Source organism: Ambystoma mexicanum, chromosome 1q, assembly GCF_040938575.1.
Source record: "Ambystoma mexicanum isolate Mex_15411 chromosome 1q, UKY_AmexF1_1, whole genome shotgun sequence".
Taxonomy (NCBI): Eukaryota; Metazoa; Chordata; class Amphibia; order Caudata; family Ambystomatidae; genus Ambystoma; species Ambystoma mexicanum.
The window spans coordinates 562,650,466-562,794,644 of record NC_090922.1 but is presented as its reverse complement, the minus strand read 5'-3'; positions in this window follow the sequence as shown (position 1 = coordinate 562,794,644).

Genomic DNA, 144,179 nt, shown 5'->3' with positions numbered 1-144,179 from the left:
TTTTTATTCTTTTACGGACATGCAGCTTTTCTTTTATTATCCCCACTGTTGTGTGTTGGATTTTGATTACATTCATGTTGTGTTTAATACATTTTTTTCTTCATAATTCGATGTGTGGTATTATCTCATTGGTTTCATGCATGTCATGATATGGGTTTTCACATTCACTTGCACCCATTGTGTGTGTGTGACGGACATGTGTTCATTTACATACTTGCCATTGGTGTTGTATCATGTAATTGCCTTTTCTATGGGGTGGATGCAATACTTGGTTGGGTCTTTGGGCAGGGGAGACTGGCCATAAGGGCCATGAATGAGGATCGTCATGACCTGGGGGAAGGGGGACATGAGTGGGGGCCTGCTGGCAGGTGTCCCTGACTGCTGGGGGGTGGGGGTGCAAAGGGACATGAGTGGGACATGAGTGGGGGCCTGCTGGCAGGTGCCCTGCACTGCTGGTGGGTGGGGGTGCAGGGGGACATGAGTGGGGGGCCTGCTGGCAGGTGCCCTGCACTGCTGGGGGGTGGAGGTGCATGGGGACATGAGTGGGGGCCTGCTGGCAGGTGCCCTGCACTGCTGGGGGGTGGGGGTGCAGGGGGACATGAGTGGGACATGAGTGGGGGCCTGCTGGCAGGTGCCCTGCACTGCTGGGGGGTGCAAGGGGACATGAGTGGGGGCCTGCTGGCAGGTGCCCTGCACTGCTGGGGGTGGGGGTGCAGGGGGACATGAGTGGGGGCCTACTGGCAGGTGCCCTGCACTGCTGGGTGGTGGGGGTGCAGGGGGACATGCGTTGGTGATCAGTAGTGCAAGCTAACATGTGGCTTGGCTGGGGGCATGCCCATGGTGGATGGGCTGCCTGCGGGACATGACCAGGGGTGATCTCTTGTGGTGTGGGCTGCCTGCAGGGGCTGTGGAGGGTGTAGAGGGAACACCTGGAAGGACCCACACTGCCAATTCACATGTAGGACTCCCCACGCACCCCTGAAATACACGTACCCGGCTGAAATTGCGTGTGAGACTTCCCGCGAACCCCAGTTATACACGTACCCCACTCGCACAGGCCCTTTCGCGCGTGAAACTTCCTGCGAACCCCAGTAATACACGTACCCCGCTCGCACAGGGCCTATTGCATGTGAAACTTCCCGCGCACCCCAGTAATACACGTACCCCACTCGCACATGCCCTTTCGCGAGTGGAACTTCCCACGCACCCCCGAAATACACGTACCCGGATCAAATCATGTGTGAGACTTCCCGCGAGCCCCGTAATACACGTACCCTGCTCCAATCGCATGTGAAACTTCCCACGAACCCCAGTTATACACGTACCCCACTCGCACAGCCCCTTTCGTGTGTGAAACTTCCCGTGAACCCCCGTAATACACGTACCCAGATCCAATCGCGTGTGAGACTTCACGCGAACCCCAGTTATACATGTACCCCGTTCGCACAGGGCCTATCGCGTGTGAAACTTCACGCGAACCCCAGTAATACACGTTCCCCGCTTGGCGTTTGCTGTTTGGCAGCCCTGTAAACTGGTCCAGGGTTAGCGCAGCCCTTTGTGCTGGATTGGGGATTTTCATGGCTTTTCCTTGCGCAAGGGCGTTCTTGGGGGCGTAACTGGCGCTGCTGCAGGGTCGCTGCACCACGGCTGGTTTTGGAGGCTAAAATCCATGAATACGCTGTGCGCGGAAATCGATTTTAGCGCCCGCGGCTGGCGCAGACATTCACACCCGCACACTGTGCGCCAGCCGCGTGTGCCACTTGTGCGGGAAATTCTATGAATTACCCCCTTAATTCGGATCCGACAGCCCAGCCTGGGAAAGATTCACATTTCAGCTTGATACTCAACTGCTATAGGAAGGCTTAAGTGATACCAGTGGTTCCCGCATAATGACAACAAGGAGCACAATGAGACTGCATCAGACATTTGTCTTGTGGCTGAGCCAAGAACAAAGGACAGGCTCTGCAAGTGAGTGACAGAATGATTCCCTCTACACCCTACCCTGATCAAAGGGATCTGACTGCTGTTTGTTGAAAGGAGAAAAAAAAACTCTGAACTTCTTGGTGTTTAAATTTGTATTTGTGATTAAGTTTGAAACTATTTAACTGTGCAACCTGAAGGAATATCTAGAAATTGGTAGATGTTAACCTAATTTTAGGCCAATGCTTTTAAGACATTGATGAAATCTGTACTACTTAAGGGACCAAAGTTACAAAAAAATCCTTATGGTAGCAGAACTATTAATGTTCCAAGCCTAGGATTGTATGTACATGATCCACTGATAAGCGCCCAGAGGTATACCGAATTAGAAATTATTAATCCAAACTGTTATGATTAATATTGATGAAATCCCATAGAATGAGAAAGACAGCTCTCACAGCGATGGGAATCAGACGCCAGGATAAACCATAAAAAATGTAATGCCTGTGTCTGATTTTATTAGCGGGCATAATTGTAAAAAAGTGCATTCATGGGAAAGCTAAATCGTGGTCAAAATCAATGTGGGATTTCCTAAATCGCATCATAAAGATGACAGCTCTGTTCAGACTGCCAACCAGGACAAAGCATGTGCCTGCAGCCACTCACAGCCGTGGGGGCGTGTTTTGAAATTCTGCCCACACCATAAACCTGGGGATCGCATTTTATAGTATAAATATAGGAACTTCACAACACATAGGACACACTGCTTCCAGAACCCATCCAGATTTCCAGGCAGCACCTTGTTCCAGAACTCTTCATCTTGTAGCTGACACCAGACTTCTTTTAAGATCCAGATTTCCTTGCAGAATCTAGACTTTAGCACTGCTGAACTCTTGCTAGCTAGACCCAATTTCAAAACATTCAAAACTTAAAAGAATAATACTGATTCAGCTTGGTTTACTACCATTAAGGCTTGCCCGCTGAAATTTGCATCCTGTAATCTGCTGTGTCCAGTGACCAGAAAGGCCCATCCAAATCCAGTCTGAGGCGCAGTCCAAAATTGAGTAGAACCGCGCCGCTGATCCATTCCCTCCAGAGGTGCCCTGCTGCCGGTAGACCTGATCCGACCCAATGACCAGAGCTGACGGTCCAATTTAATTACAAAGGACTGTGGGCCTCATTACACGGATGGCGGTAAGGGATTACCGGCACCAGCAAGGGCACCGGTGCCGGTAATCCCTTACCGCCCTACTACGAGGTCCCTCAGCGGGTCCCGTCCTTAACGTGTGGTCAGACCACACGTTAAGGTCGGGACCCGCTGAGGGACTTCAGAGCAAATAACGGTACCGCTAATTGCGGTACCGTTATTTGCTCCTTCCCCATTCCAATTGAGCCCTATGGGCGCTCAAATGGGAATGGGGAAGGGCCATGGTGAATGGGGAATTACTGCCCCAGCCAACCTTGGAATGGGGCGGTAATTCCGCCATTCACCATGCCGGACTACGGCAGGAACCAAGGCGCTACTAGCGCCATCATTACTGCCATCCGTGTAATGAGGCCCTGTAAGTATTAACAGGAAGAACAGTGACCCATAGTATATCTGCATTGTATTATCCCAATCTCAACCCATTCCATCTTTAAATTCAGAACCCTAGTATTGTTAGAATCCTTCTTGCGCTGATTGTTCGCATCCGATTTACAAAACCATAACTCCTTAGTGATTTTGAGTAACTAAAGTAAATCCCAGAACGAAATTTAGTATCCACCGCGTGAATGGTTGTGCTGGCCACATAGCTGTGAAGATTCATGTGTGGCCTCCTCTTTTGCATAGTCATTAATATAGCGTAATAAAACGTATCTGTCATTTTTAAAACTGAATTCCCGTTTCATTTTCGTGCCTATTTTGCAAAAATGCCTCTCACTAAAACCTCTATAACTAATTCAATTTTAAAGATAGAAATGAAATTTCAACTCTCACTGATACCTAAGACACTTAGCTATATCCACAACTAAATCGCAGAACAGTGTATATGACCCGTTTTTATCGAATATTGCATAGTAAAAGTTTGCAGCGAATTGACATTTTAGAAAAGTTTCCCACGTGTCTTTTCCCATCCAAAGGTTTCTTCAATCCCATCCTGATCTAAAGCGTGTACTGTTGTTTATTTTATAGCTCATGTAAAGAACAAAAAAAAGAAACAGATGCAAAATTATTATGAAAGCCTCCCATAAACCCATTTAATGCTGAGTATCTTGAAACACAAACGCAATAGAAAACAGAGCATATGCACACCAGTGCTAACTCAATCAGACGCCACATGTAACCTAAATGTTATAATCCATCAACATGCGCTTAACACCACTAATCCTCAGAGTGCATACTAAAGTGCTAGCTAGAACTAACTAAAAACTTGAATGAGTTACACCAGTGCCATTCACCACCTACACAAATGGTGCCTGATTCACAGAGCGTTTGCCAGTGGGATTGTACCATTATAGAACGCTTCTGTGAATCAGGCCCATAAACTTTCACTTAGCAAACATATGCTAGTCACAACTCAACTCCAAGGAGAACAAACGCGTATTTGCTGAAGGAGAAAACACCTTCACTGAACGACAACCATGTACCTCTGTGCTGTTGATTTTAAATGCGCAATACCGAATTACCTCCTGTGACTGGAAGTACTCCTTAAATTCTCGCTAAATTGCATGTAACCTTGAAAAAAATCGAATTTGCCAAAACGAAGGGTTACTGTGATTAATGTGAATGTAGAAGCCTAAAAAGTGAACAAAGTAACACTTTAATTATGCTGATATATTTCGCTGGTGCCGTGCTCACACCAAAAACATTGAACGTTGCAACAAACTTCCATCGCTAGAACGAAGCCAATGAAACTAAACAGGAGTGCTCACCTTTATCACGGCTCGGTACCAGCTCACAGCCTCAATTGACAGATTACAGAATTGTGTTAGGTCCCGGAAACCTTGGCCACACACAAACAAACCCATTTAACACTAACCGGATACCAACGTAACCCAAAGCACAATGCACGTAAGCACAGCGGCCATCTGCCAATCAGTGACATATTAAAATACAAAGCTCAAAAACAAACGTTGCCATCTTACTCTAACTGTTAGCATATCAAAGGAAGGGCATCACGTGCTGTAAATAAAAATGAAGCTCCGGCTGTGCATTTTGAACAATTTGAGTAACATTTCCATACATACAAAAAGTTCGCCTCATAATTATGCCTGCAAACTTTCAAATTCACCAGGTGTCCCCCATCCAAAAATCGACCGAACTTGCCCGTGCTTAGCTTCCAGAGTCAAACACGGTCACACTCATTGTCATGTCTTAGCGTGCAAATCGAAGCCTAACTGCAAAAAGGCCTGCATATCAACCAGAGTTCCAAATGTAACACCTAAGAATCCAATCTTTACCAGCAATGCAAACCTCAATTTGAGGGTAGCAATGGGTCATCCCCAGGGCTGAACATTATGAAACAATCTAAATATACATATAAGTGCATTTATCAAAAAATGGATGTACATCAAAGAATTGTAAGGATTCAACATTATTCAAAAATATGTAATACAGACTGTCATGTTGAAAAACACATTCCCCATGGCCAACAACAATACATGTGACATATAGATAACAGCAACTATAAATAAACATTAGATGCAAAACTATCCTGAAAGCCTCGGATCAATAATCACACTGAATAAGCCAACATAATAGTGATTTATCTTGAAGCACAAACCCAATCGGAAACAGAGCATCTGCACACCAGTGCTAAATCAATAAGACACCACAAGAATGCTGCAACGACAGCGCAATAAGGGGCATGCCTGTGCATTCCTATTTGTTTCTCTACTGAGTGATGGTTGTATTAGGATGGGTACCTGTGTTTAGAGAGTGACGGGTACTGTTATTACCATACTTTTAGAAGCATTAGTTGTTAAAAAAGGGACAAAGTCGTTGTCTCAGTGTGATGAATCCTGCCAAGTCATCACCAAACCTGGCGCTAAAGTCTCCTCTCATGTGGCCAGGGAAGGCAGCCGCTACCTGATCCTAACCCTGGGGTGGTATCATGGGGGAAGGATCCCATGGGAGGAGATGGCTTTCTGGGGGGGAAGTGGTGAGTCTGCTAAGAGAGGCACAGAATTCATCTTCTGAGGATGAAAGTGAAATAATTCCCGGATACCTAATGGTGTGCTATCAATGCACCAGTCCCATCAATGTCAATGCCCAATGAACCTGTCATAAAAAGTAATTTAAACAGAACAAAGTTGGTGCCTCAAAAGGTCAGGAATTAAAGATGAGAACCTTGAATTGCCATAATTGTCCTAATGAGAAATCCCTACTCTAGTGTGTTATTACCAACTCTTTTCGCAACCTCCCCTTATTTTAACAACTCTCGGTTCATAGAGCAGCATGGATTAACTGAAAGTAACAGGGAACAACCTACTGTCATACATTATTCTACGGACTTCAGTTTCCATAATGCTAAAAGTACTTTGATGAGGAAGAAGAGCTGAGAAGCAATGAGGATTCAGAAGGATGAATATTCAAAGGCGCAGTCTAGTTGTTGCCCCTCAAAGCACCTGAGTGGATATTTAAAACCCAAGATGAGGCGCAGCTGGGGAATGAAGGTGAAACAGAGGAGGAAGTGAAAGGAGTACTGGAAGGACATGGGGAAGGCGTAGCTGAGGATGCTGACGCCATTCGAGGTGCAGGAGTCGCCACGGAAAGAATCCTGCCAGCCGAAGTCACCACGAAGGGTCAAATTGAGCAGAATCAGAATTGTAGGGTAAGTGCAGGGGAAAGAGGCATACTAAGAAGAAGCACAGCTGAAGAGGAGAAGTGTTTCCAGCGCAGCGTGTGGCAGGCCGGTGAAGTCGCAGAAGATCAAGAGCGCTGCTATCGCTCCAGAAGACCGATGTGCAACTTAACGCAGGCTCACGGAAGCGGGAAAGTAAGCAGACTGAATGCAGAAGGACCTCCACAAAGACAGACAGCAAGTGGGAGCTGCAGCAGAGAGCCTGTGAGTTGGCTGCATGTGAATGCTTACCCTGGGACACTCCAAACAAGAAAGCTGTCACAATGCAACAATTTTGAATACCAAACAATTGTTAAATCAAAGCAGAGGCTGTTTTCTGAATATCAAATAATTAAAGGAAACAAAGTAAAGCGGCAAAGACGAAAGTTTCATAGTAAGGAACTCAAAGAGAGGAAAGCTTATGACCAGCATTATAAAAGGCCAAGAGGATGTTAAAGGACTTTGGGCGAATTACCTGTGGGGAAAGCCTCTAACCAGTTTTACCCACAGCCAAGAGGTTGCCAAGAGACTTTAGGCAAATTACCAGTGGGGAAAGCCTTGAGCCAGTACTACCCACAGCCAAGAGACTATCAGAAATCCATACTAAGGCAACCACTAATATACATTCCCTTTCAAAAGATATACTTTTGGGAAAGCTCATATCTCATATTGCCAACAGCCAAGAGACTGTGAAACTATACCAATGCCACAAGGGTGCCATTTGGGATTTCAACTGGAGGACGCTTGTAACCCAAACTGCTATGAGTTAAGAGGCTGTCTAGAAGATATTGAGATATTTCTGTGAAGAAGGTTCTTCTATAATTAGTTCTCAGTTCAGGGAAAGCTGTAAGACAAGAAGTTGTCCAAGAGTCATGAGACTATAAAAGGCAGTTATCATTCACCCCTCCTTCCAAGAGACATTGGTCGGGAGAATCTGGAAATCAATATTGCCATCAAGTTTAAAATGTAGTTGTAGGAGTTTTCTTCGCGGCAGGTGAGTACACCAGTAAAGGGTTTATAGTGGTCAGTGCTGGCAGGCGAGTAGAGCATGAAAGAAGATGATGGTTTGATAAAATACCTTTGTAAAAGAAGATGCATTAAATGAAACTTTGTTTGAATCAAGAAACATGTGTTTACTTTATAACTTTTTAGACAATCAGTGGCATCACTAAAACAAATTTGAGTTTTGCTGTCCTAATAAATGTGTTACATTTCAAGAAGAAGTATTAAGAAAGATTTAAGTGCTATTTTGACAGGAAATAGCCTTTTGAAGAAGGTGTTACGTGGTAACAGGACAGTTGCATTTGTTTTGAACTTGTGTTTGTACTAAGAAGATTAATCATCCTGTCAGGAGGGATATTGTGGAAAACCTTGAGTTGTTTGCCATTCTCAACCAAACATTGTGGATGAGAAGTTTGGTGAAGTTTGGTGTGGCCCAGATGAAAGATACAGTGTTTGGCAAAGACTAGTCTATCACATATCACCTTGAACAGAACCTTGCTGAATCAGAACTGTTATCCAAGTGGTCCTGAATTGATCCAGGGGAAGGGAATTCAACCCTGGTCACAATGAGTCCTTGCAAGGACTTTTTAGCTTGAATTAAAAAGTCCTTTTACTAAACCAAAGTTAGCCAAATGTTTCTTGTTTGATTTTATTGTGCCTATTAGTGTGAGGGCCCGAGATATTGTGGACACTGGGTCATTTTTCTTTAATTTTAGGTTGCTAATGACAAACCTTGAGAAAACTGTACCCTTCTGTACGTTTCTCATTTCTGACCCCTCACACTGGTAAGGAGGGAGAGGCGTGGTGCATAGTTGTGTGCATACATCCGACACTATCGCTAAGGAAGGTGTCTGACAAACAATTGTTCAAGCATGCCAAGGGCACAGGAAAGATGTTTTTTGAGACTTGGTGTACCTTGCCAGATAACAATAGAGCATAGGGTGATACCTCAGACAGTGTCTATTGCTAGGAATGCATCGCCATATTTGAAGGAAAATTTGGAAAAGGTGCCTAGCCACTTGTGGATTAGTAATCCTCATGATGTGGTGTTATTGAAGAGCACAGGAGTGGTACAGATACAATTGAAACCTGGTGAGATATGGCCATGTGTGAGACAGTACCCCAATGCCAGGGTGGCAGATGAAGGGATTTACGATACCATTATGGCGTTGTGGAAGCAAGGTATAAACCAGCCTCCTGTGTCCCCATGCAACATGGCTATCTATCCTGTGAAGAAAGCTAAAGGGTCCATTTGGAGGATGGTGCAGGATTTTTTGTCCTTTCAAAAATATCATTGAGGTGGAGCTCCCAGTGGTTCCAAATCCTGCTATCATTCTCTGTAACATCCCTACTAGTTCTACTAACATTGCTGTTATTGATTGAATGCATTTTTCTCAGTTCCCTTGCACCCCGATTCTCTGTACCTTACTGCATTTACGTATTGTGGCCAAATAATTCAGGACATGAGATTGCTGTAGGGTTATTGTGAATCCCCAAGCTTTTTTAATCAGTTGGTTCAGATGGATTTGGGAAATGTGCATGTGCCCAGTACAGCTATTTAGTATGTGGACGATTTGCTAGTCTGTAGTATTTCAGAGGAGCAGTGTCGAGGATACTCAATAACGCTTCTCACCCTGCTCACGGAAAAGGGGTACAAGGTGGACAAGGAGAAATTACAGAATTGCCAGACAGAGGTAGTGTACCTGGGGCAAGTAATATTGCACACAGGAAGAAAAGTTATGCCTGAGAGAGCAGCTGCAGTTCAGAGAACACCACAGCCAGTTACCATAAAACAGATGCTGCAGTTCTTGGGACTCTGTAACTATTGTAGGTCTTAGATTTTTGACTACTCTAGTTACACGAGACCCCTATTGCGAGCACTCAATGAAGCACTGAAAGTAAAAGGTCCAATTGAGTGGTTGGAAGAGATGATAACCTGTGTCCAGGAGCTTAAGGCTTCAATCAAGCATGTGCCATTCTTAGGGACACCGGATTACAAGTAGACATTTCTTTTGTTTTCCCATTCAAATAGGTAGGTGATGACGGTGGTCCTCATTCAGAAAAACTCAATGGGCCATAAGCCTTTGAATTTTTACAGTAGAATCCTAGATCCAGTCTTGCAGGGTCATTTCCAGTGTGAACAAGTTCCGGCGGCAGCGGCTTTAGCTATTCAAAGGTCTTCAACCTTTACTATGGGATGCCTGGTGACATGTACGTTGAACATACAGTTTGTGTGATTTTAGAACAATCTAAATCAACCCTCACCACGCAGAGAACATCAGGATATGAGGTAATCTTGCCAAATGCCTCCATACGTTCAGTGAGGTGTGATACAGCCAATGCTGCAACATTCCGAGCAGAGTCGATGAAACCTGATCATATTGTGCATGATTGTTTGACTTATGAAGGAGAAGGGGACTGGGGTACGAGTGTTAAAGAATATGAATATACGTTTGGTTTATTAGTTAGGCTTATCCCTGCACCAAGGCCAAGGAATATTCAGTCAGTAGAAAGAACGCAAAAGGTATTTATTCAAGGTTGTAATGAGAATTTGTGTCATCATTTTAATAATGTCAACATCAGCATTCTATTACTGTGTTACTGTTTAAGCATTTCTCTTTTGGAGCCAACATTCACCAGTTGGTGGCACATGCTGATGTTCCACCCTGCTAAAGGCATTGTCAAGGCTACTTGACACCAGTCGTCACCATTAGAATCACAAATTCTACGTTAGTCTGTTCGTATTCACGTGTGATTGTGAGTTAGTATAGTTGTGTTAAAAGTTATGGACATTATTATTCAGCCATCTGTTCAATGCAGTTAACATAATTATACAGATCATCAGTTTCATGCATTGATATCTCAGTAATACAGTATTACAATATACATTTCATATTGATCATGTCAGGTATATACATTAGGACCAATGCCCACTTGATAGTTAAACCTTTGTGTCAGAGAACAGAGAGAGAAGGAAGAAGGAGAATGAAGCAAAGAGTTAAGGCATTCTCAGTCATTTCTTGAGGCTCTTATTAGCATGGTGAGTAACGTGTAGACCAAGCAAGAAACCCATTTGTCTAACGAGTGGCTTAACATGGAGTGAGTCTCCCATGTGCATGATCCTTGATATCTATTGGTAGGTGTCCATTCATGTTTAAGTTGAAGTGTTGTGTTGTTGTGAGTATACCATTATATACCAATTTACATAGTGCTCATTCCAATGTTGTTGGGAGATATAGTGCTTATAAGTGGGTGTGGGATAGTTCATAAGCATTTTGTCATAAGCATTTTAACTTGAGTTACGTATTCATGTGGAAGTCGTAGCTCGTTCCAACTAGGGAGTGTATGCAAATGAGAGGTAGTTGTTCATTTTTGTAAATATTGAAAAAGATAGTTCAGAAGTGTGAGTGATAGGATGTATATTTGGTTGTTGTCTCTCGCTCTCTTTTAATTTTTAAAGTTTTAGAAGCAATGATGGATAGAAATGTCAATGTTGACAATGTTGATAATGTGCTCTGTAGTGATGTAAGCTCTTATGATATATCAATCCCCTGAACAAAAAGAGATCTCAAACACAGAACTATTGAAAATTAAGGGGCGGGTTTGGATAGTCCCATGGATGTACATGACATTGCCTCAGATAATATATTGTGTAACCATATGAGAAGGGTGGGGAGAGAAAGGTCAGTATATTTTTGTTATATCTGCTCTCTCAACCCCCATGCTTCTGGCGTTCCCAGAATGTTTATCCCGAGTGAAATGTCACAGCAGATAGCACAGTGTTTAGTGCACCTAGCCTTATGCAGAGTACATGGTCAAAATGTCACCACAGATAGCACAGTGTTTAGTGCACCTAACCTTATGCAGAGTACATGGTCAATTTTAAAGACAGTCAGCCCAGGCATCAGTTCTATCCATTAATGGAAATGAGTGCGTGAAAAAGAGAAGAAGGAGCAGAAAAATGTACGAAACCATTTATGATCACAAGTGAAATTAGAAGGATATGTTTTTTGCATAATCGATGGGGGCAGTGATGAGCTGTAGAGTGGGAGGAATGAGAGGGCTCGCTGAAGAAGCAGTGGCACAGATTAATGATGAATGTTCTCAACCATAGAACATGTATGTAAAATGTCTTTTACGTGGATCAAGGAGCCAGAGAAATCTGTTAAGATCAACTTACTGACAAGCTTTCTAAATGTTTCAAGGGTAATGGCACTGTATCTGTTGGCACAAATATGAACTGTAGCAGAACTGTACACATTGCTGATCTTGCTGGAGGAATGTCTGACATACTTGCTTCCTACAGGACTTATGGGACTCTTGCAGCTTCAGCTTCCACCAGCTTGGTGGGGAGTGTGCAGCATCACTACACTACACTCCCTGGTCCTGATTGTGCCAGAAGCCCATCTGACTGTGTCAAGTATATCACCTCGAGCCACTTCTGTGGCTTGTGTGTTCCCTATGCCTGCTGTGTCCTTTTCTTCATTGAATGCAAAAAGACTAGTAACTTTGAAAGGATATAAGATGCTTGAACTTTTGAAAAAACATACCCGTAGCAATTATATCTTGTTGACTTCTTCAGAGATGTTGGGGAGCATTCCATATCAGTTTTGGCTCTTTAATAGGGCTTAGATGCTTGTACCTGCCTCCTGGCCCCTGGTGGTCAATCCATAGCAAATGCTAAGTGGATCAAGATGACCAGGTATGAGATGTTCCAATTTATGAATTACTGTGCCTCATGACATTGCAAAATAGGTACAGCCTGGACCTTCTGATAGCTATGGAAGGCAAGGTGTGACAAACGATAGGAAATATGTGTTGTACATACATGTTTCCCAATGATTTGGACAATGGGACCTTGTCTCAAGCAATTGGATCTTTGTATAATCTTCGAGTGGATTCAGGATGATACATCGATAGACTCACTGTTTTCTTGGGTTCCCTCCTGGATAAGTCTAACTCAGAAGATGCTGATACCCATTTTGGATTTTCTGCTTATTAGTTTTTGTTCCTGTCTGGTGCTCCTAAGAGGCTGTTCTGCTAAGATACCTGAACAGCTGCCATGATGTCAATTACTCTGTCTACGTGTAGGGCCACATCCATCTTAAATCATATGGGCACACAGACTGAGTCAGGGATGAATTCAGTGTTAATACGACCTCCAGGTACATTTTTGTGTCCTTCACCCAATTTACATAACTATGTGGAGCATTGAGAAAATAGTGGAATAAATGGTGGGTGGTTGTTTTTGCTTTGTACGCTGGAGGAATATGCTCAGAGTGGAAAGAGCATGCAGGATGTCTGTAGGGTTTGTGTGCCCAGAGAGGATTTTATCAGGGTCTGAGAAGCACATGTATTATTTCATGAATTCACTAAAGGGGGGAATTTTGGGATGTACATTCATTGTCCCAACACGGGAAAGAGGTGTACGCTGCACACGTTTTATAAGATCAATGGAGCAGCTGGGTTAGATGCAAAGGTGCAACTTATATGTGTTTGGCGCAGTTAGAGGAATTGGGATAAGTGGTACTTGTGTTTAGTTCTGGATACCTTTTAGATTTGCATCATGTATGTGGGGAGAAATATAGCCCATGAATGCCAGAAATAAAAAGACCAAAGTGATTTGGGAAATCCCATTGAAGTATAAGGCCAGCACAGAAATGGTGACGTCAGACAGGAGGCCTATTGAACCAAAAACAGGCCTAAATCTCAAAGGAAAGAAAGTGGGCTTGAATCTAAAAAGTGCGAACATATGCGCAATGCATTTCAGCAAGGAAAAGAAAGGCATGTGCCTGACAATGCTGTTATACTAAATCCATGGACAGCTGCATTTTTACTTAAAGAGACAGACAGCAGCGTGTACAATATCTTTATGCAACATGAGACTGTGAGACCGATAATTGTAATTGAAACTTAGCTTCTTGCATTTACAAGAAATAAAATAACTTCTGTTTAGTTTTTCCCTCATCCAAATGACAGTATGCTAAGAGAAGGGATCACTAGACTTTCAGAGTTTGAACATGGTTTTCTCACATAACTGCCCTATACACATGGTCAATCCAGAAGTGATATTCATGTATTTTGCCCAGGTGCCTTAGAAAATGTCATGTCAAATGTATTGTGTTTAAGTTTAAAAGCCATTGCTTACAAAATCTTACATGCAGCCGGTCATTTCTCCTAAGATCAACCTTAACCTCGAAGACGTTTCCTCTGTTGGCCCAGGGTCTGGTTGTCAACCATCATTCAGGGCCATTACTTAAAAATAAAGAAAGAAGTACACTGCTTAGATTTAAACCACAGTGGAAACAGATAAGGCCATGCCTGTTCTTTCAGCAGAAGTAAACTTGAGGTCACAATTTCCATAAAATGTCCATTAGAGTTGTAATTAGGGCAATCACAGGCTCTGGCGATCACATGTTCAAGGGGAAAATTAAACTGAAAGCGAATAAAGAAAAAAACTGTAGTTTAATTAATGGAAAAATACATATTATTGCATACAAAGCACAACGTATATGCCACAATGGTCATTCCAGACTTGTAATAAAGGTGACAGTAACCCCCTTTGAACCATGTTAATACATTTTTTGTGTGATAAACATAACTAAGGGTATTAATGAAAATTTCATTTGGGCCTTCTCTTGATTCCGAGAGATTTGAAAGTTGGTGTGAGGGTCAAGGAATTAATTAACATGGGAACTATGAAGTGGCATATTCTTCACTGATACGGCTCCTGAGTAAATGAAGAAAAAGAGTGTATTAGCATAGGAAGGGTGTGCTGACTTCAGATTAGCATCATCTGATTTGCCTAAAATGTAGTTCTTAAAAATGTATTCATACATGTAAAGATTTGAAAAATTATGGTAGTTGCCATGTTGATAGATTTTTAGAGTTTTGAACATGCTGAGCCCACCTGTTAGTTTGGGATGATGAAGCTTTCTCCTCGCACAGCTGTCCTAACTCACACCCCTCATCTCTTTGTCATATTATCACACAAGTGGGAGGTGGGTAGAGAAAACCAACCAATCCCTTTCGCAGGAATCATGAAAGGTTGGTGATGTCATTTGCCCTATAAGTAGACCAGTTTGCATTAGAACTGGGCTTTTTCACTTATTCTGGGAGGCAACCTGCTGCTGAACTCTTGCGAGAAACATCCAAGCAGAAAGGCACCAAATCTTGCATTGGAGAAAGGAACCAGGAGACATAGAAGCTAACTGGGACTCCTTGGAGGATTCAGAGGAGACTATCCTTGACTGACACCTTTGCTGTCCCAGAGGTGCCCTGATGACCATTACAATGCTTCTCCTGTAAGTGAAACTATCCCCAAAGCCATAGATTGTGTAGGCCCTGCATTTTCAAGCATTGTTTTAGTTATTTCCACCTAGCAAAATATCCTGTTTGTCTGCATAGATCCTTAGAATATGTAATCAAAATAAATAAATTAATTCCCCTATAGAACTCACAGGATGTGTTTTGTTAGCATTCGAAACTAACACGCTCTTCCCAGTGTGTTTTGAGCCGGTATAGACATAAAGATCTGCCAAAAGAATGAATCCCAAAACCTTGTTTCCATGTGAGTATAGAGGGTGCAAAACAACATTTCCCATTGATTCCCTTCATTTTAAATCAGAAGTGTTAAGCCTTGTACTTCCTTTGAATGTGTGGTAAAAAAAATCCCATTTGTTCCCAATGGTTTCCTACTCTCTGCCACTGGCCTTCCATTCAGAGGGGTCCAGTCTAACTGATGTTTGGAGGGTGGGGAAAAGTATTATAACCAAATCAGTAATCACTGTGTGTCTTGAATTGTTCTTTTTCTGTATTGGTGGGGGATTTGAAAAGAAATTGTGACTGCATATCTCAGTATTACCTCTGTGTTGGTGGTTTTACATAAGTCATGTTTGTTCTTATGTTGCCACAGCACTGGTGGTTGATGTTAGTCAGTTTATCAAATTTGGTTTAAATAAATTAATAAATCTATTTCCTTACTACACACTGGCCTGGTTCCTAGTCCATTATGGCACCGGGTATTTGTTGGGATTGGATGCGAGACAGGTTGGAGGCCTTAACAAATAGGAACTGAATCAAAATCATAGTGATTTGTTGTGCGCCACATTCATTGGGGGGAAAGGAACTCCCTAAGTTGAGTGTGACCGTGTAATAAACCGTGACAAAACCGGGGGCTTGTGCAGAGATTGGTAGAGAGTTTCCACTCGTGACAGTGCAGTAGCAGCAGACTATTTATTTAGATGTAATTGCATTTCAGTGGATGGAAAGTTGTGTTACATTGTGAAGGTGCCATTCAGATCTGTACCCTGGGCTTCAAGGTGGTGTGTAGATAACAGTGTTGATTTGAGTTGCCATTGTGAGAACAAACTAAGCAGGAACAAGGTTGAGATCAGGCCTGACAGACTTTTATATGACACAGACAAGCACAGATGAGCAAAATAAAATGGCTCAGCTCACAGGATAAATGTACTTCCACATGATGATCATGGAGGAAAGATACCAGGATAGTGTAGCCTATGTGCAAAACCAATCTGTACTTTTGGATCAAGCACAGAGAGAATTGAAACAATTAGAGGAAAAAGCGCAACAGAGCAAAAATTAAGAGTTAAACTTAGAAAACATTATTCAGCAGCTAAGGATGAGTTAGTGACACAGCATCAAGCAAATTTAGAGCGAAAGTCTCAATTTTCTTCACTGAAAGAGGAGTATCAAGAAGGTGTTGAAGACCTGAGAGTGAGTCAACACAAATTAAGCGAGCAGGTGGTTCACAATAGATCCTGCTTAGAGGGCATTTTTGCATTTCAAACACAGATGAAACAACTGAAAGATGAGAATAGCCAGTTGATCATTAGGGATGCCAATTCCCAGGCAGAATTCGATCAGATGCACTAAAATCTGAACACTCGGAAACAACAGCGAGAGCACCCTGTGGAAGAGAATAGCAAATGGGGTCAGGAGAAAACAGCCCTGTGTAAGGATGTTTGTCAGTTAAAGAAGGACATGGAGAAAAGTGAGTTATGTTCTCAGGAACTGACTGACATGAGGACAGAAAATGAAAAAGGGTGAGTGGACTCAGATGCAGCGGAAAAGAAAGTCGGCCAAACAGAAGAGAGGTCTTGTGAAAGACCCAATTGAGTAAATAAAGTCCATAAAGAGCTTTATGACTCCCTACCACAAGAATGCCAAATAATCAGTATGGGAGCATCTAGAACTGTATGACCAAATGTTGATGTCATTTGGTATCAAGAATGATCTCAATTCAATGGAGTTTGTCAAGTGGACATTCTCCCCGGAATACTCCAGCTTCTTTGCTGGGCTGGAGAATCAAGACTCCAAATGGGAGAGTCTACTCTTTGACAAGACAGGAGGATCTTGTTCTGAAAGAATATATCGACAAGGCTTTGAAAATGGGTTTCATACGTCCCTCTCAGTCTCCTGCGGCTTCTCCCCTCTTTTTTGTCCCAACGAAAGAGGGGGACCTCCACCCATGCATCGACTACAGGGCATTAAACGCCATTACTGTAAAGAATAAATATCCTCTACCTCTGATCAACATACTCTTGGATCAATTGGGAACATCAGTGATGTTCACTAAATTAGATCTGCGAGGGGCTTACAACCTCGTACGTATAGGTAGAGGAGATGAATGGAAAACCGCATTCAAAACAAGATATGGTCTTTACGAGTATTTGGTGATGCCTTTTGGGCTCTGCAATGCTCCTGCGACTTTCCAGTTCTTTATGAACGATATATTCAGTGATTTTCTGGATCAATTCGTCATCCTATACTTGGATGACATCCTGGTCTTTTCCACTTCATATCAAGAACACGTCGTACATGTTTCCAGAGTATTGCAGAGACTAAGAGAAAACCACTTATTTGTGAAGGCCGAAAAATGTGCTTTTCATTCCCAGGAAGTGGAATTCCTTGGTTATGATATCACCAACCAGGGAGTACGGATGAGTCATTCGAAAGTAAGAGCCATCCTGGACTGGCCCATACTGTGTAATGTCAAGACGCTCCAATCCTTCATGGGGTTTGCTAATATTTATAGCCGTTTTATACAGTCGTTTTCCAGAATAGTCGCCCCTTTGACTGCTTTAACTAGCGCCAAGGTTACCTATAGTTGGAATGACGAGGCGGACAAATTGTTTCGCACATTGAAGGAAGCTTTTACAACTGCTACCATCCTACAACATCCTGATGTTAACCTGCCATTTATTGTAGAAGCCAATGCCTCTAGCCTTGCAATAGGTGCTATCCTTTCACAGGAATGCCCTGACACCAAGGAAGAGCATCCCATTGCTTATTTTTCCCGCAAACTGACTCCATATGAACGGAATTACACTGTTACCGAAAGGGAGTTGTTGGCGGTTAAAGATGCATTTCTAGAATGGCACCATCATCTGCTGGGTGCGAAATACCCTGTGTTGGTATATTCAGACCATCGCAATCTCCAGGCTTTCAAGTCCATGAAATGCCTTACGGCATGGCAAGTTCGATGCCATACTTTCTTTGCTCAGTTTGATATCCAGATCACCTATCGTCCATCACGTGAACACATCAAGGCTGATGCCTTGTCACGAATCAACAGTGAGGTGCAGGAGACCCTTCCAAAACAATGACTAGTTCTTTCAGAACATGTGATCTGCAGTTGTTCGGTTCAGCCCTCCTTGAAACAAGAGATCCAAAACTGGGTCTGGAAAGAACCTCAGGAATTGACGGATCTCAATATGGATGTTCACAGTGGTTTGCCTTACATACAGGGTCTATTATATCTGCCAACGAAAAGCACTTGTGACAAGGTGTTACAGTTGTACCATGATTCTATGGTTGCAGCACATCCAGGTCAAAAGAAGACCCTGGAACTGTTGAGACAATGGTGTTGGTGGCCCTCAATGTCAAAAGACGTGATGGATTATGTCTCAAATTGCTCAATTTGTATACAATGTAAAGATAGTCGTGTTAAGCCCATGGGACTGATACAACCGTTCCCGGTACCACATAAACCATGGCACATGATATCTATGGATTTCATTGTAGAACTGCCACAGACACATGAGTACAACACCATATTGGTAGTCATGGACTACTTGACCAAGTTGGCTCTGTTTGTGCCCTGTAAGGGAATACCGACAGCATCGGTTCTTGCTGATATGTTTCTGCTGCATGTTTTTCGCTTCTTTGGTCTTCCATCCATAATCGTCACTGTCAGGGGCTCTCAGTTTGCATCCAAATTTTGGAGTTCATTGAGTTCTGCTTTTCTGATTGATGATAGAATTTCCAGCTCCTATCATCCACAAACCGATGGACAGACAGAAAGACTGAATAGCACCCTGGAGCAATATTTGCGTTGTCTATGCTTACAACATCAGTCCTCCTGGTTATCAGTGTAACCATCGGCTGAGTTTGCCTACAACAACTCTGTACATACATCTACAGGGACTTCCCCGTTTTTTGCATTATATGGACCGAATCCCCGATCTTTACCATTGGATCTCGTCTTATCGCGGGACGTTCCTGCTGTCAGCCGTAACCTACGGGACATCGCGTTATTGCACACCCGTATCAGGAAACAATTGCTGAGAGCACAGGAAAGAACCAAGAAATATGCGGACGCCCACAGGAGGCCCGCTCCTAACTACCAGACAGGCATGAAGGTCTGGCTATCCACCAGGAATCTAAAAATCCCTGGAAAATGGAAATTGTTGCCTAGATTCATTGGTCCCTATCGGATTACTCAAGTGATCAATTCGGCTGCTGTCTGTCTGGATCTTCCTGACTGTTGGAGAGTTCATCCGGTCTTCCATGTGTCTCTAATCAAACCATGTCTTTCCACTACCCGTCTACCAGTCAAGCCTTTATCAGTTTCTGTAAAAGGGTTTGAGGAATACGAGGTCCAGAACATTTTGGATATGCGTCTGTGTTCAGGGAAACATACTACCTGATCGACTGGAAGGGCTATGGCCCAGAGGACAGATCCTGGGAGACATTACAGAATATCCATGCTCCTGTCCGGCGGCTCCGTTTTCATGCCAGGAAGGGGGTGGTAGGTCCTTTGGGGGGTAGCACTGTGGTGCCTGCTGCCTCTGTTCCACCTCTTCATGTAGGACAGCCTGTTCAGATGTACAGGCATTACGCCCATAGAACAGCCAGACATTTTTTCACTCAGTGGAAATTATTGCATTCATCTCGGGCTAGACAGCCGAGACGTGGCGTTCCGCGATAGTCACGTGATTTGCTACGTGACGCCGCGGTACGCATATAGGCAACCTACAATGCTGACCCGGAGCGTCTGATTGATTGCATTTCCTGTGAATTCAGCCTTTAGCTACGGAACTTCAAGCATGATTCAGTAAGCCCGGAATTATTACTTCCATTCCACTCTTCAAAGCGGCAAACTCCCGCCGCGCTCATATTCAGAACTGTGTTCTGTTTGGGGACCACTCCTGCTGCTTTTTCCGTCCAGTAGGACGTCTCCCGGAGCGTATCCCGCTCCATTCTATACGCAGAATGCTCTCACTGCCTATTTGTCCAGCAGGCGTCTCCTCAAGCGGGTAGTGTGCCGCTTTCAATACAAACGGGCATATCTGCTGTATTCCAGTTCAGAGAGTTTGTCTGCGAACGTCTGAACACTGCATTCCTTCCTGCTGTTCCCTGGATACATCCGGACAACCCCGGCAATAGAACAGGGAGGAAGAAAGTTTATCAGCATTAAACCATCCCATTGGTAGCACTCCATCAACACGCCAAGAACTTAAGTAAGCACAGTCAATATTAGTGTGTTTTCTTTTCTTTCAGTTGGTAATTACAGTCACAGAACTCAAGGCCTTTTGGAACTGCCTCCAAATGGACAACTTTACTTTTGTATGATTATTGTTTACCTTTCATGTGCACGAACTTTGGGACGCTATCCTGGTGTGCACCAACCCGGCTCTAGCGTGACCCTCGTGCCGTCCGGGATTAGATTCCCTACTAACCTTACCTTCTTCCTAGTTTTTGTCTCTGCTTTGGATTATTGATGTTCTATGGAGCTACAGTTCTCTCACCACAGGTTAGTCTGGGATGTGTATTCTTTGCCTAGTGTGTTGTCTCGCTTTAAACAATTACTTATAGTACTTTCTTTTACAGGTTGGGGTGTCTTTTCATTTGGCCCTTTCCATTGATCACTCACTCTGTCTGTTCATACAGCAGACAGATTGCTTTATCAATTGGAAGGTCTCTTATTGATCTTCCAGTCATCTTTCTGGTATACTCGTACTGTGAACACCGGATACAGCTGATCCTTCATGTATCCTTTTATGAGGTCTTATTGACCACTTGTATCCTTTACGAGTATTTTGAGGTTGGGGTGTACCTGATTGTAGTCAAGTTTGACAGCCAGGCAGGGTATCTGACTAACGCTCCATCTAACCCTGCCACTTATATCAATCCTATGTGCAAGGTTAACAGACCTATCTTGGGGTATGTATGGACTACCCCGGCACAAGGGGGGGTCCAATCAGGTAAGTACTGCCCCAGTAAACCTCCCACAAAACTTCCCTCAGAACTTCCCTCAGGAGGGAAGAAATACTCCACCCCCCAACTTAAGTTTCTTTCCCAGCTACCCTTCAAACCCCAATTTCCCAAAAAACCCTCTCTGCTTTCAGGACAATAGATTCCTGAATCAGGGAGAAGGGACACCAAGGATGAAGGGCTATCAGTGAAACTCTCAATACCCGAGTACTACTCTAGGAGAAGGGACAGCTACCCTTTCCAGGAGCAGCAAAGGTATGAACCCAGACCCCCCCTACCAACCAGAAAGAATGTCTCAATTAGAGCACCAGGTCCAACAATTGACACAAGACCTGGGTTGCATGTTGAGGACTCAGTAGAGCCCTCAACATATTGAAGAGGCTGTGAATTTTCCTCTGACAGAAAGAGGATATCCAGGTGTTGATGAAGTTTTCCAAAATGTTCCAAATCCAAGATGGTTTGTTAGTACAGAGATCCATGGGTGGTACCTATCTCATTCCGAAGCCTGATGTTAAGTCACGCCCATGATGTGGCCACTGCCGATCATAGAGGGTTTCATACAACCTTAGAAATCTGACCACACATGTGTCAGGACCTCAACCTATACTTAAAAGGGTGTCTTGTGTGTGCTCAGTTTCAGCCAAGTTCCCTCACACACCAAGCTCCCCTACGGAAAAGGGAAATGAAACTGCCATGGTCGGACTTGCACGTTGATTTCATTGGGCCAGTGATTTGCATACATGTTGACCATGACATGCTTGTTTACCAAGTGGGTGGAATGTCTTCCGTCCCCAAATTGGAAGCAGAAACAGCTGCCGCCCTTATGATCTCTTGTTTCCGCCTTCCCCAAAGGAGTGAGTAGGACCAAGGAAGTCATTTTACCAGTTACGTGATAACAAAGATGTGGGAGATACTAGGGGTAAAGAGAAAACTCCACATTGCCTACCGCCCAGCTTCGAGTAGGCGAGTTAAGAGTATAATAAAACGATTGTGGGCATCTTGAAGAAGGTTGTGGCGGACTCTGGACCTAGTTTGGACATCCGATTGCTGCTTGTCCTGATGGCCATCAGATCTACACCATCTTCTTTGACAAAAATGTCACCATTCGAGCTCATGACTGGATGAAAAATCATGCTACCTCAGCAACTGCTCAACAGAACTCAAGAGCAGACCCTGGTCACCTCATCCACGACCCATGAATACATTGAGAATTTACGAAAACACCTTCAGCATGCTTTTGCTTATGCTCAGCGAAATTTAGAAAAGTTGGCAGAGGGGATGAAAACCCACTACAACTTAAAGACCACTAATAAAGAGTACAAAGTAGGAGACAGGATCTACCTGTACAATTTACAAAGGAACCAGACCAAAGAGCCGGTTTTCCTCCCCTCCTGGCACAGAGCTTTTGAAATTGTCAATAAAATCTCACCTGTCGCCTATAAGATCTGCATCCCTAAAGGAGAACAGACGAAAGAGAAATGAGTTCATCGAAATCAGTTGAAAAGCTGTCATACCAGACAGAACTTGCGACTGATTGAAGAACCCAGTGAGGGTAGAGCCCAGGAACCATCTGAAGAATAAAAGTAAAGAATGTAAACCCGGATGGAGAAAAATTACACATTTACAGTGAGTAGAACTCTGCCATGTGATCCTCCCTCATATATAAAGAGAAGGTTGGGTTCTAGTTTTGGAACTCTCCTGTGTTAAGTTCTGTTTGTTAGTTTGGTAGTCCTATTTTTGCTGTGTGCATGGTCACAGGTAAGTAGGGGTCAACCCACACCCTTCGAAAGTTGAATGAGACAGTCCTGGTTAACTCGCAGTTCCAATTTTGAGGAACTTGTGCACTGGAAATTTCCCACGCTAGTTGCTGTGTTTTACTGTGGCATATTTATGACAGTGAGGACACATAGTCCCATGTTGATCAGCCGACACGTGCTTCGACCTTGGGGGATCTTTTTCAAGGCTGATATTTATACAATACAAGTTTTCACAAGTTCAGTAGTTTGTTTTGTATACAAGCATTTGTGAAGAAAGTGACATTTGTTTACATTTGGATGAGTGGATGAGTATATTTAGACATTGCATTTTACACATGTGCAGCAGTTGTTTTGCATATATGAACAATTGACGTAAGTGACATTTGTTTACATTTGAATGAGCGAGTGAAATCAGCTGAAATAGACAATGTTTTGTTGGGGGCAGTGTGGGGTATATCACAATTGCATTGGTTGGAATTACATTGTTTTAATTTGTTAGGGATGTAGCCCATGTCGTGGGCAGTGAAGGGAAGAAAAAGAGAGGGAAAAAAGAGAGAAATGGGAGAGGGTTAGATGCTTGCAAATTGGTGTTCTGTGGTATCATGTTTCTTGTAGTATAAGGTTCTTACCAAGAAATCAATTGTAAAATGGGGGAAGGTAAGATGGGGGATGTTTTGGCCCCTGGTCGAGCCTCTTAAGGCTGAATCTTCAGATTAGTTCCCAGTGTTAGGTCTTGAGAATAGAGCTCGGGCTGGAGTTGAAAAGGCTGAATGAGAGGCTGCCCACAGTCACCCAGTAGGCAACTGTATGGGCTCTCAAGTTGAATTGTGTGGTTTTATACTGTAGTCTGATACCGTGAACGTGTATAACAAGTGTCAGCTATGGGAAACAATTATCTGATGATGAATGGGAAAAGCAAATCTGGCCAAGATTGTTTGTTTAATGCTCAGAACAGTATCGTGCGGATTGACTTCGAGTGTAAAATGCTCTTCCTCTAACTGTAGAATGATAAGCTGCATTAGAGAGTAAAGATCAGTGGGCTCCCTGTTTGCATCAGCTGGTTTAGCACCCTACTCCTGACACCATATGTGAGGGACCACATATTACAAACAGGAGTTATGGGGTGGCCATATATTGTCTCTTCCCCAATCTTTTTTAACACAATAGAGACAGAACAATTATACTCCAAAATTATTCCTCAAACTGCGTTTCCTTACATCTAACTACACATCCCTGTAAGAAGTCTCTCTTTCCCTGTCCATAGGTTTTTCTTTCTGTCCCTAGGTAGCGTTGTACTTCACGCCTGTTTAGGGTGGGGGACAGTGAGAAGACTCGCCCTGATTCTCTCACTACTTTGACTCAGCTAAAAAGTTGCGCATTCACTACGAGTCAAACACCCTTTATTTTTCTCGCTCATAGTGAAAGTGTCTTAGTTTGCTAAAATAATCCTGTATAGGACTGGTTTTTCAATTCATTAGTATTCATCCTAGTATATCTTGAACCATCTGTGCTTGTGATGTTTCATTGAATTAATAATTTCACTGTCTCTTGGTTTTCACCGAGCTCACACTCTTTGGTTTAGAGGTTTTCGGAGCTGGGGCCAGCCCGCCCTCGCCTAAATTGTCAACCGGTTTCAGTGGTTCTTGTTTCCTCTTCGACTTTCTTCAGGACAACTATCATGCAAACTTTATGACATATATTAAAATCAGACAAAGTTCAAATCAATTGTCACTTCCATTTCTTCTGGGAGAGTGTCTCAGCCTTTTAGTGCCGGACGTGATTCCGCCTTTCACTGTCCTGTAGGAAAGGGGGAGATAATATAGGAAGGGACACAATCAGTGTCTAGACTTGTAAAATGGTTCTATAATGAGCTCTTGATGCAAGGGGTCGTCTTACCAATTCTTCGAACTCTCAGTGCGTCCATATTCTTAGTTGACTGCAATTTCAATAATCAGTGTAGTTGGAGGTTTCCCTGGTATTTGTCCACCGGGATCTGAACTTGCCCCCAAAGCCCTAAGGGAGACATCCAAGAGAAAAGAGGCATGTATTTATCCCTCCATATCTCTTGTTTCACCCCCTCTTTTCGATTTCAGTACATAGGTCAAAACATATCCTTACCTAATGGGTCCCACGGTGTGCCCACTCTTATTCGATGTTATTCGAAATCTTTAACGTTCGGTGTGTCGAGACACTGCTTTACTGCCACGTCTTTTCTGTAATGGGAATATTTATATATTATAATTCTCTCTTGTATTATCTCATTGTTTTTTACATATTTTTCCATGTTATCACTTCCATTTCCTAGCCGCTGTTTTCCTTATTTAATTTCTTCGTACATCTGTTCACGTTAGAGATCACAAGGTGCTTAGTGTTGCCTTCTTCCCACCCAATGTGCCTCTATTAATTGTGGACACCATTTGTTAGGCTATAGCTAGTCAAACAGGTCCCCATTCGGCTCCACCAGTGTTATTTACACTTATTGTTGCCCTACATTTTAGACTTCATAGCATATCCCTCATTTCAATAACTCTTGCTTGCCCAGTAGGCGGTCATTAGATAATCAACATGTTAATTTATCGCTACATCGTTGAAGAGAAGCATTAGCATACCTGCTCCATGCACACCTCTGTACTAAGTCTGCAAATCTATTACGAGCGTCCTGACTTTAATCAACTGAGCCGACTACATGTTTGAGCCCCTAGTCACTACCTATTCGCGGTTGCTTACCACCAAGTGATCGCACCACTTCAGCGCCTTATTTGCTTGCATTGCCTATGTCTGTTCTCATTGCCGCCCAGCCCATACCTTCCCATTGCATGACCATGGCACCACTTTCATTTGCGGCTCGGTTCGCCTGAGCTTGCCTTGAAACTACTATGCTGTCAACCCCATGCTCGCTTTTGAAATAATTGAGCTCTTGCTCAGAACCGCAACTTGGACCCACTTGTTAGCTCCATGATATATGCTACTCTGCCTGCCTGATACGCTCATTGTGTATTCCCAATTTTGCTGCACCACACCTTGATCTATGCCTGCATATGTTGCACCGCTCCGCGTAAGACATGTCCACATGATCTAAACTAATTCCAGGGTACCTGCCTTACTCTGCCGTGCCTTTCAACTTGACATTTACCTGATCGGCCAATACTTGCTGCCAACACTAGAATGTCTTCTCTGCCTGAATTGTTGCACCGTTACAATTAGATCACACTTCTTGCATTCTGCATTGTTCCCTGCCTAACATGCTAATGTATATGCAAGCTTTGGTATTTGCTTTGCCTGTGTACCCTGATCTGATGCACCCCTATTGCTAGACTTAACCTGTTTTAAACTCATTAGCCTGCATTGTTCGTACAGAGCACGCACTGCCTAGCCAAATAGTGCCTGTAACGCTTACCTATAACTGCCTCACAGACCCAGCGGCCCTTCCTCTCTAATCTCGGTAACATGCTACCACGCTGGTCCTCCCTAAGGTCACTGCTCTCCTCATTACAAGTACTACTCTCAGTGTGGTCAATTACCAGGTCATCACACCTACCACCTCCCGATTTAGCTGCACCTAGCTCCTTGCACACCTCATCCATGGCCACCTCTCACAGATCTCCTGATACCTACCAAAGTACTGCACCTCAATACCACAACATCTACCTCAACGATCCGGCCCTATGGCTCGACCATTTCGCCAAAAAACCCTCACCTAACCAACCATGTCCTATCACTCTTAGAAACCTAAGATTAGGATCTAGACTTATGGGTAAGAAGGGACACCCCATGTACCTGAACCCATACCTCAAAACTCATACGCACAGCCCGCCTCCACAAACGGCCACCTCACCCACGCCCCATCACACTCAAACCATCACAGCTTCATCAAGCAGCGTTGGTTTAATTAAAGCTGCCCTGATTAACGCAAGATCCCTAGCTGCGCACGCTCTGGACATTGCTGATCTTATCAAAACTCAGGAACTCGACTTCATCGCCATCACCGAGACCTTGCTGCACGCGGCTTCCGACCCGGCACTCTCATTGGCCATCCCCACTGATTACTCCATCATCAGATGTGATTGCACCTTGAGAGGTGGAGGAATTGCTTTCATCGCTAGAAACTCATTAGGACTTAGAACCATCCCAAGCACTAAGGTGGAAACTGCAGAGTTACTCTCTGTCAAGCTCGGACTCTCAGCTAACCAAACGGCTACCATCCACCTAATATACAGACCCCCTGGTCCACCAACATCCTTTGTGGATGATATCTCTACGTTAGTACTCAACAATGCTAAATCCAACTCCCAAACCATCATTCTTGGCGACCTCAATCTAGGACACCAAGACCCTAATGAACCTGCGGCCCTCGACCTAGCTAATACCTTAACAGATTTAGGTTTCACTCACCACATACAGGAACCCACCCACATTAAAGGGCGATCCCTTGACTGGCTTAGTGACACCAATTGCAATATTAGCGTAATCTCCAACGCCCCTTGCTTGTGGTCTGACCGCCATGTCATCACTTTCAGCATCGAAGCAGCCCCGCCACCCAGGCCTTTGGTCACCCCAGCCACCCTCACTAGAAATAAAAAGAACATTACAACAGAAAAAATACTCCCCCTTATCCTTCCCACACTAAATAACGCTCCTGACACTTGCTCAGACCCCACCAACCTAGCCGACATGTATAACCAGTCACTGCTTGCAGCCATCAACTCTATCGCCCCGCTCAAACTGAGGAAACCCAAACAACGAGCACATCTTAACTCATGGTTTACTCCCCAGCTTAGAGTGTTACGCAAAGAGAAACGCTCAGCAGAGTCACGCTGGAGAAGTCACTACTCCGACGCCCACAAGGACAGTCTTCTGATAGCCACCCTTAACTATAAAGAAGCTGTACTCCAGGCAAAAAAAGATTCTTATAATAACCGCATTATGGCAGCCCAGTCCAATACTAAGGAACTCTTTAATATCCTTAAGGAACTCGAGACACCTGCAGCCCCCCCTGACTCTTGCTCCAAAGACAACACTTGGTGCACCAATATTCAGTCAGCACTCCTGGGTAAAATTGCTACCCTCCAATCTAAAATCAGGGACAAACAGAAATCCCTACAGCTTGACCAACCACCGACCACACCTACACTTAATACACATTTAACCTATCGGCATAAACCTTTCTCCTTCTCCCCACTCACTACTCTCGAAGTAGAAAACATCATAAACAATTTAAAACCTTCCAATTGCCAAGGTGACCCCTGCCCAGCACCTATTATCAAGGAAGCATCTCATGAGCTAGCCCCGTTCATTACAGCATTCATAAATGCTTCTTTCAAGACGGGTATTGTCCCCAACAACCTAAAGGATGCATGGGTTATCCCACTCCTCAAAAAACCCTCTCTTGACCCTAATATCCCAACTAACTTCAGACCTATCATTACAGTCCCATTCCTGCTCAAGATCCTGGACCGCGCAGCCTACCTGCAGATTCAAGATTACCTCGAACTAAACAATCTCCTGGGCCTAAGACAATCAGGGTTCCGCCCTAAACATGGCACGGAGTCAGCTCTGATCGACTCAAAAACTCAGATGGAGTCACTGAAGGACAATAGGAAGCTAGCTCTTCTCCTTCTCCTCGATCTCTCCGCGGCTTTTGATCTGGTCAACCACCAAATACTCTGCCAGCATCTCAAATCCGCAGCCCACTTCTCCGACTTTGCCAATGCCTGGATCCACTCATTCCTAAGCAATAGATCCATGAGGGTCTTCTCACCGCTGGCATCAGCGGATCCCTCCCCTATTCACTGTGGCGTTCCTCAAGGCTCGTGTGTATCCCCTACGTTGTATAACGTATTCACCAAGCCCCTCTTCGATGTGCTTGACTATCTGGCTGTCTCCTACACTAACTACGCGGACGACACCCAGATACTCATCCCTATCACAGGAGACTACACAGCTGACACCAAAGCCCTTAACGATGTTTACTCGGTCATCCAGGCCTGGATGGCACAGCACGAACTTTGCCTTAACGATGATAAGACTTAGCTCTTACTTTTAGGATCAAATCATCGGCTCAACAAACTAAACCAAACCTACAAGTCCTTCATTATTGACGGCAATGACATTAAAGTCTCCAAACATACTAAGACGCTAGGGGTCTATCTTGACTCCTCGCTTTCTCTGAACAGACAAATAAATGCAGTTAGGTCAGCTTCGGCCTATACCTGCAAACTTATCACTGCTTGTAGACCCTTCCTAAACTCCACCAACTGTATCACACTCGCCAGAACTCTTGTTATGGCCAAAATCGACTACTGTAGTGCTCTCTACCTAGGGACCAGTCAGTCTAACCTTAATAAATTGCAAACTGTACAAAATAATGCCTTAAGGGCAGACTTAAACATCCCGAGACGCTCTCATATCTCCCCCGTCAGATTGGACTTACGCTGGCTCCCGGTAAAACAGAGAATTGCCCTGAAAACCCTAGCTTTGACTCACAAATGTCTGAACAACAACGCCCCACCTTACCTGTCCACTCACTTCTCACGCCACACCTCCACTCGACCTACCAGAGCAGCCCAAACTCACAGCCTCATCGTGCCTAGATGCAAACTCCAAAAAGCTGGTGGGGTGAGCTTCCCCGTCCTGGCCTCCAAACTCTGGAACACCTTGCCCACACCTATCAGAATTGAACCATCATTCCACTCCTTCAAGAACAATGCTAAAACATGGCTGCTCTCCCAAGACTCATGAGAACTTGACACAGTCCAGACTCCATGTTGGGTACAGGACTGAATATACATTTTCTCTCTGCTCTGTCCCTGTATTATACGGTGTTAATGGTACCCTTCGGTACATGTATATATGCTGTATATTTTTGTAAGTCACTGTAACTACCGCTTTTTGTAACATGTTTAAGAGTATGCGCCCGGTTGCCCCAGGGCCTGGTTTTTTGAGCTTTATAAATAAAATAAAATAAAATCAAAATCAAAATACCTAGTGCCGTGGCATTTGCTCTCCCGTATTCGATGCTCTTTGTTGTGAGCGGTCGCCATCTTCGATCTAATATGAACCGTGCATGCTCAACTGGGCTCGCATTGTGTGTGCTCTCTCTCGGCATGCTGGGAAATGTAGTTTTTTGAGCAGCTGCTGTTTTGACATAGCTTGCAAGGGTTTAGGCTACCTAATTCAAAACTCGTTGGGCCTGGGGTGTTCTGATTACCATTTGTCCACACCATTTATCTTGCTCAGTGTGAGCTTTAAGGTTTTTTATGTATTTCGTTTGTTGTTCTCTGTAAAAACCGAACGGGCCATTTGCTGTTGGTGGCCTCCATGATCAAGAATTCTCTCACATTATTTTATATCCAATAATATTATTGTGAAAGATAATCTGCTTCCTAAGTCAGTATATGGTGAACAACGGTCGATGGAAATATCATGAATTCCATTGTATCTTTTTGGCGTACATCCACAGCTTCAGTTTCCTATGTATTACAGTGTGGCTAAAGTCAGCCAACAGATTTCTTCATTTAAGCCTGACACATGACTTTTAAGTCTGTAAATCCATTTCTGTTCACTTTTGAGGAGTAGGCTCCTCCTCTTTTTGGAACTACTACTTTTCCGAGTATAGTTCACGAGAAATCATTTTCACAGTGTTTTGCCCCAACGAAATGTTCTACTAGTGGCGCTGTGATGCATTTCAAACAGATGTTGGATCTATGTTCACAAATGCGTGAATTTATCACTCTTGTGGTCATCCCAACGTAGATCTTATTACAGGGACACGTTATCATATACACCAGATTTTTGGGGTTACAATTGGTCATGGTACATTGTTCCCATGGTGTCTTCCATCCAATCTCAATCTCGGTGCTACGGTTTGTCAGATGGCACACTGAGCAACATCCACATGGAGTATGTCCAGTATCTTTTCTTTGATTCCATAATGTCGCTTGATCGTTAGTTTCTCTGGTATCTTCTCTGTAGGTGTGTACTAGTACATCCTGAATATTTTTGTAAGGGGTCAGCAATGAGAGGTGGACACAAGGTTTTCATGTTTTCCAACAAAGACATTTATTGAATGAAAAAGATGTTGGAGAAATGCCTTTCTAGCCCTAGTCTAACGAGGATTTTCCCTACGTAGAAAGCTAAACTAAGCATCTGTCTTGTCTGTGTCAAGAAGTCTGTTAATGATAATCTGTCATTGTGTCCAAAACCTCCTATCCTGGCCCTGACACTATAAACAATATAACAAGGGTTGCAAGGAAATGTATTTGTCTTATTAATGGCAAAAATGTTCAAAAACCACAAGTAATAACTCCAACAAAAATGTTCTCCAAGGTAAAAGGCCCTTGGACCCAGAGGGTGTATCCCTTCCCCTAGATTCTTCAAATAGGATTGCAAAAACGTTCCCTTTTAGTAACAGTTCCTTATGACCTGCTTTGGATTCACAATGTTCTTGTTTAAGCAGCACAAACACTATATAAGTTGTTCTGTGAAACCTCTTGTAGCTTTTGTGATGAATCCTGCAGAGCCTTTACTGATCCTCAGCCTAAGGCCTCCTCCCAGGTGGCCCGGGGAAGGCAGCCTCTAACTGATTCTGACCTTGTGGGTGGTATTCTGAGGGGGATCCCATGGGAGGAAATAGCTGTCAGGAGGAGGTGATGGCTCTCACAGCGGAGACGCCATATTCTTCCCTTGATTATAAAGCAGAAACCCTAATCCCAGAGTTTCTAATGGCATGCTGTCATTATTCAGAACTCTTTAATTGTGATGTCTTGAAATCTACTTCTGCTGAAAGTTTTGAGCAGAATTTACCTATCCTTCACATGTATATAACCCTTCTAAAACACCTTTGATATCTGATGTCGATGATAAATGTTATGTAGATAAAAACGTTCAACAAGAACATTTAAAAAACTGTGGTAACCCTTTGTACTTCAAATCCCAGTAGGCTCTAAGTACTGGGAAGAAGAAGAGGAGGGAAGAGTTAATGAGGATCAACAGTATGGCTAACAGTAACGTATGGTCTAGTTGTTGTCCCTTTAATCAATGGCACGGGACATTTAATGATAAACACCAGCAGGCGAGGGAGGAACGAGGGAGGAATGAGAAAATGACGCAGAGGCCAGGTCGGGTTGCAGAGTGCACAGAGCACACTGTCATTTGAAAGCCCAATATACCAGAGTGGCGGGAGACCCAGCAAGTGTTAGAGGGTTCCAGAGAAGGTCAGCAGGAGTGTCAGCAACCACAGACAGTTTGTTCACAATGCTGCCAAGCTGGAAAGCAGCGACCGTACTGGCGAAGGACCACGAAGCCAGCAGAGGACATGACCGTGGGTCTGACAAGCTGTTGACATCAAACCTGAAGCAGAACTCTGCCATTCCAGCAAACCAGGAGTTAGAGACGCCAAGAGAAACTGTTGAGTTGGCCCTTTGATAGTGGGGCCCCCGGGGCGTTCCGACAGAGGCATGGACAATTAAGTGGACCTTTTCAATACCAGACACCTATAATTATAGAGAGAACAAGAGGGCAAACATGGTGCAATTCTCCTGACATTAGATGTCAGTTGGGGTAAACCTGGGACCAGCATTGCCATAAGCCAAACGATATTGCAGAGAGAACAAGAGGGAACACATGGGGCAATTCTCCTTATAAGTGTAAATTGGGGGAAACCTGGAACAGCATTTCCATAAACCAGAAGATATTATAAGAGAAACAGAGAGGCAGACAATCTACAATTCTCCTGACATGAGACGTCAGTTGGGAGAAACCTGGAACAAGCATTGCCAAGAACCAAGAAACATTATAGAGAGATTGACAGAAGGAGCGTGAACAAACCCTCATATGAAGGATGTCAGTATGAGGGAGATCGGTGCAAGTGCTAACTGAAAGCAATAAGGGGTGTGCCACTGAAGAGGTGCAATTGTAAGGACATTTAAGAGACAAGTGAATGTTGCGGAGAGACCTGATAAGAGCATCAGGTAGTGAAACCTTATATAAAGAGATACCTGGCAGAAGGGTCCACAATGGGATCTATGTGAGTCAAAAGGGGGATATTCTTGGCAGGAGAGTAAACAAGGATATCCAGAGTTTTTCAATTGAACCTTCTTTGGAATGAGATACCTGGCAGGGGAGTATACGAGGGGATCTATGTGAACCAAAGGGGTGGGTGTTCCTGGCAGGGGAGTAAACCAGGAAATGTAATGTTGTGTTAAAAAATAGTTTTTGTTTTGATAAGCCTTTTTGAAATTGTCCATTCCAGTGTAGGAGTTCCTGGCAATGGCATTTGCCAGGAAATCCAAGTGTATGGTGCAAAATACCTTTTATTATATTAAACCTTTGTTAAAACTGAACACTTTTGCTTTGGCCATCCTTAAGACTATAAAAGACTGTCTTTCAATATATTTCAACCTCAAATTTTAAAAAGAACATTTGCCTTGCCACCTTGAGGAAAATAACCAGGAAAGAGACATGTTTATTACCCTGAATGGAACTTTGGGGAAACAGAGTATTTTTTATTATCCTTAAAGGATCTTTGGTGAAAATGAATATTTCAAATGCCTTTTTCTGGAAACCATTCAGGGAAAGGGAAACTAAATCCTGGAGACAACGGTTGCTTTGTTGAAACTTTGTATATATTGGGTTTTGCACAACTTGGTAGATGTGATTATGGAAATTGTAGTGTACCTTTTATGATTTTGTATGTTAGTGTGAGGGCTAGAGTCCTTTTTTTTGTTTTCATAGGTAGGGATGTTCTCTGTTGGTTAGGGTAAGATAGACCGTTTTCTAAACCCATTTTTCTTTTCAATAAAAATGGCAAATATTGAGAATATGTAAACTCTGGGTCCGCCTCTCATTGCTGACCCCTCACACTTTGTAGATTTCCTGGTATACTCCCCTGCCAGGAATCTTGGTTTAATCTCAATTGCCTAGTATACTGGCCAACCAGAGCTTCATTTGTAGGTTTGCATATCGTCTCCTATACTCTCCTTCCAGTAATCTTGGTTCAATCTCAATTGCCTGGTATACTCACCTGTCAGGGCTTCTTTTCTTTGTTTTTCAGTTCTTTATTTACCTCAAAACAGCATATATCGTGAGGTGGTTGGTATATCTATATTTGGCAATGCTTGTTCAAACCTCTCTCCCACATTGGCATCTCACACATCTGTATTAGGTTGGGGTTTGCCTTTGGACTTTGTCTTGACAGCATTCAAACATTCTTCTTACTTTGTCTTGTCTGCATTCAAATATTCTTCTTATTGGGTATTGATTTTGTAAACTTTGGGATTGGCCTGCATTAGCAATTTCGTACCATTCAAACAACGTTTGTTTGTGTGCTTGTCATAACGCCCTGAGGTACCGAGCTGCTTTGGGCAGACTCACCAGGCTTACCAACATTTCTGATTCTCTTTGCGCCATCTCAGGATGGCTCCTTCATCTTCTCTCCATTGGTGAATGTGCAGACGTTCTCCCTGCTGCTTATGTGGCTCCGTAGTGACTCGCCAGCTTCCCCTTTTGTTTGGGAATGAAGAGTGCTGCTTCAGTGAGCGGTTTGACCTCCAGGAGCTCCAGTGCGGCTCCTCTCATCTACACGACCCTCTTGGGTCACACACACCTTCTCTCCCTCCATTCTGGCGGCCTTCTCAATGTTTGGGAGTCTCGACCTGGGGCTTAACGTCCTCGTCTGTACAGCTCACATATTGCGTTTTCCATCGTTAAATGTCCTGCGCATTGAATGTATGCTGAAACAACTGTTCCTGTTCCTTTGCACAAACTCCTTACTCCTCTACCTTGTTTCAGTACCTTATTGATTATGGGAGTTGGAGTAAATCAGGTTTTATGTATGTGTTAACTCTTAAGTGATTTTTCTTAGGGTTCTCACATAAAGGTACTTTAGAAAAAGATGGTATGTGTGGGTTGACTCTTAATTGGCTTTTCTGAGGGACTGTAGATAAGGGGATACCTGAAACAAAGGGTGGCATATGTGGGTTGCGGGTAGTTGGGTCAAAGGTGGAGTTTTGACAAAAGACGTTTAGAGAAGAGTTTTCTTCACTTCCTCTACAGGCGGGTATTGTTAGCTGACAATAGGAAAATAAGGTATTTCATGTCAGCTGCTCTTCTTCATGGATAAGGGGGGAATACTGTGTCTTCTCCAATGGAGTAAAAACATTTCCCCTGGCCACATGGGAGAGGGTCACCACCGGGGAATTTGTGATGACTCCACTGGATTCATCACATTAGACAATAGGGATCATCGCATGAGATGTTGTTACAAATTAATAATTATGTAAATCATGTAATTCTGTGTATAAAAACTGTGTTTGAGCCTGGAAAGTAATTGTTACGAAGCTGACTAAACCCTTCCGGCCGTGTGCATTAAACTTGCTTGTTCTGAAAAAGTTTATTCACACTCCTTTGCAGCAGTTTTTTCATATTGAATTTTGTAGATGCCCTTCTACACCATTGTGTTGAACCCTGCTGCTGTCCTTAGTTAGCCATTGTGTTGAACCTTGCTACCCCCCCTTAGTTAGCTACTATGCTCCTTAGCTAGCTATTGTGTTAAATTCCTCTGTGCTCTGAAGTTGGAATTGTGTTGAACCCTGATGCGCTAGTTAGTTAGCCATTGTGTTGAACCATGTTGTGCTCCTTATTTAGCCATTGTGTTGAATTCCACTGTTCTATGAAGTTGCCATTATGTTGAACCCTGATGCGCTCCTTAGTTAGCCATTGTGTTGAACACTGCTACCCTCCTTAGTTAGCCATTGGGCCTCATTACGACCCAGGCGCTAAGTGGTTAACGCCGCCGTAAAAGGCTGCGGCGCCGTTAACCTATTAGTGCCTAATTACGAGGTCCCTTTGCGGGACCCGACCTTAACGGCTGGTTTTACCAGCCGTTAAAGTAGGGACCCGCAAAGGGACCTTGGTGCTAAGTACAGTGCCGCAATTTGCAGCCCCGTACTTAGCGCCTTCCCCATTCCCATTGAGCCCTATGGGGCAACAATGGGAATGGGGAAGGGCCATGGTGGCATTGGGGAATTACCGCCCCGCCAACCTCGGAATGGGGTGGTAATTCCCCATTCCACCATGGTGGACACCGGCATGGACCATGGTGCTAAAAGCACCATGGTCCTCCGCCTGGGTCGTAATGAGGCCCATTGTGTTGAATTCCACTGTGCTCTGAAGTTGCCATTGTGTTGAACCCTGCTGCGCTCATTAGTTAGCCATTTTGTTGGACTCCACTGTGCTCCTTAGTTAACCATTGTGTTGAACCTTGCTACGCACCTTAGTTAGCAACTGTGCTAAACTCCACTTTGCTATTTAGTTAACCATTGTTTTGAATCCCACTGTGCTCTGAAGTTGCCATTGCGTTGAACCCTAGGGCACTCCTTAGTCAGCCATGTTGTTGAATTCACCTGTGCTCTGATGTTGCTGTGTGTTGAAAACTACTGCGTTCCTCAGTTAGCCATTGGGCCTCATTACGACCCAGGCGCTAATGGGTTAACGGCGCTGTAAAAGGCTGCGGCACCGTTAACCTATTAGCGCCTAATTACGAGGTCCCTTTGTGGGACCCGACCTTAATGGCTGGTTTAGACCAGCCGTTAAAGTAGGGACCCGCAAAGGGACCTTGCTGCTAATTACAGTGCCGCAATTTGCGGCACCGCACTTAGCGCCTTCCCCATTCCCATTGAGCCCTATGGGGCAAAGATGGGAATGGGGAAGGGCCATGGTGGCATTGGGGAATTACCGCCCCGCCAACCTCGGAATGGGGTGGTAATTCCCCATTCCACCATGGTGGACACCGGCATGGACCATGATGCTAATAGCACCATGGTCTTCCGCCAGGGTCGTAATGAGGCCCATTGTGTTGAACCCTGATGCACTCCTTAGTTAGCCATTGTGTACAATTCCAATGGGCCCTGAAGTTTCCATTGTGTTGAACCCTGCTGCGCTACTTAGTTAGCCATTGTGTTGGAACTCTGTGGCACTCTGAAGTTTCTATTGTGTTGAACCCTGCTGCACTCCTTAGTTAGCCACTGTGTTGAATTCCACTGTTCTCTTAAGTTGCCATTAAGTTGAATCCTACTGCGCTCCTTAGGTAGCCATTTTGTGGAACTCCACTGTGCTCTGAAGTTGCCATTGTGTTGAACACTGCTGCGCCCATTAGTTAGCCATTTTTTTTTACTCCACTGTGCTCCTTAGTTAACCATTGTGTTGAACCTTGCTACGCACCTTAGTTAGCAATTGTGCTGAACTCCACTTTGCTACTTAGTTAACGATTGTGTTTCAATCCCACTGTGCTCTGAAGTTGCCATTGTGTTGAACCCTACTGCACCCCTTAGTTAGCCATTGTGTTGAACCCCACTGTGCTCCTTAGTCAGCCATGTTGTTGCATTCACCTGTGCTCTGATGTTGCTCTGTGTTGACCCCTGCTGTTTTCCTCAGTTAGCCATTGCGTTGAACCCAGCTGTGCTCCTTAGTTAGCGATTGTGTTAAAGCTTGCTACGCTGCTTAGCCATTGTGTTGAATTCCAATGTGCTGAAGTTGTGTTTAACGCTACTACGCTCCTTAGTTAGCCATTGTGTTGAAACTTGCTACACTCCTCAGATAGCCACTGTGTTTAATTCTACTGTGCTCTGAAGTTGCCATTGTGTTGAACCCTGCGGCGCTACTCAGTTAGCCATTGTGTTGGAACTCTGTGGCACTCTGAAGTTTCTATTGTGTTGGACACTGCTGCGCTCATTAGTTAGCCATTTTGTTGGACTCCAATGTGCTCCTTAGTCAGCCATGTTGTTGAATTCACCTGTGCTCTGATGTTGCTGTGTGTTGAGACCTGCTGCATTCCGCAGTTAGCCATTGTGTTGAACCCTGCTGTGCCCCTTAGTTAGCCATTGTGTTAAAGCTTGCTACGCTGCTTAGCCATTGTGTTGAATTTCAATTTGCTCTGAAGTTGTGTTGAACCCTACTACGCTCCTTAGTTAGCCATTGTGTTTAATTCCACTGTGCTCTGAAGTTGCCATTGTGTTGAACCCTGCTGGTCTTCTTAGTTAGCCATTGTGTTGAACTCCACTTTGTCACTTAGTTAAACATTGTGTTGAATTCTACTGTGCTCTGAAGTTGCCATTGTGTCGAACCCGGCTGTGCCCCTTAGTTAGCCATTGTGTTGAACCCCACTGTGCTCCTTAGTCAGCCATGTTGTTGAATTCACCTGTGCTCTGATGTTGCTGTGTGTTGAAACCTGCTGCATTCCGCAGTTAGCCATTGTGTTGAACCCTGCTGTGCTCCTTTGTTAGCCATTGTGTTAAAGCTTGCTACGCTGCTTAGCCATTGTTTTAAATTTCAATGTGCTGAAGTTGTGTTGAACCCTACTACGCTCCTCAGTTAGCCATTGTGTTGAACCTTGCTACACTCCTTAGATAGCTATTGTGTTGGAACTCCGTGGCACACTGAAGTTGCTATTGTGTTGAACCCTGCTGCGCTCCTTAGTTAGCCACTGTGTTGAATTCCACTGTTCTCTGAAGTTGCCATTGTGTTGAACACTGCTGCGCCCATTAGTTAGCCATTTTTTTGGACTCCACTGTGCTCCTTAGTTAACCATTGTGTTGAACCCTGCTGAGCTCCTTAGTTTGCCATTGTGTTGAACCCCACTGTGCTTCTTAGTCAGCCATGTTGTTGCATTCACCTGTGCTCTGATGTTGCTGTGTGTTGACCCCTGCTGATTTCCTCAGTTAGCCATTGCGTTGAACCCTGCTGTGCTCCTTAGTTAGCCATTGTATTAAAGCTTGCTACGCTGCTTAGCCATTGTGTTGAATTCCAATGTGCTGAAGTTGTGTTGAACCCTACTACGCTCCTTAGTTAGCCATTGTGTTGAACCGTGCTACACTCCTTAGATAGCCACTGGGCCTCATTCCGAGTACGGCGCTAACCAATGGCGCTATTAACGCCTTGGTTGACGCCGTACCCGGACCGGCAGCGCCTTGGTGGTTGGCGGAATTACCGCCCCATTCCAAGGTTGGCGGGGCGGTAATTCCCCAATCCCCATTTACCCTTCCCCATTCCCATTCTTGCCCCATAGGGCATAATGGGAGTGGGGAAGGCGTCAATTACGCCACCGTAAATTACGGTGGCGTAATTAACATCAAGGTCCCTTAGCGCCATGGTATTTAACGCCTGCTAAAAGCAGGTGTTAAAAGCACCATGGCGCTAAGGGAACTCGGAGTATGGCGGTAAGGGATTACCGCCACCGCTCTCGTTAGCGGTGGCCGCTATCCCTTACCGCCATACTCGGAATGAGGCCCACTGTGTTTAATTCCACTGTGCTCTGAAGTTGCCATTGTGTTGAACCCTGCGGCGCAATTTAGTTAGCCATTGTGTTGGAACTCTGTGGCACTCTGAAGTTTCTATTGTGTTGAACCCTGCTGCGTTCCTTAGTTAGCCATTTTGTTGAATTCCACTGTGCTCTGAAGTTGCCATTGTGTTGAACCCTGCGGCGCAACTTAGTTAGCCATTGTGTTGGAACTCTGTGGCTCTCTGAAGTTTCTATTGTGTTGAACCCTGCTGCGCTCATTAGTTAGCCATTTTGTTGGACTCCAGTGTGCTCCTTAGTTAACCATTGTGTTGAACCTTGCTATCCACCTTAGTTAGCAACTGTGCTGAACTCCACTTTGCTACTTAGTTAACCATTGTGTTGAATCCCACAGTGCTCTGAAGTTGCCATTGTGTTGAACCATACTGAACTCCTTAGTTAGCCATTGTGTTGAACCCCAATGTGCTCCTTAGTCAGCCATGTTGTTGAATTCACCTGTGCTCTGATGTTGCTGTGTGCTGAAACCTGCTGCGTTCCTCAGTTAGCCATTGTGTTGAACCCTGCTGTGCCCCTTAGTTAGCCATTGTGTTAAAGCTTGTTACGCTGCTTAGCCATTGTGTTGAATTTCAATTTGCTCTGAAGTTGTGTTGAGCCCTACTACGCTCCTTAGTTAGCCATTGTGTTTAATTCCACTGTGCTCTGAAGTTGCCATTGTGTTGAACCCTGCGGCGCTACTCAGTTAGCCATTGGGCCTCATTCCGAGTATGGCGTTAAGGGATAGCGGCCACCGGTAACGAGACCGGTGGCGGTGATCCCTTACCGCCATACTCCGAGTTCCCTTTGCGCCCTCGCCCTTAACGCCTGCTTTGAGCAGGTGTTAAAGTCGAGGGCGCAAAGGGGCCTCCAAGCCAATAACGGTGACCGTAATGAACGGTCACCGTTATTTGCATCTTCCCCATTCCCATTGAGCCCTATGGGGGCTCATTTGGGAATGGGGAAGAGCCTTGGTGAATGGGGAATTACCGCCCCGCCAACCTTGGAATGGGGCGGTAATTCCGCCATCCACCAAGACGCTGCCGGTCCGGGTACGGCGTCAACCAAGGCGTTAATAGCGCCATTGGTTAGCGCCGTACTCGGAATGAGGCCCATTGTGTTGAACTCCCTTGTGCTCCTTCGTTAACCACTGTGTTGAATTCCACTGTGCTCCGAAATTGCCATTGTGTTGAACCCTGATGCGTTCATTAGTTAGCCATTTTGTTGAACTCCACTGTGCTCTTTAGTTGACCATTGTGTTGAACCTTACTACACCCCTTAGTTAGCAATTGTGTTGAACTCCACTTTGTTACTTAGTTAAACATTGTGTTGAATTCTACTGTGCTCTGAAGTTGCCATTGTGTTGAACCCGGCTGCACTTCTTACTTAGCCATTGTGTTGAACCCCACTGTGCTCCTTAGTCAGCCATGTTGTTGCATTCACCTGTGCTCTGATGTTGCTGTGTGTTGACCCCTGCTGTGTTCCTCAGTTAGCCATTGTGTTGAACCCTGCTGTGCTCCTTAGTTAGCCATTGTGTTAAAGCTTGCTACACTGCTTAGCCATTGTTTTAAATGTCAATGTGCTGAAGTTGTGTTGAACCCTACAACGCTACTTAGTTAGCCATTGTGTTGAACCTTGCTACACTCCTTAGATAGCCACTGCGTTTAATTCCACTGTGCTCTGAAGTTGCCATTGTGTTGAACCCTGCGGCACTACTTAGTTAACCATTGTGCTGGAACACTGTGGCACTCTGAAGTTTCTATTGTGTTGAACCCTGCTGCGTTCCTTAGTTAGCCATTGTGTTGAATTCCACTGTTCTCTGAAGTTGCCATTATGTTGAATCCTACTGCGTTCCTTAGTTAGCCATTTTGTTGGACTCCACTGTGCTCCTTAGTTAACCATTGTGTTGAACCTTGCTACGCACCTTAGTTAGCAACTGTGCTGAACTCCACTTTGCTACTTAGTTAACCATTGTGTTGAACCTTGCTACGCACCTTAGTTAGCAACTGTGCTGAACTCCACTTTGCTACTTAGTTAACCATTGTGTTGAATTCCACTGTGCTCTGAAGTTGCCACTGTGTTGGACACTGCTGCGCTCATTAGTTAGCCATTTTGTTGGACTCCACTGTGCTCCTTAGTTAACCATTGTGTTGAACCTTGCTACGCACCTTAGTTAGCAACTGTGCTGAACTCCACTTTGCTACTTAGTTAACCATTGTGTTGAATCCCACTGCGCTCTGAAGTTGCCATTGTGTTGAACCCTACTGCACTCCTTAGTTAGACATTGTCAAGCTGGTCAAGTGGCACAGCGAGTATAGCGCTCACTTTGACACTTGTGCAGAGCCTGCCGTCGCAGGTTTGAATCCCGGCAGGACCAGACACAGCCTTTCATCCTTCTGAGGTCGATAAATGAGCACCACACACTGTGGGTAATAATAAGCAGCGCTCAGATACCTGTGGGTTTGTAGCGCTATATAAATGCTAAATTATTATTATTACTAATCATTATTATTATTATTATTATTAAATTATTGTGTTGAACCCCACTGTGCTCCTTAGTCAGCCATGTTTTTGAATTCACCTAAACTCTGATGTTGCTGTGTGTTGAAACCTGCTGCGTTCCTCAGTTAGCCATTTTGTTGAGCCCTGCTGTGCCCCTTAGTTAGCCATTGGGCCTCATTACGTGGTTGGAGGTAGCCATGGAGCTATTAGCTCCATGGCTGCCTCCAAAACCCTACTAAGTCCACCCTGTTGAATGGAGCAATTACCGGTCCATTCCAATGTTGGCGGGACCGGTAATTCCCCATTCACCAGGCTTCCCCATTCCCATTTGAGCCACCATAGGGCTCAATGGGAATGGGGAAGGCGCTAATAACGGTACCGCAAATTGCGGTACCGTTATTAGCTCCAGAGTCCCTTTGCGGGTCCCGTCCTTAACGCCTGGAAAAACCAGGCGTTAAGGGAGGACCCGCAAAGAGAACTCGTAGTAGGGCGGTAAGGGATTACCGGCACCAGTGCCCATACCGGTGTCGGTAATCCCTTACCGCCCGCCTTGTAATGAGGCCCATTGTGTTAAAGCTTGCTACGCTGCTTAGCCATTGTGTTGAATTTCAATGTGCTCTGAAGTTGTGTTGAACCCTACTACGCTCCTTAGTTAGCCATTGTGTTGAACCTTGCTACACTCCTTAGATAGCCACTGTGTTTAATTATACTGTGCTCTGAAGTTGCCATTGTGTTGAACCCTGCTGGTCTTCTTACTTAGCCATTGTGTTGAACTCCCTTGTGCTCATTAGTTAACCACTGAGTTGAATTCCACTGTGCTCTGAAGTTGCCATTGTGTTGAACCCTGTTGCGCTCATTAGTTAGCCGTTTTGTTGAACTCCGTGCTCCTTAGTTAACCATTGTGTTGAACTCCACTTTGCTACTTAGTTAACCATTGTGTTGAATTCCACTGTGCTCTGAGGTTGTCATTGTCTTGAACCCTATTGTGCTCCATATTTAGCCATGTTGTTGAATTCACCTGTGCTCTGATGCTGCAGTGTGTTGAACCTTGCTGCATTCCTTAGTTAGCCATTGTCATGACCACTGGGAGGGGGCACAAGTTATGCCACAGCAAGGCTCCCACCAGAACCCTGAGGGCCTTAAAACCACTGCAAAAGGGCTCCTGGAGCCAGTCCGGGCGCCTTTGGCACCAGGCTCATATGTAGGAAGGAAGGGCTGTTCCAACTAGGTCCCATATATGTACATGGGCCTTTAAATCCAACATGGAAGCACGCACACAGTCTAGTTCTAAGAACCAAGCCATGCGGTCTAGTGTATTGGATGTGGCAGGCCTGGAACTACTTTCCCTGGTACTACTTTACCTGGGCTATATAAACCACATCCTGACTGCAGAACACGCTTCGTGTTATTATGCAACCCGCAGCGTGACGCTCACCGTGTCCAGCTCCTGGTCTTCAGCATCTTCCTGTAATCCTGCAAGAACAAGAACAAGATTATTCTGTCTGAAAAAACACCATCTAGCACTCAGCATCTCAACTGGGCTGCAATCTGTGGAAACCGAGAGAAGAAGAAACATCACTCACCTGTGAGTACTAGCTTAAGGACTTCTGGCGAACCGCTACCACAGCTGCTGTTCGAATATTGCAACCTGCAATAAAGAGAAAGGGGAAAACAATATTAGAACACGCGCTTCCAAAACATCAAATTCCATCAGTCTTACCTAAATTCCATCGCGCTACGCCATGGTTCCATCCGGAGCACCACAGCAACATCTGCAAAGGAAAAGAGACATATTCAGGTCCGTTTTCAATATTAAACAACCGCACAGCGCTGTACTTATCTTAACAGATTCCGCGGGCCTGTTTTTCATTGCGCTCTCATCCACTCGCAGCACCATAGCGGTCTGTGAGGAGAAGAAGAAGAAAACACAGGTTAGCTTTAAAAGACAATAAAGGCGCTACGCTTCGTGCTTTCTCTTACCTAGAAAACGTGCCTCTCCATCCGGCACGCCAGCATCAAGATCTTCGCACCTGAAAAGAAGGAGATAAAGACATTAACGAATTCTCACCATAAACAGAACAAAGACTTAAAATTAACAAACCTACCTGCCTACCGGCAGATTCGGGGTCACAGCAGGCATGGGCCTAAGGAAGGCGTGCTGCACCAGTGAAACAACTCGGGCAGCTCGCCAACAAACATCAAGCGCCCCTGCACAAGAAACGCAGGACGAATAGCTCACCCTACAAATAACTAACGTGAGAAAAGAACCCAGTGGGAAGGGAATCGGTCAGAGGGAGGTGGGAGATACACCCATTAGAGACAGTTATCACAAATCCTCCCTTCTGTAATTGCAGATTCATTATTCAGCACTGGGCAACTATGCATCCAGGGTTCCAGATCTCAGAGCCTTCAAGACGCCCCCGGGGATATCAGGTGAGCGTAACAGAACAAAAAGCCTTTAAACCTTATCCGCCTGGGCATCATGGAAACATCTGAAACTGATCAATTAGCCAAGCTTTTGGGACAATTACGTACCGAGATACATGCAGCCCGGCAGGAAACCAATGCCTTAAGACGAGAGTTAATGTTCACAAAAGACCGTACTGATGAACTAAGTAAACAGCTACTACAAACACAGGCGGGGCAGGCTCCATTGCCCGGATTCGCGCCATCCGTCACTACACCATCATCAGTCAATCCAGTATAGATAACGTCGCCGGCAGCAGTACCTCTGGTACCATCAGAACGGTTTAATGGAGTCCCCAGAACGTACGCAACATTCATGAACCAGTGCCGCCTCCATTTTCTTTGTAGGCCTGGGGCTTTCCCAAACGTCCAGGCGAGGGTGGCCTTCTTGTTTTCCTATTTGAGTGGAAGTGCTGCAGACTGGTTGGTACCTTTAGTGAGCTGGGATGACCCATTACTGCAGAACTTCCGGGGTTTTCAACAGGAGATGGAAAAGTTATTTGCTCGACACTTGCATGGACAAGCTCTTGATAACGAACTCCTGTCCCTCCGCCAAGGGAATCAAGATTTGCTGACTTATATTGCCACCTTTAATAGACTGATTGTAGAAGCGGGGTGGCCAGAAGATAAAAGAACCACGTTGTTTCATCGGGGCCTACGAGGAGACCTGAAGGATGTCCTTGCTCAAGTGGTAAACCCACCTAAAGACTGTGCAGAGTTTATCAACCTGGTAGTTCAGTTGGACCACAGATTACAGGATCGAAGAACAGACCGAAGTAGACTCAAAAATCGTGCCATGTACGTACGTTCAAAAGATAATGTTCAACGTCCATCAGACAATACCACAGAACCCATGCAAATTGGAGGAGTACGACCCCCTTTAACCAAGGGTGAAAGAGACAAAAGGAGGCAGCTACAGGTATGCCTATACTGCAGTAAATCGGGTCACTACCTCAAAGAATGCCCAGTGAAACCTCCAAGGAAGGTGGTAGGCGCTACAGAGAAAGAAGATGATGGAAAGGAATCGGAAAACAACCAGGCCCGGCAAGCATAGAGGTCCGCTTGTCGAGCGAGAAGAATGAGTCACAGACCTCACATTTCGCCCTACCAGTAACCTTGATCAATCACCAACGACCGTCACGGATGCATGTCATAGAGGCATATATAGACAGCGGAGCAGTTGGTAATTACATAGATCGAGATCTGGCAACAGAAATGGACTTCCCTTATGCACAAAACCAACAACTGAAAAGGGAACTACTGTTGAGTACAGAAATTGCTTCGGGACCAGTAACACAATGCACAACAGAATTAACCCTTCTGTGTCAGGATGGACATTAAGAAGCAATCACGTTTGACCTCATCAAAGCTCCTCAGTTCCGGTTGATCTTAGGGATGCCATGGTTAGTAACTCACAATTCCCACATAGACTGGCGTGCAAAGAGAATGACTTTTTCCGACGAATGTGCCCACGCTTGCTACCCGAAATCTATACCACAGCCAAACCTGAAATCTGTTCAAGGAATAGCATCGGGGATCACGTAACCAATGGACACCTTACCAAAAGAATATCAGGATTATCAAGTTTTTTTTCAGAAGGAACAGGCTAACACATGACCGCCACATAGGCCCTATGACTGTCAGATCGACCTGATACCTGGCGCACAGGTTCCTTGTGGTCGAATTTATGCACTTACGGAAACCGAAAATCTCCACTTGAAGTCCTATCTGGATCAATACCTGGCTAATGGGTTTATCCGCCCGTCAAAGGCACCAGCAGCCTCTCCCTTATTCTTCATACCCAAGAAGGAAGGAGATTTGAGGACTTGCATCGAATACTGCACACTTAATAAAATCACAGTAAAAAAATGCTACCGTTTGCCCCTTATCCCGGAACTGTTGGACCAAGTCAAGGAAGCCCAAACTAGACTTCAGAGGAGCATACCACCTTGTACGTGTTAAGAAAGGGGATGAATGGAAAACGGATGTGGCTGTAACGACAGGACCGTGGGCCTGGTGGTCGGAGTGCTCCGGGCGTGTTGGATGCCCCATGGTGTGGTGGGTCAGGCTTTGGATGTTGGGTGGCGTGACTCCCCCTCGGTGACTGGCGGGACGGGCCCCCGCCCGACTCATACAACATTATGACCACGAGAGGTGTGAAACCCAAGGCCAAACAGCCCACGATGGAGGCCTATGCCAAGTCCCCCCCAGGGGCGGAAGGAGGCAAGATCAAAGAGACCCCCGTGACGACCGCGGAGTCACCTGGCATGATACAGGAGGTGCTGGCGGCGATTGCGGACTTAAAAGTGTCATGGGAGACCAAGCTGGGCCTCGCCATGAAGGAGCTACAGGAAGGCTTAAACCTCAAGATCGGTGCCGTCCAGGAGGAGGTGAATCTGCTTAGGCTGGATGTGAGGGCGGTCTCGGAACGCGCGGGGGCCATCGAGAAGGAGAAGGCCACGAACACGGCAGATTGCGCTGCTCATAAAAAGGAGCTACACGCCCTTGTGCAACGGGTGGGCAACCTGGAGGATAGAGCGGAGCAGGCGGAGGGACGTGCCAGATGCAACAATATCCGTATCGTGGGCCTACCTGAAGGAACTGAAGGGCCAGACCCTACGGAATTTGTGGAATCCATGCTTTTGCAGGAGATTACCGGCGGGGTACTGACCCAGGGGTTTGCAGTTGAGAGAGCTCATAGGGCCCTAACCAGGAGGCCGCCTCCCGGGGCCCCCCCGCGACCGGTGATCGCGAAAATTCTGAACTACCGTGATCGCGAAAAGATTCTTGAATTCTTTCGAAAAGGGGGAACGATTGACAGAGGATCGGCCAAGATTACGGCCTACCCTGACTACACGCTACAAGTACAGCGGAGTCGGATGCACTTCGGAGCGGTGAAAAGGAGACTTCGTGAAGCTGGCCATCGCTATATGCTACTCTACCCGGCCAAATTGAAAGTCTTCTACAGAAGCAGATCCCTGTTTTTCGAAACACCAACTGAGGTGATGGACTGGCTAGACGCGCTGGGCAGTCCTCAAGAATCAGGCATCCAGGCAGAGACTACGGAAGATAAGTAGCTTGTGGCTGGGCCGCCTGGGGCAACGGGGCCGAGACATTGGGACTTGAATATAGTCATTTGTACGATATGTGATGCGTATGATGTGGTACTGACTGGCTGGCCCGTGGGGCGTGCCTACCCGTGGTCACTTGATTGGGAGCTCCAAGAGGCTTCCTTTGTCCCCAATAGTAATATATCTAGTTAGTTAGGTCGCTGTTAGATCGGCGACGCCCCGCGGGGTCCTATTCCTTGTAAACGGGATAAGACCAGACGCGGGTGGGCCTGAGATCCAGGGATGGAGCTGGGCTTTTGTTGGGATGGGAGGGGTTGTTTGCTGTGGTGTGTAGTTGGGAAACAGGGAGGGGGGATGGGGATCAAGGGCGGAAGAGCCGGCGGAGTGTTAGACCAAGGGGGTATTGTGGGGAGAGCGGGGCTGAATACAGACCAAACCGATGGCATCGGATAGTCTTTGCATAGTTACCTGGAATGTCCAAGGCCTCAATAGTTACCTCAAGCGAAACAAAGTCATGCTATACCTGAAGAGGATGCGGATAGACATAGCCCTGCTACAAGAGACCCACCTCACCAGGGAGAAATTGGAGGTGGTTACGAGGAAGTGGAAGGGCAAGGTAGTGGGTGCCACGTACTCGGCGTATGCTAGAGGGGTCATCACCTGGGTGGCGCCGCATGTGCCGTTCCGGGTGCTCGACTCGATAGTGGACCCGGAGGGTAGAATGGTGGCGATAACAGGACTCCTGGAGAACAGGGAAGTACACATCCTCAACCTGTATGCCCCCAATCATGATACTGCAGCCTACTTTAGATCCCTCTATGGCAAACTTGGCCCCTTGGTAGGGGGCGCGATGGTGTGGGGTGGGGACTTCAATTGTGTCTTAGATCCCAAAATTGACCGGTCCGCAGACACCAAAGGGAAAATGTCGCCGGCGGCCAAGGCGCTCGGGACATTGCTAGGAGACTTGAGACTGGTGGATGTGTGGAGGAGACTCCACCCCACGGAGAGGCAGTATTCGCATTATGCGGCGCCATACGACTCATATACGAGATTGGATTATGTGTTTGGAACTGCCGAGATAGCGAGCGAAATAGTGGAGGCGGAATACAAAGCTCGAGTATTGTCGGACCATTCGCCCCTGGTGGTAGAGTGGCGACACCAACCCCCTAGGCCTCGGGTCCCCACATGGAGACTCCGGGCGGAAGCACTGCAGGATGAGGGTTTCCGGGAGGACCTGAGGGTTGCCATCGGGGAATATTTCGAGATAAACACGGGTAGTGTGCGTTCTACGGGAACTCTGTGGGAGGCCTTTAAGGTAGTGGTGCACGGAGTGGCGATCTCTAAATCCAAGGGACTTCAAGGGGGTATCGAGAGGGAGCTTCAGGACACCGAAAGGGAACTGGAGAGCCTGGCTCGTCTTGAGAATGCCACTCAGGTAGACAAGACTAGGATGAGAGACCTTCAGGTGGCGTGCAGCGCTCTTTGGGACCGACTATGTAGACTGAACCATAGGAAATACACTGAGAGGCTGCACGCGGGGGGCGACAAGCCAGGCAGACTGTTGGCCTGGCTGTACAAGAGTGAGTCCCCCCGAGTGGTTATCCATGAGATCCGTGGTGAGGACGGTGGTCTTCGCAACACTCAGGATGGGGTGAACGAGGAATTCCTCAAGTTCTACAAACGTTTGTATGAGGACACTGGGGAGGACAGGAGCCAGGACATCCTGAACACACTGGAAGACATTGGTCTTCCCACCCTAGACGACCTGGAGTGGGAGGAACTGGACGCCCCTATCACTTCTGATGAGCTGGAGGTGGTGATCCGGGGCCTCCCCACGTGCAAGGCACCTGGGGCGGATGGCCTGCCTGGTGAGTTTTACAAGGTGTACGTGCAGGAGCTGCTGCAGCCTCTGCTGGCCTTGTTTAACGAGGCATACGAACAGGGAGAACTCCCGTTGTCCCTCCGTGAGGCCATGATTGTCCCATTACTGAAACCAGGCAAGCCGGCTGTTGAGTGTGGATCTTATAGACCTCTGTCCTTGCTAAACCAGGACAGCAAAATACTCACGGCGGTGCTGGCCAACAGGTTGAAGAAAGTGATTGGCAAGCTGATCCACCCGGATCAAACGGGATATGTCCCAGGCAGGAACATCAGTGATAACCATAGGAGGCTGCACCATGTTATCGACCATACTAAGGATGACACGGGCGAGATGGCGGTAGTGTCGCTGGATGCGGTCAAGGCCTTCGATTCAGTGAGATGGCCTTGGCTGAAAGCGGCCCTGCAGGGATACGGCGTGGGCGCTGGTTATATCAGATGGGTCCAGTTGTTATATAGCAGCCCGGTGGCTAGGGTCAAGACTGGGGCCACAGTTTCGGATGCCTGGCAGCTTAGCAGGGGGACCAGGCAGGGATGCCCTTGGTCACCCATGTTCTACATACTTGCGCTGGAACCGCTGGCGATATGCCTGCGGCAACAATACGGTGAGGTGGGCATTAACACTGCCAGCGGCAGCCACTTAACATCTCTCTATGCGGACGATATGCTGTTGTACCTCCGCTACCCGGAGGAGAACCTGCAGTACGTACTGGAAGTACTGGATCATTACGCTGTTCTCTCGGGCATATCAGTGAACCCCAGGAAGTCTAGCCTGTTCCCTTTGGGCGGGTACAGGGACGTCCCGTTGGAGAGGCTGCCTGTGTTGCCAATACCATGGCGGACCGACACGTTTAGGTACCTGGGGGTAAATATTTACCACCGGACTGAGGCGGTGCACAAGCATAACACAGAGAAAGCCATAGAGGGGGTCAAGAACAGCATGACATTCTGGTCCAGATTGCCCCTGTCCATGATGGGGAGGGCGGCCTTGCTGAAAATGGTAGTCCTTCCCAGACTCCTGCACTTCTTCGTGAACGTCCCGTATTTGATCCCTAAAAGCCTATTTGTACGACTTCATAGAATGTGTAGGGGCTTCGTGTGGGGTAACTCCAGGAATAGGGTGGCCCTGTGGAAGCTTCAGAACCCGTACGAGAAGGGGGGTATAGGCTTGCCCAACTTCGAACTATATTATCTGGCGGGACAACTGTTGTATGTGGCCAGGTGGTTGTCTGATGAAGATTCGGCGGAATCTAGGTTGCTGCGTGAGGATGCGGCCCCATATTTCCTGAGAGAGGTGGTGTGGCTACAAAGGAATAAACTGACGGGAAGAGGGTGGCTATTGAGGTTGGGATGGGAGGTCTGGCACAGAACATGGAAATTGATGGGGGAGTCAGAACCACTATCTTGGCAGGTCCCGCTGGTGGCCCTGTGCGAAAACGACACCCAACTGTTTCACTCTGTCCGCAGGCATTGGGAGCCGGTGGGCCTGGCCACACTAGGGGACATATGGAGAGAGGGGGAGGCGCTGGACTTTCAAAAGTTGCAGGATGAGACGGGGTGCACAGAGGCCAGTACATCACCCATGCTAGGCTAGTAAAACGTGTAAGAAAGAGATGGCCGGAGACGGCACTGGCAGATGATCCTGATGCCACCCTTGAAACTATGTATGATGTCTCAGAGGGTGGGCATGAAATATCACGAATATACGAACTCCTCAGAACGAAGGCTGGGAAAGAGTTGCCCCAACTGAGGCATGAATGGGAAGAGGAGATGGGTGAACTCATGACGGAGGGTCAGTGGAAGAGGGTCCTGGGATATCATAAAAAGGTGTCCAGAAATGCACGGCTCCAACAACTCCAGTTCTACATTACTCACAGGGCCTACCTGACTCCCCAGAGGATCGCACGGTTCGGAGGCTCGATTACTCAAAAATGCCCCAGGTGTGGGGAGGTGGAAGCTGGGTTGCTACATATGTTTTGGGCCTGCCCGGAAGTGTATAGATTTTGGGAGGAGGTCAAGATGAAGCTCGCAAGTGGGGGAGTGGTGTTGGACGTGGGATCTGCCTGGTCATGTATGCTTGGGATCTTCCCCAGGCCCAGACACTTTAGGCACCTGAGGGACCTGGCATATGTTCTGGCCAAACGCAGGATTGCCATGAACTGGAAATCGGCTAGCAGGCCGAGAGTGGAACTATGGTGGGCGGATATTATGAGGTGGGCGGAGGCTGAATCCGTGGTCTGGTTTGAAGCGGTCACTAGAGGGGGCGAGGAGGAGATAGGGCCCTTGCTGGCCTGGCGACAATTGGTGGCCTCTATGACCAACCCACAACAGGACTTGGACGACTCTGAGAATTCTGAAGATGTGCCTACGGACAATGTTTCTCCTGACGGTGCCCCGACTGAGGATACAAGGGAGCCGGCTCTGGCTTGATGGGGGGTGGGGGGAGTTTTCTCTTTTTTTTTTCTTTTTCCTTTCTCGTATTTTCTTTTGTGGTTTCTGTAAATAATTAACAGTTGTTTTGTGTTGTGTGTTGTTTGTTTTTCTAAAATATAAAATCAATAAAATATTTAAAAAAAAAAAAAAAAGTATGTCCTGTACGAATGTCAGGTGATGCCTTTCGGGCTGTGCATTGCTCCCGCAGCGTTCCAATACTTCATGAATATGTATTACGGGAATTCATCGATGTCTGTGCCCTGGTCTATATTGACGACATCCTGGTGTATTCCCCCTCTGAAAGAGATCATGTGGAACATGTTCGCTCAGTCCTTGCAAAACTTTGCCAGCACAAACTGTACGCGAAACTCGAGAAATGCTCCTTACATGTCACCGAAGTTGAGTACCTCGGTTTTGTTCTCTCGCCAAAGGGAGTCAAGACGGATTTACACAAAGTAGATGCTATCCTTAATTGGCTGTCACCTTCTTCACTTAAAGGAACCCAAAGCATGCTCGGCTTTGTGAAGTTTTATCGCGGATTTATTCCAGATTTCTCACGGATAGTCCACCCAATCTCATCGTTATTGAGAAAAAACAACAAAAAATTCCAAGGGAATGAAGAGGCGGAACAGGCCTTTCAAGAACTGAAGAATAGATTCACCTATGCGCCAATTTTACGACATCCTCACCCTGATCTCCCCCATGTAGTGGAAACTGATGCTTCCAGCGTAGCTATGGGAGCAGTTCTCTCTCAAAGAGATCCAGAGGCAGGCCAATTACACCCCGTGGCCTTTTGGTCACGTAAATTCTCACCACCAGAACTTAACTATGCAATTACAGACAAAGAATTGTTGGCAATAAAATCAGCCTTCAAAGCCTGGCGCAGTATCTATTAGGTGCCAGACATACCATCACAGTAATCACAGATCACCAACACCTTCAATACCTAAAGTCAGCAAAAGCCCAATCGTCACGACAGTTGTGGTGGGCTCTATTCTTCACAGAATATGATTACGTAATAACATACCGACCGGGAGTTCGGAATGGGAAGGCCGATGCCTTGTCTCATATGGGTGTTGAAGAGAAAACGAACAGTACCCTGGACCCTGTTGCCATCATCCCAAGTGATAAACTACTGGGACTCACCACCACATTGACTCTGAGTGAACTTCAAGATAAGATTCAAACCTTAATGAACCCTGAGATCTTGCAGAAATGGAATTCCCAAAATGAACATCAAACGGTTCTGGGTGGATTACCCTACTTCAGGAAACAACTATATCTTCCAAGTAAAGATCTGCAAGAATTGGTCATGTCTGGTTATCACGATTCCCTGATCAAAGGCCATCCCGGAATTGCTAAGGCTCTAGCCAAGGTTAAACTGAATTATTGGTGGCCAACCTGGCGTAAGGACATTGCTCAATTTTTTCTATCCTGTGGGATATGTGCACAGAATAAATCACAAAAACAGAAACTAGCTGGCCTCCTACAACCACTGGATATTCCACCGCACCCCGGGCATACTCTTTCTCTTGATTTTATTACAGACTTACCCCACTGTCAAGGTTTTAATACCATTCTGGTGGTTGTAGACCTGTTCTCTAAAATGGCACATTTCTTTCCATTCAAAGGACTTCCTAACGCTACCGGTCTGGCAAAAGCATTTCTTGAACAGATTATAAACCTGCATGTTTTCCCCTCAGTCGTAATCTCAGATCGTGGAAACCAATTTGTATCCAACTTCTGGAGGAAATGTTGTACCATGGCACACATTGATGTTTGATTATCCACTAGCCATCACCCCCAAACGGGTGGACAAACAGAAATAACAAACCAGACATTAGAACAGTATCTACGTTGCATGCTGCAACAAGTGGAAGAGAATTGGAAAGACTTGTTATGGATAGCGGAATACGCATACAATAACTCTATACACACCAGCATGGGATAAAGCCAGTTCTACACAATGTACGGAAGACATCCACGTACCTCTGAAATAGACTCCCCCACGACCTTGGAAATGCCAGCAGTAAACACTCTACACAAAAGCATAACCCAAGCCTTCAAAAGGGTAAATGAACATTTACTACAAGCCAAAGACAGACAAAAAGAATTCTCGGACCGGCATCGAAAGAAAGCTCCCGATTACCAAGTTGGAGACGAAGTCTGGTTGGCATCAAAACATGTGCCCATAAAAGGTACCCGGACCTTTCGTCCAAGATATCTAGGACCTTATACCATCGAATCAGTGATAAATTCGGTGGCCGTCAAGTTAGCCTTACCACCAAGCATGCAAATTCATCCGGTGTTCCATGTGTCACTTGTAAAACCTGTACAACCAGGAACCCGAGTCTTAACACCACCAAAACCTGTTCTAGGTGATGGAGAGCCTGAATTTGAAGTTAGAAACATCCTGGATTCCAAACGTACCAGATCTAAGCTATACTATTTAGTGGACTGGAAAGGGTACGGGCCTCAAGACAGAACTTGGGAACCAAGTGAATATATTCACGCACCACGTCTGATTAAGAGGTTTCACCTGGATAACCCACCAAATCCGGACCGGACAGGAAGGATACCATCAGAGGGGCCTCGGGGGGGAGTGCTGTCATGACCACTGTGAGGGGGCACACGTTGTGCCACAAGCAGGCTCCCACCAGAACCATGAGGACCTTAAAACCACTGCAAAAGGTCTCCTGGAGCTAGTCCTGGCGCCTTTGGCACCAGGCTCATATGTAGGAAGGAAGGGCTGTTCAAACCAGATCTCATTTATGTATATGGGCCTTGAAATCCAACATGGAAGCACCCACACAGTCTAGTTCTAAGAACCAAGCCATGCGGTCTAGTGTTTTGGGTATGGCAGGCCTGGAACTACTTTCCCTGGTACTACTTTACCTTGGCTATATAAACCACACCCTAACTGCAGAACACGCTTCATGTTATTCTGCAACCCACAGCGTGACGCTCATCGTGACCAGCTCCTGGTCTTCAGCATCTTCCTGTAATCCTGCAAGAACAAGAACAAGATTATTCTGTTTTACCTGAGAAAACACCATCCAGCATCTCAACTGGGCTGCAATCTGTGGAAACCGAGAGAAGAAGAAACATCACTCACCTGTGAATACTAGCTTAAGGATTTACGGTGAACCGCTACCACAGCTGCTGTTCGAACATTGCGACCTGCAATAACGAGAAAGGGAAAACCAATATTAGAACGCGTGCTTCCAAAACATCGAAATGCATCAGTCTTACTTGAATTCCATCGCGCTACACCACGCTTCCCTCCGGAGCAGCACAGCAACATCTGCAAAGGAAAAGAGACATATTCAGGTTCGCTTTCCATATTAAACAACCACACAGCGCTGTACTTACTTTAACGGATTCCGGGCGCCTGTTTTTCATCACGCTCTCATCCACTGGCAGCACCACAGCGGCCTGTGAGGAGAAGAAGAAGAAAACACAGGTTAGCTTTAAAAGACAATAAAGGTGCTGTGCTTCGTGCTTTCTCTTACCCAGAAAACGTGCCTCTCCATCCGGCATGCCAGCATCAAGACCTTCTCACCTGAAAAGAAGGAGATAAAGACATTAACGAATTCCCACCATAAACAGAACAAAGACTTACAATTAACAAACCTACCTGCCTACCAGCAGATTCGGGGTCACAGCAGGCCTGGGTCCAAGGAAGGCATACTGCACCAGTGAGGCAACTCTGGCAGCTCGCCAACAAACGTCAAGCGCCCCGGCATAAGAAACACAGGACGGATAGCTCACCCTACAAATAACTCCAGTGAAAAAAGAACCCAGTGGGAAGGGAATCGGTCAGAGGGAGGTGGGAGAGTCACCCATTAGAGACAGTTATCACAAATCCTCCCTTCTGTAATTGCAGATTCATTATTCAGCACTGGGTAACTACCTATCCAGGGTTCCAGATCTCAGAGCCTTCCAGACGCCGCCGGGGATATCAGGTGAGCATAACAACCATCATGTTGAGCCCTGCTGTGCTCCTCAGCTGGCCATTGTGTTAAAGCTTGCTACGCTCCTTAGCCATTGTGTTGAATTCCAATGTGCTCCGAAGTTGTGCTGAACCCACTGTGCTCCTTAGTTAGCCATTGGTCCTCATTAGAACCCAGGCATTAAGGGGTTAACGGTGCCGTAAAAGGTGTTGGCGCCGTTAAACCCTTAACGCCTTACTACGAGGTCCCTGTGTGGGACCCGACCTTAACCGCTGGTCTAGACCAGCCGTTAAAGTAGGGGCCCGCAAAGGGACTCTCGAGGTAAGTACGGTACCGCAATTTGTGGTACCGTACTTACCGCCTTCGCCATTCCCATTATGCCCTATGGGGCAAAAATGGGAATGGGGAAGGGCCATGGTGGCATGGGAAATTACCGCCCCGCCAACCTTGGAATGGGGTGGTAATTCCCCATTCCGCCATGGCGGACTCCGGCATCGACCATGGTGCTAGTAGCACCATGGTTTTCCGCCGGAGTCCTAATGAGGGCCATTGTGTTGATTCTTGCTACACTCATTAGACATATATTACAGGGTTTTGACCTATTTATGCTGAATTGTATAATTCTTTAATCCTGCCCACCTTGCTCTCCACCGAGTATTTCGGGCACATACATTTCAGCGGATCTCTCCATGTGTATGCTGTGTAATATGCAGCGTTTATAGTGGCATACAGATGAACATATACTGTCTGTCTCACATGGATTGGGCCTGTTGATGGGGGATCGCGTGTCCTAGCGTACGGGTTAGCTCCCTTACAGTCCAGAGCACATGCATCCTCAGAGGTACTTCTCTCTACTTGAATGTAGACTACTGTGTAGTCTGATTTCTTTCCTGTTGTTTCCCACAGTTTTGAGCAACTCTATCCACATCCCTGCAGACCTTATTCCCACCTCTCTGACTATAAGTCGGGTAAGTGCTGTTTGATTTCTTCTCTATATATGCAATCTGAATACACTTATATTCTATCCTCTGGGTTTTAAGAGGAGTTATATCTTTAATTGGGTCATTTTTGGTCATTCAGGTCCAGTGAATGACCTGAAGTCACTAGGAAATGGCAAACATGTCAGTGCCATATTTAACCTTACATTTACCGATATCTACTGTTCCGTACTTACTGTTGAGAAACATACTGATGTACATTGTTTCACCTTACCTTGTAGATATATTGCTGAAACAAGTTGTATCAAGCCTAGGAAGTTGAGTACGCTCAAGCCCTGAAGAAGGATTTTGTTATTATCCGAAACGCATCGGCAAACTCTGGTTACCATCATCTGAGTGTATTAGGGGATACAAGCTTATGTGACTTTATCTATGTACCAACAATTTCTTATGAATTAGAAATGTACATGTGAATACAACATTAATGTTTCTTCATTTTATTTTGAACAGAACCATTTATTGTGATATAACATAATTCATTTTTGTATGCTTAATTTCAATTTTTGGATTTGAAGGTCATCATGCCTCTTTAACTGTATGTAAAGGATTTGAAGGTCATCATGCCTCTTTAACTGTATGTAAATAGATTTTCTCTTTGAACTAGAGACTCTTATGTGTGTTTCTTGTCTACCTTTCTGGTTCCAAAGCACACATATAATTGATCATATGTAACCAATCGATTGCATTTAACTAATCACCCAAGCACTATCACTGACTATACACTCGACTTATTAGTCTATCTTTTTGAATTTATTTACACTTTCAATATAAGTGGGGTATTTACTCCTTAGGAGTGCACTAAAGGGGGCGCCAGTCAGCAATAACTGGCTTATGGTACATTACACTCATTAGATAGCCATTGGGTTTAATTCCACTGTGCTTTGAAGTTGCCATTGTGTTGATACTTGCCTGTCTTCTTAGTTACCCATTGTGTTGAACTTCACTTTGCTCCTTAGCTAACCATTGGGCCTCATTACAACCCTGGCGCTAAGGGATTACCGGTACCGGTAAGGGTACCCGTACCGGTAATCCCTTAGCGCATGATTACGAGGTCCCTTTGCGGGTTCCCACCTTAATGGCTGGTTTTACTAGCCGTTAAGGAATGGACCCGCAAAGTGACCTTGGTGCTAATTACGGTACCGCAATTTGCAGTACCGTAATTACCACCTTCCCCATTCCCATTATGCCCTATGGGGCAAAAATGGGTAAGGGCCATGGAGAAAGGGGGAATTACCGCCCCGCCAACCTTGTAATGGGGTGGTAATTCCCCCTTTCTCCATGGCGGAGTCGGTAAGTTACCGGCATGGACCATGGTGCTATTAGCACCATGGTCCATGCCGGATTCCGCCATGGTGGATGGCGGATTTACCGCCCCATTCCAAGGTTGGCGGGGTGGTAAATCCCCATTCACCATGGCCCCTTTCCCATTCCCATTTTTGGCACATAGGGCTCAATGGGAATGGGGAAGGCGCTAATTACGGCACCGTAAATTACGGTGCCGTAATTAGCACCAAGGTCCCTTAGCGGGTTGGACTTTAACGCCTGCAAAAAGCAGGCGTTAAAGTGTGAATCTGGCGTTAAGGGTTTAACGGCGCCACAGCCTTTTACGGCGCCGTTAACCCCATAACGCCAGGGTTGTAATGAGGCCCAATGTGTTGAACCCTGCTGCACTCCGAGGTTAGCCGTGGTGTTGAACTCAACTGTGCTCCTTATTTAGCCATTTTGGTGAATTCACTTGTGCTCTGAAGTTGCTGTGTGTTGAACCCTGCTGCGTTCCTTAGTTAGCCATTGTTTTGAACCCTGCTGCGTTCCTTAGTTCGCCATTGTGTTGAACTCTGCTGCGCTCTTTAGCCATTTTATTGAATTCCAATGTGCTCTGAAGTTGTGTTGAACTTTATGATTTTTCAATATGTTGTTTTCTTGTTGTTTTCCAAGCGCAGATAGTTGAACCACACTAGGGGCCTCATTACGACCCTGGCGCTAATGGGTTAACGGCGCCGTAAAAGGCTGCGGCGCCGTTAACCCATTAGCGCCTTACTACGAGGTCCCTCTGCGGGACCCGACCTGAACGGCTGGTCTAGACCAGCCATTAAAGTAGGGACACGCAAAGGGACCTTGGTGCTAAATACCGACCTTGGTGCTAAGTACGGTACCGCAATTTGCACCTATGGGGCAAAAATGGGAATGGGGAAGGGCCAATGTTCAATGTTCAATGGGGAATTACCACCCCGCCAACCTTGGAATGGGGTGGTAATTCCCCATTGAACATTGGCGGACTCGTTACGATACCGGCACCAACCATGGTGCTAATAGCGCCATGGTTTAGCACCAGTATCGTAATGAGGGCCTATGCCACTTAGTCAGTTCTTGACTATTCCTGCTAAGTACATTTTTGGTACTTTGGAACTCATTCTCGTGCAGGTCACAACTCACTTTGGACAATAACAAAACATAACATTACATATTCCAGGCAGGGTCGCCAATCTATTACATATTAGCATGGGCTACTACCCCAGCACATGCCCAAATATGTTATTCACTCTGCAGCATTTTTCAGGGAGAACTGTCCTGCATACATCCTTGGATGGTCTCTAGTCCATTCCACGCCTGAGGGGGGGCAGGGGCGGGGGGGTACGTTTGGACTCTAGCACAGTGGGCCTCATTACGACCCTGGCGGAGTGGGTTTACGCCAGCGTTATTCGCGGCGGACCCGTCCGCCCTACGAGTTCCCGTAGCGCCATGGAACGTTTTCCGCCTGGTTTTTCCGGGCGGAGAAATCCATGGCGCTACGGGACCTTGATGTTAATTACGCCACCGTATTTTGATGTGGCGCAATTAACGCCTTCCCCACTCCCATTATACCCTATGGGGCAAAAATGGGAATGGGGAAGGGTAAAATGGGGAATGGGGATTTACCGCCCCGCCAAGGTCGGCATGGGGTGGAAAATCCGCCAACCTCCATGGCGCTATCGGCAGCTTTCCGCCGTGCTCCGCGGTGCATTTAGCACCGCGATTTCCGCCAGGGTCGTAATGAGGCCCAGTGAGTGAAGAGTTCAGTAACTGACTCATTTGGCGACTACTAAATATCGTGCTGATTATTGCCTTGATAAGAGTGATAGCAAACATACATGAACAATTAGGAGATATCATATTTCGGGGTTATGGATGAATGATTTTCGCAATACTGTGTTCTAATGTAAACTTTAAGATCATATTTTGAAAGGGAATGCAAATGGAATTCATAATAACAGTACGGCTAAACAATCTTATGAAATATTTATATTTGTTAAAAGCGTATTAAGAAACAGAAAAACATATTTCAAAATATTCACATGGCGATATGTGTATGTAATGTTGTCATTCAGTTTTTACCCAAATAAAACGAAGCTAATGCGTGTGTGCCTATGAGGTGTGCCTATGAGGTGGTGGTGTCTGTGTGTCTGGGGCGGGTTGTGGCTTGGTCACATGTACGCTGGTAGTACAATGCCAGCCCTGAAGGGAATAGGGCCCTGTCCCTTTCCTGTTCTTAACCACGCCCCATCCTTGCCAGTCAAAGTCCTATTTCTATCCCATGGTGGCAGAAGCGATGCTACAAATGTTTGTCAGCAGAAGGGCTCCAAGGGATTCGCTATTTCGACCTGATAAAAATCGAACTTGCACTCACTGCAAGGAGGGGGCCAAAATATGTCTTACTTCGGGCAGGTTAAAAACTGGAACTAGCCCTTCAGGATGGCCCCTGGTGCACGGGAATCACTGCTTGTAAGTTCAGGCTGGTTTTCTGATGCACCTAATAGACAAGCATTGGCAAAGCCTATCGTTTATGCCTTTGCAGTCTTTTCTTGCTTTTTACATCCATAGACTAGACAGCGGGCCGGGGAAGGCAGGCGTGAGCCAGGGTGGATGGGTGTGGGCTGGCAGTGGTTACTCAGGTGGGGCTAGACCAGGCTGGGCTATGGTGGCCAGTTTGAAGCAGGAGGACGTGGGTGATTTAGAGCAGGCAGGGTAGGTGGGGATGTGCGGGGTGAGCTACAGTAGGAGGGCAGATGCAGGCGTGAGCTAAGATGTGTGGGCAAAGGCAGGGGGGAGCTATGGATTTAGAGGTGAGCTAGAGTGGGTTTGTGGAGGTTAGGGAGGGGGATGAAGTTAGATGGGGGAGGATTCCAAGAGATAAGCTAATGTGCGTGGGTAGACCAAGCAGTGGTGATCTAAAGTGTTATATATAGTCTTGCCATGGTAATTCGAGCTGCCATCTGTTATTTTTTTGGCACGCTAATGTGAATGGATTCCTGCCACCTTATGTATCTCCTCTTCAACGTGCCCATTGACAGCTGTCAACTGCAGGTACTCAACACATTGAGATAATGAAGACTTTGAACATTTGAAGGCTATCTCCAGGTACTACAGTCGCCACCTCTAGGGAATGGAGAGCACAGCTTCAACCCTGCTGGGCAATGGGAGTCTGAGGAACTACAGCCTCTGTCCGCAGGAGCTAGGGAACTATAGCCTCTACCAGCAGGAGCTAGGAAACTACAGCCTCTACCAGCCGGAGCTATGAAATTACAACCTCTACCAGTGGGCGCTAAGGGTTTACAGTCTCTACCAGCAGGAGCTAGGGAACTACAGCCTCAACCAGCAGGAGCTAGGGAAATACAGCCTCGACCAGCAGGAGAAGGGAACTACAGCCTCTACCAGCAGGAGCTAGGGAACTACAGTCTCTAGCAGCAGGAGCTAGGGAACTACAGCCTCTACCAGCAGGAGCTAGGGAACTACTGTCTCTACCAGCAGGAGATAGGGAACTACAGCCTCTATCAGCCGGAGCTATGGAACTACAGCCTCTACCAGCAGGAGCTAGGGAACTGCAGCCTCTACCAGCAAGAGCTACGGAACTACAGCCTCTAACAGCAGGAGCTACAGAACTACAGTCTCTACCAGCAGGAACTATGTAACTACAGCTTCTACCAGCGGGAGCTACGGAACTACGGCCTCTACCAGAAGGAGCTAGGGAACTTCAGCCTCTATCAGCAGGAGCTAGGGAACTACAGCCTCTACCAGCAAGAGCTAGGGAACTAAAGCCTCTACCAGCAGGAGCCACGGAACTACAGCCTCTACCAGCAGGAGCGAGGGAACTACAGTCTCTAGCAGCAGGAGCTAGGGAACTACAGCCTCTACCAGCAGGAGCTGGGGAACTACAGTCTCTTGCAGCAGGAGCTAGGGAACTAAAGCCTCTACCAGCAGGAGCCATGGAACTACAGCCTCTACCAGCAGGAGCTAGGGAGCTACAGCCTCTACCAGCAGGAGCTACAGAACTACAGTCTCTACCAGAAGGAACTATGTAACTACAGCTTCTACCAGCGGGAGCTAAGGAACTACGGCCTCTACCAGAAGGAGCTAGGGATCTACAGCCTCTACCAGCAAGAGCTATGGAACTAAAGCCTCTACCAGCAGGAGCCATGGAACTACAGCCTCTACCAGCAGGAGCTAGGGAACTACAGCCTCTACCAGCAGAAGCTAGGGAACTACAGTTTCTAGCAGCAGGAGCTAGGGAACTACAGCCTCTACCAGCAGGAGCTAGGGAACTACAGTCTCTAGCAGCAGGAGCTAAAGAACTAAAGCCTCTACCAGCAGGAGCCATGGAACTACAGCCTCTACCAGCAGGAGCTAGGGAACTACAGCCTCTACCAGCAGGAGCTAGGGAACTAGAGTCTCTAGCAGCAGGAGCTATGAAACTACAACCTCTACCAGTGGGCGCTAGGGGTTTACAGTCTCTACCAGCAGGAGCTAGGGAACTACAGCCTCAACCAGCAGGAGCTAGGGAACTACAGCCTCTACCAGCAGGAGCTAGGGAACTACTGTCTCTACCAGCAGGAGATAGGGAACTACAGCCTCTACCAGCCGGAGCTAGGGACCTACAGCCTCTACCAGCAGGAGCTAGGGAGCTACAGTCTCTACCAGCAAGACCTACGAAACTACAGCATCTACCAGCAGGAGCTACAGAACTACAGTCTCTACCAGCAGGAACTATGTAACTACAGCTTCTACCAGCGGGAGCTACGGAACTACGGCCTCTACCAGAAGGAGCTAGGGAACTTCAGCCTCTACCAGCAGGAGCTAGGGAACTACAGCCTCTACCAGCAAGAGCTAGGGAACTAAAGCCTCTACCAGCAGGAGTGAGGGAACTACAGTCTCTACCAGCAGGAGCGAGGGAACTACAGTCTCTAGCAGCAGGAGCTAGGGAACTACAGCCTCTACCAGCAGGAGCTAGGGAACTACAGTCTCTTGCAGCAGGAGCTAGGGAACTAAAGCCTCTACCAGCAGGAGCCATGGAACTACAGCCTCTACCAGCAGGAGCTAGGGAGCTACAGCCTCTACCAGCAGGAGCTACAGAACTACAGTCTCTACCAGAAGGAACTATGTAACTACATCTTCTACCAGCGGGAGCTACGGAACTACGGCCTCTACCAGAAGGAGCTAGGGAACTACAGCCTCTACCAGCAAGAGCTAGGGAACTAAAGCCTCTACCAGCAGGAGCCATGGAACTACAGCCTCTACCAGCAGGAGCTAGGGAACTACAGCCTCTACCAGCAGAAGCTAGGGAACTACAGTTTCTAGCAGCAGGAGCTAGGGAACTACAGCCTCTATCAGCAGGAGCTAGGGAACTACAGTCTCTAGCAGCAGGAGCTAGGGAACTAAAGCCTCTACCAGCAGGAGCCATGGAACTACAGCCTCTACCAGCAGGAGCTTGGGAACTACAGCCTCTACCAGCAGGAGCTAGGGAACTAGAGTCTCTAGCAGCAGGAGCTATGAAACTACAACCTCTACCAGTGGGCGCTAGGGGTTTACAGTCTCTACCAGCAGGAGCTAGGGAACTAAAGCCTCTACCAGCAGGAGCTAGGGAACTACAGTCTCTAGCAGCAGGAGCTAGGGAACTAAAGCCTCTACCAGCAGGAGCCATGGAACTACAGCCTCTACCAGCAGGAGCTAGGGAACTAGAGTCTCTAGCAGGAGGAGCTATGAAACTACAACCTCTACCAGTGGGCGCTAGGGGTTTACAGTCTCTACCAGCAGGAGCTAGGGAACTACAGCCTCAACCAGCAGGAGCTAGGGAACTACAGCCTCTACCAGCAGGAGCTAGGGAACTACTGTCTCTACCAGCAGGAGATAGGGAACTACAGCCTCTACCAGCCGGAGCTAGGGACCTACAGCCTCTACCAGCAGGAGCAAGGGAGCTACAGTCTCTACCAGCAAGACCTACGAAACTACAGCATCTACCAGCAGGAGCTACAGAACTACAGTCTCTACCAGCAGGAACTATGTAACTACAGCTTCTACCAGCGGGAGCTACGGAACTACGGCCTCTACCAGAAGGAGCTAGGGAACTTCAGCCTCTACCAGCAGGAGCTAGGGAACTACAGCCTCTACCAGCAAGAGCTAGGGAACTAAAGCCTCTACCAGCAGGAGCCACGGAACTACAGTCTCTACCAGCAGGAGCGAGGGAACTACAGTCTCTAGCAGCAGGAGCTAGGAAACTACAGCCTCTACCAGCAGGAGCTAGGGAACTACAGTCTCTTGCAGCAGGAGCTAGGGAACTAAAGCCTCTACCAGCAGGAGCCATGGAACTACAGCCTCTACCAGCAGGAGCTAGGGAGCTACAGCCTCTACCAGCAGGAGCTACAGAACTACAGTCTCTACCAGAAGGAACTATGTAACTACAGCTTCTACCAGCGGGAGCTACGGAACTACGGCCTCCACCAGAAGGAGCTAGGGAACTACAGCCTCTACCAGCAAGAGCTATGGAACTAAAGCCTCTACCAGCAGGAGCCATAGAACTACAGCCTCTACCAGCAGGAGCTAGGGAACTACAGCCTCTACCAGCAGAAGCTAGGGAACTACAGTTTCTAGCAGCAGGAGCTAGGGAACTACAGCATCTACCAGCAGGAGCTAGGGAACTACAGTCTCTAGCAGCAGGAGCTAGGGAACTAAAGCCTCTACCAGCAGGAGCCATGGAACTACAGCCTCTACCAGCAGGAGCTAGGGAACTACAGCCTCTACCAGCAGGAGCTAGGGAACTAGAGACTCTAGCAGCAGGAGCTATGAAACTACAACCTCTACCAGTGGGCGCTAGGGGTTTACAGTCTCTACCAGCAGGAGCTAGGGAACTACAGCCTCAGCCAGCAGGAGCTAGGGAACTACAGCGTCAACCAGCAGGAGCTAGGGAACTACAGCCTCTACCAGCAGGAGCTAGGGAACTACTGTCTCTACCAGCAGGATATAGGGAACTACAGCCTCTACCAGCCGGAGCTAGGGACCTACAGCCTCTACCAGCAGGAGCTAGGGAGCTACAGTCTCTAGCAGCAGGCGCTAGGGAACTACAGCCTCTACCAGCAGGAGCTAGGGTCCTAAAGCCTCTACCAGCAGGAGCCATGGAACTACAGCCTCAACCAGCAGGAGCTAGGGAACTACAGCATCTACCAGCAGGAGCTAGGGAACTACAGCCTCTACCAGCAGGAGCTAGGGAACTAAAGCCTCTACCAGCGGGAGCCATGGAACTATAGCCTCTACCAGCAGGAGCTAGGGAATTACAGCCTCTACCAGCAGGACCTGGGCACTACAGTCTCTAGCAGCAGGAGCTATGAAAATACAACCTCTACCAGTGGGTGCTAGGGGTTTACAGTTTCTAACAGCAGGAGCTAGGGAACTACAGCCTCAACCAGCAAGAGCTAGGGAAATACAGCCTCTACCAGCAGGAGCAAGAGAACTACAGCCTCAGCCAGCAGGAGCTAGGGAACTACAGTCTCTAGCAGCAGGAGCTAGGGAACTACAGCCTCTACCAGCAGGAGCTAGGGAACTACTGTCTCTACCAGCAGGAGATAGGGAACTGCAGCCTCTACCAGCTGGAGCTATGGAACTACAGCCTCTACCAGCAGGAGCTAGGGAACTACAGCCTTTACCAGCAAGAGCTACGGAACTACAGCCTCTACCTGCAGGAGCTATGGAACTACAGAACTACAGTCTCTACCAGCAGGAGCTATGTAACTTCTGCTTTTACCAGCGAGAGCTACGGAACTACGGCCTCTACCAGAAGTAGCTAGGGAACTACAGCCTCTACCATCAGGAGCTAGGGAACTACAGCCTCTATCAGCAAGAGCTATGGAACTAAAGCCTCTACCAGCAGGAGCCATGGGACTACAGCCTCTACCAGCAGGAGCTAGGGAACTACATCCTCTACCAGCAGGAGCTAGGGAACTAAAGCCTCTGCTTCCAACTCATTATGATCTCAGGATCTAGAGCGGTGTGGGAATGGGCAACCCTGGACCCTACTGCAGGGAGAGCAGAACCACAAATCCAGCTCCAGAGCAGGACAACTACACTCTCGAGGGGTGGGAAATTAAATGTGAGTCAGCAAAGACACTTTCACAATGAAAAAAAACTGTGAGGGGGATAGGTACTGCCAATGGTGGGTTCGCTTGGAGAACTCTTGCTATCTTCTGATTAATGCCATCAGCACTGAGCTTCTATTTAAAGACCCTTCCCCTCTAATTTGTCTGGAACACCCATAGAGGCCTCCTCCCTGTCACTGGGCTGGGCGCGCTCCTGCAAGTGGGCCAATGGCAGGCCTTGTGCTCTCCTCAGATTCATGAGCACTCCCACACCTACGTCACATCTAACACGTGCCGCCTCTGGAAGGGGGTAAAGAGGGCTGCAGTGAACACATCAGTGCAGCAGTAAATATCGGCCACCCTCCCCCACTGCACCGCCTCTTAGAGGAAACAAACAGGGCCGGCGCATGTTGAAGAGGGCTTGGCTAGATCATGCACCCATAGAGCCAGTGGGATGAAGAGCCGCCCCCTTCCTTGCGCCTGCGGAAGTTGTCGCACTATGGTTAAGATAAAACCAGTTTGTGTTGACTTTTCCTAAAATTCGATTGCTATTAACATTTGACTCTCTTTACGGATTTGTATTAAATGTTCCTAAATAAATGCCTGCCATGGGTCTCTCTAAACAGGACCGTTTGTAGAAAATTCGATTATCGGTTCAAAAGTTAGTAAGAAAAAAAAACAAAGGCTATTTTCGACCTACTCCCATTTGTTTCCCCATACAGAAACTCATGCTTTCATGGAGCACCCATAGTGCGAAAACTGCAGGTCGGATTTGCATCAAATACAAAACAAGTTGGGCACAAAGGTTTGCTGGTGTGCCTTTTTTTTGGTTTGGTGTAAAAATGCAATACTTTTAAAATTATTTGACAGAGGAGGGGGTTCCCCCCGCCCCAACACGCTTTTACATAACTAGGGTGGTGCATTGCATCAGTGAGGCTTTTCAGAAATGATAAGGAAAGTCGAAAAAAGGAAGTCGCTGAAAATGATATTTACATCAGACAAACGGTGGGGATGGGAAAAGAGGAACACATGTTGAGTGGGAGAGTTTGGGGTGGGCTTGAGGGCCTGTTTGTGCCAGAACAATGTTTGTCTTTGTGGGGGAAACCCGCAGGATTACAATGTGATTTCCGAAGAACATGTCGCAAGATGTGCTCGGAAAAAGAACACTGTCTCACGAACGATGAATGAAAGGAAGTAAGTAATAGGGGGGGGGGGGGTAAAACGGTGGATGGTGCAGATGGTGAGCTGCAGTCGGGACCGGGAAGACTTTTAAACTGTCAAGCATTTTTCCACTTTTGTGGTAATTGTAAAATGATGCATTACTGCAGGAATTATTCCTGGTGATGGGTACCGCAGGAATAGAAAGCATCATGATAGCAACCACAGGTATGTCTCCGCGGGAAACTACTGCAGAAATGCAAGGAGAGGGGGGAAAAGGGCCATGGGCTGTGGCCCACCTGCAAAGGCCATGGCTGGTGGGATCTGGCTAGAAATAGGCAGAGAGTGGCTCACCGTTGGCCATATGCTGGAGGAAATGGCCATGGCCAAATGGCCAGTGGGTCCCTGTCTTTAATAATTGGGCAACATGGACAATGGGCATGGCCAGGTATAGCATAACAAAACCCTTGAAATTCAGTGAAAAAACTTCAGTTAAGACAGAGGTAAGATTATCCGATTTATTGCAACAAAACTCATGAATTTCAGCGGCAGCGAGAAGTGACGGCCATCTTAACTCATTCATCGTCCCCAGTTGCTCTATCCATCAGCACATACATGAGATGATAGCAGGGATCAACAATGAGATCCACAAATTACATGATGGGGGACAGCTCCATTTTTGCTTGGCATTTCATGTGTTGTTGCCCCTCTACAGGGAAAGATAAAAAACTATTTTGACCCCGTTCAGGACTCTAGCATGCTATTGCCTGAAAGGCGCACATGGATCTGCAGGAACCAAACGCCCCTCACCCGCCGCTAGCCATCCGCCCCAGGCTAACTAATGTCATTGTACTTGGAAATTAAGGTGGTGTGGGGTATGCCACGTAGAATAGGAAACATTTACAACCATTGCAGCCATAATGGTACACAGAAGTGGGTTCTCCCAGTGGTAATGGGCTATGGACGTGTTTTAAGGCCATAGCGAGACAAGGCCTTTAACGCGGTCTTCAAAGCTGCAACCGTCCAGGTGCTGGTGTGTATTGCTGCCGGGCAGTTTTCACTTGCACTCATACGCTGGCAGACGGCAGTTTGCTGTGATGCGAAAGACATTTGTTTGGGGAGAAAAAACTTTTTCGACTGCCTTTGCAGATAGGCACTTTCATCTTTCCCACTTTTAGCCATCTTTCTGCATAGTTCCACGTATGACACAAGCAACTATGGTGGCTTCGGCTATCGGAATCCTTGAAATCGGCTGGCCTTAACAACAGTTAAGGCTCCAATGCCAAAGAATCTGATTGGATAAAGAGCCTTACCATGTACCAATTAAGCATTATTTTTTTTTTTTTTTGTGTATATAATTGTATTACAATTTTTACAAATTCTGTCCAAATTTTTATGTCCTTGCTTCCTGATTTCCTTTGTGACTATCCTGGGATTTTCTGGTCAATGGGATGTTTGAAAGCTTTCTGTTGTTATTTCTTTTTCGTCCAGTTTCAATTTTTCCAAGAAGGTCGCTGTAGCCACCGTCAAAGATGTGGAATTGCCACACATTAGCATATTCCACCAAGTTTCTTCATTTGCCGTTTGGTACCGAGCTTTGAGTGGTTTGAGATGGATAGTTCGCATAGTTGCCGTTCCTGCACAGTGGAGAAGAAGATGGCGTAGTGTTTCAATTTCCCTCTGCTCACAATATCTACAGTTTTTGGTTGTCGACTGTTTTCTTCGAAAGAGGATCTCATTGGTTTTCAATAAGTTTAACCTTGCTCTCAAGAAAGTTGTTCTCAGTCGTTTGTCTGGAAACTTTTTTAGGTAATTTCTGACTTCGTCTACTTTTTGGGTGTTCATAGTGTAATGTGTATTGATTGTGAGCTCTTCTGTTTTATCTAAAGTCTCAATCCAGTCTTGTATTTTCAGTTTTTTCTTTACTTTTCCTGGGATCCGTTCTATTTCCCATTCAGAACATCCAATTTTTTCCGCTTGTTCCAATAGTCTGCTGTACCAACTTGATAGCATTGGGTTTGTTTCACTCTTCATCTCTTGGTGTATTATCTCCAGTATTTTAGGACGCGGCTGCCTTATGATTTTACCCAGGAATAAGAGACTGTTTCTTATTACCAAAGATTCTAATGATTGGAGACTCAATTCACATCGAATGATTGTCGCAGAAGTGGAATTTGGAAGTTGTAGTACTCTCCGCCAAAATATACCTTCTAATTTAGCCCATAGTGACTTTGGCAGGTATAGCATGGCCTCAGCTCCATAGGTCAGAGTTGGACAGACCTTTGCTCTGTAAAAGTTTATTAATGGGAGGATTGAAAATTTCCCAAATTTTCTGTCCAAAGATATTGCCTGGGCTGCATTAAGCATTATTGCCCACAATGTCACAATCGATCACATGCATTGAAGGGATCATGGCCCAGTATATGACCTTATGGAGCCGTAGTCCAGCACATGTCTGAAAGGGTCGCTAGTCTTGCAAATGCCTGGAAGAGTCACAAGTTCATCACATGCCTGGAATAGACTCTAGTCCAGCACATGCATAGTGGGGACCTTAGTCCAGTGCATGTCTGGAAGAGTCACTTTTCTAGCAAACTAGTCAAGCACATGGGAACGTAGACCCACACATGCCTGGAGGGGATCCTCTTCCAGCACATGTTGGAAGAGTCACTATGCTTGTAAGAGAACCTAGTCCAGCACATGCCTGGAAGAGTCACTAGACCGGCACATGCCTAGAGTAGCACATGCCTAGAAGAGTCACTAGTCCAGCAAATGCCTAGAAGAGTCACTAGTCCAGAAAATGCCTTAAAGAGTCATTAGTCCAGTACATGCCTGAAAGGGAGTGTAGTACAGCACATGCCTGGAAGAGTCACTAGTCCACCACATGCCTGGAGGAGTCACTAGTCCAGCACATGCCTGGAAGGAAATGTAGTCCAGCACATGCATGGAAGAGTCACTAGTCCAGCACATTCCTGAAAGGAAATGTAGTCCAGCACATGCCTGGGAGAGTCACTAGTCCAGCACATGCCTAGAGTAGCACATACCTAGAAGTGTCACTAGTCCAGCACGTGCCTGAAAGGGAGTGTAGTTCAGCACATGCCTGGAAGAGTCACTAGTCCAGCACATGCCTGGAAGAGTCACTAGTCCAGGGCATGCCTGAAAGGAAATGTAGTCCAGCACATGCCTGGGAGAGTCACTAGTCCAGCACATGCCTGAAAGGAAATGTAGTCCAGCACATGCCTGGGAGAGTCACTAGTCCAGCACAGGGCTGAAAGGAAATGTAGTCCAGCACATGCCTGGGAGAGTCACTAGTCCAGCACATGCCTAGAGTAGCACATACCTAGAAGAGTCAGTAGTCCAGCACATGCCTGGAAGAGTCACTAGTCTGGCACATGCCTAGAATAGCACATACCTAGAAGAGTCACTAGTCCAGTACATGCCTAGAGTAGGACATACCTAGAAGAGTCACTAGTCCAGTGCATTCCTGGAAAAGTCACTAGTCCAGCGCATGCCTAGAATAGCACATACCTAGAAGAGTCACTAGTCCAGTACATGCCTAGAGTAGCACATACCTAGAAGAGTCACTAGTCCGGCACATGCCTAGAGTAGCACATATCTAGAAGAGTCACTAGTCCGGTATATGCCTAGAATAGCACATGCCTAGAAGAGTCACTAGTCCATTGCATGCCGGGTAGAGTCACTAGTCCAGTGCATGGCTGTAAGAGAGCCTACTCCAGCACATGCCTGAAAGGGAACGTAGTCCAGCACATGTCTGGGCCACTAGGTCAACGCATGCCTTGAGGATTTTGCTGTTGTTATACTCATTCATGCTCTTGCCCTCCTGGCCTCATTTCGTAATCCCCTGTGGCTGTGCGTGTGTGTGTGTGCTTGTGTGCGTGTGCGTGCGTGTGTGTGTGTGTGTGTGTGTGTGTGTGTGTGTGTGTGTGTGTGTTTCCCAATATTGACACGGGATACGGCTGCACTTTGTGCCCAGGTGTAGAGTTCACGGATTGCATCAGTTAAGCTGCGCTCTTACAAGTTGCTTTCCTCGACCCGTCGATCCCAGCACTCAGAGAAGAGATGGCACAGGGCCACAGCTGCCGTACTTCTCCGTCTGTACATGCTTCTAAAAAGCGGGTCCTCAAAGTATTGCCCAACGTTTCCCTTGTCCACACCTTGCGTTCAGTATTACCAGCTGCACTGGCAGAGGAGAGCTGCCATGAATTAATGCCACACTCCTGCAGCAGAGGGGAACCTGGCATTGATCCCACAACCACCCTCTGATAGAGGATATCTGGACTCGATTCTAAACACAGCAGTTGGGTGCATGGTATGGTTTGGCCATGGCACTTTGGCAGTGGGGCGCCTGCCATTGAGTGTAGCCATCCTCCATCGATAGAGGCGTGCCTGGCATTGTTTGTTGCCACCTTCCCCTGATAGAGGGGTGCGTGGCATGGATTTTTGCAAATCTCCCCTGGCAGAGAGGTGCCCTTACAAATTATAAAGCGGCTCCTGTAGCAGAGGGCCTCGCTGGCATTGCCTCTCCATGCCCCTCCTCTTGCAGAATGCTGCTTGGCATCAGGTGTAACTATGCTCATCTGGAAGATGCTCCTGGCATTGAGTCTAATCATAAGATCTTTCACGGAGTTCTCTGGCAATTATGCTAGTCATGGTCCTCTTACACAGGGGTGCTTGGCATTTGTCTAACCACTGGTATAAGGGTGTTTGCCATTGGGTCTAACTATGGTCGTCTAAAAGAGGCTGTCTGCTGTTGGGTGCATAACTGGCATTGGGTTTACCCGCGCATCCCTGACAAAGGATGGGCACGTAGCACTGAGTCTGTGCTTGTTCCGGTTATAAAGGCATGCTCGGGTCTGATTTTGTGCCCAACAATGCACCTCTGACAGAGGGTACCATAAAACTGAGACTATGTTCCACCGACAAGGGGGTCTCTGCCATTTATTTTAACTGTGCTCGTCTGGCAAATGAGTACTTCACTTTGTCTACTAATGTTCCTCTGATAGGGAAATGCATGAATCTAGCTTTGCCACTCTGGAAGAGGCTGTCTAGCATTGGGTGGAACCATGCGCCTCTCGCAGCGGTTCCTCTAGAATTGCCAGACCATGGTTCTCTGATATCAGCGTGCCTGCCATTGAGACTGCTATGGTGCTCTGGAAGAGGCTGTCTGGCATTTAGTGTAGCCTTGCTCTTCTCGCTGCGGTGTACATGGCATTAAGTCTAACTGTGTCTTTCTCTGGCAAAGATGTGCCTGGCATCGAAATTTGCTATGATCCGCTGACAAAGGGTGGGTGGCTGGCATTGAGTTGATGCATGTTTCTCTGACAAAGGCATATCTAGCATTGAGTTTGAGTCCAACTGTGCAGCTTTGGCAGTCAGTGCACTAACCTTGACGCCACCCATGCTCCATGTTTACCCGATGGAGGGGTGTCTGGTATTGACAATTCAGCTGCTCCTCTGTCAAAAGGTGCCCAAAAATGACCCAAGTAATGTTCCGCTAACATCAGTGCGCATACTCATCTAACCATCTAGCCATCTAACCATGTCCGTCTCCTAGAGTTCTACTGATTTCCCTCAGGCAGAGGGGTGTCTGGCGTTGGTTCCTATCTGTGGTGTAGCCAACAACTGCCTGAGACCGAATTCTACCTGTGACAGGGTACATTCCTGAGCATTCTTGATTTTTTCTATGCAAAATAATAGTAGTTTATCAATCAGAATGTGAGCTCTGCTAAACAGACCTCACTTTCCAAATGATCCATGCTTAAAAGTATATTTCACACGTGTACTTCTCTAGGCCCGATCTTCTGACACATTATCAGCTATAATGCGAGTAGCATGTGCATTCCAGAAAGACCCAACTGGAATCAAATTATTTCCAACAGCCATGGGCTCTCTTTAACAGTGGGTGACCACGACTCAAGCTATATTTTACTGCATATCTCCATTGGCAGGTGGCAGAACTTTGGTTAAATATAAATATAAAATGATATACAATACATTATACTAGTGTACAGGCCTGTGTACACCGGCCCCAAAGGGCAGGTTTTTATTCACACAGTAGAATCACCATAGACTCTAAGCGTACAGCTCCCTCTAGCGTTGACAACAGGCGAAGCTATGAGAATTGGACCACTGCATAGCCTTAGGCAACAGCTCCCTCTAGCAGAGCATTCTGTGTGTTTGGGCAGCCTCTACTCTGCATGGCGGATTCGGACAAACATACATGTGGTATTTTATTATAGAATGTGATAATACATTTATATTATAAAACTATACCTAGTATGATATAGTGGCTTACTAGGAGATACAGTTAAAATTGCCAATCCCCAATCTCATGTAATTGTATTATTTCCACTTGGTTTCCACTGAACTTAGACTGCAGGGCCATTGGTGCCTTAGCTTCTGGGGCTGGAAGCTTCACCCATGCTGGGGCTGGCACAGGAAGCTCTTTGTTCTCTGCTGGGAAGGCTTTACACCTGCCGTGGAGAGTCGGACACACCTCCACCAGAGGTGTGATGAAGGCCACTTGCTGGCTGTACACTACCTTTTTTCACTGCACTTATTTATTTATTTATTTCACTGATTATTTATTCTTTTCTCTCCTCTGTTCCGCACTTTCCACCTCTCCCCCTTCCATGCACTTTCTCCCTTTTTCCCTCTTCTATGCACTTGCACGTTCTTAATGTCACTGGGCCTAGTAAGATATTTTTTTTGTGCTCTCCCCTGTTCCCCTCCCTTTGCTTGGTCGCGCTCTGAAACACTTGTGTATGAGCGCGATATATATAAAATATCATATCATATCTAACCAAAATGACCAATGCAATTAGGTCTATGAGGTCGCTGACCTGTGTATCCCTGAGATATCTCTTCTCTCTCTTCTCTCATAGATGACTGTTCCGTTTGTGATCTGAATAGGCACTGCACAGTAGCCAAGATCCAAATCTGGAGCATCTAAAATGTTCTTTGACTTCTCCTGGAATTATTTATTTACCTCATCACAAAACCCCCTTGGGGTTATAATTAACCAAATGAGTGCACTTCTACACCCTCTTTTTCTCATGAAATAAAAACTGCTAATTTCTGCTAGTTATTTCTCTAATTTCTTACCACAAAATACAGATGAGAACCCCACAGCTCCCCATTACCTCTCAATCCTGCTCCCCACCTCCCCATCACCAATATTGCTTGACCACAACCCACCATCTACATTTTGGTGGTAAAGTTAGAGGGCAAAAATAATTAAATTAAAGGAGTTTTTAGTCAAGCAACAGAACCCATACCCATTGGGGAAGTCACACCAGGAGGATTATTTCTGGAGTTCATTTGATCTTAGGCAGACATAAGTAGGATTTAGTGTAGCTGGGTAGAGGATTTGTACACAGGAGAAGGGTTCATCCATCTTGAATATGCCCAAGTCACATGTTCTTCCGTAGAACCTCCTAACTTCTTGCAGAGAAGGCACACAAGGAGATTATATCACATGGAATAACCCTTGATACAACCGCAAGGTTTGTCCGCTTACAGAATGGTTGAAATTCACCAATCTGTTGTTTTAAAATAGTTTTATAACAGTGTGGGATCCCCACCCATTAAATGAATTCTCTGTGAATCATCTTCATGGAACCATCATCTTGAAACTTCTTACAAGATTTGATTGAAGCTTTGCTGCAGTAAAGATTGCCCAAATTATTTTACTAATATCATGTGGAAGGCTAAAGTGATCAAGTTCAAAAGAAAAAGACCAAGTTCAAAGGAATGCACAAGATCAAGGAGAAAAAAACAACACGCATGTAGTCACAAGATGAATTAGCTGTGAAAACAATCAATTTTCTTAAATCCTAATGAATAGACACCAAAATCATCCATCCAGTCATGAAATCAAAATTTTGATTTGCCATGATATTAGTAAAATAAAAAATAAAAAAATATGTTTTTTTTTAAAAAAAGCTTTTGATCTGTTAATTGTCTTTGTTCCTAGAGATAAGTACTATGCCAGTCATTAGTAGAAACTCTTTTGTTCTTGTCATATGTATCTGCATTGTGATACAGTTTGTAATTTAGTTATGAGGTATATGTTTGGGAACTTGAACCAAATGAATTCATTGGGAACGCTTTTTTTTGTATGTACTGAAAGGATTTTTGTCTGCATAGAAATATGCCCAAAGAATCAGGGGTTGGCAAGGTCGACAAAGCATATGTCATTCCTTTGGGCCCTATTAGAGTTCAGAAACTAAATAAGGCTAAGTCACTAATCCTGTTGAGAGTTTAACAAAAATACTGGGACTATCCACAGTGCTTTAAACAGGATGAGAACTCAAAAGGATGGAGCCATAGAAAAGGGCATGGCTTAGCATATGCTTCCCGTGGCCTAAAGACTGCTGGCTATGTTGAAAATGTGGTAGGCAATTTAGACATGTTGGTTTGTTACTATTTGCCAGTGTGCTGGGTTATTTTATCACCAGGGATGTAATGGTGAATGTGCTATGTTTGCTATTTGCTAAAACAAGCTACAACCCGCTGCATAAATAGCTACAAAAGGTCAAAACTGCACATATTCGTTAAAGAAGATCCAACACAATGCAAAACATGCTTCCCGGTTGCATGACTTGCTGTATACATTACATCACTCTCATATAACTCTAGCTATAAGTGGTGCAAATATTTTAGGGGGCATGGCATTAGTGTGGGGTGGGTTGAGAGAGAGATGGGGCTAATGTCAGTCAAACAGGATGAGCCGGCGCATTGGTGCACCCTCTCCTTTTCTTTCATAATCACTGGCTCACACCCCAGTAGGTGGGCCCTATAACCCTCTCTCTCCCTCTCTCAACTTTTCCTGCACGTATGCCATGCCAATTTTTTTATATATATAAGAGAATTGATAGCAGTGTGCCTCTCCTCCTTTTCTTTCTTTGTGAGAGATACCAAACCCCTCAGGCAGCCTTTTAACTCCACATAGCCATGTGGTTAAAGGGCTGCCTGCAACCCTGGGCCTCTCTATTTTTTCTAATCATCTAATCAGAAGCAATCAGAAGCTCTGGCTGTGCCAGGCAGCCCAATGCAGCCCTTTAACCATGTGTCTCTGTTGAGCTAAAGGGCTGCCTGGGGTGTCTATTGTGGGGGGATTCTGCCATTGAAAATTGTATGTACTCCCCTAGAAGACTGCTACATTATAGTATTATGTTGATATTGCAAACTGCCATTTTTAAACAACTGTTTCTTGCTTGTATGAAGCAAGGCTTTGGGATTTACTGTGGATGTCTTTGCAGTGAAGGCTATTCACCTAATGTATAGCTATGCTCGCCTCCACATCTCTTGCTTCTGACATGTTTCCCTTTTGGCATATGTAGGCATGTTTTAGGTTGCTGCTTCTGTAGCAGCTTTAGTAGAGGGACGTCATCATACTGTAAGCATGCTCGCCTACCTCAGATTTGGTGTGAATATTTGAGGAGTATTTTCAGCTACACTAAATGAATCACGTTATGCTGTGCTGATAACACATTCCTACATGTAAGAACGTGGCTGGTATCAAAGATTTGGATAGAGGAGCTGTGTTCCCTGTTTGTAACATTGCTTCCTTGCCCTGTCTGTGCCTCCCCTTCCATCGAAATGCATATATTCCTTTGGGTATAAGAGAATAGTGCTTGGAGGGAGGGGGTTTCTCACTTGCATCAAAGTCTTGTACTAGTGTTGTTTTTTTTAGTCCTGCTATTTGCTTTTTACTAATACATTGTTCTCCAATCCACCGTGTGGTCATCTTCTCCATGACACTAGCATGCTTCAGTAAGTAAACGTGTTCCACAGAAAATGACATTCTTTGATTTCGCTAGTATCTGAGATTAAAACCCATACAGAAGCTTTACATTTAGAAGGCTCTGACAGCATTAACAAAGCAAGAGTTAGATATTTGGAATGGCCCGTTACTGGGTGGCTGTGATTAACCCAATAAAGGCCTCATGTCATCAAAGCTCTGCTGGAAGGTAATACTGTGCAGCCCCCATCAGGGTGAGGCGCTATTTTGCAAAGGCCAAGTCTATAGTTGTATGTTCCTGCCAAGTCTGCAGGATCTAGTAGGAGGTGGGGGAATATCCAGAGCCTAGAGGTAGGAGGTGGGGTTGGAGCTGGCAGAAGCCGACATCACCTGCGAGGGTAGGAAATAGAGCCTTTCTGGTTAGGCAGGAAGTGAGCGGAGTGCCTAACCAGAACAGGTGCAGTTTCGGAGATTGCAGGCTTCACCCTGGCGACTAGCCCTAGTCAATTTAAAAATCTGACTATCTTATCTCTCGTGATTGAAGCCTGTGAGAGGAAACTGACTCCTACTGAGAGATCTGGCTGTCGGCTGGCCTTAAATTCTTGGGCATGTCTGGCTTTGGAAATCTGTGTCGGTTTGCGCCAGTCCACGACCCTTGCCCAAATCCAATGAGAATGTTATATAAAGTCATTACAGGATCTGCAACACAAGGATATATGTGTTTTTTGCCATGAGGTGACAAATAGTGGCCAATCAGTTCAGTCCTAAAGCATGTGTTCATGGATTGTGACCCCTGACTCTCGCTGATACCTTGACACATACGGGAAGTGCTTGTGGAAATTAGAATTCGACTGCCATGTGGTGGGGGTTGGGAATATTCAGTGCTTTAAATGGGGCAGTCCTACCCGGCCCTCAGTACCGGCATTTCTTATTTTTGGGCATTTGAGTACCTGCACTTCTCAATGCCTGAAAGAGAGTACCGGTACCGGTACTCAACTATGTTGCGAGGTGAAAATGAAAGCTTTTCATTTCACTTTATCACAAAGGACTAAGCTTCCACAGCCTTTGCTGGGAAAAGCATTGCCCTCTCGTACCTCCCCTCTCCACCACCCGCTGTGCCCATAATGTCTCCTTCAGAGCTCTCACCCTGTGGAACAAAAGGAGAGCCAGCCGTGCAGCTGCAGAGCTCTCAGCACAGTAAGGGCGGAACTCTGTTTCCCTAAGTAGGCTTCCCCTGATACCATCCGTGTCCTTTGATGGAGCAGGGATTCATTTGGAAAGCCTGGGAAGTTACTTTTTAAAGATGTATCTTTGTTATTAGCTTTGTCTATTCTAATATGTACTTTTTTAAGTTGCTGGAATTGTGATGGACATTTTTCGACTGAAAACCCACACACAGCCCCAGTTACTTTGCCGAATTCCTCATTAGTCAATGAAAGCGAGCAATAATACAACTCCCCTTCTACAGCTTAGTTTACAGCTACGATATCTGCTGGTTTGAAATGCAAAAAAGAAAGTCTCATTTAATATAGAAATTCAAACTTTTTATTTTTTTTTGGTGTAGAAATTCAAACTTTCTTAACACAATGCATAACAACAAACTGGACGTTTGTGTGAAAGGATCTCATAATTTAATTTCACTGGGCACTGCCTGCAAACAACAAAGTGTGCTTAAAAGGAACCTATGCCCAAGGTGCCGCGTCGAAACAGCCAGCGTCGAAGAGCGCTGTGTCGGAATGTCCGGCTTCGTAGCTTGGTGAGTAGCTGCACAACTTTTTTTTCCATTTAAAGCACTGCAGATGTTCCTCATCTGTATTTTAAGACCCAAGTAAAAGGTATGGTCGAGCAGTCGAAAGCTGATGCTGATTAGCCTGGCCGTGGACTAAGGAAAATGTGAGAGCATGGATGTCTTATGCACAGGTGATCTAAAATGTCACCTAGCCACGAGGTTTTGTCAGTTTACATGATATGGTATAATCAATTATCAGTTGGAGGGGTTGAAGGAGCTTGTTAAAGAAATTGGCAGATCAAAGCATCTGTCTGGATTAAGCAGTGCTTCAAGTGAGATACGAAATCGAGGGGGCTCTGGGAAGTAGGCGTGTCAAAAGTGTGCTGGATGTGGTAAAGGACGGGGCTTGGCCATGGTCACAACGAGCCCACATGCATCTCCAGCTAGCCCTAAAATCACCAGCGAGAAAGCACCAATGCCACTGGCTGCTTTGAATAAAATCAAAGGGCATTCTGGGAACAGAGGAGTAAACACAAAGTGCTAAATATGCCATGTCCATGACAGTGCTCCAAACCGGCAACCCTCTTCCTGAGTGCATAATGCACTCCCGCATTCCTGCTTATTCCATTTATAGTAACACCCTAAGAGTAAACGGACTGCAAACCACGAGTCATATAGAACTGTTTTGCACATACCACTTTTGGGAGTAAGGTGCTGGCTTCACCGGCACCTGGCTCTCTTACAGCCTATTTGTTATCCGTCCCCACCTCACATCATCTTGTGCATGCTCAGGTATTGGGGGCTGACTTGCAAAGTGTGTTACAAGCCCAGGGTCGTTTTTGGTAACTGCTGGGGCTCTGCCCCGCCTAGCGCCAGCCCACTTAAAACCTTGCAATTATGCAATAAAACGATAGAAACCCTGGAGCGCTTATTTGCTTGTCCCCCACTGCCTACATTATTGATCGACACATTTTGTATGGTGAATTCCTCTTCAAAAAGATCTTAGGAAGCAGCATAATTGAGATCCGATGAGAAACATAATGTATATCCTGTGTTACTTGTAATTTATGGTTCCTTGAAGTATTTCTTTGATGCCATGAAAATCTATGTGTTATCGTGTTTGTGAGAAACATCTGATAACTGTAATGATATGTTTAGGAAACGTGCCATGTATAATGTACATTATGGGGTTGATTCGTGGAATTATTTGCGTGTTAAATCGAGGATTTGCGTGCTATTCTGGGTGCAAATCCCCATTCATTGATTCATGGAATAGACTGCTCTGGACTTTTCCTGGGCTTCTGTGGAGTTCGCCCAGGCTCGGCACGTCTCTGCGAGCAGTCGAGCACCTTGCGCCGTACACCATGCAGAGCATCGGAGTGGCTTGCACAGAGGGCTGGTAAGGGGGGGCGAAACACAGAAAATGGGGAAGAACATGCAAAAAAAGTGGGCGTTCCGATGGATGGCCCGCAGGCAATCCCTCCCACGCCCACAATTGCGTGAAACGACATGCATTCTTGGAACCACCCGTGCAGCCGGTTGGCATAGTAATGGGCCATGCAAATCCCTCGATCTCTATGCCACTCGAAGGCATGCGTAAGTACATTTGCACATAGGAATCGCAGTGCGGAGGTGGGTTTGCATATCGTATATAAGGGTGCGTGTACACAAATTGGGGTTTCCGATCTAACTTCGGGGTGCACACGCGCAGTGTAGTGGGGTCCACAAACGGTTTATGGGGATTTGCAGATTTTCCAGGTTTTTACTGAGTTACAATTTTTCATACACATGTTGCCAGGGGGGCGGCAACAAGTTACGGGGGACTCTGCACAGGGTCCCCGAGAGGCAGGCCTGCTTGCGGGGCACCCCACGCACTGTTTGAAGGATGCGTGTATTCGCACCCAGGGGAGCATGCAAAGGTAGCTGTTCAGGCTGTTTGTGCTTTGCGTGAGGGCATGTCGGGGGCGCTCCAGGCACGACTTGCGTATACAGTTACTTTGCGCAGTGATTTCCATGAATACGCTGGGCGTGCATTTTTTATAACCCGTGCATCTGTCCATTCTGGACCCTTTATTCTGCAAACTCACACTCCCCCCCCTTTTTTCTCCCCCCAAAAAGGTGTCGCATGAGCCTTGCTTGGTTTTTTTGGCATAAAAAGGCCGCAGATTTTATTCTCCACAAGTCATAAACACAGTGCACACATTAGTGGAGATGCTTTGTAAGATGCGGCGACTGCTCCGTGTCCGAAAACCTGCTTCCCCCTTGCTTTCCACAAGTCCTCATAGGCCCAACTCTCCCAGCCCTTTTGCCTGAGCCTCGCCTGCCCTTGCAGGTCATCTTGAGCGGGGAGAGCGCCGTATCTTTGGGGAAGCTGAGCCCTTGTTGTTCGCCCCCAGGCGCCCCCGCCGTGTTAGGCTCCCAAGGGGCGCTGGGTCTGGGAAGGGCGAAGACCCTTCCCGCTTTCGCCTGGCTCTTCCGGAGTCTGTCTCTTGTGTTTGGTTGCCCAAACACCGCCACACCGCCTGTCGTCCTGCGACGTCGACGATCAGGCCTCCAGTTTTGCTCTCGTTTTGCCGGGTGGGTGGGTGGAAAACAAAGTCCTTGGTGGCAAGCGGGTCCCACTGCCAGGGGTGACTGAGTTCTGCAGTGGGGACCCGCCTGCTTTTAAGGGGCTAACTCCGCCCCTTTCCCATTGTCCTGCTTCGCGGGCTTTTCGCTCCTTTGCCGCGCTCCCTTTTCGCGGGCTTCTCCCGTTGTTTGCCGTGCCTGCCTTCCCCCCACCACCCCTGTGGAGAGGGGGAGGCCGCCTTTGGAGGAGGACACCGCTCGGGTTATCGGGGTGCCTCCTCCATTTTGTGTTTTTTCGTCGACACCTGCATAACCCGTGCATCTGTCCATTCTGGACCCTTTATTCTGCAAACTCACACTCCCCCCCCTTTTTTCTCCCCCCAAAAAGGTGTCGCATGAGCCTTGCTTGGTTTTTTTGGCATAAAAAGGCCGCAGATTTTATTCTCCACAAGTCATAAACACAGTGCACACATTAGTGGAGATGCTTTGTAAGATGCGGCGACTGCTCCGTGTCCGAAAACCTGCTTCCCCCTTGCTTTCCACAAGTCCTCATAGGCCCAACTCTCCCAGCCCTTTTGCCTGAGCCTCGCCTGCCCTTGCAGGTCATCTTGAGCGGGGAGAGCGCCGTATCTTTGGGGAAGCTGAGCCCTTGTTGTTCGCCCCCAGGCGCCCCCGCCGTGTTAGGCTCCCAAGGGGCGCTGGGTCTGGGAAGGGCGAAGACCCTTCCCGCTTTCGCCTGGCTCTTCCGGAGTCTGTCTCTTGTGTTTGGTTGCCCAAACACCGCCACGCCACCCGCGGGTTACCGCCCGCTGTGGCTCCCCCTTGCCCCCTTGCCTACAAGTCTGACAAATGCGAGCAAATGTTCCAAAAAAACAACTCCAACCCTTGTGGGGACAAATGCACCCCGTCCTTTAGGAAATACTCAGGTGATTTTAAATTGATTAGGCCGTGTCTGATCTGGCCAAAGCCCCTCCCCTTACAAAATCTGGCCATCGCGCCGTTCAGTTTCCTCCTGGACCTCTCGACGGCTGCATGGTTGTCCGCCCCCCGCCATACCTGCCTCGGGATTAACTCGGACCAGATGATTTCCGTGTCCCCCAGATGGCCTGCCAGCTCCTGTAAGGAGGCCATCATCGCCCGCATCAGGGCCCCTCTCCCTAAGCTCGTCAGATCATTTCCCCCCAGGTGTATGATCAACAGCTCTGGCCTCCGCCGCTTCGCCAGAAGCCTATGCACCTGCCCCTGCAGCTGCGCCCATTTCATGCCTGGATTCCCGTGCCACTCCATTCGAAACCTGCCCCCCGACATCTCCTCATGTTCTTTCGACCAGCACGCCCCTGCCCTTGCCACGAATGAGTGCCCTATCACCCAGACCGTCTGTTTTTCTTTCTGGGCTGCCGCTGGGAGGGAGAGAAGATGGCACGTTAAGTTACATTTTTTCAGGCCTGATATATCTCTTAAAACACCCTGACTTCCAATCAGGCTCGCACAGTGTCCTTCTCGGCACACAGCCTTTGCAGGATTTCTGCGCTCATTAACATGAATCGGGCCCTGTATGTATTTGTGTATGTTGGTCCTAGGAGGTCTTTGTGATGCTATGTGTGATAATGTAGAATATATTTGTAAGTAAGTCATCTTTATCTGGTCACAATTGGCAACACCAAAACACATTTTAGAAAATATTATACACATGGACAAGCAACACATTTCTTAAAACAACACTGCTTCGATAAAAAAAAATAATCAAAGCTATTTGCAGTCAAAAAAATCTATCTAGCCAACCTAAAACAAAAAATACTTTGTTTCTTTTTCTAAGTACACATGTATTTTTAAACACATTAACTGATATTCTGTCACATGATTTCTTCTCTTTTGAGGTACCACGGTTCCTATTTCCCCTAGGTGTTTTTCTCCTCCTCAGCATAAACCGCACAGCACAAACTTGATTTGCCTCTTGGGCTTCACCAAGCGGAAAATAAATCCATGACGTGCCAAAGAACCGGAGAACAATTGCCTACATTGCAGAAGCGCCGGCATTCGCGAAGTGGCGCCAGAGACCTGGAAAAGTTCAGTTCTCAACATCTGCGTATGTAAGTGCCTTTCCCAAGGCCTCATTGTGGTCTCGCGGAGGGATTACTGTTGTTTACAAGGTTGTGTCTTTGTGTCAGCTGAAGTCGCTATTCTTAACGTTGTGCCTTCCCTTCTATCAGATTTACAAGAGCACAAAAAAATTATAGTACACAAGCTTTTCAGAGCAAAATGTCCCGTGACCTCAGACATGACAGACAGCTACACTGATTAATCTCCGCTCGTTCTTTCAAAGGCTGCGTTCCCCATGACAGTGCTTAATTTGTGCAAAATATGTGCCACGGCCCAAATATTTTCTAGCACATCTGGGATACATTGCGGCGGGCAACTCCAGGTCCAGCTGTGCCACCATCCATGATAGTTCCGCAAAATGTCCCCATATTTAGGGTATAAACTGCAACTCCTACCGGCTAACACAGGTGATGGATGCACTCAGAGACGTTTTTATGGGAGGGCTAAAGGGGCCCACAAGGCTAGCTGATCTGAAGAAGTAAGATCCCATTGTTCACCAGTCAGTCTTAAATAGCACACATCAGGATATTTTATGGTGTGCTGCTGAGGCTCTAAACCCATTGCCTTTCTGTTTTGACAAGTACACTCTGCCTTGATCAATTTATCAATTATTGCTGTCTGTGTTCATTGTGGTATACATGGTTTGTGTGTTCCTTACTGCACAACTCTGTAGCATTCTTTCCTTCCTGTGGGAATTATGTTGATCATGTGCAGTAGGCAATGGTGAAAGGCATATTTATAAATTGAGTGCCACAGTGGTTCAGAAGTTAGCTCAGTGTGTGAATCACCCATTACAGAGATATGTGTTCATGTGCAAAATTAGAATATCACATTCCGCAAGGCTGGCTGAGCCTTTCCTGTCTCTGAAGTTTATAAACCACCTGCATACATACTTGGTTTTGCAGAACAACAGTCATATTTGACTCCACACTTTCCTTCTCCGCACACATCTCTGACGTCTCTAAAAAGTCAAACTGCGTACTGCACCTCCTTAATGGTACTCTGCCTTTCTTCTCCTTCCCCCAGAAGCTCACAGTCCCCCAAGCTCTGGTTCGCTCCAGGCTGGACTATTGTAACAGCCTCTTTCTAAATCTACCTGCCTCCACTCTCCACCCATTACAACTAATCCAGAACAGGACTGCAAGACTTGTCCTTGGCCTCAAGCCCTGGGATCGTATCTCTGCAGCTCTGAAATCCCTTAATTGGCTCCCAGTGGATGCAAGGATTCAATGTAAAAACCTCTGCATTGTCCACAAGGCTTTCTGGGGCCTGGGACCGAAATACCTTCAACTATCCCACCGGAAATACCTCCCTTCTCGAGCCCTTCGCTCCTCTATGTCTAATTTCCTCCGTGTCGTGCTTTTTTCAAAGAAATGAGCTGGGGACAGATCCCTGTCCTCGGCTGGGGCCTCCCTTTGGAACAGCCTCCCGGCCACCCAGAAACTTGAGGAGAACCATCTCCGGTTCTGGAAGCATCTCAAGACCTTCCTCTTCACTTCTGCCTTTGCCCCTCCTTTCCCTTGCTGATCTGTTTCTCTCTCTCGGCACCGTGCACCTGGCCACCCTCTGTCGTTCGGGCCCAGGTACCTGCGCATCCTGCCTCTGTCCTACACTGCCTCTGACCACCCTTGGCACTGGGATCTGTATCTGTACCCATACAGCCCCCCACTCTTCCTCTGCACTTATCAGAAATACCCAATCTGACTAATCATGCACTTGCCACGTGTCTGGCTGCACTACCTTTTTGTCTTCACTTATTTATTCATCCCACTTATTATTTATTTTGTTCTCTCTTCTGTCCACACTTTCCACTTCTCCCCGTCCACGCACTTCCCCCCTCTTCCCTTTTTCATGCACTGCACGTTCTCAATGTCAATGGGCCGAGTGATATCGTAGTTTGTTCTCCCCTGTTCCCCTCCCTTTGCTTGGTCGCGCTCTGAAACACTTGTGTATGAGCACGATATAAATAAAATATCATATCATAACATCTGCTTTTATCAGCAATGTACCTGCACGAGCTAGGCGTTGCTATAAAAATGAACATATCATCTGTATGGTGAAGGTCTAGAAATTGGTATGTTCAGGTGGGATGTTGTAAAACCTAGGCAATCGCCTCCAATGATGGCATAAACTGGTAGTCCAAGAGGTGAATAAGTATCCAAATTCAAGAATATGAAACAAAAGATTTCATGCTTGTATCCTGGATTTGCCAGCAGACGATACAGTGATCTTGATCAAATCATCTAATATATCTTACATTACTGTGCTGTCTTCTATGAGGTTTGCCTTCTTGCATGCTGGTGGTATAGTGTAGCCCAATACTTTATTTTTTTTATTTTATATTGGCTTTATCTGGTTACACAACATAGATAACCTTTTGCCATTATCAAAAGTTAATAAAAGGTTTTCCATTGATTTCATTAAATGCAAATCAAATAATATAAAATGATCGTTTACCATTATCAAAAACACATAAACTGTTTTTCCCCCACCATCACGTCTCATACATTTCTGATTGAGTATGTCTTTTTACTTGAATTCTTTAATGTCCCCAACTATTTTTAGCAGTAGTTTTATCAATGCTATTGCCAGAGGTGTATGGTCACCCCTAAGCAGCTCTGTCCACCATTCTTCCATCGTCCAGGAGCGATATTTTGTAGTAAATTCAGTTAATAGCATAGTTCTTGCGCCTCTCATAGCTGAACAGTATAATACCAAATGTTTCAAGGTTTGATATGAATCCTCTTCTTTACACAGTCTGCAAGTAGTTATAGGACCATTCTTTTCCCTCTGCTCAATATTTCTCTCGTCAGGAATAGGTTCAGCCGAAATCTAAGGAACTGATCCCTGAAATACCAGTTTGGAAATATCAGTGAATATTTCAGCAAGCTATTCAGCCTTGTTGATTCCTGAGTTGGTCTCCCATATAGTTTAAGTTGCTGACGATCTTGTTGGGTTGTGATATAATCTTGTGTGTATACATATATATTTATTTTACCCTATCTAGGTTCTCCCTCAGGCTATGCACTGATTCACCTAACTGTCCCATAATTCCTTGACACACAACTCGCCATTCTGACCATGTTCTTTCTTCATCGGCCATGAGCATTTTTCCTAAGGTCGCAAAGCCTCCACTTTGGGTATCGTCCATGCACTTCTTATACAAGCATAGGGATTTCCATACAACTGTTCTCATTGCTGTCAGGCCTAGTTCCATCCTGATGGATCTTTCTTCTTATGTATGCCATTTGGGTGGAAGGGATGGTAGACCAAAGAGAGCGTACCATATGTTGCAGGCCTCAGGCGAGCATATTTGAAGGTCTGCTTGTTTGACACAAAAACCGTTTTTTTTGGGTAAAAGACAAAGGTTTTTTTGCACGTTTATACATTAAAATGTCACAATCCATTGTTTTGGAAGTATTTAAAGCTTTAAAATACAAATGACAAATCCAGATTAAATGTGTTAAATCACATAGATTGGTATGCTGGTTCTTATATACCTCCCTTGATGATGGAGAGACTGAAGCTAGAATAATTCCCATTTTGCATAACAGCCTTCTATACTATTTTGTTTGAAAATGGTCATGTTTGGTAATGTGATTTGTGTACTTTCCAAGTCTGTTTTTTATAACATGAGATTGTTTTGGTTCATGGTAAGAACTGGAAAAGAAAGTGTTCAAATGCAGAAATGGCAGTTGGCACAAATCCCAGCTTCAACCCTTCACCCCTTAACCAATGTGTGATCCGGGCATCGTATTAAATCTTGTATTGCCTAACCTCTCAATATTGTCAGTCCCTAAACCTTTCAAAATGGTCAGACCTTCAGAGTGATTTCCTTCTCATGGTATGACCTTCGTAAAAGCCTTATTCATGGTTTCACTGTGTTAATAGTGAGCATATTTATATCGCACACCACAGGCATTTGTTCCTTTGATATCTAGTGGCAACACTATTTGTAAACCATATCCCACTTCTAATCTCAGTCTGTCTGGATAAAGACACATTCCTGGTAGCTTCTAATCTGCCTCCACTAACCATTCTACGGTATGTGTAGCGTTCTCCTTCCTTCCAATTGGTGGTCTCTATCCATGCATGAGCACATTTGCATTCTGTGAGGCAGCTAATGTGAGTTCTCTGTCTATTATGGGTTACATGTACCTTTTATAGACAGTCCTGCATTAATACTGCAGGCTGCATACCTTCCTGGATGTTATTGATAAAAAGTATCCTGAATGTACTAGAACAGTAACGTCTTCGTAGACTGCTAATGTTGGTCTTCAAATGCTACTTGTTTATCATTCTGAATGAAGAGGCTAAGAGGACTTAAAGGGAGTAAACATGCTTATTATGCTGCGAGAGAACATAACCTATATGTTGTGAGCGTGACGGGTTGGATCGGGGGCGTGACCAGTATTCCTGATGCGTTCATTCATTTGGTTTGGTGGAGGGGTGTCCCAAAGATGTCTGTGCCCAGGGCCTCAAAAGTGTTTAAGATGGCCCGGGATGCACTACCCATGACAGCTGTGCAATTTATAGATACCAATCGACATAACATAACACACTAGTTTAAGGCAAATGTTTGAGTGATTAAACTGATAATCATTGTTAACATTTTCCTCGGATTCAATGGGCAGCAAGTGGAACATGTTGACCATCTATCCACAGAAAAAAAGGTAAACATTCTTTCCTCCTATGGCAAGTTATTTGACAAATGCAGGAAAAATCACTTCGGAACTGATGAACTTGTCTATCAACCACAGCAGCAAAATCATTGTGTATATTTTGGCGCTCATGGCAGACACTCCTCTTAGGCAGTGACCAGTTTCCTGGCTTTGCCCCGGTGTTGGTGCTGCTGGCTGGTGACTGTCCTCTTATTGTCAACCCACGCTGCAGTAGCAGAGCTGCACCACTGTCATGCAGGATGAATGGAGCACCCAGCATTGTCACCTTCCAACTCATTGTTATCCATGAAAACTGGCACTGTCCTGCCCACCCGGGTCATTCGGTTCAGGAATAACAAGGAACCGGCCTAGAATGAAGAGACCGCACCCTCTGTACACTGCTGTTCCTACTGAATTAGAGTTCAAATGATAAAGTTTACAAAAAACCTCATCATAATCAGACTCAATCTGAGACAATAAGGCCCTGGGGTCAGAAATAAGTGCTGGGGATGAGCCCTGGCAAACACCCCCACTAATTAAGCACTGCTCAATGAGCTGTGTAATAATGAAAGCCACATGAGTATGTTTTAGGATGGGTTTATGTCGACATGTTCCTCATGGGCGTTTTTATTAATGAAAGGCATATGTGTGTGTGTGTTGTGGGGGTTATATCGACATTCTATTACAGGACTACGTCCCAAACCCGTGAATCATTGGCCCTCTAGAACACCCATGTCCCAGTTCTTCATTCTAGCCCTGCTCCTTCATTGTGGTCCTTCAACTTAGACCCTTTGTCATAGTCCTTCATTCTAATCCTCACTCTGCATTCTAGTCTTTTCCTTCATCCTACTCATTCCTTTTCCTTGTCTTCTGTCCGAGCCCTTGCTATTCCTCCTAGTTTTTCAACCTAGTCCTTGGCCCTAGTCTTCAATACCAGTGCTCCTTCATCCTAGTCCTTCATCCAAGTCTTTCTTCATCATCATAGTCCTTTTTCTATATCCTAGTCCTCCATTCTTCCCCTTCTCTTCTGTCCTTTTCCTTCATCTTAGTACTTCTCCTGCATCCTATCCCTTTGTTCTAGTATTTGTCCTTCATCCCAGTCCCAAATACAAGCCCTTTCCATTTGTCCTGCTTTGTTGTAGTTCTCCTTTATCCTAGTTGTTCATCCCTTTCATTCATCATTGTGCTTGGTCCTAGTCATTTGACCTCATCCTTTGTCATAGTTCTTTGTCCTAGTCCTCTGTCATCCTAGTCCTTCTTCTTCATCCTTCTGCTTCATCTGTCATAATCCTTGGTCTGAGTATGTCTCTTTAGTCCTGGTCCATCTCCTTAATCCTATTTTGTCTCCTTAGACTTAGTCCTTCGCCATCATCCCAGTCCCCCAATCTAGTCCTCCTCCTTCATCTGAGTCATTCACCCTAGTCCTTCTGCTTTATCCAATTCCTTTGGTTTAGTCCTTCATCATAGTCATTCCTCCTAGGCCTTTCTCTACATCATTGTCCTTCATCCTAGCCCATTTCCTTTATACAAGTTCTTTGAGATATTCATTCTCCTTCCTCCCAGACATTCATTCTAGCTCTTCACATTCATCCACCTCCTTCTCCTTTATCCTCCTCCTTGTCCATAGACCTAGACTTTCCCCTTCATCCTAGTCCTTTTCCCTAGTCATTTGTCCTAGTATTTCATACCAGTTGGCTGTCATCCCTTTATTCAAGGCCTTTATCAGAGTGCTTCTCTTTTGTCCCAGTACTCCATTCCATCCTGTCTGCTTCATCTTAGTCGTTCATCCTCATCCTTCACTTTGGTCTCGTCCTTTTTCCTAGCCTGTCTCCTTCATCCTAGTATCCTTGACCCTTGTCCGCATCTGTTGTCCTATTATTTCATCTGTGCCTTTCAGTTTCATCCTATTTATTCATCCTTATCCTTCTCCTTCATCCAAGTCCATCATCCGTGTCCTTCACCCTACTCTTCCTTCATCCTAGTCCTTCATATTAGTCCTCCTTCTTCTTTCTCCTTTGTCCTAATCCTTCATCCTAATCCTTTGTCCTAGATCGTTGTCCTAGTCCTCCTTTAGTTAGTTGTTCTACTTCATACTTCTCCTGCATTCTGGTCCTTTGTCCTGGTTTTCTGTCCTAAACCTTCAACCTAGTTTTTCATCCTCACCCCTTTCCTACATCTAAGTGCTTTGTTATAGTCCTTTGTGCTAGCTTCATTCATCTTAGTTCTCCACCCTAATCCTCATATGTCCTAATCATTCATTTAAAGTCCTTCATTCTAGCCCTTCCCTAGTTCTTCATTCTAATCCTCCTTTGTTCCAGTCCTTCAACTTCATCCTTCCCCTGTCCTAGTCATTTGCCCTAGTTCTTCATACCCATCCTTCTCCTACATCCCAGTCCTTTTTCCAAGACCTTAGTATTAGCCTCCTTCATCTTCTTTCTCCAGCCTAGCCCTACTCCTTATCCTTTATCCTAGTCCTATATCATTGTCCTGTTTACTAGTTCATCATCCTAGTCATTCTAATTTGTCCTTGTCCTGCATCCTTTTCCTCCTTTATCCTAGTCCTCCTTCCTACTCATCTGTTGCCCTAGGCTTTCATCCTAGTTCTTCATCCATGTCCTTCTCCATCAACCTAGTCCCTTTTCTTCATCCTAGAAATGTTTCCTGGTGCTTCACTCTGATCCTTTGACCTTTGTCCTAGAACTTTCTTCTGACCTCTTTATTCCTAGTTCTCTGGCCTAGTCCTCAAATACACTAGTTCTACACCCTAGTCATTCTCCACCATCATAGTTATTCTCCTTCACCCCAGTCCTTCATACTAGTCCTTCATCTTAGTCCTTCTTTGTGTGTCTCCTTTGATAGTCATTCAGCCAAGTCCTTTTCCATAATTATTTGTTCTACTCTTTTGTCATAGTTCTGCATCTATAGTCTATATATTCAAAAACTTTGTCCTAGCCCTTTGACCTTGATAGCAGTGCTTCCTCCTAGCCTCCTTCATACTAGTCCTCTGGGCTAATCTTCCTATGTCCTAGTCCTTCATCTTAGTCTATCCCCTTATTGCCAGCGCATCTCCTTTGTACTGCTATATTTACTTAGTTGTAGTCCTTCTCTGTCATCCTGGTCCTTCATCCTAGTCTTTCCCCTTTACCTAAATCCTTCATCCCGGTGCTTTTCCTATTCTTTTATCCTAATATTTTCTCCTAGCCCTTTATCCTTGTCCTCGCCCTTTGTCCTAATCCTTAATCACAGTAATTCTCCTTCAACCTATTCCTTCACCCTAGCGCATCTACTTTGTCCTGGTCTAGTCCTTCTCTTGAGTACTTGATATTCATTCTAGTAATTCTCCTTCATCCTAGTCCTTCTGTTATCTCCTTCTCCTTCATAACCTTTACCCTTAATTCCTAGTCATTGTCCTTCATTTTAGTCCTTAATCTTGGGTGTTTTTTCCAGTCCATATTCTTCATACTAGGCCTTCATCATAGTCCTACCAGTACTACTCCATCACTTTTTGACATAATCCACCATTATAGCCCTTCTGCTTTGTCATAGTCATTTTTGCAAGTTCTTCATGCAGGCCCTTCTCCTTCATATTAGTTTTCTTTTGCCCTAGTCCTTTGTATTTTCTCATTTATTCCAGTACTGTGAATTAGTCATTTCTACTAGTCCTTCATCCTAGTCCTTTTCCTTCATCCTTTTCTTTCACCCTAGTCCTTTGTCATAACCCTTCATTTTTGTTCTCACCCTTTGTCCTAATCATTCTCCTTCCACATCGTCCTTTATCCTAGCCTTCTGCTTTCCGGGTCTAGTTATTCACTGTGTCCTTGCCCTTCATTCTAGTCCATCTCCTTCACCCTAGTCTTTCTGCTAAATCTATTTCCTTCATAATTCCCACTGATTGATCGATTGATTGAGATATTTATACTGCGCATGCAACAAACCCAATCGAATCTCAGCGCAGTTGGAATATATCATCAGATAGAGTATAATCACTAATCACATGTCGACATTCGCCCGTGAGTTAACAGAAAACCTTATCTGAAAAGGTGAGTTTTTAGCCCTGCTCGAAATGTTGAGAGCAAGTCCATTTTCCTTAGCTCGAAAGGGAAACTATTCCACAATCTAGGCGTGAAGAAATCTACAGTCTCCCCTGGAAACGCATCTTGTCTTGGGGATAGTATGCAGATGCTTGTCTTCCGACCTTAAGGACCTAGTTGGTTGGTATGGTATTAGTTTGTCCCTCAGATAACTTTGTGCCATGCCATTTATTCATTTGAACACAAGACAACCAATCTTAAACTTTATATGATCCTCCACTGCTTACCAATGAAGAGAGCGGTGAAGACCAGAGACTGGGGTGCATTTTGATACCCCAAACACTAGTCTGACCGCTGCACTTTGTCCCTTTTATAGCTGATACATTTGTTTGGCAGGGGAACCAGCGAAAAGGCTGTTTCAATAGTGCAATTTTGAATTCACTAGAGCTTCTACCACCATAGCACTATCTTTCTCAGGCACATATGGGAGAGCTTGTCATTGCAGCCGCATATTATAAAATGCTGCCTGGACTTTTGCTGAGATCTGTCCATCACAGCCCAGGTCACTCTGCCACATGCACCATAGATTTTTTACTTCAGACACATACTTCAGTCTTGAGCCCAAGAACAAAGGCGGGAACAGACTGCTATTCGTCTCCAATAAATGTTCTGGTCCAAAAAGAATCACCTTAGTTTTACTTGGGTTAAAAGATGCAGCCAGTTTGATGACATCCATTCCGCTATTTGTTCCAGACATCTACCCACCTTGATGAGGGAGTCATCTGCGTCAACAAGTCTGATATACAATTGCGTGTCGTCAGCACAGGATTGAAAACCGATGTTATGTTAACCTAGGAAGTCCATCAGTTGGCGAATATACAGATTAAACAACAGGAGTGGATGTACAGATCCCTGTGCAGACCCCACAACATTGTGAGAGATTTTCCGACAGGGAACTCCCCAAGGCTGTACTCGTTGTGTGCACCCAGTCAGAAAGGATACAAACCATTCAAAGGCACTCTCTGAAACATTTCCCAGACTTTTTAGCCATTCTAGCAGAACACTATTGTCCACCGTGTCAAACGCTGTGGAAAGGTCGAGCATTACGAGTAGGAATAGTTTACTGTCGTCTCCCGCTTGCAACAGCTCATCCCATACCTCAGTCAGTGCTGTTTCAGTCCCAAATTTGGGCAGAAATCCTGATTGTAAAGGGTATAATAGGCCCCCTTCTTCAATATAGTCCTGGAACTGTGATGTAGCCACTTTTCCCAGGATCTTTCCCAGCCATGGAAGACCTGCAATGGGACGGTAGTTCTGAAAGTCGTCTGGTTCACTACCCTTCATCCTAGTCTTTCCCCTTCATTCTAGTCCTTCATCCGAGGCTTTTCTCCTAGTGAATCTTCTTCACCCTAGGTCTTCATCCTAGTCCTACCCATGCTAGGTCATCATAGTCCTTCTCCTATCTGTTAGTCCTCCATTATACCCCTTCTGGTGTGTCATAGTCTTTTGTCCCATTCTTTCATCCTAGTCCCTCTCCTTCATTTGTATTAATCTTTGTTGAATCACTCCAGTCCTTTGTGCTAGACCTTTCTCTTAATCCTACATCCTAGTCCTTCGCCCAAGTCCACCTTTGTTCCAAGTCCTCTTTTGTCCTTTTCCTTCTTCCTAGTCCTTAATGCTGATGCTTTATCTTCAATCTTTGTCCCAGTCTTCCTTCTTCCTAGTCCTTCTACTTTGTACTTCTCTTGCATCCTGACATTTGTCTTAATCCTTTACCATAGTTCCTTGTCTTTGATTTTCTATTATGCCCCAGTTCTTTGCCCAAGCCCTTTTTACTTTGTCCTATTCCTACAGCCTAGCCTCCTTCATACCGGTTCACCAGCCTAGTATGCCTATATCCTCATTCCTCATTCTAGTCTCCATGTTTCATCCTAGTTCTTCTCTTTTGTCCTAGTTGTTCTCATTCTCCCTAGACTGTCATCCTAATCCTTCGTCCTAGTCATTTCCCTTTCTCCTAGTCCTTTGTCCTGGTTGGTGCTCCTTCATCCTAGTCATCTGGCCTAGTCCTCCTCTGTTTTAGACCTTTGTCCTTATCCTTCTCCTTCAACATAGTCCTTGTCATTCATGACACACTTTCATCCTAAAGCTTTGTTTTATTCTTTTGCCCTATTTATTATTGCTAGTCCTCAGACCGCTGTCCGTGTCCTTTGTCAAAGCCTGCTTATTCCAAGTCCTCTAGCCTAGTCCCACTATGTCGTAGCACTTCACCCTATTCCTTCACAGCTATGGTAGTCTTTTGTCCTAGTACTCCTCTGCTATTCTCCTTTTTCCAATTCTTTCATTCTAGCCCTTTGTCCTAATCCTTGGTCCTGCTCTTTTGTCATATACCTTTGTCATAATCCTCCTTCATCCTAGTCATTCTAGTTTATTCTCTCCTGCATCCTTGTCTTTTGTCTTGGTCCTGTTTCCTAATACCTCATCCTAATTCTTCATCCTTGCTCTTCTCCTACATTTTCGCTCTTATTCCTGGCACTATTCATTTCACATTTTTCTTAGACTTGTGTCTTGGCCTTCTTCATTCTAGTCCTCTAGCCTAGTCATTGTATGTCCATATCCTTCTTCCTACTCCTTCTCCTTTGTACTAGTAATTCTTCTGTTCCCCAGTCCTTTGTCCTAGTCCTTCATCATACTCATCCCTGTCCTTGTCCTTCAGCTTAGTCCTTCGCCCTTACTCTTCTCCTTTGTCCTACATCCTAGACCTTCATCCTAGTCCATTGTCCTAGACTTTTGCATTAGTCCTTCAGCCAACTCGTTCTCGTTTGTCCTGGCTGTTCATCCTAGTCTTTTTCCCTAGTTCTTTTTCATCATAGCCCTCCTTTATTCAAGTTTATCCTAGTCCTTCTATTTCATCCTACTTCGTTGTCCTAGTCCTCCCCCCTAGTCCTCCCCCCTAGTCCTTAATCCTAGTCCTTCTCCTTTGTCATATTCCTTTGTCCCAGTCCTTTTTCATCCTAGGCCTTCATCTTCGTTTTTCTCCATCATTCCAGTTCTTCATCCTAGTATGTCTCTTTCATCCTCGTTCCTTCGTCCTAGTCCTTCATTCTGTTCCTTCATGCCCCATTCTTCACCCTTATCGTTTGCTTTCTTCCCTTTCATCCCAATCCTTTATTTTAGTCCTTCGTCGTAGTCCTGAACCTTTTTCCTAATCCTTCTCCTTTTTTATAGTCCTTTAATTGAGTCCTTTTCCTTTGTCATAGTCTTTAGCCCTAGTCCTTGTCCGAGTCCTCCTTCGTCCTAGTCTTATTTAGTTTCACAGCTATCTGATAGCAATGCTTGATGGGGTAAACATCTAATCATCCTTCTATAAATTTGACTAAACTCAGGTTTTCACAGCAGTGTTCTGACAGAATAAACATCAATTTATTGGCAACAAATTGATTCATCCCAGAAGTACAGCCAACATTCAGCCCTTATGATGGAAAGCAATAAGAAAGCAAGACTAGAATCTAGCTTATGAGGTTATCAGTATTTCATGTTGATCCTTTAAGAGACATGACGCTTGGCTGCCCAAGCAGAATTTATAAAAACAATGGTCTTTCTACTTCCCTTCCCTTCCAGGCATTTTAGTTTTTATACACATAGACTCAGCTAAATACTCCCTGATCCTGAAGCTCGGCAGTCCCAGAAATCCGGTTCTGGCGTTTAGTCCGCTGGAACTTTTAAGACACCATCCAGGCGAATTGAGCTTTCTTACCTACATGTTCTTCTTGGGCACATCTTGGACCCACACACACCCGATGCACAATTTTTACATGGAAATAGTGATTGTACGATGCCTTCATGCTTATTGGTGACAATTAAAGCACATCACACCTATCCCACTACACTATTTACATAGGACCTGTATGTAGCATTCTCTTCCAGTGTGCCTCACAACCCTTCCCAACCCTCAGCTCTTCCTCGCCCTCTAAATCACCTTTTTCTTTCACAGATTGGACATGGGGACCCTGTCGGGACACAATATGGCAATGCTCGGACAAGCCTGGATGCACTGAGAGCATCACAGCAGTGATGTGGAGAAGTAAAAAAGCTGTATAACATAGCATAATATACCAGAGGCCCCCTGTTCATCAGGATTCCAGAATAGAACCATACAATGGCTCGCTGTCATTCAGGGATCCAGGAGAGGATCTCTATCTCAGGCAATGTCCACATACAGGCTCTCCAAAAATCAGGCGTTAAGAACAGGTCACCCAGTGTCCACGTAGAGGGTCTCTCTAAGACAGAAAACCAGGACAGCCCATTTAGTATATACTGAGACTTTATATGTATCAGTCACCCAGGAGGGGGGAGGCGCTCCTATTGTTAGACATCCAGGTCAGGGGACCCAATCTCACAAAAAGTGTTGCCATGAGAAATCCAAGCGAGATCACCAACAGCCCACACAGAGGCTCAATTTCCATCTCCAATTCCATACACGCTGTCCAGGGGTCACATGTATCTCTGCACGTCAGGCAACCAGAGCGGCCAAACAATGTTCAAATCCAGGATCCCTTCCTGTTAGGAATCCAGGGAGGGGAGGGTCACTCGGGGTCCACGCAGAACAGTGGCATGTGTCGGGGGTCCAGAGGGGTCAACCAATGTCTACACAGAGGTTCTGCAGGAAGTTGGTAGAATGGAAAGCAAGAGTAGTGTCTGTCATAGAACTACTTCTAAGGGGAGTGGATGTATGGGTGTTTACCTACAATTCCAATGGGGTAACAACAGTCCCTGTCCCATCGGGGAGGGCTTTCAGTATAACTGAAATAATCCATTAAAATCTGCTTCCTCATAGCTGTGCTCGGCTTTTTTATAAAGAGCCAGGAATGGTTTGCCAAAGGAAACTAATCGAATAGGGGCAAATCAGGACAATTCTGTATGTGCCAGAATTGGCCCGTCGTCACCCTAGTAGATTCTTTAGTTGCCTGTACTTTGCTTTATTCAGACAGAAAAAGGACCAGAAATATATTTGATTTCCAACCCATTCACCACTTAGTTCCACAGTGCCCATCTCTGCATATGAGAACATATCGAGCAATGTTACATCTAGGCTTGCGTAAACACTGTTTATGTGAAGAGGGACGCGGGGGCGCAGTGCTCATCTAAGTGCAAGCGAGTGAAGTCATCACAGATCCCTCAAAGTAAAGCCTTGTGATTGGTGTCCTGTCGAATCTGATAAACACGTTCCTGCAAAAAGAAGCAAGTGTATGTTTGAAAGAACCCTTGTTACTCTTAATGGTAGTTTATCAAGGGAAAGGCACCGCCTGTCAGAAATTAGTGGGTTGCATAAGTAACAAAGCGGCGCAATTCAACACCATAAAAAACACAATACATAGCACTGTCCAAATGAAAAAGAACACGGGCCTCATTACGACTTTGGAGATAGCCCTGGCGCTATTAGTGCCATGGCTGCCTCCAAAATCGTGTCCGGGTCCGGTCTGGTGGAGTGGGGACTTACCGGTACATTCCGCCCTAGGCGGACCCGGTAAGTCCCCATTCCAAATGTCACTCCCCATTCCCATTGAGCGCCCATAGGGCTCAATGGGAATGGGGAAGTAGCTAATAACGGTACCGGAATTTGCGGTACCATTATTAGCACCCTGGTCCCTTAGCAGGACCCGTAAAGGACATGTGGTCAGACCACATGTTCTTTGAGGCTCTGCTAAGGGACCTCAGAATTGGGCGGTAAGGGATTACCGGCACCAGTCTCCTTACCAGTGCCCGGTATCTCTTACCGCCCAACTTGTAATGATCCCCAATGTTTTAATAACACTATGAAGACCAACACGCATTGCCAAGGCAATGGTTTGGGCTTTTGCAGTTGTTAATTTCATTTTGTATTCAAATGCACGAATTTGTGTCGGCCCCACAGCAAATGGGTCAACTCAAAGAACATGCAAGCTGAATGGCAGGTCACTGTGTGTCTATTAGCACATGGAGACTGTTGTACCCTGGGGGGGGCACTGTGGTGGAGTGTGGGCCCCACATTAAACATGGGGAGCCAACATGGCTCAAAACAACTTATACTTAACAGACTTAGTTACTCAGGCTGCCGAGTCCATGATGAAATCTTGGAACCTTTGTGGGGGGCGGCGCCCTTCCCTGCGCGGGTACCTGAGCGAGCCTCTCTCGAGGGTCTCTGGCCTCCCAGGATCTTCGGGCGGTTCAACGCCTTCCTGCGGCGCCTCTGCCGCTAGTCCTTGGTCAGGATCGGGTTCTTCCCCCGCTGCCACGGGTCCTATGCGCTTGAAGAAGGACACATTTCTGGTCACCGTCCCTCGCGCGTTCGCAGCCGTGACCATGGAGCCTTTGACATGAGTTACTCCCATTGGTTGGGTTTCGTAAGTCATTGAGAGTTTTCCTTCCGGTTTCCTGTTCCGGACAAGGACGGTGTCTCCTACTGCTATCTCTTTCTCCGGCAGCCTCCGCCTTGTTGTCTCGCTCTCGTTTCTCGCGGCTCTGTCTGCTGCCACCTGTGCGCCATCAATCATTCCTGGGCGTCGGTCTCCCGCTTCCGGTATCAGCCCTCTGGGTATTCGCTTGAACAGCGCCTCGGCGGATGCGATTCCGGTGGACCGATGTGGGGTGGACCGGTACTCACGGAGAAAGTCGATTAAGTTGTGGCGCAGGTCCTCCCCTCCATTGACAGAGATACGAAAAATTTTGTTAAGCGTCCGCATGAAACGCTCAACCTCTCCATTGGCCCTTGGCCACAGCGGGGTCACCTTTCGGTGCTTGATGCCTCGTTCCGCGAGTATCTGGCAAACCGCTGCCCTTGGAACGGCGCTCCATTGTCTGAGCAGATCTCAAGTGGGAAACCATGGGTGGCGAAGATTTTGTCCATGACCAGGATGGTGTGATCGCTGGCGGTGGATTCCACGAGTTCCACTTCCGGGTACCTCGACCACTGGTCTGTGACTACCAAGAAATATAGACCTCTTCCGGTCGAGCCGAAATCTGCGTGCACTGTTCCCCATGGCACGTCGCTCCGTTCCATGGCCTGAATGGGCGGACCCCTTTCCGCAGGACTCATGGCCTGGCAGGGGATGCAGGTCCTCACGAATTCGGCCACCCTGTGTTCCAGATCGGGGAACCAGACCTTCAGCCTAAGGCGCGCCTTCATCCTCGCCATGCCTTGGTGCCCTGTGTGGGCCAACTGGAGGACTCTCATGACCAGCGACCTGGGGATCACGATCTGGTCCCCTCGCAGCAGCAGGCCGTCCGTGGACACCGAGAGCTCGTGTCGAGCTTTCCACAGCAGTTGTAGGTCCCTTTGTACCTCTGGGTTTCTTCTGGCATTGTTTAGGAGGACGTCCCGCCACTCCCCTGTGGCCACCGCCTTTTTCACTCTTAGGAATGCCTCGTCAGAGTTCGAGTCGTCCGCAATGTCCTCTCTTGACAGGGCTACTGGCAGGGCTGATTCAACGACGAGATGCACAGCGTCCCTAGCGTCTGACATCTCTACAGGACTCTGGGCGTTCCTCGTGCTTGGGTGGCGAGACAGGTAGTCAGCGGGGTTATGAGTGCCTGGGCGGTATACCAGCTTGACGCCGTATTCGATGAGGGACAGCATCCATCTCTCGATGCGGGGAGGCGGCTTGGAAGATGTTCCAGACAGGATAGGAATCAGGGGTTTATGATCCGTAACCACGACGACGGGTTTGCCGAGGATGTAGATTCTGAAGTGTTTGCACCCCCACAGGATGGCAAGGGCCTCTCTTTCAATCTGGGAATGCCGCCTTTCCATGTCGGTGAGGGCTTTGCTGGCGTATGCTATGGGTCTCATGGCCCCTAGTTCGTCTGCCTGCATGAGGACTGCCCCCAGTGCCACTGGGCTGGCATCGACCACAATCTCTGATTCCCGGCTGGGGTTGAAGTAGGCCATTGTCTCCTGCTCTGACAGGGCTTCTTTGATGGCATTGAAGGATCTTTGTTCAGTCACCGTCCACTGCCAAGGCACGTCATTTCTCGTAAGTTCTGACAGGGAGGCCAGGTCTTTGATGAAGCGGCCGCAGTAGTTGACCATCCCCAAGAATCTCCGAACCTCCGCCGGTGATGTGGGTGGAGGCGCATCTCTTATGTCTTTCACTTTTCCCGGGTCCGGGGATATGCCTCCCGCATGGAAGGTGAACCCGAAGAATTCCAGCCGGTCTTTGAGGAATTCGCACTTTTCTTGGTGCAGGGTTAGGCCTACCGCCTGTAGTCTCTCAAACGTGCACTCTAGTCGTTTAAGGTGTTCACTTTCCGACCTGGCAAAGACCAAGATGTCGTCGGACATGTTAATGACACCCTTCAGACCGGACAAGGCTCCTCTGATGGCATTCTGGAAGACCTCAGCCGCGGACAAGATCCCAAAGTTAAGTCTCTTGTACTGGTACAACCCCTCGTGCGTAGTGAACGTCGTAATGTACCTCGACTCGGGGTGCAGTTCCAACTGGTGGTACCCAGACCTGAGGTCCAGTTTGGAGAAGACTTTGGCGCCTTGAAGTTCTCCGACGATGTCATCTAGAGTGGGTGTGAGGTGACGCTCCCCTTTGATGGCGGCATTTGGGAGCCTCATGTCCACGCAGATGCGTACTGCCCCCGGCTGTTTCGGCTTTGGGGCTACTACGATGGGCGAAACCCAAGAGGTGGGGCCTTCCACTCTTTCGATGATGTCTCGGTCGACCAACTGTTGCAGCTCCTCCTCCACTTGGGCCCTTAAGTGAAAAGGGATCCGGCGGTGTTTGAGGGCTGTCGGCCTCACGGACTTGTCGATGTGCAGGCGAATGGGCTCTGCGTTCAGTTTGCCAATGCCCTTGAAGAGAGTCTCAAACTTGTGTAGCATGCTTTTCAGATCGGCGTGGTATACCCCAAACATGAAATGGACAATGTCGAGCGCTTCTGACGCCGCACAGCTCAACAAGGAATGTGGGCTGACGTTGGTGACGAAGAATCTTGCTTTGATGGTGTTTTGTCCATGAGAGACTGGGGTAACAAACACGCCTTGGATGGGTAAGGGTGTTTCCCCGCCGAATGCATATATTCTTGCCGTGGACGCTGACAGTTCCGGTGGGCCTGGCAGGGCCTCATAATGTTTGGTGGCTAGCACGCAGACCGAAGCCCCAGTGTCGATGAGAATGGGGGTGGGAACGTCATCGATGTTGACAGTGCATGTGGGTTGGCGCCTCGTGCCAGGACCTTTCGCGATGCCGGAGATGAAGAAAACTTCTTCCTCCTCCTCTTCTTCTTCCGCGATATCCAAGTCCTGCAGGCCCTGATCGATCGAGGAGATGCCTCTCACTCTGCGAGCGCCTCCTCGTCCAACTCTCTCTGGTCCCCTTCCTGCTGCAACGGGGGAAGCAGCTCGGCACATCCTGGCATAGTGCCCCGGTGTGCCACACCGGGCGCATGTTCTCGACTTTGCCGGGCAGTCACCGCTGTGGGGGAGGTCATACCCACAGTACGAGCACGATGGGGCGTTGCCTGGTGTGGGTGTGGCATCGGGCCTTCTCGGCGCCCATCTTGACCTACCCGCAGCTGACCGTCCTACTGCAAATGCGTCCTCGTTATTCCCTGGTCGCGTGGCAGCGTCCATTTTCGCACCTCTGGCTTCCGCCAGCTCATGTGCTCTACCCAGGTCCAAAATTTGCTGGAGGGTCAGGCCAGGCTCTCTCAATACCTGCCTCCGAAGTTTTCCGGAGCTGCACCCCTGCAGTAGTTGGTTGCGGACCATTTCTTCCTCGTTGGCCCATCTGCAGGAGGTCGCCAGGTGTCTCAGGCGGGCGCAAAATTTGTCTAGGGGCTCGTCGTCCAATTGTCTCTCAGCGCCCATGACAAACCTATCAAAATCCACGTTAGCCATGGGGAGAAAATGGTCTTTGAGTGCCTGCTTGACTGCGTCATACGTGACCACGGGGATGACGAGGGAGTCGTAGATCTTGTGGACTTCTGCGCCTGCCGAGTAGATCATGGTTGCGATTTTGGTGTCATCATCGTCCACCCCAGATGCCCTGAAGAACATATCTAGTCTTTTGACCCACAATAGCCACTTCGGGCCTAGCTTGGAAGGGGGGCCAGTAGTATCGAATTCCGGCATGGGGGCTAGGGAGCTACGAGCTCTGCGAGGGATTGGGGCGGCGGCACCCTCATCGTCAGCTTCTTCACCCATCTCAGCGCCACGTACTCATAGTTGACTGTCTTGAGGGAAGGGTGGCTTGTCCTGGCCTCGTGGTAGGGTTGGGGTGTAAAACCCACTTCTTTCTTCTTAATTGCCACAGCCCTGCGCCTGCAGGACTGTGGGCTTTCCAAAAATTATTCTTCTGTGTTCTCCAACACCGCTGGCGAGTGGCGCACGAGCACCCAGTCGGGCCGCAACCACTGTCGCCACGTGTGAAGGGGAGCGAGTGAAAAGAAGATGGCCGCCGGCGCTCCGCGGGTCCGTAATACGGCAGACTTCCGTCTCTCCGAGGTAGTCGGGCACGGAAGCGGACCATACCTCCTCGTCGCCAGTGTTGTACCCTGGGGGGGGCACTGTGGTGGAGTGTGGGCCCCCCTGGGTCTGGGCACCAGCGCGCGTATGCGGCGCGCAAGAACACACACCGGAGACGTCTGCCTGTTCCGGCGCTCCGGCGCGAACTGCCGCGGGCGCCGCCTTTATTAACTGGCGCGCATGCGCCGGCCCCCTGGGCCGCGCATGCGTGCTTCGTGTACCACGTACACAACAGAGACCGTTATTGAACTCCTCTCAGCCAATTAGAATGTTTAGAGTGCAGTCAATAACAACTGGTATTGACAGCATTCATTTGACAGCAACATTTTGGGCCTCATTACACGGTAGGCGGTAACCATGGCGCTATTAGCGCCATGGTTGCCGCCGGTACCGTACAGAGTCCGCCATGGTGAATGGCGGAATTACCGCCACATTCCAAGGTGTGTGGGGGCGGTAATTCCCCATTGACCATGGCACTTCCCCATTCCCATTTGAGCCCCAATGGGGCTCGATGGAAATGGGGAAGGCAGCAATTACAGCACCACAAATTGCGGTACCGTAATTGACTCCAAAGTCCCTTTGCGGGCCTGTTCCTTAACGGCTGGTAAAACCAGCCGTTGAGGTCGGGTCCCGCAAAGGGTCCTCGTAGTAAGGCGGTAAGGGTCTACCGGTAACGGTACCCTTACCGGTAACGGTAAACCCTTACCGCATTCCGTGTAATGAGGCCCTTTGTCTTCAGAAGCAGATAGGGCAACTGCAATTTCCAGGCAAGAGTCTTTTCTACAAGAAACTTTTTTTGGGCTGCAGCATGCTATATAACACACAAAAGAGAAATCTAAAACATTGGAAAATGCTTTCACTTTCTTATAGGGAAACGGTTTACTTTTGCATTACACATAGTGCATGATATTATCTTTTATTTGTATTGTTTGTTTGTTTATTTATTTGTATTGGGCTCCTAGACCCTGAGGTATCAGGGTGCATACACAAGTGTTTACATGTAAAACCTAATGTAAAACCTGTTCCAGTTCAACAGCACAAGATAATATATTATGTTAAAACACACCGTAAAGCCCCAAATCCCCACAACCAAAAACCATGTCCCAACATAACGGTTTAACCTCTAAAAGCCCATCTACTACACGGTCAAAAAAGTAGGATTGTGCAACACCAAAATGAAATACAGGCATACATGATACACGAGACCATCTGTAGGAGGGCATACTCTGCTTTTTAACTATTGTTTGTAGCCAGATGAAAATATTGTGTTTTCGAAAAAAAGACGCAATATCAATTTTCCAGTTATGTCTCGACATTGAAGGCCTCACCATTCATGTAAACATGCTACTGATAACTGAGGAAAGGTAGATCCAACAGTGTGCAGGCCATATGCCCGTTTCTGGCTGAGAAACATTTTAGCATCAATCATGCCTTACCATTTACCTCTGGGACATCTGAAGCAGCTGCAGCTCAGAACTTGCATGCAATTTTGACCTTAAATTATACCTCAAGCCCACCAATGAAACAAGGCCCCCAGTTGCAAAATGTACTAATGCCAAACAGAGATAGATGTGCAATCTGTGAGGGTTTTGTTGAGCATAACAGAACAACATTCTGATAGATTACAACACATTTTTGGATTTCAGAATCCAAATTCTGCATGCAACCTTTAACTCTTTTTCCGTTATTCTCTTTTGCCATGCTTGACAGACTGACTACGACTAGTACAAAAAAGAATGACTGGTTGAAATATTAGGACTAGGAAGGGGTGAAGGACTAGCATGAAGGACACAGATGAAAGGGAACGACTGGGACTAGTGGCTAGGATGAAGTACTAGCACTAATGGTTAGGATGAAGGGCTTGGACGAAGGGGAGGGATTAGGCCTAAGGACTAGGATGAAGGACTAGGATGAAGGAAGACTGAGATGATGGTAGACAATGATCAAGGATGTTTGAGAAGAAGAAAGACTAGAATGAAGAACAAGCATAAAGGAGGACTCCAATGAAGGACAAGGATGATGAACTGAGACAATGAAGGACAAGGATGATGAACTGAGACAAAGGAAGACCCTGGTTGCTATGAGATAGATGTGGAGATGAAGAAAGACTCAAACAAATGACTAAGGATTAGGAGAAAGGAAATGGACAAAAATGAAGGACTAGGCAAAAGGAGATGGGCTAAGGTGAAGGATAAGGACTAGTCTGAAGAATAAGGACAAGTATGACGCACTAAAATGAAGGATTGGGATGAAGGAGAACAAGAGCAAATGATAAGGATGAAGAAATAGGACAAGAAGGACCAGGATGAAGGTCTAGGGTGACGACTTTCCAAACGTGTTATTGCAGACCTAGTGCCTCATCACGAGTTTGGCGGTAACCCTTAAATCCGGCGGTTGCGCTCTTACCGCTGGATTTAAGGGTCCGCCAAATCAGGGCTTCGGCGGATTTCTCCCCAGCTCTGAGCTTGGGGAAAATCCGCCGAAAATTCGTGCTCATACCGCCGGCGGAAAATCCACCGGCAGTATGAGCGTGAAAATTCCCCATTGAGCCCAATGGGGAATGGGGCATTCCCGAATGGGCTCAGTGGGGAATGGGGAATTCCATACCGCCAAACCCGTGATCCGGCGCTTATAGCGCCGGGGGTTTGGCGGTAGGGCAGATAGCGCCAGCGCTATTAGCGCCGCGTTACCACCCAACTCGTGATGAGGCCCCTAGTTAGTGGCATGTACTCCTGGCTTGTAGGTCTAGTTAAAACACTATTGTACTGTGTAGTATCTAATTGATTAGGTTTCTTGTTATATGTACAATACATATTGTCAAGTGTGGGAGCATATATGCCCTAGTTTATTTCATCTATAGCCATGTTTATGGCTCATTTTTCTTTTCGATACAGAGATTTGTATTTGATGCTTATATTTGTTATGAACACAGACATGCGATGTGGCAAGTATAAAAGGGGTTATGCAGTGCAAGTAAGTGCTGCCTGGGTTATAAATGTACATATTGACATAAATTAAGAGCTGGCATGAGATTTTCTGCACTTCCCCTCCATTAAGTTACATTACTCAGCTTTTAATTTGAATGTTGAACTTTTCCAAATCACACTTTTAAGGAGTCCTTCCTCCCTGAGAGTGAGAGACTACTTTAGAACTTTAAAATGTAGCTCTATAGAGTTCTATGCACTGTTTATGTTACGTAGTGCATGTTACCCAGCTTTTAAAGCAAATGATGAACTTCACAGAATCAAACTGAAAGTTGGACTTCTTGGCACGGTCTGCGATGTGACGAAAGAAAGAGAGAGAGGAGTCAAAGATAACCCCTAGGTGTGGAGGGTCAGTTGGGGGAGGACCAACTTCTCCATGAGTTTGCCCAAGAAAAAGGTGATAGCGATAGGGTGATAGTTAGCCAGGCAAGAAGGGTCAGCAAATGGCTTTTTTAGGAAAAGGATGCTTGAGGAGTTGAGGGAAGGAGCCAGAGGCAAAGGAATGGTTGCAGAGGTCAGCCAAAGTTGGGTCGAGAGAGGCGATGTTGTCCTTGATGATTCTGGAAGAGCAGGAGAGCCCCTGTTTAGAAGAGACTTTCGTAGAGAGGACAACTCTAGAGACCTTGTCTGGTGCAATGGAAGAGAAGGAATGGGTTATGGGGCAGACGGGGCCAAGGGAGGCAAGAAATGGGGGTGATACAGGTGGTGCAAATGACAGTGAGGACAGAAGGTCCAGAGTTTTGGTGGAGAAGTGGGCAGCCAGTGCAGTGCAGAGGGCCTGGGAGGGTGGAAGAGGAGACTGCAATAGGATTGGCAAGTTCCTTGCAGATTTTATAAAGTTTAGCAATGTTGTTGGTGGCCCCAGTGATGCAGGACTGGAGATGACCCCTCTTCTTGGAGCAGATGGCTAGACGATATTGCCTTTGGAGTAGGAGGTAGGCCAGTTTGTCAGAGGATGGGCTAGATGCCTGCCACTTGTGTTTCAAAGCTTCCAAGTCAGAATCATACCAAGAGTTGCATTTGAAGGAAGGCTTCATGCGGATCCTCCTGACAGGGACAAGGATGTCCAAGTGTACTCCGAGACCCCCGGCCGGCCCATAGAGCTGAGGTTTGCTCAGAAGTACTTTAAGACTAGATAGCTGCACCCTTCCAATGGATTGGGATGCAGATTCATCACTCCAACACCAATCAATAAGGACAACTCAATGGTTGCAAAGGGAGTCCGTTTAATGACAAGTACAGAAAACGGGGAGTTATGGATATCAGCAGTGATGCGATTGTCCTTCTCGCTTCAACTCCCACGAACTTCATACAAGTTGTAACATTTATACTCAAAAATCGTCATCATTCAGGGTCCAAGATGGCCGCCGGAGAGACGACCCTGTGCTAGGAGTGCTCCCAGAGCCCCCAGCAAAACAGTGGGACAAGTTGAGTAATTCCCCTCCCCGGGTGCTCCTACCTGCTGGTTTGGGCGTCTCGGTGCAGTGGTGCCAGTGTTTGAAGTGAGCGGGATTGGTTGGGTGCAGTGCTCCTCTACTTTTTTAAATTAAGTTTCACAACTCCTATACTTTTATTTTAAAAAGAAACCATTCCGGAATGGTTTTGTTTTAAAAATAACAGTGTAGGAAGAAGTTGAAACTTGCACTTTCAGTGCACTGCACTGAACATTCCCTTAAACAGCAGGCAAATGTGTTTGGGGGTTTGTATTGTGTGTGGGGGGGCGGCATGGCAATGGGGTTTGTGAGGAGAGGGACAGGCTAGCAGGGGACATAGTGCCACTACTTCTTTTCTTACACTTCTACCACTGGGTGGCGCTTGGTGGTGGAGCAGAGCGGGCTCTGGGGAGAAGGTGGCCTGTTGGCGCGTCAGAGCGCGGCCTGCTGTGGGTGCACCGGGAGCTGGCTCGCACAGCCCTGGGCAAGAGGGGCCAAGTTCACAGAGAGGAGCTGAGCGGTGCGTGCTGTTGGAGTCGGGCCTCCGCAGCTGCGCAGGAGCATTGCTGGCGGAGAGGCGGAGTCCCGGGTGGGGACCCGCGGCCTGGGATCGCCTCCACCCCCTGGATCTTCCCCGGCTTGCGCCCGCTGCAGGAGGCTGAGGCAGAGGCGCCCCCAGGACATGGAGAGGGGGCGGTCCTAGGCCCTCGCGGAAGAAGGAGGAGGGACCCTCCGTGGTGAAGAGCAAAGCAGAGCAGCTCTGGGGGAAGACCCGGAGCTCAACCATTTGTGAGGTCTGCTTCAAGCCTCATCTGCGGGGCTGCGGTGGAGAGAGGCAGTGGATGACCCGAGGTGCGGGACAGCGATCCTGGTACTGGCAGGGGCAGAGTGAGCTGCAAGGAGTGGCAGGTGAGTGGGGGTTTAGGAGGGGGGGCACTGCTGGACTTCTGTAGCAGTGTGGCACGAAGGGGGCAAAAAAGGATGAAAAAAGTTTCAAAATATTTAAAAAATCGCTAAGAGCTTGTGCAACGTGCCTGCCCCTGGGCCCCTCCTCATCCCCCCACTTTAAATTGGGACTGTGCCCACCTTGGAGAGAGAAGTTGGTACGGGCTACCCCTTGGCCCCCCTTCATCTCCCACTTTAAATTGGGACAGTGCCTGCATCAGAGTGCGAAGTGGGTAGGGGGAATTCGCTCTGGGGGCTGATCTTCGTGAAGAGCTTGGAGTACCTTCAATAGTTGGAGGCCCAGCCCACCTCAGACCACTACAGGGTCGTGCTTGGACAATAGAAGGGCACGAAGAGCCCAGAAGTGCCGGACATACGGCTGGGGGCGCACATGTCCCAGCGGTCTGGGGGGGATAGTGGCACAAAGATTTAGCGGTGATCAGAGAGAGCAAGTCCATGAAAGGAAGCAAAGCTGGACTTAGGCAAAGGAGGCAGCGGTACCAGAAGGTCCCACCACTGAGTAAGATGCCTAAGAACAGAGGAAAGGTTCCAGGGACCCCGGCGAAAGGTGATAAGAAATCACCAGAGGGAATGCTTCAGAAACTATGGAGAAAGGAAGAGGGAGCAGTGCCCGAGGGAAGGAACGAGAGAGATAGGAGCAAGGAGGGAATAGCCCTGGAGGATGGCCAAGGGGATGAAAGGGTCACAAAGAAGCTCCTGTAGGAGTGTTTTCAAACTTTTGGCGACAGAATGGTCAAGGTAATGCAAGTGCAACTCGATAAAATGAAGGAGGACCTCACGGGGGCCGTCCGTGAGGTGAAGAGCGACCTGACCAATCTGGGTTCAAGAGTGGACACTAACAAACAGGCTCTCCAGGAACTAGCAGAGGATTCTCATAAAGTACAAGAATGGGTGGAGAGCCTTGCCAAAGCCACCCACAATCTGGAGCTTCAGACCGAAGATCTTGAGAACAGATCGAGGCGGGCCAACATTAGAGTGAAATTCTTGCCTGAATCAGTCACGGACTCAGACCTCCAACAGATGGTGAAGTTGCTGTTCGATCCCCTGGCAGATGTCTAAAACCCGGAAGAGATCAGGGTAGACAGGGCTCATAGAGTGGGGCCCAGAAGGAATGAGCCTGGTGCCCGGCCACGTGATGTGTTAGTGGCGCTGCAAAACTATACGCAAAAAGAAAAAATCTTGCGGGCTGCGAGGGGGGTGGACGCCCTGAGCTTTAATGGGTCCTCCATTCAGCTGTCCCAGGATCTGTCGGCTATTACTCTCAACACAAAGAGGCAGATGCGCCCGATAACACAGGAGCTACAGAAGAGGGGTATAAGATACAAGTGGAAATTTCTGTTTGGATCGGTGTTTGAGCTGGACAGAAGGCAAAGAAGGGTTATATCAGTGGAGGAGGGTGCCGCCATCCTCGGGATAGAGGTGGATCACTCCTCAGGTGAATCACCGGACAGGGGGAAAGCTAGCCCCAAACATAGGGAGTGGTCGACGCAGGCGCCAAGAAGGAAAGTGCGGAGGAGAAGGGGCCCGGGGGGCCCGGCGGGTATCTCCCCCAGTGGAGGGGCCCCCGAACCGGGGGGAGAAACATGGGGGTCATCGCCAAATTGAATTCTAGGCCAAGATATGGTTAGATTCTGGGGGGGGGGGTGTCTAGCTGATGCAATAGTGGCTGGGGGGATGGATCGGGTGAGTCATGTTGGATTACCTAAGGGTCAGGGTTGACCTGCCAATGGGATCACTGGGGTGGGGAAATGGCACTGCCCCAGAGGAAGAGGTTCGGGAGGGGCTAGAGGCCGATAGTGCGCTCCTGGTGAGGGGGGGATCATAGGTCTGGTGGGAGGGAATCAGGGTATGGGTCTTGGTTCTGTCAGGAGGAATTCCTCGGCTTCCATGGACAAGGGATAAAGTTTTGAAAATATTGTCCCTGAATGTCAAGGGTTTGAATCAGCTGGTTAAGAGGAAAAAAGTGGAGCTCATGCTGGCGAGAGAGAACCCTGAGATCATTAGCTTTCAGGAAACTCACATACAAGAAAAGGACAAACAGAGGGTGAGGCTGAAGGGGTTTAGCCGCCTTCATCAATCGAATGGCCAGGGAAAGAAGGGGGGAGTCCTCATAGCCCTAAAAAATGGTTTAGACATAACTGTCACAAGCTTCTCTCGGACAATTTGGGCAGATTCCTGGTTTTGAATCTTCAAAGAGGCAGGGAGGTGTGGTTAGTGGCAACCCTTTATGCTCCGAACACTGAGCAGGACCACTTCATACAAGCAATGTTGTGTAAATTGGAGAGGGCTGCTAGGGGCAACGTAATACTTACGGGGGATTTCAATATAGCTTGGGATCCGGCGAGGGATATGAGTGCGAGACTTTTTCAAGTCCAGACTAAACCATCCAAAGAACTGCAGTTCAAAATAGAGAACCTATCATTGGTTGACGCATGGCACTAAAAGAGGGGAGAGGATATCGGGTACACTTTTTACTCTCATGTGCACAGATCGGCTTCCAGAATATAGATTAGGTTTGGTTGTCTCATTCCCTGGTAGGCAGGCTTAGGGAGATTGAGGTAGGCGTGATTTCGATCTCAGACCATGCTCCGATTGTGATGGAGCTCGCTGCGCCATTGCAGGCGGCGGGACTGTGGAAATGGAAATACCCTTCTCACATATGTAAGGATGAGGTGTTGCGGGAGGAGCTGCGACAGGAGATTGGTCACTTTTTTCAGAGGAATGAAACAGCAGGCATGGATCTAGGGATAGTCTGGGATGCCTTTAAGGCCACCATTAGAGGGACGATTATTGGGATCAAGGCTAGGAGGGATAGGGAATTTAGGAGAATAGAGGACGATTTGGAAGCTAATTTGAAGGCAATAATGCAGAAATTAGCCGTTAGACCCTCCGCAGAGACTAGGAGGTATAGGGTGATTAAGGGCCAATTGGACACGATAGTCTCGGCCAAGGTGGAGAGGGCGCTGCTACATCTTAAGCAGAAGTATTATGTGAAGGCTAACAGGCCGGATAGGCTATTGGCAAGAAAGTTGAGGAGCGAGGAGAAAGATAGAACAATACTGAGAATTAAGACGGCAGCGGGGAGGGAGGTCACTGGGACCCAGGAAATCAAAAGGGAGTTTGCGAGGTACTATGGGGTAGTGTATAAATCTAACAGCCCAGTGGAAGGGGATCAAGGGAAGTTTCTGGAAGGGTGCCACCTTACTGGGATTAAGGTAGCGGATAGGGAGGAGCTTGAGAATGACTTAACTATAGAGGAGGTTCACAAGGCTATTGCGGCTCTCCCCCTTAGCAAAGCTCCAGGGCCTGACGGCTTCACAGCGGACTTTTATAAAATGTTTAGGGACGTCTTGGCACCGAAAATGGTTGCTTTATATAATACATTTGGGGGAGGGAAAGGGATAACCTCATCTATGAAGGAGGCGAAAGTGGTACTACCTCCTAAGCAGGGGAAGGATCCTACATCTTGCGGTGCGTACAGACCGATTGCTCTAATCAACCTAGACGCAAAGATCTTTACTAAGATTTTGGCGGCCAGGCTCAAACCCCTCCTCCCATCCCTAGGGGAGCCTGACCAGTTTGGTTTTGTGCAGGGGAGGAAGACGCATGACAACACCAGGAGGCTTGCCCACATTATAGAGAAAATAAACAAAACCAGGATGGAGGCTATTGTGTTGGCCCTCAACGCTGAGAAAGTGTTTGATAGGGTAGAATACGGCTTTCTCTTCACCACTGTAAAGACTGTATGGGGTGGCTGTACTTCAGCTCTCTATATGGTAGAGGAGAGGCACAGAGGACCCCAGCCAAGATTCTCTATTATTGGTACGTGGTCGAGCAATCAAGGCCTAGCTTCTCAGGAGGTGATGCAGGCTGGTTCTTAAGTACAGTGTAGTCCCCGAACCCCCACAAAGGAATGTCCACACACTGTATTACTGAAAATATAGTCTTTATATAATTAATATTCAAAGGTATGTACACGATCACAATAACGCACTTTGTACTCGGAAGTCCATAATGATAAATATATACAATTCTAAAGTGGTACCACCAATGTTATTGAATCTCATTAAAGTACATCAACTGTACAGTCAAAATGTCACACAGATCAATAACGAGGAAACCAGCAATAGAGATAGGAAGGAACACAAGATGGTTGAAACAATAGGCAGAATGCTGACCCCTACAACTAGGACCAGTTCTATGTGGAGATCCCCCCACCTGGGCAACCTGTAAATAAAGATACAAAGCACAAGCCCAGTCCATATAATGTTCAATAGTCTTACTTCCTCCTATTAAGGTTTTACCCCCCCAATGTACCTGGTGGAGGAAAGTTCTCCGACGATGCGTCGACCGATCCTTCTTGAGTGACTCCCTTTAAGGCAGGAGCCACGGATCATCGAGAGGTGTCGAGGAACTCGGCGTTCGGTGTCGGAGAATCGACAGCCCTTCTTGAGTGCACTCCCTTTAAAGCAGGAGTCACGGGTCATCGAACGTCCGACGGTGAACAAGTTGAACTACGGCAGTGAGGTGGCAGGTTTGTTCCTAGCGGTGCTCATCGACGACAGAGCGTTGGCGTCCTGCAAGGAAGAGGCATGCAGGGCACCTCGGTGACGATAGATCTGGACCGCAAAGAGATGATGAAGAACTGTGGCCCAGCAAGGGCATCGAGTCGTCGGCGTCTCTGTGGTCTTTAGGTGGCGGGAAACCCACCGGTGGGTGCTCCTCGGTGTGTCGACGGTCTGACCTTCTCCAGCGGGAGACAAGCGGGTGACGATGCAGGCGAGAGCGTCTGATGATCAATTGAAGTTCTTAGGCAAACAGGAGCACGGCGGCTCCAGTCGGCGACGGCGGTCGTCGACAGTGGCGGACAACAGTCCGAGAGCTTCTCTTTGACATTCCGCGGCAGTCCCGGTCTCGGGTCGGCAGCCTGTCGAAGGTCTGTCTACCAGGGAGCTTTGGCAAAGATCAGCTGTGCACGATGGTCCCTCGTAGCTCGGGAAGAGGGCGCCTTACCAGGTCCTCTCTGGGTCAGTCCTTGGAGACACAGCAGCTTTCAGATTGCACAGGAGAGCAACAGCAATTCTTCTCGTCCAGCAGGGCTTCAAGGTCAAGCTTCAGTTACTCCAGTTACTCGTCGTAGTGGACTTCAGCTTCTGAACACGATTCCTAGCAGTGAGAGGTCCCCAGATATACTGTTGATCTTCCATTCATTCTGCTGGGTCACACTCAAGCATTCAATCATGACTAAGGGCATTCATGCAGGCAGGCAGCCAATCAGGCACACAAGGTATTCAGGCCATTCACTTCTCTCCAGACACTCACAACAAGTTATGTGTATTGGGACAAGTACCGAGCCATTCAACACTCCAAGCTGCATTCATACCGGTTTCGGGCAGGGCTGTCTCAGTCATTGTGTCAACCATCAGATACTAGACATCCACAACACAGAATGCATATTCGTCACACACTCTATTCAACCAGGTCCCACCCACAGGAGGTACCCACAACATACATCACCGGGAAGGCTCCAGCTAGTCTGGCCGGGCCTTCGCAACAACACCATATATGGCATTTCCACCCAACAGCCAGTCAGGGAGAAGGGACAGAGTCAGGGCTTCCCAGGACTTTGGGAAAACAAGGTAATGGGTAATAGAAAGCAAGAGGCCACAGGGGCCATCTTGTTTTCCATCAGGAATCAACTGATCCCAATGGCAGGGCTGGGGTATCCCAAAATGGAGGATACTCCGCGCACCTGTCAAATTCAGCATGGAGCTGCCACCAGCCCAAACCCTGCTCTGTGGGCCACCCACAGGTGCCCAAAAACATACACTAGGGGCACAGGGTAGTACCCCCACCCATGGGTGCCATAAGGGTATCCCACGGGTCCGTTCACCAAACCAAAAGAGAGAGAGCTGCACCACCAGGAGTCCCATATGAACTCCTATGCGGAAAACACGACAGAACACACAATAAAAAGCAGTAAAGGACAAGGATACGGAGGCCCTGTCCCTCCCATGCATTTCCAGCATCACAGTGGCCCCCCCAGACTGAGGTGGAGGGTGCCTAATCTCCCACGGGATATTCACCCTCATCCAGACGGTCAACATACCTTCTGGAAAGGCCATCTGCATTATTGTGACTCTTCCCTGGTCTGTGCTCTATAGTGAAGTCTAGCCCTTGCAGGCTAATGGACCACCTGAGCAGTTTCGGGTTCTCACCCTTAATCTGCATAAGCCACTTCAGGGGCTTATGATCTGTTTGGACCTTGAAGGTAGACCCCGTAAGGTAGGGCCTAAAACGCCTAAGGCTCCAAACTATACCAAAACACTCCTTTTCAACAGTAGCCCACCTAAGTTCTCTACCCTTGAGTTGTCTACTGATGAATATGATAGGATGTTCTCTCCCTTTGTCATCTAACTGGGACAAGACAGCTCCAATTCCGGTGTCGCAGGCATCCGTCTGGACGATAAAGGGTCGGCTGTAGTCAGGCGCACACACCACGGGTGCCCGACACAGACTTTCTTTCAAGCCATCAAAGGCCCTCTGACAGTCTTCAGTCCAATTAACCTTCCTAGGCTGCTTGGGTGAAGTCAGAGCTGTCAGGGGTGCAGCTATGGTTCCATAGTCCGCCATGAAATTGCGATAATACCCGGTGAGGCCCAAAAAGGCTCTCACGTGGGTTTGAGTAGTGGGAGTCTCCCAGTCCTGTACATCCTGTACCTTACTGGGGAGAGGTTGCATTTGACCAAGGTACGTGACTTTCCCCTGAGCTATCTGGCACTTGGTGGCCTTGATAGTGAGGTTAGCCCTTTTTAAGGCCTGCAACACTCTACCCAGATGCGTCAAGTGCTCTTCCCAAGTGTAAGTGTAGACAGCAATGTCGTCTAAATAAGCCACACAAAAGGCTTCCAGCCCACTGAGAGCATGATTGACCAATCTCTGGAAGGTGGCAGGGGCATTCTTCAACCCAAAAGGCATGACCCTAAACTGGTAGTGTCCCTCTGGTGTTGAGAACGCCGTCTTTTCCTTGGCATGGTCCGTCAGTGCTATTTGCCAATAGCCTGAGGTGAGGTCAAAGGTGCTCACAAATTTGGCAGCACCTCTGGTGTCCATGAGCTCATCAGCCCTGGGCAATGGGTGCGCGTCAGTTTTGGTGACGGCATTGACTCCTCGGTAGTCCACACAGAACCTCCAATCCTTGGTACCTGCCTGGGAACTCGCCTTGGGGAAAAGGACCACGGAACGGGACCAGGGACTGGTTGAGGGTTCAGTAACACCCAGATCCAACATCATGGCGACCTCAGCCTGGATGTGGTTCTTAACCGTATCTGACATTCGGTAGCTCCTACTCTTGACAGGCACGCTGTCACCAGTGTCAATCTCGTGCTTACACCACGGTGTAAGGCCTGCGTCAGAGAAAACAGAGAGGCATACTGCTGGAGCAAAGTCCTGCAGGCCCTCTGCTGCTCGGTTGTCAAATCTGGAGAGAGCTGCACTCCCTCCACTGAGCCATCTTGAGGGTTGCTATGCAGCAAATTAGGAAGGGGCTTACTCTCATCCTCCTCTTGCTCTGAAGCCAGCAAGAGACATGAGACTTCGTCTCACCTGTGGAAAGGCTTGAGCCTATTGACATGGAATACCTGAGGGGCTACCCCTGGGATTCCCATGTCAACCAGATAGTTGACCTCGCCCATCTTGGAGATTATCCGGAAGGGTCCAGTCCATTTATCTGTCAATGACCGAAGCTTGTTAGGCTCCATCACGAGGACCTCCTGTCACGGAGTCCAATCCACTTGCGATGCTTTAAGGTCATGCCAGTATTTGTTCAATTCCTGGCTGGCCTTGAGATTCGCTATTGCTTGACCCATCATTTGTGTCATCCTCCTCCTGAGGCCTAACACATAGTCCCCCACTTGCTTGGCGGGAGCAGGAGGGGTGGCTTCCAAACCTTCTCTGATCAAGGCAAGGGGCCCCCCTCACGGGATGTCCAAAGAGTAACTCGAAGGGGCTGAAACCAACACCCTCTTGAGCTACCTCTCAGTAAGCAAACAGCAGGCATGGCAGGAGGAGATCCCATTTCCTCCTTAGGGGCTCTTCCAAAGCACCTAGCATACCCTTGAGAGTTTTATTAACTCTCTTAACCAGACCATTGGTCTGGGGGTGGTAAGAGGTGGAGAACTTGTAGGTTACCCCGCACTCTTTCCACATGGTTTTCATGTAACTAGACATGAAGTTCGATCCTCTGTCAGAGACAACCTCCTTGGGGAATCCAACATGGGTAAAAATGCCCAGGAGAGCCCTGGCAACCACCTTGGCAGTAACAGTCCGAAGGGGTATAGCCTCAGGGTACCTGGTGGCATGATCTACCAAAACCAGGATGAACCGATGTCCACCTGACGTGGGAGGATCAAGGGGACCAACAATGTCGATGTCCACCCTCTCAAACGGTGTGCCAACCACTGACAATGGCTGCAGTGGGGCAATGACACTGCCTCCAGTCTTGCAAGACAACTGACAAGTTGGGCAGGTCCTGCAGTGGGACTCCACTTCTACTCCCATCCGAGGCCAGTAGAAATGGGCAGAGAGCCTCTGCTTAGTCTTCTTGGTACCAAGATGACCAGCCAAGGGCACCTCATGCGCCAACTGCAGTAGGAAGGGCCTGTAAACCTGGGGTACCACCAACCTCTTGAGGGCACCAGGTTCAGGCTTAGTGGGCTCACTAACAAGGAGCTCACCCTCCCAATAAATCCGGAATGTCCTAGGCACTTCTCCTTGTGCCTGGGACAGGGCCTGTTTCCTCAGACCCTCGAGAGAGGGACACTCTCTCTGTCCTTTACAGAAGTCTGCCCGGGAGGATCCCCCTTCAGCTAACAAGCATTGAAGATCGGGATGATCTTCCGGGTTGAGAACCTCTCCCACAGGAGAGTCTACTGACTCTTCTCCTACAGGAGTTGAGACGGGGTTTACCACTGGACCCAGCCCGTCCGGAGCATGGATCCCAATGGGTGCTGTAGGAACAGCAGGAAGAGAAGGAGCTCCCTCCACAGAGGTGGCCTTCTTGCTCTTCCTTCGTCTTGCCTTAGGCCGCGCCTTCGGCTCGGGTCCCTGACTCACAGCCAGACCCGGTGTCACCTGTGATCTAGTTACCGCAGCAGCAGTCATGGGAAGACCATCCACGATCAATCCCAACTCTACTAGATCGTTACCTAACAGAATGTTAGCAGGGACATTGTCCTGAACCAGGACAGGAATCTTTGCTGTCTTGTCTCCAATTACGAGTGTGACTCGGGCTACAGGCGATAATTTGGGAGGCCCACCAGCTAACCTGGTGGTTCTCAGAGGAGCATCTACATAGTCCTCTGGCTTGAGCAGGCTCCAGTCCACCACTTTCATGCTTGCCCCAGTGTCCCTCAAACCAGTGGATGGCTGGCCATTCAGGAGGACACTTCTCAAAAATCTACGGGTGTTCTGTGGGATAGTCGCCAGTACTTCCGCATACTGGTCGCAGGCCCCAAGGGACACTAAGGAAATCTCTGCGGGAGCACCAAATGTGATCCCTGTAGAGGAGGGGAGGACAGTGGCCTCCACCTCAGACATGGGGTAAGGGTAGGTCAGGCTGACAGCCTGTACTCCGAGTGCCTTACCTTTACACTTGGAGTCACCCCTTTTGTGATCCAGAGCCCCACAGTCCCAACAAGTGCCGGGAGTGCGGGGTACGGTACTGGAACCACCGGGAGCCTGCTTTGCAGCAGGTGGACCACTACTCTTATTCCCACCCACAGATGACTTATCCCCACTAGATGTTTGGGTTTTAGGAGAGGAGGGTTTAGGTTTATTCGACTGTGACTGCTTTTGGGACTCCTCAGCTTTCTGAGAGGCCCCCTTTTCTTTGTCCTTGTCCTTCCCACTGGAGTCCTTAGGGGACACCCGGTGGGAGACCCACTTGTCAGCCACCTTAGCTAGCTTAAAGGGATCCAAAATGTTCTGGTCAGCAACATACTGACGCTGCTCCGGTGAACAGGCTTCAGAAAAATGCTCAAAAAACAACAGGTGGGACAATTCAACAAACGTTTTCACCTTGTAACCATCAATCCACCCCATCATATTCATGTGCGCAGCACTCACCCAGTCAACCCAAGACACATTCTCTCTTTTCTTAAAATCCCTGAACCTTTTAAGGTATTGGGTAGGTGTCTTGCCAAACTTAGCAATCAAAGCAGATTTCATACACTCATACTGACCCCTTTCTTCCACACTCAGCTTCAGAATAAAGTCATATCCAGTTTGAGGCACTCTGCTTAGCAAACACTTAGCCCAATCTCTTTTGTCAACACCATAAATTGCACAAGCCATTTCAAACGCTTCAATTCATTGGAGGATATCAGAACCCTCCACAAACACACCAACCAAATCCTTCATAAATTTAGCTGCTGGGGACCTGACACTCTCACTGGGTTTTGCTGAACTCTCCACTCGAGCTTTCTCTAGCTGGATTCTCTGACATTCAGTGTCCTTGTCTTTGAATTCAGGTTCCCTATTCTTGAGTTCAAGATCCCTATTCTTGAGCTCCACTTGTTGAGCAAACTCCTCCTTCTTAAGCTCAGCATCTATTTAAAACTTGCGATATTCAAAGGCCAATTTCATCCTTAATAACTCAAGCTCCAAGGTATTGCTGGGGTTCAGAACAGAGGCAGCAGGAATGGTGGCATTCCAAGAAACAGATTCAGTAGAAACCCCAGGGGCAGAGTCCTCATTGGTTGCTTTCCCCCCCTCATCAAGAGTTTCACCATCGATCTGGTAGTCCACCAGGGCATCTATCAGCTCAGCCCTAGACTTATCCACAAAGTCTAACTCCCTGGCTTCTCAAGCACTCTGGAGAGCCTCTAAGCTCATCTGAGTCAATTTACCATTCGCAATAGACTCCATTGCATGTAATGCAGTTATTTTGTAAACACCCAAACCTCAATCTAACAGCCACCATGCGCAAGATGGGTTTCAGGGAAAAAATCATGGGCAAGATAGAAGCAAACTATAGTAGTCCCACACTGCACCTGATGATTAGCGGAGAGGCATCTGATCCGGTGGCAGTATCTAGAGGTAGGAAGCAAGGCTGCCCGCTATCGCCACTACTTTTTGTGAAATATTTGGAGCCGCTTCTTAGTAAAATCAGATTTCACCAGGTGATTAAGGGGGTGATGTTCGGGGGAAGGGAACATAAGGTTGTCGCCTTTGCAGATGATATGTTGTTGACCCTGACGAACACCCGAGAGTCCCTGGAAGCGGTCGAGGGTGTCTTTGGGGAGTTTGGCCAAATTGCAGGCCTACGAATCAATAAAAGTAAGTTGGAGGTGTTGTGTCTACAGATATCCCCTGGGGTAGAAAGGGAGTTAAAGAAGGGCTTTGAATTTGCCTGGGCGAAGGGTGGAATTAAGTATCTTGGGACAGTTATTACAGGGACATTAAAGCATATGTACAAGGCAAACTATCTCCCGCTACTGAGGAAAGTCAAGGGGATGCTCCTGGGCTAGAGACTGCTGGCTGTGTCTTGGTTAGGTAGGATCAGTGCTTTAAAGATGGTTATCCTTCCAAAATTATTGTATTTGTTTATGGCGTTACCTGTTAGAGTACTGGCTCCCTTCTTTAGAAAGTTAAGCAGTCCCACGCAGGCCTACATATGGGGGAAGAAGAAGCCTAGAGATCCTCGTAGACTGATGCAATTGCTCAGAAACAGAGGAGGCATGGGGGAACCGGACATGGTAAACTACTACCGGGCAGCTCAGATGGGGGTATTATGAGACTGAGTGAAGGACGACAGGGGGAAGGTGTGGAGGGAAATGGATAGGGCAGTAGTAGGATATAGGCTCGAGGGGGTTTTGTGGCTTCCCTGGGAGGAGAGGCCCAGGAGGATGTATTGTAGCGTAATCGAGGCGTTGGTAGGCAGGTCATGGGACGAAGCGGTGCGCAGATCAAAGATTACTACCTTCCCTTCACCTCTCACACCTATCATCGCTAATCTGAAGTTTACCCCTGGGCTGGGAGCTGACTCCGGTTTTGACGTGTGACAAGTGGGGGTTGTAGGTGCCTAAGGGACCTCTACGAAGGAGGGCAGGTTAGAGACTTCTCTACCTGTAAGAGCATCTTCAGGGTAGGGGAAGAGGAGTGGTTCCGATATATGCAACTAAGACATTGTGCCCTACACCCATCTATAAAGGGGGCGGCCACAAGGGATCTTACCCAATTTGAGAAATATGTTACGAATAAAGCAGGGGACAGACACCTAGTGGGGGAGTTGTATAGGTTGCTCAAGGAGGGGGAAGCAGCAGGCAAGAGGGGCTTTATGGCCAATTGGGAAAAAGAAACCGGGCAATCAATTGCACTAAAACAATGGCAATCCCTGTGGGCGTATATTCCCAAGTTGACGAACTCCTTACAGATTCAAGAAATTTCAAGTTGATGTATCAATGGCACCTCACCCCATACAGGATAACTAAAATATGTCGGTCCAAGACCGCCCTGTGTTGGAGGGGATGTGGGAAAGAGGGTTCCTGGGGACACGTCTGGTGGCAGTGCCCGTAGGTTGCCCCATTCTGGGTCAAGGTTCATGAAGCGGTGCATGACGCAATGGGCATAGATATCGTTGGAGGCATAGACAGAGGGTTGTTTATCTTGGGGCTGGATGGTACTCTGGACGAGATGCGGACGAATGCCCAAAAGAAGGTATATTTGATCTTGGTGATGGCGGGGGCACAATTAATAGCACACAAATGGAAGGCGAAGGAAGTGCCCGCAGAATATGAATGGGTAGGAAGGATTTGGAGGCTAGCAGCACTGGAGAAAGTGACGTACTTGCTAAGAGGAGAAGAGCAGAAGTTTCTTTTGGACTGGGACCTGGTCTTGCAATTTCTTAAAAGAGACTCCAGGGCGACCTGGTGCCCGCAGAGCATGAAGCTTCTGGGATTGGCATAATACCGGGCCGGGGTCAGGCTCAGGGTGGGGAGGAGATAATTGGAAGGAAGCAGGGTCCCGAGTGGCCCCATACCGTGGAACTTGGACTGCTCAGCAGCATGGGAGAGGGGCGGCGTGAGACGGGCGAAGTAATGACTTTAACAAAGGACAGAACTTAAGAGAGATGCAGAGATGCACCATGACCTGTGGGGGTGGGAGGGTGGGTGTTGTTTGGGAGAGGGTGGGGCATTTGGGGGTAAAGGTTGGTTTATTCAGTTGTTTATAAATGGCAATAAAAATGTACATGAAAAAGAAATCGTCATCATTGAAGTGTAACACTCAAAAGTTAACATGCAATTCTATTGGCTAGGAAAAGGTAACTTTACTATAGGTACTATATCTGTATATGGTAACGGAGTGAGGGGATTGGGTAAACACTGTCAGGTGGGCTTCTAAGCCCTTCCTTCAAAAATGACTACTGTAGACGTCACTAAAAGTACGAGGTCCCATTAGTTCTACTAGCTATAGAACCCTAGATTATTTGGTCCATTGTGATTGGCACCAACCCCATCCATACTTTTCCACTTTGCTTAGCAGCACGCAGAATGGTCGACCAGGTGCGGGGTGCCCCTTAGTTACCCAGCCTTCCTCCAATTATGGTTACAATCAATCATCACTTTAGTAGCCATGTGTCAATTAGTTCACTATGGTTGGCCTCGAGACTGCATCTTCTGTCTGGAAAAGTTCTGATATCTCCGCCTGGTCAGGTGCCAAGCGTAGGTGTGAACCCTCGCTTCTTCTTGCTCGGCTGGTAACGTGATTCCTATACCGTGAATTTGTCTCTTTTCTCTCAATTTGTGTATTTGATTCCCATTTAGCCCGCCACTTGCCTTCGTCTTCTTATCTCAACCTTTCAGAGACAGGATACTCTGTTCTCAGTTTCAATTAGATTTAGCTACAGTTTGCCTCTTTTATTAGTACGACCTTGGCGTTCCTGGCACGAGTTGCCTCTGCCGAGTGTCATTTCAGCCGTCTCTTCTCGTTTTGCTAAATATGAATCTTTCTCATTTGGCCTTTAGTAACCTGGGTTTATTCTGCTTCTTGTGGAAAGTAGAAATACACTTATAAGACTGTGCTTCATTTTGAGTTAGATTATGTATGATGGCGCTTGCAGCACTATTCTTCTACTAAGCATAGCAAGCCGCACTGTTTTCTTAGCTTTCTTGTGGTTCCAAGCATATTTACAGGGGTAAACTCGTTGAATGTCTTCATCTTGCTCACAGCTTTAAACTTCTTTGCATTTCAACATCATCCTTTCACTTTCGGTTCACGATATCCTTATTCATGGTGTTTCATCTCTTTACATCATTCTCTGGTCGTCAGTTCTTCTATCTGCAAGTAAGCCCGGGTCCTTGTGACGTCACCATTCGTCTTCCATTAAGACCTTTTTGGTTTCTTCTGGGACTGTACTTAGGCAATCTTCATTTTGTTTCATTTGTTGGTAGGGTTTTCTTAATGGATACCTTACTGTCCATGGTTTTCTTGGTATTGGTACTTCAATAGGTGCTGTTCTTCTGACAGGCACTGGGCAGAGCCCTACTGCGGCTCTCTGCTGATTTATTTGCTCATCATACGTCACATATTTTGGTGTGAACGTTCCTGATACTTCAAAATGGATGATTGGAGTGCAGGCTTTATTTGGGACCTCCTCTACACTCCCCCCTCTGGGCGATTCATCGACCACTTTCACTTCCGTCTTTGGATTCATCTTACTCGGTTCTTCTGTATACATCTTCACTCCATCGCCTGGGTTCATTCCTTCTTCATCTTCTGGATCTATACATGATGGTTTGAAGAAGTGTCTCTTTGGAGTCCATATCTTTATCACTCCTTTCAGGCTTCCTGCGGTCCTTACATGTTCGTCTTTATTCCATGTCATTAGTTGACATTGTCCATTTGGGCTGCAGTAAACCCATCTTCCCACATATTTTCGATGTTTCCTGGGGTAGAGAAACTTTGTTCCCTGAATGCTGGCCTTCACAAAGTCTCTTATTTCTTCATCAGTCAGGTCTTTAGGCTTCCATCCTGGCTTGACATCAATCATGATATTCATCTCTATGGCTTTTCTCGCAGTCTTCTGGCATTGAGAGATTATTATCTTGATAAAACAAAACCCTAGTAATATCATCACTAGCAGGGCTCCCAGGAACTTGAATGCATCTGCCATCCTTTGTGGGACCCATGAGAATAGTGATCCAAACCAGCTGTCATCATCCACTTCGTCAGTTTCATCAATCATCTGGTTCTGCAGTTTTGTCAGCATACCTATGGCTTCTGTTACAGTTCCATTTTCCTAATCGTGAAAAGGTATAAATGTGCAACATGAGTCTCTGATTTTTACGCGAACTCCTCCATCCATAGCTGTGATCATGTCAAGCACATGTCTGTTCTGGAGAGTCATAATTCGGATGGCTCTTAACATTGAATCCTTTTATTGTCATGTTGATGGTCTGCAGTAACTCCCATCTGGTTATCTGCAACCATTTAGTATTTCCTCCAACTTGGAATCTTGGAATGAAAATAGTTGTGAACAGTGATGAGCCTATGTTCAAATGGGATTGCATGAAAGGATTGTTCTGATTTGGCAGAGAAGTAATTATCTCTCTTCATTCGAGTTAGCAGTTCCACAGATCTCCTTTTCCTCAGGTGAGCATCTGCTTTCAGGAAACTGTCAATGGTCAAGTCACTTTTCGGGTTCACCAATGCTGGAACGTGGACATTCACTATTGTGCATATACCTCCTCAGTTTTTCGGCAGTTTGATCCACATGCCCAATAATGATCCGTAATTACTGCAGTTCCGTGCACCATTCCTGGAGTATCAAAAACGTGTCCACAGTTCTGGTTCTCTCCCATTATTCTTGTGCCATTATTCCTGAAGCAGAATTTTGGGTTTTCTAGTGGCACTATCTGCAAGGGTCCTCCTCTGTCTTCGACCCATGTCAGTAGTTTTGCAAGCTTTGGGCATAATGGCTTGCATCAATTCTGTACGATGTCGTTGGTGCCTTGGTAACAACAAGTGACCATCCAGGCTCTTCATATTACTACTCCTTTCTCCCATCCGTCTGGTGAAAGCACTGTTCCCCAAATCTGAATTTGGCCTCTGTTCTTCTAACTTTGAGCCTCTTCTGGAGTTTTCCTTGGACATTTAGCTTTGGGTTCACTTCCCATCTGATTTCTGCTCCTTTAACTTCAGGCTTCTCGTACCGGATTACATGGTTCCTAGTATGAGCTTTGTTTCTTGTCTTAATGTCTTGAACATAATCATCTTCATTGGGAAAGGCTGTTTCAGTTGCCCATATTTGGGAAGCATCACTGCCCATGAACGGGCCTCTAGTTTTTTTGCACATGGCTACGTGTGAAAGACAGTGTGCTGTTTGGACATCAATTTCTACAGCTATGAAGATCTTGGACTTCCCCATGCTGTATGGTAGGAGTGCACAAACAATGCGTTCCCCTTCTGAATTTCCTCATCCAAATTCTTTCATTTGCTGGTACCAAATGTTGTTTCCCAAATGTGCTGTGCTGTCCAGGTAATTGTTTAGTTTGTTGTCATCTCCGTGCATACTCCTCTTGATTCTTAAGGTTTTCATGTAGTTTGCTATTACTACATCCCTGAATGCATCTGTATGGCTCTTTCTTGCTGGAGGATTCTCAGGTATCCCGGTAAATGGTGCAGGCCTCCTCATATGTGCCATTTGAGTGGAGAAAGGTCTGGCAATTCTTTCTCTTTCCTCTTGCTTTTTCCTGGCTCTGGCTAATGACGGCCAGATGGATTCTGCTATCAGCTGTGCTCGTGAGATTTTCTTTGAGTTTGCCTTCGTCTCCATCAGTGTTGTTTTAGAGGTGTTTATTACTGTCATTTCTGTTGGTTTCTTCTCCAACTCCTCTTATCTTTCCACAATGTCTGTTGTGGAGTTTCTCATAGCATGCAGTCTTTTCTTCTCTGATGTTTTGGATTGTGGTTCTGTAGTCATTGACACTAGGCCTGTTGCGTGTGCATTCCGTGTTTGCATGCGTGTGGTTGTCTGTAATCTTGTCACATTCATGCTTTGCCGACCCTGTCTGTGGATTTCCTTTTTGTTTGTTACCACAAGTGTGTGTGTATCATTGCTAATCACATCCTTTTCAAGTTCATTCATTCCACCATCAGATCTTCTAGGGACGGGAATGACTATGTAAGGTCTCAGTGCCTTTGTAGGCTTCATGCAGGCATCATTAAGTGAGTGCACTGGAATTGGAATGCTTTGTGCACCAATAGAAAATGCAGTTCTGATCGTTAATGACAGTAAAACAATGATGAATATAATACACAAATACATTATGCCGCTGTATGTCAGGCGGCAGCATTTACTTCGAGAGAAATAAGGACATCGTTCCTCCTGCGGAAGGACGAGGTTGCTGCTCTGGATCCCCATCTTGATCATTCACCAAAATGTTAAATCTTACGATGCTCTTTTAAACAATATTGTCTTTTGGATTCTTAGTTGCTAGTTTCAGGTGTTACACAATTGTCCCCCCTCTTGTGAATAATGAATTGTCTATTATCTCAGGATACAGTTCTTTTACTAAAATATGGGAAGCGTCAAAATTAAGTGATAATTCAGGAAGTCTCTTTACTGTGCACGTTCAAAGTATGTCAACTCTCCGTCCGTGCCCCTAATCTGCTTCATTCCCGAAGACATGTTGCCTTTGTTAATGGAAAGTAAGAAAGGAAATCTCTGGCAATGCTCTTTCGAGCTGTCCCTCGGCAGAAAGCTTTTAGAATCTCCTCAGATAGTTCTGCTGATGGTTAGAGAGTTCCACTTGCAGTACTATTCCATGCAAGAGCATGCCTATTTGTGCAATACTGGCTGGGTCTCTGATGAATGTGAGGACGTCAACATTGATCGGTCTCCTCACTAGCTCTGGAAAATCGGTGACTAAACAAAAGAGAACGTTGTGGGCCAATCTACTGACCTCTGGTGACAGGGACATCTGTCCCATTTTGCTGATGTTCAGGACTGTATGCTTTCACTTCAATGTAAACAATGTCTGCACTGTCCGTTTGCGTGGAGTGCAACTAAGATCACAATGTTATTTAGGAGTGTGCTCAGACGTTCTGTATTCGCTGCATCTCGGAAAAACGTGAGTGTGTCTGTCGTTCTACCTACAAGATTTGGACAGTCTTCAATTATTCGAAAGAACAATGTATTGACAAGCTCATTTACTTCCTTCTCTGCTTGGGACATTTGGCTTCTCCTCACTGTATTCAGGAAGTAGGAGAAATTGTTCATCAATTACAGTAAGCAATCTTTTTATTGTCTTTTCATTTTCGGGATCTTGAAGAATGTCAGTGACACTGGTCAGTCTCCCCACCAATGACGGGTATGATCTTAGCACTAGATTAACATATGTTACCACATCTTTAGTGATGTCACTACTGTGGGACACCATAAATGATTCCGAATTTGGTCTCGGTGTGGAACGAGTCTGGATACTGTATTTTCTTCCAATTTATGTGTCCTCAATCAATATTTGGCATGTGATTTGCTCGTCACAGTTTTAATGTGTCTTGATACAAAGTTCGAGTTCAACAGACTATGTTGTGGCTTATAAGTGCAATTCTCTTATTCACCCTGCAACTAGGATGCAAGGAGTGTCCTTCGTTTATGTCCTTATCCCCTTTTTTGCTCAGAGGAAGTGCCCAATTTTAAGCCACAATTCGCAAAAAGTTCTTTGACTTTGCCTGGCTGGTCATGCGTCCTTTTTCTTCGTCATGGATCTCATCTGCATGTGCTGTGGTTCTTCCCCATCGTTCGTAGTCTCCTCGCGTTGGGGTGCAGGCAAGGGTCCTTCTCCAATGTAGGCTTTGATATCACCCATAAAAATCTAAGCTCTGCTTTCTTGTAGTTTGACTGCGGAAGGAGTGCAGTCCTCCACTGTAAAGGGACTGTTAAATCTTGGCTCGTCCCACCTTTTCCTTGTATGATTCTTCTTCACAAGGGAAAACGGATGGTACACAAAGTCCTTCAGCTGTCCCTATAGTAGTATCTCCCTCTGTGTTCCATGCTACCCTGCACCCTTTTTGTCGTCTCTGCAGCTGGTCTGAAATTACAGTAAGGCAAGATGTCATGCAATTCAGGTAATTTTGCATTTCAGACCCTAAGATTTCTCCTCTGGACTGGGCATCACATCTAGCTCTATCTCGGGGTGTCAGGGGAGTATGCATTCCTCTTCCTCTGGCTATCTCGTGTGGCGTAAGATGATGGTCAGAATTGGGTTGGTTCTGGAGTGCATACAATGCCAAAGGAAGGCAGTGCAACCATCCTTTTCTTAGAGTAAGCTTCAACTTGGCTATCCTTTCCTTTAATAAGCCATTGAGCTTCTCACAGATTCCGTTACCTTGTGGATGATACGCCGACGAAAACGTGTGCTTTATACCAAGCAGCAAGCTAATCTGTTTGAATGTCTCATTTACAAAGTGGGCTCCATTATCTGATCTCATGAGTTCACACCCCCCACCCCACCTGGGGAACACTTCTCTCACTAAAAATGTGGCCACACAGGTAGAGTCTGGGTGTGTACATGGACCTGCCTCTATCCATCTAGAGAATAGACACACCACAACAATTAAGTATCTGTACCCATTACATACTTGAATCATGTCAACATAATCGACGTGCACGTGCTGAAAAGGCCCATTTGGCCTGGGGATGACTCCTCACATTACTTTTAATGTGTGCCCAGCTGTGAATTCTTGGCAGATTATACAGTTCACTATAGAAAATGCATCGTGCTTGGTTAAATTCGGTATGAACCAGTCTTCTGCGAGCGTTGCCGCGAGATTCTCTTTTGTCATGTGTGCTGGATAATGTAGCTGCTCCAGCGCTGATTTTAACAGGGCTATCATCATCAACAGTTTACCAGTGCTGTCTTGTCACTACAAACTGTCAGAGGGGTTTAAAGAACACCCTCACCATTTCCATAGATTTCTCTCTTCCTGTGATGCCTCCCCTTGGAGTTCCATCAACTGTGTTTGCTGTAGATTGTTATAGCTTTCAGGTGTAGTTTGTGCAACCATCATTCTCTCATTGGTATGGGTGACTTCCACTTCCATTATCATCTCATTCTTGGAGGCCATACGTTTGGCTTCCGTGACTGCTGCTTGATTTCCGTGTGAGTTAAAATCTGTCCCTTTCGTGTGGGTGGCGCATTTCATGACCGCTATGCCCACTGGGAGCTGTAGTGCCTTGATCAGCCTGTCCAATAAGGCTCCGTGCTGTACTGGCGTGCCGTCTACTCAGAGGTAGCCCCTCCTTTTCCAGCGTGCTAACCCTGTGTGCACTGTTGACATCACACAGGTGGAGTCACTGTACACCATTATTTCCTGGTCTGCGTGATTCTCAATGGTGAGTATGAGCGCCAATAATTCTGCAGCCTGTGCTGAATAGAGAGATGGTATTCGTGCATTAAGGAGTACTTGAAATGCTCCATTTGCAGTGTGTTTACGGTTGCCGTAATTATCGCCAAGGTCCCTTAGCGGGTTGGTTTTTAACGCCTGCAAAAAGCAGGCGTTAAAGTCACCATCCCGCTAAGGGACCTTGTAATCAGGCGGTAAGTGTTTAACGGCGCCGGCGCTCTTTACGGCGCCGTTAAACACTTACCGCCTGACTTGTAATGAGGGCCAATCTCTCCTTCTGCCAAAGCATTTTCTTTCACCCTAGGAATTTCATCATAGAATTCTTCATAGTTCGCACAGTCATGTATTGGCTCTCCTTCAGTGACTGGCTCTGCTATAAACATAGTTGGGTTCATTATCTTACCTCAGACTACTTTAATCGATGGATTCAATATGATCACCTCATAGGCAGAAGCTCTGTGGGATGTCAACGTGCCCTTTGGTTTCTCTACAATAGCAAATAGTGAGTGCTCAATTTACAACGTCATTGAGCAACCCATCACAATGGTTGTAGCATTCTCTATGGTGAACGCTGCGGCAGCTAAACTTTGTTAGCATGGGAAATGGCCTCTCATTACTGGGTCCAAATTTCCACTATAGTATGCCAGGGGCTTGTACCACAATATGTTTCTCTCTGTGAGCACTGCCGTCATAACGCTGCCATTCATGTGTGAAAACAGGTCAAATTCCTCTGCATAGTTGGGAATCCCTAGAACTGGTGCTGTGCAAAAAGCTTTTTTGAGTTCAGCAAATCCTTCCTCCATGGCCTCAGACGATTCCATTTTTTCTTTCATCACTTGGGCCTTCTTTAGGGCCTGAAGTAAAGGCTTAGTGTAAGAGCTGTAGTTGAAGACCCATGCCATGACATAGTTACACAGGCCTAAGAAGCTCTGCATCTGTTTGATCATGTGTGGATTAGCTGTGTTCAGTATGGCTTCAGCCCTTTTCTGGGGTCACTTTTTTCCCTCATGTGAGATCAGCTGGCCTATGTACAGCACTTCTTGTTGACAATATTGTAGCTTTTCCTTGTCAACCTTATATCCTTTCTCAGCCAGTATAGTCAATAGCTGAACAGAATCATGCCTGTATTGCTCCTCTGTCGTGCTGCAGATTGAGATGTCATCCACATATTGCAGGACAACACTTTCCAATGCAATATTGCTCAGGTCCATCTGTAGGACTCTGTTCTAAATAGAAGGAGAATCACAGTACCCATTGGGAAGCCTCATGCTTTTCAGATGCATCTGTCTGAACATGAATTACATCAGATCTTGTGAGTCACGGTACAACGGGATTGAGAAAAATGCATTTTTCAAATCAATCACCGTGAAATATTTTGCCTCAACAGGTATATTACATAGAATTGTAGCCGGATTTGGGACTAGAGGGAACTTGGCCTCAACAATATCATTTATTGGGCGGAAATCCTGAATTAGCCCCCAAGACCTTCCCTTTGATTTCTTGATCGGATAAATCACAGTATTGCATGACGACTCTGACATCACTAAGATGCTTTGCTCCATCATATTGTCTTGATCTTAAAAATCCCTTCATCTGCCTCTCTGGACATGGAATATAGTCGGGCTCTTGGTAGAATTGCTCCTGGTTTCAGTTTGATTTTCACTTCTCTAACCCCTTTCAATAGGCCTACGTCATAGGGTCCTGTGGTCCACACTGAGACAGGCACCTGGGCCATGTCATCATCATACAACTCATCTGGAGTTCTCATGATTTTGTCTTCAAGGCCTGGCATCCCTGCCATTAGCACACATATTCCATACACAAATATTTCTGGATCTAATGGTATAGCCCTCATGGCTGTGTGTCCTGTGTATGCTCTAATCATTTCGCATACGTTTGAATACTGCATTCCTGGAGTTGAACATACTATGCCCTCCTCCGTGAATGAGATTGTCATATTTAACTTTGTCATTAAATCTCGACCCAAAATGTTTACTGGGGTCTATCGTGAATATAATAAATGCACATTAATTTCACATTCTCCTATAGAGACTGGAAGTGTGTTTGTGAAGGGAACATGACTTGTAGATCCTGTGAAACTCTGAGTATTTATGGCCTCGCCGGACAAGGAAAACTTGGCTTCACATATACACGAGCGTGTTGCACCTGTGTCAGCTAAGAAGGAATATTCTTTATCCCCTATAACGACATCCACCCTAGGTTCCCAGTGATGGTCTGGTGTCATTGATAGGATAGAACACATCAGGGTTCCCAGTGAGCTGTCCTAATCCATATATAGCTTGGGCCCACAGTGTGCTGATGGATTTCCCCCATTGGCAGTGTTATTTTCCATTCCAGGGTTCATGGCCTGCCCTGAGATCATCGTTAGTGACAATTACAGCGGTGACTGTTGGGACTGCCCTTGTGGAATACTCACTATATTCTGAGGTTGCAAACCTTGTTGCAGTCCTGGCGGTTGTTGTTGCACCGTGTGATTTTGTGCAACACTGTGCTGTAAAAATGCAGGTGGATTTGCCGTGCCTGCTCCTGTCCCTTGGTCATTCCGCACCATGCCTTGGTTTCTGCATGTGCGCGCTAAATGCCCTGTCATCCCACACAACCAACATACTGGTGGTGGTCGAATCATTTGCCCATTTGACATATCTTGATTACCATGTTGCATATTTTGAAAACCTCCTTGATTATTTTGAAAACCTCCCTGATTACTCTGCCATCCTCTTCCTCTAAATCCTCTTCCCCTTGGGTAAAACCCTGTATTGCCCTGAGTATTCTGTTGTGGATTATTGACCTGCTGCATGCTCGATTCAGCTGTGCTAGTTATCATGGCTCCCTCAAGAGCATATTTTGACAATTTCTTCTGCACCAATTGCGCTTCCTCACCCTTTTGTGCAGATTCCCTTTTGCGATTCTTTTCTTGTAGTAGCCTGCAATAGTGTGAGATAGCCAGCTGTATTTTTGACCATGGCTTAGCCTTGATTCCTACCAATTTCTTGAGCTGTTTCTGTACTGGCTCTGGCAGCCCTTGGCACAATATATGGTAGAACACAGGTATAGATTTCCCCTGTGATTCATGAGTCTCGAGTACCCACGCATCTTGAAAATTCTGTACGTAAATTAACGGATCCTCAGACTCCTTCATTTTACGTGTCATTATAGCTCTCATATCAGAAGTGTCTGGGTAAAGCACTTGTAGTGCCTTCCATACTGTGGCTCTGCAATTGTCAAATGGAGCTCCATCATACGCTGTGTTAATTGTGGCCACACCGGGGTAACTGGCCCTTGTCCACACATTGTCTGCTCTCTCCCCAAGTAAGGCGATTATGAGACCCTTAATATCCCTATAGCTAACGTGTTCCCTCCTGTCAACTTGTGTATCCATTTTCCAGCTCCCAATGTCAGCATTGGAAACTTGTTTTTCAAATTTTCTCGATCCATGTGTGGCCATGGAATATATTGTGGTCTAGCCCCCCTTTCTCGAGTAACGGAAATTGGGATGAATAGCTCTCTCCCTCTTCTCTCATTGGTCTCCTATCTATTGCAGGGGTAATATTACCACATCGCCGCCTGCCTGGCAATGACCTAAGCCTGTTCACATAGGTCGGTGGTGACACCCCCCTCTGACCATGAGATACTTCTTTGTGTTGGTCTGACTGTGTGGCTGACTCCGATGCCCTTGGTGCGGACTCGCTAGTGTCCGTCCACCTTATCCCTTTCTCCCTTGGGAGACGTCTTTCGCTCCTTCTCTCTTCCTCCATTTCCTCGCACTCCTCCCTTTCTGAGTCGGGCAATGTCTGTGCCCAACTCGTGCCACTTCTTGTGTCTTCTTTGTTCCTACTTATTACTAGTCTATCCAGGGATAGTTCTCCATTCCCACTACTTTGGGAAACATCCTCAGTGTCGTACAGCTGGGTGCTCACCAGGCGCTCGTCTTCTCCCTCCCCTTGGGGAATTTGGTCTAACCCCATTTCATCATATATTCTATTGATTGTTTCTCCAATGCTTCTGGTGTCGAAGTCATCCTCGATATTTTCCCTACACGTGCCTGGTATCGAATCATACGCAGGGAAGAATTCTTCTATATCTTCCCAATCTACTACTGGCTCAGGTTTTTTAACCTCTCTCCCCAGATATTCAAGATCGCGTGCTCTCTGCCTTCGCATACGTTCTACATCATCATCGAATTCTCTGCGCTTCCTCGCCTCTTCTCTGACCCTATCTTCTTCCTTTATCTTTTCATTTCTACGTTCATCTGCCCTTCAGATTTCCTCATCCCTTCGTCTCTTTATTCTCTTCTCTCGTATTCTTTGCTCTTCCTCTGACCTTTGCTGCTTCTGTCTGCCTTGATCATTGACTGCACTCTGTTTGCGATCAAGCTGTCTTTCTTGCTCTTCGCGATAGAACTGTTCTCGACTTTGTCTATCTTTCTTTCTTATTCTTTTGTCTCTTACTTCTTTCTCTTTCTATTTTCTCTGTACATCATCTAGCCTCTCTCTTTGCTTTACATCATCAATGCCTTTGCCATCAAGTTTCAATAGAATTTGCCCTCCCATCCATTTGTTTTTTGCGAATGCTATCTCATCAGTTCTATCATCATTTCCTTTCCATCTTTTGCCTTCTCTCTGCTTATCGAGAGATGCACTTGTCTGTGTCTGGTCCCTTCTTTCATCATCATGTCTCTCCCTGTCCCTTGGGACTGTGGCGGTGATATCCTTATCCTTTTCTTTCCCTTGATTTTCATCGCTACTTTGCGTAGGTGACTCATACGCCGGTTGCTATACCCTGTAGCTGCTTTAAGTTCTCTCAGCGGGTATAACCCCTCGTCTTTATTTTCTTCAATCTTCGTTTCGGCGGGGGCGGGTGGCGCGGTAGCCGTCTCTCCCCCCTCTGAACATATATTAAGTATCCAATCTTTTGGCGGCTCCTCTTCCTTTCCCTGTTCATACATTTTCCAAAGCTCTAGAACAGCTAGGTGTTTGTCTACATTTTTGCCCGTGTATGTGGCGTGCAAGTATGTCATCATGTGTTGCAAAAAAAAAGGTTTAGATAAGGACCCACCCTGTGGCCATGGCATAAACATTTTGTGGGCGGTCCTCTAAACCCACTCTGTACTGTGTTCTTTCAGCTTAGGTGCATGTTTCGGCAATTGTTTGCATAGGTGTGCCATTAGAGTTATGTCTTCCATGCTTAAATCTGTTCCCTTTCTCCTTTATAACACTTGTCAAAGCTTTACGTGACTTAAACAGTTCCAAAAATATGAGCGAGCACCAAACACTGCAAGCTCCAATCCCGATTTTTCACAAAATTTTATATCTTCTATTTTACTCAAAAACATCAATCCGTGTGTTATGTTATTTCAGCTATGCAATCGCGTAAAATTTAAGTCAATTCGGTAAAGAAAATGTTCAATTTGTGACGTCACAACAAACACCATGTAAGACAGACGTTTAACAGACTAAACGAACACCAGCTGGTCACATGTATCTCTGCCTCTAAATTTATTTTTACCCCAACATGGAGTTTGAACATATCCTTTTTGCGGCGTCTTTAATCGCCGTGGTAGCCTATTTGTTCCCCTTTATTTGGGACTCTGGATACACGTTTCTTCTAGCCGCTATATTAGCGTAGGAATCAGGCGAATCCTCTCACTTCTCGGGTGTCCTCCCCGGTAACCTCTCTCTTCTCGGGTGTCCTCCCCGGTATCTTCCCTTTAGTTACTTCTCAGTTACGCTTGAGTCATTATTCCCTTCCCCTTAGATATATGCATTCTTCTCTACTTCTAGCTATATTTTGTTTTCCCGCCTTCCTCCTTTACCTTTTCCCTTTACTTGTTCTAAAGCATGCACTTTTGCCAAAACAACGTTCTCATGTTTCCTCTCTGGACCCTTGGGATCACTGCCTTCGTTACCACCTTCTCCAGCTTTTCTCCCACTCAGCTGCCCATAGGAATGGGAAGGGTTTATGTGGTGAAACACAGGTCCCTTTCCGACCTTGTCCTGCTTGTTTTGTTTATTTACACTACCACTGTCTACGGGGAGCTTCACAGTCTACTCGGCTGAATGGCAAAGGACTTGTAATATTGCCGAAGAGCTAGAGTTACTTTATGTCGACGGTCAATGGGTGTCTTATTCTAATCGATAATCGATAACCATCAATCTCTGATACCAAGTGTACTCCAAGACCCCCGGCTGGCCCATAGAGCCGAGGTTTGCTCAAAAGTACTTTAAGATGAGATAGCAGCACCCTTGAGATGGATGGGGGTGCAGATTCATTACTACAACAGCAATCAATAAGGACAACTCAATGGTTTGGCAAAGGGAGTCTGTTTAATGACAAGTACAGAAAATGGGGAGTTATGAATATCAGCAGTGATGCCATCGTCCTTCTCGCTTCAACTCCCACGAACTTCATACAAGTTGTAACATTTATACTCAAAAATCATCATCATTGACATGTAACACTCAAAAGTTAACATGCAATTATATTGGTTAGGAAAAGGTAACTTTACTATAGGTACTATATCTGTATATGGTATCGGAGTGAGGGCATTGGGTAAACACTGTCAGGTGGGCGTCTAAGCCCTTCCTTCAAAAATGACTACTGTAGACATGACTAAAAGTACAACGTCCCATTGGTTCGATTAACCATAGGACCCTAGATTATTTGGTCCATTGTGATTGGGTTGGCACCAACCCCATGCACACTTTTCCACTTCACTTAGCAGCACGCAGAATGGTCGACCAGGTGCGGGGTGCCCCTTAGTTACCCGGCCTTCCTCCGATTATGGTTACAATCAATCATCACTTTAGTAGCCATGTGTCAATTAGTTCACTGTGGTTGGCCTCGAGACTGCATCTTCTGTCTGGAAAAGTTCTGATATTTCTGCCTGGTCAGGTGCCAAGCGTAGGTGTGCTTCTTCTTGCTCGGCTGGTCACGTGATTCCTACACTGTGAATTTGTCTCTTTTCTCTCAATTTGTGTATTTGATTCTAATTCAGCCCGCCACCTGCCTTCGTCTTCTTATCTCGACCTTTCAGAGGCAGGATATTCTGTTCACAGTTTCAATTAGATGAAGCTACTGTTCACCTCTTTTATTAGTATGACCCTGGCTTTCCTGGCACGAGTTCTCTCTGCCGAGTTTTGTTTTCAGCCGTCTCTTCTCGTTTTGCTAAATATGAATCTTTCTCATTTGGCCTTTAGTAACCTGGGTTGATTCTGCTTCTTGTGCAAAGTAGAAATACACTTATAATACTGTGCTTTGTTTTGAGGTAGATTATGTATAATGGCGCTTGCGGCACTATTCTTCTACTAAGCATAGCAAGCCGCACTGTTTTCTTAGCTTTCTTGCGGTTCCAAGCATATTTACAGGGGTAAACTCGTTGAATGTCTTCATCTTGCTCACAGCTTTAAACTTCTTTGCATTTCGACATCGTCCTTTCACTTTAGGTTCACGATATCCTTATTCATGGCATTTCGTCTCTTTGCATCATTCTCGGGTCGTCAGTTCTTCTATCTGCAAGTCAGTCCGGGTCCTTGTGACGTCACCATTCGTCTTCCATTAAGACCTTTTTGGTTTCTTCTGGGACTGTACTTAGGCAATCTTCATTTCGTTTCATTTGTTAGTATGGTTTTCTTAATGGATACCTTGCTGTCCATGGTTTTCTTGGTATTGGTACTTCAATCGGTGCTGTTCTTCTGATAGGCACTGGGCAGAGCCCTAATGCGGCTCTCTGCTGGTTTATTTGCTCATCATACATCAAATATTTTGGTGTGAACGTTCCTGGTACTTCAAAATGGACGATTGGAGTGCAGGCTTTATTTGGGACCTCCTCTACACAAGGTATTTGAGATAGAGAGATATAGGTTTGCCAGAGCAGAGTCAGAAGCAGAGTCGAAGACAGTGGAGGGAGGAGGGATGAAGGTGGAGGCAAATGCAGCAACAGACACATGGTTAATTGGTCGAATGACGGCAAAGGAGACTGTCAGTGCGGGCATGGGTATCATCAGGGGAAATTGCCCATCCTCAAGGCTAGACGCTACCGCTAGTTAGGGGCTACTTTTGGTCTTTTCAAATGGTATATTTTGAAGTTGTATGCGCTGTATATATTAGGGTACTAAGATTTTAATACACATTTTGAACTTCACTGAAACACACTATTAAAGTGGCCATCCTCATTCGTATAATTGTTATACACCACTGCGAGTGAATGGCTACTTTTAATCTTTAAAATGCTATTTTAAAGGGTTGCATGCACTTTTGTGTTGTGTTACGTTACTCAGCTATTAATGTGAATTTAGAACTTCACCAAATCAGACCTGTAGGTGTCCTTCCTCAATGGTATACACTGTTAAGAGTGAAGGCCTAGTTTTGGAACTTTAAAATGTCATTTTATAGAGAGTTAGGTGTGGTGTGTGCTATGGTGTGTCACCGTGCTCAGCTTTTAATACAAATTCTGAGCTTTCCCTAATCAGGCAATTAAGGTGTCCATCGTCACTGGTAAACCCTCCTAATTGTAGCTTTAGACCTTTAAAATGGAACCGAATAGAGTGTTGTGCGCTGTTTATGCTGTGCTACATTACTCAGCTTTTAATACACATTTTGAACTTCAACAAATACCATAAGTTGTTCTTCCTTATCAATACACACCACAGATAGCCAAGGGCTCCCTTTGGACTTTCAAAATGTCATTGTATCGAGTTGTATGTGCTGCTTGTTATGTTATGTTACTCATCTTTTAATGTGAGTTTTGAACTTCCCTGAATCACACTTTGTAAGGTCACACTGCTGATAGTGGGCGACTATTTTCGACCTTTACAATGTCATCATAGAGAGTTTTAAGTGATGTTTATGTTACATTGTACCACCGACCGAACCTATAAAATGTCATCTTGGAGAGTTTTATGTGCTGTTTGTTATATAATAGCGTGTTACTCAGCTTTTAATGTGAATTTTAAATTTCACCAAATCACACCTTTTAAGGTGCCCTTCCTCGCCCCCAGGAAATACACTCCTGGGGGCGAGGGGCTACTCTGGACATTTGAATAGTCATTGTATAGAGTTGTATACACTGTTTATGTTATATTTGTTTATGTTGCTCTAGTTTTAATGCAAATTTCAAGCTACACAGAATCACACTTTTAGGGTGTCATTCCATATGAGTATACTTTGCTGATAGTGAGAAGCTACTTTGTGGATTCTCAAATGCCCTAATAAAGGGTTGTGTGCAATGTTCCTGTTGCCTTATGTTTTCTACAGCACCAATCACCATTTATTAGATTGTTAATAATCTTCGTTCTGTACTTTGACCTTGGATTAAGCACAGACTCCTCTGCATTGCACACCAGGCCTAGTGGCCTATGAGTCCTGAGTACCTCACAAATGCTTGAAACGTTACATCCCTGAAAGAAACATGAACAGCTAACAGGGGTCCATTAAACCCCAACAAGCCCATGAAGGAACGGTACAGCCAATGACTTGTGGGGGCAATGGTAGCATGGACATGAACCCCATGTTTTCTAGCAAGCCTGCCCTTTCTTAAGCTACTCCCTCAGAAAGTCAAGTGCTGCATAGATGAACGTAAGTGTTTACCACATATTATGATTTGTATGTATATAAAATACAATTCTACTAAGGCTGCTGCTGGATTACATCAAAAGCTTAAAGTTTGAAATCTGGCTCTGCCAGTATGCTATACACCACGCCAGTCTTCTCTTCTCCTGTCTCTCTCACTACCCTATTCCCCCTCTTTTTGCCAATGCAGCTCTGAAATGAATCTGTGCATGGCAAGATATAAAACACAAACAAATGAATTAAATGAACTAAGATGTGGCACTCGGGTCATTCGTTTCCTAATTTACAGAAAATGTCTTAATAGAGGTGTTTGGTATTCAGCATTCGTAGTTTACAGAAGCTAAATTGTTGGTGGCATTCTATTATTTATTAGCACCCTGGGAGAGCACTGGCCAATCAGGAGACTCGAAATGCAGGCTGTACTGTATGGCACAGGCCTGTGTTCCGAGCTACCTGGGCAGCCAACTTTCCCTTCCCTGCTCCCACTTCAGCACTTAGCACACGTCTAGTTTCCTACACGGGTGATAATGTATGTTTTTCTTTGATGAAAAAGCATAGCTTTGTTGAACAACCCAGCCAAGTCCATTTTCTGTGCCATGCTTATGACGTCACAGTCATCAACATGGAAAAGGGACTTCCCTGACAGTGCCACTGCATGGCACCGATCCGCAAACCAAAGGTACATTTCTTTTTGTATTTTAAAGTAAAATAAACACCATTAACACCCATGTGGAGAACTACACGGGTGCTAATGGCGATATTTACCTTGGAGGTTTCACGGTATATTACACAGCACATGCCAGCCAGGGAACTCCTTCCCCTACAGTGAATGAGGCGCACAATAAAACGCTTTGTCAAAATGGACTAGGAACCAGGCCGCTGTGTATTAATAAGATATTTTATTAGACCTAGTTCCTAGTCCGTTGTGACTGGTGGAGGTTGGGTGCGAGACGGGTTGGAGGCCTCCTCAAAAAGAATCAGTAGTATACTAAAAATAAAAAGTGTATTAATGTGCGCCACATTCAGTGTAGGGGAAGGAGTTCCCCGGCTGGCATGTGCCGTGTAATAAACCATGACAAAGTGGGGGCTCCTGCCGTGATTGTAGAAGAGTTTTCACCCATGACAGTGCAACACAGCAGACTAACCCATTGAAGGTATTGTTACTTATAGGGGATAGAAAGCTGGGTTGGATTGTAAAGGCGCCATCCAAAAACCTGTACTATAGGTGCCAGGGCTGTGTCTCAAAATAAAATATTGTAAGAATAAACTAGGCAGGAGCAGGGTAGACATTTTGCCCTTGCACAGATAACCCACCAGGTGCAGAACACTCTTCACAATGAGCACCGTGGAAATTAACATGGCTAGGCAGCACCTCCTATCCAAATTGTTAATTAAAGGTGAATGGACTGAACAAAAACATGCAGCCTGGCAATCTAGAGTGATGCAATAGGTGACCCCTATAAATATGGATGTGTGGCAGGACACTGGCCTGTTACATCAAGCCCTGACAGTGAGCCTCATTAAGATCCCGGCGGTAGCCATGCTGGTAAAAACGGCACGTCTGCTGCTGGAGTCATGTTTTATTCCGTGCCTGGCTTTTTACCAGGGCATTACAGCCCGGTGGTCCCGTTAATTCCCCAAAGCTAGGCGCCGGAAAAATTAACTCCCCATGGGGAGGATGGAAGCACCGGCACTGTGTGCGACAGTGTCAGTGCTTCCATCAAAGTCTGCGAGCGGGTGCCATTCCGCTCACCAGGTAAGACCTGGCGGGCGGGGCGGCACCCGCCTGCAGAACTCCGAGTGTGCCAGTCTGGTAACAACGGTGCACCTACGCTTACCGGCAGCGTTGTTACCGGACCGGCACACTCGTAATGAGGCCCAGAGTTTTCTATGATGCAGAACAACAAAGATGAACAAATTAAAATGGTCCAACTGACTGCATATACATATTTCCACATAATAGTTATGGAAGAAAGGTCCCAGGAGAGTGTAGCCTCTGTGCAAAATCAATCTGAGCGTTTAGATTAAACACAGAGTGAGTTAAGCCAGGTAGAGGAGAAAGTGCTACAAAGACAACATATTGAGTTAGAATTAGGTGACATCATTCAACAGCTAAAGGATAAGTTGGCAGCACAGAAACAAATTAATTCAGAGCGAGAGTCCCGATTCTCTGCACTGAAAGAGGAGTGCCAAGAAGGGGTTGACAACCTCAAAGAGTCAGCTAAAATTGAATCAACAAGTGGCGTACAATAAAATCTGCTTAGAGAACATGTGCGTTTTGAAAAATCAAATTAAGAAATTGGAAGAGGAAAATAACCAGTTGATTATTAAAGTGGTCCATTCCAAAGGGGAATTTGACCAGGAGTGCCAGAAGTTGAGCATTATGAAACGGCAGTGAGATAACCTTAGTGAGCAGAATGGCACAATGTATCATGGAAAAGATGCCCTATGCCATGAAAATGGCAGTTGAAGGCACACCTGGAGAACGGTGAGTCATGTTTTCAGGAACTGACTGACCTAAAAGTAGAGAACGAAAAATTAATGGGACATATAAGACAGATAGAATGTGATCTAGAGCAGACAATACAGACCAAAAATGTGCAGAGTGAGGAGATTAGTCTCCTGCAACAGAAATGGTGTGAGTATTCCCAGACAATACAAGGTGCACAGAAAGAAAATGAGGCCCTTTGTGAGGAGAGTAGGGGACTCCAGGGCCAAGTAGTAGCACAAGGTAAGGTCATAGAGCCAGTCAAGCCCTGATAGCAGAGCACACAGCTCAGGCCTCTGCATACTACCAAGAATTAGGGGCTGAGAAAGATAAATTAGAGGGATTAGAGAAGGAGCGGCCACAGTTTAATCAGGCATTGAGGAACCCTGAACTGTTAGGGGATGGAAGGGCAACTCCTGATCACGGTGTGATGTCCTATGTACCAGGAGCCTCAAGCCAACTCACCACCTGGCATGTGCAAGGTGCTGCTAACTTCATGCCTATAAGTTCACAAGAACAGGGGAATATGAGGCAGCTGGATTTAAGTAGGCCTAGCATGACTGAGCCGGAAGACCAGCCCTCATCCGAGATTGAGGGGCATGCATCACTGCTTAGGTTCAAAAATATTTTGGCAAACACATCTGACCAGGAAGACCCCTATGAAGGGAAGATCAGGGAGCTAGACTGACAGATACCTAGGTTACAAAGAGACCACCTGGTCCACTTTTCAGACAACGAAGAGTCAGAGTTTAGGCCCCAAAAGAGCATCCTGAAAACCTCCACCCTTTCAGGGAGGTGGGGGGAGTTCTCCACTAACCCCAGAAGAAGGGAGGAGTCGAATGAGTACTCCCCTGTGCGAAAAAGGGAGTCCAAGGGAAGTGACAGTGACAATACAGCAAGGAAGATGAGACTAGGCCCCGTCATTCTGCGAGAGACTCCCAGTCTCAAAGAATCATAGAGCGCCTAGAGGACAAGGACAGGACCACAGCTATCAGCAGCTCTAGGTCTGAGGGCGAATGTACTCAAGTGCAGCAGAAAAAGAAGGCTACCAAACAAAAGAGAACTTTGGTAAAAGACCACATTCGACAAATAAAACCCATTAGAAGCTTCATGACCCTTTACCATACAAATGCCAAATACTCTGTGTGGGAGCATCTGGAGCTGTATGACCAGATGATGACGTCATTTGTCATTAAAAATTACCATAATTCTATGGAGTTTGCCAAGTGGACCTTCTCCTCAGAATACTTCAGCTTCTTTGCTGGGCTGGAGGATCAAAATCATTCAAGGTGGTCTACCTACAAGGTGGCCATCTTGAAGCACTTCTCTGTGAACCGGAACCCCCAGGAGGCTTGCAAGGTGGCCTACAACCTGCAGTGTGGAGAGGACCAGGCACCAAGAGAGTATGTACAAGATTTGAAGCAGGCATTTGCCCAAACCTCCACATGTGTGTGCACTAACAGTAGGGAGTTCACTAATACCTATTTTCATACATAATGACACAACGGGTTAGGGACTTCCACAATGAAAGGGCATTGGACTGGGTAATAGAACAGGCTACCCGGATCTATGAGGTACAAAAGCCGATGGAAAATAAAAATTCCCCCAAAAATCCCAAACCGTACAACACCCCCGCTGCTGCCAAGGTCGCGGAGGTGAAGAATACCACCATTTTGGACCTAGAAATGGCCGGGGGTCTAAAAATACACCTCCCTCTACCAAACCAAATGAGAGGCAGAGGAAACCCTCTTACCTGTCCCAAGCAGGGGGTAGCCAGGCAGGAGACCCCGCAATGTGTCACCTGACTCTGACAACTACATTAGCCCAAGGTATAAGGGGAACAGACCCATTTTAGGGTACATGTGGACTCCCCCAGGTCAAGGGGCGGGTCCAATCAGGTAAGTACGGCCCCAGGAAACTTTCCTCCAAACTTCCCTCCAAACTTCGCACAAAACCTCCCTCAGGAGGGCAGTGATCTTCCCCCATCCAGTTTAAGTTTCTTCCCCATGTACCCTCCAAATCCCAACTTTCAGTATAGCCATCCTCTCGCTCCATGCTTGCAGGATTCTAGACCCCCAAATCAGAGAGAAGAGGGTCCAGGGATGAAGGGCTACCAGAGATCACCTCAACACCCAAGTTACTCTGGGAGAAGGGACAGTTACCCCTCCCGAGACCAGCAAAGGTTTTATCCAAGACCCCCATATCAACCAGAGAGGGTGTCACAACTGGAGCACCAGGCCCAATGCTTGACCCAAGACCCGAGTCGCATGTTGAGGGCTCAGCAGAACATGGCTGCCCAGAACAGCTCAAACCCAGGGTCTGGCAACCTGGAACAATGATGTGGAAAACCCTGAAAACCAATCAGTTCCAGAGAAGGAGGCTCAGGAGGAAGTGGGATGAAAAGCCCTAGAGGAAGCTTCCTTTCTCACCTGAAGCAAAATCTCCTACCCCTGAAAAACTGCAACCTAGGGAACAGAGGTTAAGTAGGAGAAACCAAGGGACAAAGAAGACCCATTTTGTGGAGGAAGTCTGCGTCCTCCAGTTGGAAGGGGAAGAATCCCTGAAGGATTCTGGGAAGAAAGTCTTCTCTTTCAGAACGTGGGGGGGTTCCTCCCAAAGAAAACTGGGTCCCAAAAGACGCTAACTTAGACTGGGTAAGTATGGGGACTGACCTAGAACTGCCTATCCCTGAACCCCCGAAATGTCACCCTGATGCCTCCGAAATCCATGAGGGATCCTCCCCCCAAACCGGTTCAAGTGACTGTCTCCAGGAAAACAGCACAGAATCAGGGGAAATAGGGCATTCCCAAATCCCCCAAACCTCAGGATGCCAAATTTTGTTTACAGATTCCCGAACTCTGACAAAGAAAACTGCCCAAGATCCCACAGTGTCAGAGTTCAAAATAAAGTAATTAACTGCCCAGCTGGCCCAAAATGCACATTTCCTTTGTCCACTTGAAGAGGAAGAAGGCAGGTTGTATGCCCCCATCAAGGTACAAGGCCAGTAAGCATTTTCAGCGCTGGTGGACATAGGATCCACTCTTCTATCCAAAAAGGCATTTGATCAAATCAATTCAGGAAGGGGGGGAAAGTCACCAAATTCCCCTCACACCTCTTCCTGGACAACTCCAGAACTTCAACGGAAATGACATTTCCGTCGAGGGGACTGCGGATCTGGAGATCAAAAATTGGGTGACACAAGGTGAAAAACCCGGCTATAATCGTCACTCCAGAGGGCACGCCCTGTCTCTTAGGGAATTACCTCCTCTGTAGGTTGTCACCCCTAATAGGCTGTGTGAACAAGGTCCTCTGGACACAGACTAACCGGCCAATAAAATTAAAACAGAGCACAAACTATGTAAACTTAAATGGCACATGCCATATGGTTGAGCAATGGTCTGACACAATTGAGTTCCACTTGAGGAACCATCAAGTCCCCGACATAACTGTAATTGCTGTAGGAGAGCAAACTGGTGATGGGAACCCTTCTCCATTCTTGAAAATCAACCGTCCTCCCAGTTTTAAGTGGCATTCCACGCTGGAAGGAAATACCCTGAAATGTATTACTGATCCACAATTTGAAGAAAAGCCAAATCCCATAATAATGGTTGATGAAAAACCAGCTCAAAGCATGGCTGATATTCAGAAAAAAGGTGAACAGCTGTTCCTCCCCAGTCAGGTAAATAAGGGGGGTGAGCATGTCCTCACTAGAGTATGCCTAAATAATGTAAGAAGCTTCATCAGCAAAGCGTTATTTAGGAGACTCCCAAAC